Source organism: Rhinoderma darwinii, chromosome 1 (assembly GCF_050947455.1).
Source record: "Rhinoderma darwinii isolate aRhiDar2 chromosome 1, aRhiDar2.hap1, whole genome shotgun sequence".
Classification (NCBI taxonomy): domain Eukaryota; kingdom Metazoa; phylum Chordata; class Amphibia; order Anura; family Rhinodermatidae; genus Rhinoderma; species Rhinoderma darwinii.
In genome coordinates, this window is record NC_134687.1 from 280,904,973 (window position 1) to 281,049,151 (window position 144,179).

Here is a 144,179-nt window from a genome sequence, read left to right on the forward strand (position 1 = left end):
GGGTCAACCAGCCTGACGCTACCATGGTAGTGCCCCTCACCTCACCTCTTGAACCCCACCTCAAGTTGCCTGACCGGTTCTCAGGGGACCGGAGGACTTTTCTCTCCTTTCGGGAGAGTTGTAGGCTCTACTTTCGCTTAAAGCATCACTCCTCAGGTTCTGAGAGCCAGCGGGTGGGTATAATTATGTCCCGGCTCCAGGAAGGGCCCCAAGAATGGGCCTTCTCCTTGGCTCCTGACGCCCCTGAACTTTCCTCCGTTGATCTTTTCTTCTCTGCTCTCGGACTAATTTATGACGAGACTGACAGGACTGCCTTTGCCGAGAGTCAGCTGGTGACCTTACGTCAGGGTAAGAGACCTGTTGAGGAGTATTGTTCTGACTTTAGGAAGTGGTGCGTAGCTTCTTGGTGGAATGACCCTGCCTTAAGGTGCCAGTTTAGGTTGGGTCTGTCGAACGCCCTGAAAGACCTGCTGGTTAGCTATCCCTCTTCTGACTCCCTAGACCAGGTTATGGCTTTAGCGGTACGACTTGACCGACGTCTCAGGGAACGACAACTTGAACGTTTTTGTGTTTTCCCCTCTGACTCCCCCATGATGCCTCCCGAGGTCCCGTTGCTTCGCTCTTCCACGGAAGACTCGGAGGTACCTATGCAACTTGGGGCTTCCGTGTCCCCCCGACAACGTAGAGAGTTCCGCAGCAAGAATGGTCTCTGCTTCTATTGTGGGGATGACAAGCATCAAGTCAACACCTGTCCTAGGCGTAAGAATAATCAGCCGGAAAACTTCCGCACCTAAGTGATCATCGGGGAGGTCACTTGGGCGCACAGGTATTTCCCGTAAATTTGAAACGTAATAAAATCTTGCTTCCCTTTCAGGTCTCTTTTGGTGGTAGGTCTGCTACCGGCAGTGCCTTCGTGGATTCAGGGTCTTCTGCTAATATCATGTCTGTGGAATTTGCTGTCTCTAGCTATGCCTTTGATTGATTTGCCTAAACCTGTCCCGGTAGTGGGTATCGACTCCACTCCACTTACTAATGGTTATTTTACTCAGCATACCCCTGTTTTTGAACTCCTTGTTGGCTCCATGCATTTGGAGCAGTGCTCTGTACTGTTGATGCAGGGATTATCGTCCGATTTGGTTTTAGGCCTTCCCTGGTTGCAGTTGCATAATCCCACGTTTGACTGGAATACTGGGGTGCTTACCAAATGGGGTAATGAGGGCTTGACGTCATGTTTTTCTGTTAATTCTATTTCTCCCCCTGAGGAGGTGAACACGCTACCTGAGTTTGTTCAGGACTTCGCTGATGTTTTCTCTAAGGAGGTCTCCGAAGTATTACCTCCTCATAGAGAATACGATTGCGCTATCGATTTGGTAGCAGGAGCTAAGCTCCCTAAGGGTAGGATATTTAATCTTTCTTGTCCCGAACGTGAAGCCATGAGAGAGTATATCCAGGAATGCCTGGCCAAGGGTTACATTCGCCCCTCTACTTCTCCGGTAGGTGCTGGCTTCTTCTTCGTAGGGAAGAAGGATGGTGGTCTTAGGCCATGCATTGACTACCGTAACTTGAATAAGGTCACTGTAAGGAACCAGTATCCCCTTCCTTTGATTCCTGATCTCTTTAATCAGGTTCAGGGGGCCCAATGGTTCTCTAAGTTTGATCTACGGGGGGCGTATAACCTTAGCCGCATCAAAGAGGGGGATGAGTGGAAGACTGCGTTTAACACGCCCGAAGGTCATTTCGAATACCTCGTCATGCCCTATGGGTTGTGTAATGCCCCCGCGGTCTTCCAGAATTTCATAAATGTGATTTTAAGAGATTACCTGTGGGTATTTCTTGTAGTGTACCTTGATGACATACTTGTGTTTTCCAAGGACTTGTCCTCCCACATTGAGCATGTCAGGAAGGTGCTCCAGGTCCTTCGGGAAAACAAACTGTTTGAAAAGACCGAAAAATGTGTGTTTGGGGTGCAGGAGATACCATTTTTGGGTCAAATCCTCACTCCTCATGAATTCCGCATGGACCCCGCCAAGGTCCAGGCTGTGGCGGAATGGGTCCAACCTGCCTCCCTGAAAGCGTTACAGTGTTTCTTGGGGTTCGCTAATTATTACAGGAGATTTATTGCTAACTTCTCGGTCATCGCTAAGCCTCTTACGGACCTCACTCGCAAAGGTGCTGATCTCCTCCACTGGCCTTCTGAGGCTGTCCAGGCTTTTGAGGTCCTTAAGAAGTGCTTTATCTCGGCCCCGGTGCTGGTTCAGCCCAACCAATTGGAGCCATTTATCGTGGAGGTTGACGCATCTGAGGTGGGAGTGGGGGCTGTCTTGTCCCAGGGTACCAGGTCCCTCACCCATCTCCGTCCCTGTGCCTACTTCTCCAGGAAGTTTTCGCCCACTGAGAGTAACTATGATATTGGTATATTATGAAAGACCCCAGTAGCTGGCAGGTCAGAAACTGCAATAGAAAAGACTAAAGTGCCTGAGGCACAAGAAAACCCATTTACCCAGCTACCAACAAAATTGAAATAATATTTAACTTTTAATGTTGTATTTCTAAAAAGTCCAGGAGGGACAAAGAGCACACACAGTTAAAATTAGCTAAAGACCAACGGCAAAGCACTCTGTGAGATTACTGCCGTACGAGGCAGAATTCAGTAGATAATTCCTATCAGGGACAGGAACGCTAAGTCAGCAGCTGCAGACTGCCTGACAGTGCAGGTGGCACAGTATAGCAGTGTATTAGAGATGAAAGCCAGTGGATCGTAGCAGTTAAAATTATAGGTATAGCCCCCCCGACATGTTTCGTTGTCAACACAACGTCTTCAGGGGATAACAACGGGGCTATTATATAGTATAGTATAGTATAGCCCCTGAAGACGTTGTGTTGACAACGAAACATGTCGGGGGGGCTATACCTATAATTTTAACTGCTACAATCCACTGGCTTTCATCTCTAATACACTGTTTATGGTCGGGGATCTGGTGTGGTTATCGTCTAAGAACTTGCGCCTTAAGGTCCCGTCCAAGAAGTTTGCTCCCCGGTTTATAGGGCCGTATAAGGTCATTGAAGTCCTCAATCCTGTCTCCTTCCGACTGGAGTTGCCCCCATCTTTTCGTATACACGACGTGTTTCATGCCTCCCTCCTTAAACGCTGCTCCCCGTCCTTGGCTCCCTCGAGGAAACCTCCTGTTCCCGTTCTCACCCCTGAGGGGGTGGAATTCGAGGTGGCCAAGATTGTGGACAGCAAGATGGTCCAAGGCTCCCTCCAGTACCTGGTCCAATGGAGAGGATACAGGCCTGAGGAGAGGACTTGGGTACCCGCCCGGGATGTTCACGCTGGGGTATTGGTCAGGAAGTTCCACCTTCGTTTCCCCAATAAACCAGGTCCACTTAGAAAGGGTCCTGTGGCCCCTCATAAAAGGGGGGGTACTGTAAAGGATCTGCCAGGCACAACTTCTGTGTATACGCCCATGGGTAATCAGTCTGCACCTGATTCTATGTCTCTGAGACTGACTGCATCTTCCACCACTCAGGATGGCAGGCTTAGGAGTGGGAGAGCCTATCGCAGCCTGGCCAGACGGAGCTAGCTCCCGCCCTGTCTATTTATACCTGCCTTTCCTGTTCCTCCTTTGCTTGTGATTCTTCTTGTGTGGTTTCCTGGCCTTGCTGCAGCTTCTAGCTATTTGACCTTGCTTCATACTGACCCTGGCTTACTGACTACTCTCTTGCTCTGCGTTTGGTACCTCGTACTCTCCTGGTTTGACTCGGCTCGTTCACCACTCTTGTTGCTCACGGTGTTGCCGTGGGCAACTGCCCCATTTCCCTTAGCTTGTGTTCCCTTGTCTGTTTGTCTGTCGTGCACGTACTGAGCGTAGGAACCGTCGCCCAGTTGTACCCCGTCGCCTAGGGCGAGTCGTTGCAAGTAGGCAGGGACTGAGTGGTGGGTAGATTAGGGCTCACTGTCTGTTTCCCTACCCCCCTGTCTTTACATTAGGGAGTAATTTCTAATATCTCTGCTAGTCTAGGGGGGTGAAGCCATGGTGCTCTCAGGTGGTTATGGGTTAATACCTTATATCTCTGGACATTTATGTTGAGTAAGAGGTTAACAACTAATATTCCTGGTGGTTATGAAGGTAAAGGGATTAATGGACAGTAAAGAGCTAGTGTACATAATTTTATTTTATTATATCTAAATAGGTCAGATATTCTGCAATGATTTTTTTTATCTCCAAATACTTTTTATTAAAGAATTATTAAAATATTTTTTGGGGAAACAGAAAGGAAGAAAGGGAATAGAATAATTAAGACATTAGATACATACTAAAGTCCATGAGACACCTATCCTATAAGAGCAAGGCAACATCAGATACTTGACCAATGTGGTCGGGAGGTGTAGGATATGGGAGGGAGGGAGAAGGAAGAAGGGAAAAATGGGAAAGGATAGAACAAAATATCAACCAATTAGCTCTCTGTGCATTTAAGGCAGTCAGTTCAGATGATCGGATATACACACATTCAAATAATGACGACCCTCCCCCGCCCACCAGATGACATAAAGCATAAACAAGAATGGAAATGGTAGCAAGGAACCAGCCTACCGCACGTCACCATCCCGGTTACGATACAGCCCATCACAAAGTGTAAGGTATAGGAGAAGATCAAGAAAATATGGTGCGCAATTCTCACCGGCACCAAAAGGAATCCAGGATCCTGACTACTATTCACAGAGGTGTATTCCCCAGGAGCACCTGTTCTTGGAACCAGATCGTTGATTCAAAGCAACATTTTATTTTTAGTTGAATATTATGAGGAAGCAGTGAAATTAAAGTTTCCCACGTATCAAAGAATTGTTGAACTTGATGTTCTTTATGGAGAGATGCCTCAACCCAATCTAGTTTTAACAAACAGGAAGGTTTATCCAGGCATTATTTGAAGGGTGCTTTTCACGCGTGTCGTACGCACCTATATTAGGCTATGGGGCAGTGCAGACAGTGCGTGAATTTAGAATTTTGCGCAGCGCGAGTGCGTTGCGTAAAACTCACGAAATGTCCTTTCTTTGTGCGCTGTTCGCGCATCATGCACCCATTGAAGTCAATGGGTGCCTGAAAACCACGCATGCCGCACGGAAGCACTTCCGTGCGAACTGCGTGATTTGCGCAACAGCTGTCAAACTCTGAATGTAAACAGAAAAGCACCACGTGCTTTTCTGTTTACAAACATCCAAACAGAGTGTCATAATGATGGCGGCTCCGAGAAAATCTCGCAGCCGCACATCATACGCTGATGACACACAGAGCTGTTAAGTGCCTTTTGCGCACGCAAAACGCCACGTTTTTTGCGTTCGCAAAAACGCACACGCTCGTGTAAATCAGGCCTAAAGATCAGAGGTGCAGGTATTCAAGTCCCCTGAGTGGGACAAAAAAAAAAGTGAAAAAAGTCAATAAATATTTTGTATAATAGTATAAAAATACAAGTTTCAAGTACAAAAAAAACTGCAGTTTTTCCTATATATCTTTTATTATATGAAAAGTTATTTTGTATCATCGCGTCTGAAACGACCCGAACTATAAAACTATAATGCTATTATATTTTGTGGTCGCCACTCCTCCCAAAATATAAAATAAAAAGTGATCAAAAAGTTGCATGTATACCAAAATAATACCAATAAAAACGAAAGCCTGTCCCGCAAAAAAACAAGCCCTTACACAGCTTTTTTTTAATGAAAAATAAAAAAATTATGGCTCTCAGAATATGGTGACACAAAAAATAAATTGTTTAACAAAAAGTGATTTTATTGTGCAAACGCTGCAAAACATAAAAAAAAACTAAATACATATGGTATCACCGTAATCGTATCGACCCGCAGAATAAAGTAAAATTGTCCTTAATAGCCCACGATGAACACTTTAAAAAAAAAAAGAATAAAAACTTTGTCACAATTGACGGTTTTTGGTCACCTTGCTTGCCAAAAAATGGAATAAAATTATCCAAAAAAATCGCATGTTCCCCAAAATGGTACCAATGAAAACTACAGATTGTCCTGCAACAAACAAGCCCCACACAGCTCCATTTGAGAAAAAATAAAAAAGTTAGGGCTCTCAGAATATGGCGACAGAAAATCTGCAGTGTGTTCCAAAAGCGGCTAAGATTGGGCACCATTTATCAGTACAACACTGGCCACACATCTGTTGATTATTATTATTTATTTACTTTTATTATACCCTCTTATTATGCAGTGATGTACTCTGCCCAGCTTACATATGCCCCCACATTATAAACTGAAATACCAGCAAAACCCCAAACAGAGCTACTACCATGCACTTCCCTTCTGAACCCTACAGTGTGCCTAAACAGCCGTTTACGTCCACGTATATGGCATCGCCATACCTGGGAGAACCCGCTTAACGGGTTATAAGATATTGTGCGCTAAAATGACATATCAGTGGAAAATTTAAATTTTCACTTTCCACCATCCACTGCCCATAAATTATTAATGAAAAAATACCTGTAGGGTCAAACTGCTCACTACACCTATTAAAATGCCCTACGGAGTGAAGTTTCCAAAATAGGGGTCACTACTTGGGGGTTTGTTTTACTATTTGACCTCAGAGCCCTGCAATTGTGGGCCAACGCTGTGAAAAACACCAAAATAGGCCTGAAATGCGCATGGTGCTCTTCACTTCTGAGCTGTGTCATAAGTCCAGGCAAATGATAAATGCCTTGAGGGGTGTAGTTTATAAAATGTGGTCACTTGTTGGGTACTTCCACTGTGCTCTGGTACCTCAGGGGTTTTGCAAATGCGACATGGCAGCCAAAAATCAAACCAGCAAAACCTGAATGCCGAATAGCGCTCCTGCATTTCTGAGCCCTGCCTGGTGTCCAAACAGCAGTTTATGGCCACATATTGGGTATTGCCGTAAAGGAGAGAGATTGCTTTACAAATGTTGTGGTGCTTTATCTCCTTTATCCCTTGTGAAAATGAAAAAATGCAACATTTTAGTTAAAAAAATGTTGATATTCATTTTCGCAGCCTAATTCCAATAAGTTCTGCAAAAGACCTGTGGGGTCTAAATGCTCACTATACCCCTAGATAGATTCCTTAAGGGGGGTAGTTTCCCAAATGAGGTCGCCCGAAAACCATTCCAGCTAAATTTGAGCTCCAAAATCCAAATGCCGCTCCTTCTTTCTTTCTGAGCCCTGCCGTGTGTCCAAACAGCAGTTTATTACCACATATGGAGTATTGCTATAATCTGGAGAAATTGCTTTTCAAATGTTGGGGTGCTTTTTCTCCTTTATTCCTTGTAAAAATTGGAAATGTCCACGTATTATATCAGAAAAAATTTAATTTTCAATTTCAGGCATAATTCTACTAAATTAAGCAAAAAAACCTGTGGGATCAAAATGCCTACTATAACTCCTTCAGGGGTGTAATTTCCCAAATAGGGTTACTTTTGGAGGGTTTCCACTGATTTGGTCCTGTATGGGCTTTGCAAATGTGACATGGCGCCGCAAACCATTCCAGCTAAATTTGAGCTCCAAAAGCCAAATGGTGCTCCTTCCCTTCTAAGCCCTGCCATGTGTCTAAACAGCAGTTTATAACCACATATGGTGTATTGCCGTACTCAGAAAAGTTTGCTTCACAAAAATTGGGGTGCTTTTTCTCCTTTATCTGTTTTGAAAATGGAAAAATCTGAGCTAAAACTACATTTTATTAGAAAACACATAGATTTTAAATTCCACTGAATTCAGCAAAAATCTGTGGGGTCAAAATGCTCACTATACCCTATGATAAATTCCTTGAGGGCTGTAGTTTCCCAAATGGGGTAAGTTTTTGGGGTGTTTCCACTATTTTGGCCCCTCGGGGGCTTTGCAAATGCGACATGGCACCCGAAAACCATTGAAGCAAAACGTAAGCATTGTCACGATATGTGGGTATGAAGACCCACTGCGCCGTACCGTCGTAGCGGAATAGCAGCTGGCCAAACAGTGTACCAAGTAAAGTCTATAGTCTGAGCAAGGGTACCTGTGGTAGTACAGACAGTAGTGATGGCTAGGCTCAGATAGGACCTTGGCAGCAGACACCAGGTGTGGTATAACACAACACAACTCCAATTCTATTAAGGCACAGGAACAAGGTAGCACGGGATACAGCTAGCAGGAACAGGTACACTGGGAACATGAAAACACTAAGGGACCATTTGCTAGACTAACACAGGAAAACACAACAACGCTCAGGCAATGAGTAAAGGGGCAGGGCCCTTCTTAAAGTCCTTGGTAACTAAACATGTGTGCGCGCTGGCCCTTTAAGGCCGGGACTGAGCCTACGCGCTCACCCTAGTGGTCACTGCAGGCCAGGACGGCAGCATGTGCTGGCATCCCCGGGAAGGAAGGCGTTGGCAGGATGAGAGGAGTCTTCATCTGCGGCCGCGGATGTTACAAGCTCCAAAAGACAAATGGTGCTCCTTCCCTTCTCAGCCTTGACGTGTGTCCAAACACCAGTTTATTATAACGTATGGGGTATTGCCGTAATCAGAAGAAATTGCTTTTCAAATGTTGGGGTGCTTTTTCTTTTTTATGCCTTGTAAAAAAATTTAATTTCTATGTTTTATTTAAAAAATGTAGATTTTAATTTTCATTGCAAAATTTCACTAAATTCAGCAAAAAAATGTGAGGTCAAAATGTTTACTATACCCCTTGATAAATTCCTTGATGGATGTAGTTTGCTAAATGGTGTCTTTTTGGAGGTGTTTCTACTGTTTTGGCACCACAAGACCTCTTCAAACCAGAGATGGCACCTAAAATATATTCTAATAAAAAGGAGGACCCAAAATCCACTAGGTTCTCCTATGCTTCTGAGGCCTGGTTTTCAGTCAACTAGCATACTAGGGCCACATGTGGGATATTTCTAAAAACTGCAGAAGCTGGGCAATAAATATCGGGTTGTGCTTCTCTGGCAAAACCTTCGGTGTTCTAGAAAAAAATAGATTATTACGGATTTTCTGCATAGAAATGAAATTTGTACATTTCACCTCCACATTGCTTTAATTCCTGTGAAAGTTTGAATATTTTAAGGGGTGCAGTTTTTAAAATGGGGTGACTTATAGGGGTTTTCTAAGGCCCCATGCACACGACAGCAAAAAACCTGAGTTTTTGCGGACCGCAATTGCGGTCCGCAAAAACGGAGCCATTCACTTTCATTGAACACTGACACCTTTCCGTAGCACTACGGAAGGGTGTCAGTGCCGTGGAAATGTTCCGGGAATTATGGAACATGTCCGTTCTTTCGCATTTTGCGGGCCGTGCTCCCATACTTTGTATGGGAGCACGGCCCGAAAATGCGGCTGTCAGTCAGCGGCCGGCCGTGCCCGCAATCGCGGGCCGTGATTGCGGGCATGGTCGTGTGCATGGGGCCTAAGGCCTCATGCACACGACCGTATCCGCAAATACTGACCGCAAATACGGTTCCGTATTGCTTTATAGTCATCAGCAAATCATCAGCAACGTACCCATTTCTGCTGAATGGTATCCGCAAATACGGTCTGTAGTGCATCCGTATATACGGATCCGCAAAAAAAGAAGTCTGGTTGATGGGAAATCCCCTTTGTGTCGCTTAGCAACACTTCTGTATTTGCAGATGGCTATCCGTATTTGCGGAGGCACCTCTGTAGCCATCCGCAATTTTTGCTTACCCCATAGAACAAATGCAGACCAAAAACGGACATGCTCCATAATTCCCGGCACAGTTCTGGCGATACGGAACTGTGTTTTTTTACGGTCGTCTGCATGGGGCCTAATATATATGGCCCTCAAAGCCTTTTCATAACTGGTCCCTGAAAAAATGGTCTTTTGAAATTTTCTTTCAAATATGAGAAATTGCTGCTAAAGTTCTAAGCCTTGTAACGTCCTAGAAAAATAAAAGGACGTTCAAAAAACAATGCCAACAAAGTAGACATATGGGGGATGTTAACTAGTAACTATTTTGTGTGGTATTACTATCTGTCTCACAAGCAGATACATTTCAATTTATAAAAATGGTATTGACCCGCAGAATATAGTTAACGTCGTTTTTACCGCACGGTGAACGATGTGAAAAAGAAACCAAAAAAAACTATTTCACCCCACAAATATATTTTTTCTCGTTTCCTTGTACATTATATGGTACAGTAAATGGTGCCGTAAAAAAATACAACTCATCTTGCAAAAAAAAAGCCCTCAGATGGCTATATCGATGGAAAAATAAAAAAGCTGATAGGTGGGAAGGAAAAAACAAAAACTAAAAAGCTAGGGGTTAAATTCGTGTAAAATCAATGTAACAAGGTGCATAGTAGGACATTGGCTTTCCCTTCTGAGCTGCTGGCTGGACTGCGGAGCTTTGCCTTCTCCCCTACAATGATTTTGGATGAGTCATTGTGGTTGGAACAGTGCCAGACGGCGCTCATTGCTTCTGTGCACACATCTGAACCGTGCATTGCTATTATTCTAATATTCACTGAGAAGAGGTCGCTGCACAGACTGCAAACTGTCGAATGTTGTGTCTTTTCACCTGAGAACTGCTTACGGTTACAGGTCAGTCATAATCTTGCCACGCTGCTATACTTCAATATCTTCCTTGAGCTTATGTGGACGTTACTAGTGCTAAAATATTCTATGATACTGAAGGTAAGTGTTCATATGTACTGATTTATTCTGTGCATAGCTGTCTTATAATACTGCGACTGCTTCTATACGTTTTCCAAGAACACGTTTAAAAAAAAATAATAAATTGAACTTATGCAGTAGCAGTACTATCTCTACCCATAAGTTACATGATAGCCTTAGCCTTCAACCTCTGCAGCCTGTTACCTCACTCAGTCTCCACCCATTTTCCTGACAGCCTCATACACATGTACTGTAAATGGAGCATCTGGCAGCAGAACTGGTGTGCTTGTTAGGCTCTGTTCACATCTGCATTGTGGTTTCCGTTTATAATGAAAGCCAGAACCCAGTGTCAGTCGTATAATGTATACCACTAGTGCCCGACGAACATTATTGATTTATAATGGAGTCTGTCATTTTAATGTAACTTTGCATGCAGTGGTATTCTTCAGGTGAAATCTGACAGAATGTGTGAACCTTTTATGTAGTTGACTGCAGAGCCTTATTAGCCAGTAGCCATTATTAGCAGAGCGATACTTTGTTATATGTTGGAGGAAAATAGTAAAAGAACCTTTTGTGTATATATATATATATATATATATATATATAACACTAAGAACCTCATTGATTAATATTGTGTGGTCCTTGTTTCTCCTCTTCAACGTGTGTGTGTGTGTGTGTGTGTGTGTGTGTGCGCGTGCGCGTGCGCGCGCGCGTGTGTGTGTGTGTGTGTATATGTATAAATATATATGTGTGTGTAAATATATATATATATATATATATATATATCAGTCCAGATACAAATGAACACAGCTCTCCAACAAATCAAAAATTCAGGCCATGTGCTCATCACCAGGGGATGAATTAATTCCCCAATTTAGATAGAGAAAAACCTAGGTCGAGAAAGGTTCCTGTTGAACCGAAACGTCGCTGTCTTCAGGTGAATATATCCACCCTGTTTTCATCTACTTTGAAGTCCTGGTGCCGTTACTGCGTTCTATGGTTTATATATATATATATATATATATATATATATATATATATATATATATATATATATATACACATATATATACACACACACCAATCGTATTTTTCGGACTATAAGACGCAGTTTTTAGCAAGAATAAATCTTGCTAAAAAGTCCCTGAGTCTTATAGTCGGCAGTCAAGGGCCCCCTGACCGCTCCTTATTTAACCCCTTCCCGACCCGTGTTGTGTTGGCACATCATGGAGCAGGGAGGGGATGATGTATGGAGCAAGCTCACGCACTGAGCCCGCTCCATACACTGCAGGTGTCAGCTTCAGACACGCTGCTCTAACGGCCAGGAACAGCGATGGCACCGTTCCTGGCAATTTGACTAGTTAAATTCCGCAGTCAATAGTGACCGCGGTATTTATATTAGTTTTCCCATGAGTGACATTTATGACATATCCACAGGATATGTCATACATGTCAGATAGATGCGGGTCCCACCTCTGGGACCCGCATCTATCTCTAGAACGGTTCCCCCTAAACCCCATTCTATCTTACCCGGCTCCGCTGTGTTCCGGCCACTTCCTGGTTACATGGTCGAGTTACGGAAACAGTGTAAGGCCTGATTTACACGAGCGTGTGCGTTTTGCGCACGCAAAAAACGCAGCGTTTTGCGTGCGCAAAAGGCACTTAACAGCTGCGTGTGTCATCAGTGTATGATGCGCGGCTGCGTGATTTTCGATCAGCCGCCATCATTATTACACTCCGTTTGGATGTTTGTAAACAGAAAAGCACGTGGTGCTTTTCTGTTTACATTCAGAGTTTGACAGCTGTTGCGCGAACCACGCAGTTCGCACGGAAGTGCTTCCGTGCGGCATGCGTGGTTTTCACGTACCCATTGACTTCAATGGGTGCGTGATGCGCGAACAGCGCACAAAGAAAGGACATGTCGTGAGTTTTACGCAACTTACTCGCGCTGCGCAAAATTCACGCACTGTCTGCACTGCCCCATAGCCTAATATAGGTGCGTACGACACGCGTGAAAAGCATGCGCGTATATTACGCTCGTGTAAATGATGCCTAACTCGCTGAGCTACGCAGTTTCCGTAACTCCCATAGAACTGAATAGTAGTTACGGAAACTGTGTAGCATTCTATGCTGCTTCTGTAACTGTCATTCACTACTATGGGAGTTACGGAAACAGCATAGCTCAGCGAGTTACGCTGTTTCCGTAACTCATCCATGTATTTCAGTGTATTGTACCAGCGATCTAATGATCGCTGGTCCAAGTCCCCTAGGGGAACTAATAAAATGTGTAAAAAAAAAAAAAAGTTTGATAAATTTTCAGGAGGGTAAAAAAAAGTTTAAAAAAAACCTTTTTCCCCAAGCACAATGTAAAAATAACAAAATAATAAAAAAATTGGTATCGCTGCATTCGTAAAAGCCAGAAACTATTACAATATAGCATTATTTGACTCACACAGTGTACGGCGTAAAAAATAAAATTAAAACCCCAGAATCGTTGTCTTTTGGTCACCATAGCCCTAATAAGAATGAAATAAAAAATTATAAAAAAATTGTATGTACCAAAAATATGGTGCAAATAAAAACTACAGCTCGTCCCGCAAAAAGTAAGCCCTCACACCGCTCCAACGATGGAAAAATAGTTAAGGTTCTCAGAATGTGGTGAAACTGAACAATTTTTTTTTTAACCAGAAGTTTTTTCTTTCTAAAAGAAGTAAAATATGAAATTTTTTCTTATTTTCTGTTGTTTAAAACCTGGATGCGTCTTATAGTCAGGTGTGTCTTATAGTCCGAAAAATACGGTATATATACACACACACACACACACACACAGTGGTTCTTCAAGTTACAATGTTAATTGTAACATGTAGTACTTAACTATAGAGAAGCGCTGCTAGACAGCCAATCAGTGCCTTCATTTCAGTAATACAGGTGTTTTACCACTGAAATGCCCATGCAGATTGGCGTAATCATCTGTCCGTGTCAGTGTGCGATGCATGGAGTCCCCAACTCGCAACTTATAGGTCTTAAACTATCTAGTGCTAATGCCTTGGTGCCAGACACCACAGGACATCTTCAAAAATCTTGCAAAGTGCATTCTTCGATTGGTCAGAGCTGTTTTGGGCACACGAGGGTGACCGACACGATATTAGGCAAGTGGTTTTAATCTTATGGCTGATTGTAATATTTATTGTACAGATGTATTAAAACTACAAGTATTTAACATTACAATTGCGTTCATCATTTGCATAAATTTTTTCTATGACATTGCATATTTCAGTATCTTTATAAGCCAACACCTATCATTCCAACATTTATGCGTGATTATTGGTATTTCACTTTGTAAAGACTAGTATATACAGATTGTAACTGCCATTTAAAATGTGTTATAATATACAAGAGGTTACAAATGACGAGGGGTGGGATCCGACGGGTTCTTCCCGGTTCTCCCAACCTGTTTTGTAAAATTACAACCGGTTTGTGGAACCAGGGAGAAGCAAGATCCAGATCCATTCCCACTGCACTCAATTTTATCTGCGTCCTTAAGACGCATATACATTTGAGAAGTCTTCCTAGAGCTGGAGAGGTAAGGGAACGGTCAGTTCCCTGCCCCGCCATTCGGCGCTTTACCTGTGATGCAGGCTGCGAGATGACATGATTGCGCCACCTTCATCATTCCGCTGGAGCAGGCCTGGTCAGAAGAGACCAGGCCTGGATCGCTGGAGGACAGTGTAGGAACCGGGGGCAGCTGCGTATTTAATGTTAATTTTTTTTAGTGGGCAGTGTAAATGGCATAATCTACAGGGGGCTCTATGTGGGCATTATCTACAGGGGGCACTGTGTGTGACACTATCTACAGGGGGCACTGTGTGTGTGTGCGTGTACGGTGCTTTATTTTACAGTGTGTAACACAATTGTATTCAGGGACACGACACAGTGCATGTTGCGATGTGCGCTATGTGGTACCACAAGAATTTTATTTTCGTTTATAGGTGCAAAAATATTGGAAAGTGAGGGGCCGAAGACATCTAAGTGGTAAACTCTGCAGAAATGGGTTGTGGCCTGGAGACATCACCATGGAAGTCTGGACTGGATGGAGAAGAAAAGAGAAAAAATGACTAGAATCTGAGATGTCACCTGTGAGTCACTATATGGAAATGTTTATTGTCCCTCTGACTGTGTCGGATCAGTACTAGATTCGCTGTATGATCTGAAGTGAAATATTGTATGGTAGCATTTTTTTTTTGTGAAACTGCAACTTTCAGGATATTCTTGCCATTGTTCAGGTAGTACTGGGAGCTATAGTTTCACCTGCTACAAACTTGTATGGCAGGAAATAAACAGAATTTGCAAATGATTTCTGTACTGAACTGTATTTGTGCTGGTAATACATATATGTGCTGAGCTTGGTTCTAGTGCTGTATTTATGAACTGAGCTTTGTTCTGGTGCTGTATTTATGCACTGAGTTTTGTTCTTGTACTGCATATATGTACTGAGCTTTGTTCTGGTGCTGTATTTAAGTACAGAGCTTTGCTCTGGTGCTGTATTTATGTTCAGAGCTTTGTTCTGGTGCTGTATTTATGTACTGAGTTTTGTTCTGGTACTGTATATATGTACTGAGCTTTGTTCTGGTGATGTATTTATGTACAGAGCTTGGTTCTGGTGCTGTATTTATGTACAGGGCTTTATTCTGGTGCTGTATTTATGTACGCAGCATGGTTCTCGTGCTGTATGTATGTATGTCCTCGGCTTGGTTCTGGTGCAGAATATAATTATTGAGCTGGGTTCTGGTGCTATATATATATATATATATATATATATATATATATATGTACTGAGCTTCATCCTGGTGCTGTATTTATTTACTGAGCTTGGTTCTGGTGCTGTATATATGTACTGTAATTAATTCTGGTCCTGTATATATATATGTGCTGAGCTTTGTTCTAGTGCTGTATATGTGTACTAAGCTTTGTTCTGGTGCTGTATATATGTACTGAGTTTGGAGTAAGCACTTTATCTTTGCATTAGTTGCACTGTTTTCCACCCCTCTCACAGTGCACAGCTGAACACAATTACACGCTTAGAGTACTGTATGTGCACATATTGATCTCTTCGTAATGGTTGAGTTTAATATAACAAGTTTATTCTTTAGTAATTATATACATAATTATATACACAGTTTGGAAATCCAGCTAAATATTCTGGACAAGGAGCCACACAAGCTTGGGAAGTTTCTAGGATAGTACTGCTACATACAAAAATATTTATTTAGAGTCCACATTAATATAAGGTGCACTTGAAATATTGTAACTTTTTTATTTGACTATTAGAGCTGCAATAATTTTCCATGGCACGCCCCCCCGGGCACATTTATCTCTGTCAGCAAATTAAAGCCCCTCTGCTAAAAATTTGAATCCCACACCTGCAATTGACGTAGCCCAATATGATTTTAGACTTGCAAACTTCTTTATCAGGCATACACAATATAACGTATATTACATAAGTATGTGCATATAGTGGTGGTGCTATCAGAGTATTTCAGAAATACACTTCGGTAACGTTTGTGTAGGACTTACAGCACAGCAAGCGTAATCTCGCGACATCACGCTGTAAATGACAGCTTACAGCGAGATCAAGTTTAAAATGAGAATGCTGGGACTGGGGGAAAATGAGTGTCAGTGGGTTAACAGCTGCATCAGTGATAGAGAACAGAGGGAGGTTATTAATGGTACATACTCAAATTGCGTCACCATTACCAGTGATGTACCACTGGGATCAGTATTGGCCTTTATGCTGTTTGCTATATATATATTATTGACCTTGTAGAGGGATTGCACAGTAAAATTAAATTTTTTGCGGATGACACTAAACTGTGTAAAGTAATTAACACAAAGGAGCGCTATTGGGGCCTTCTCAAGGAGCAGAATCCCCAGCCAGTGCGATGTCGACGTTCTGGCCAGTGATTCCGCTCCTGGGGGAGCCCCTGACGTCACAGTCCATTTATGAATAGTGATGCCAGGGGCTCCTCCAGGACCGAAATCTCCGTCCAGAGCATCGGCAACGCTCTGGCTGGGGATTCCGCTCCTAGAGAGAGCCCCAATAGCGCTATCTACCAGATGGGGTGTGTGTGGTGCTATCTACATGGTGGGGGGTGTGGTGTTTTGTTTGCTTGTAGGTTTTAGCATGTCATGTAGGGTTTGTGGACCCACTGGGCCGTACCGCCTTGGCGGTATGGCAGCTGGCCAACAGGGTGCAGGTCAGAGTCTACAGTTTATATAGGGTACCTGTTGCAGCTCGGACAGTAGCAAGTCAGGCTTGGTAGGAACTAGGCAGCAGGTAGACGTCAGGCGTGGAGAAGCAGGACAGGCGTGGTATACAGCACAGCACGGCTACAGCTACAGCTAAGCACGGCACTAGATCAGGATACAGGAACAGGAAACACTGGGAGCAGGAAACACTAGGGGACCATTTGCAAGACAGACTAGGAATACAACAACAAAGCTCAGGCGTGGGAGGATGGGGCTGGGACCTTCTTATAGCCCAGGGTGCTCTGGACCAATTAGCTCAATCACCAACATGCTTGCGCTTTGGCTTCTCAAGTCTGGACTGAGCTCGTGAGCGCACCATGGTGGTCACTGTGGAGCAGGACGGCAGTATGTGCAGACATCTCTTGAGAGAAGGGCGTCGACTGGATGGAAGGAGACCACGGACGTTACATAGCATAATTTATAACATAATTTATGTGCGCGTGTGTTGTTACAGTCAAATAAGACCGAATAGTCTAGAAAATTCAATCTTTATTAATCCATACATCTAAACAGACTATTACACCCACCCAAAAATATATATACAAAAAATATAAAAATAAAAATAAAAACAGTCTGGGATGAAATCTACCAAAATTCCAGTCACATACAGGTATCAGGTCACAGTATAAGTTTTAGTGGCTCATCCAAAATAGGTTAAATATCTAAAACAAGATCCTAAATATATAAAGACCAGATAGTATGTATGTATTTATATAATACAAATATAAGTAAGTTACCTGTGGCTGTCATGATGGCAATTGGGAAAATTCACCCTTCGGGGACACCTCGACGTGAGTTTCGCAACCTTCGTCAAGATGTGAATATATTAGTCCTTACAAGGTTAAATACTAAACCAAACAAGCAGTGTCTAATGGCACATGACGCGTCAGGGTCCTGCTCAATGTTGACCATCCGTGTTATTGGTGTCAGCACAAGTAAGCGACCTTTGCCCAAACAGGAGCTTCTGCCAATACTCTGACAACATCCTGTACGACGCTGGAACAGTCACCAGACGCGCATGCGCACTCCACCGGCCCACCGGCCTTGTAAGTATTGCAAAAAAAAAAAAAAACCTCAATAGATAATCGTGGAATTCTCCCATATGCCATCAAGTGTATCTGTGTGTGTGTGTGTGTGTATATAGCACCAAACTCATTTACAACAAGGTAATAAAAATAAGGACAGTTAAAAAAAATGTCGGGGGCAAAGCGAGCAGATGAGGTCTACATGGCAACACACAAACGGCATCACGCCAGCGAAGTCACCACATAAACGTAGATATCAAAGTAAAATATCTCCAACATAATAATTCTATAAATAAATAAATTAATGAATGACATTCCTTACAAACATTATAATATAAAGATTCCAAACTTGGAACAGGCAGTAATACCAGCACATAAACGCCACCAGGAGTTAACTTGTTGACAGAGCTACTCATTCACATAGATATACATCAGTATGACTAACAAATAATCGCCAACATATATCAAAGACACATTAAAAAAAAATATAGAAACAGGTGGGGACCATATGAAGGAGAGCATCGTCCGAACATGCCCAACATGAACGATGCATATCCAACCCACAGCCCCCACCGGTACCACATCATACCCAATATACTGGATAAATAAATAATAAACAGCTAGTGATCATTGCAAAGAGAGAAGGTAAGGGCAGAGTGGGCAGGCGGCCGAAGTCCCATCATTATGCAGTATACCACAGCATGACGATTAGGACAACGGCAGCCATGGCAACACCCCGGCAAGGATTACCAGCTAAGATAAGAATATATAAAAATACATAAGTAAAATCATATATACCCTATTGGAGAAAAAATGTGTATACCCATCTGCATGGATTAATAAAGATTACATTTTCTACACTATTCGGTTTATTTTGTATACTAGTCCTTCTCAAGGAATTAGAATATCATCATAAGGTTACTTTATTTCAATAATTCAATTCAAAAAGTGAAACTCATATTATATAGATTCATTACACACAGAGTGATCTAGTTCCAGCATTATTTTCTTTTAATGTTGATGATTATGTCTAACAATTAATGAAAACCCAAAATTTAGTCGCTCAGAAAATTAGAACATTAAAGAGGCTCTGTCACCAGATTTTGCAACCCCTATCTGCTATTGCAGCAGATCGGCACTGCAATGTAGATTACAGTAACGTTTTTATTTTTAAAAAACGAGCATTTTTGGCCAAGTTATGACCATTTTTGTAGTTATGCAAATGAGGCTTGCAAAAGTACAACTGGGCGTGTTGAAAAGTAAAAGTACAACTGGGCGTGTATTATGTGCGTACATCGGGGCGTGTTTACTACTTTTACTAGCTGGGCGTTCTGAAGAGAAGTATCATCCACTTCTCTTCAGAACGCCCAGCTTCTGGCAGTGCAGATCTGTGACGTCACTCACAGGTCCTGCATCGTGTCGGCACCAGAGGCTACAGATGATTCTGCAGCAGCATCAGCGTTTGCAGGTAAGTCCTAGGGACCTCAGTCCGATACTCAATGCATCAGTCTTTTCTTTAGGGTATGTTCACACGGCCTATTTACGGACGTAAATCGGGCGTTTTTGCCCCGAATTACGCCCGAAAATAGCGCCTCAATAGCGCTGACAAACATCTGCCCATTGAAAGCAATGGGCAGACGTTTGTCTGTTCACACGAGGCGTAAATTTACGCGCCGCTGTCAAATAACGGCGCGTAAATAGACGCCCGCGTCAAAGAAGTGACCTGTCACTTCTTTGGCCGTAATTAGAGCCGTTATTCATTGACTCCAATGAATAGCAGCGCTAATTACGGCCGTAATTGACGCGGCGTTCAAGCGCCTGCACATGCCGGTACGGCTGAAATTACGGGGATGTTTTCAGGCTGAAACATCCCCGTAATTTCAGCCGTTACGGACCCCCGCCGTGTGAACATACCCTTAGGCTGTGATCACACAGAGTTTTTTGCAGGAGGAAAATTCTGCCCCAAAATTCCGTTTGGGATTTTGAGGCAGATTTTGACCTTCCTGTATGCCGTTTGCCGCGATTTTCGCCGCATTTTTCGCCGCATTTTTCGCCTTTTGAGTGCTACGGGCAAACTCAGCGAAATACGCTTTCTCTGCCTCCCATTGATGTCAATGGGAGGTCAGAGGCGTGAACGCCCGAATATAGGCAGGCATTTTCGGACGGTTTTTGACGAGCTTCGCGGACCGGTTTCCGCGCCAAAAAACTCATCACAATACTCAGTGTGAACAGGGCCTTATACTTTTCCGTCGTTTTGGATCCACTTGGCACAAAAAAAACGTGTGCGATTGTGGCGGTACGTAACTGCGATATGATATCCTCGCAGACATTGTATAGCCATAGCTCGGGCCCCTCAGCAGTTGCCTGGAGATTTACTATTTAGAGAAACATTTGCACTCGTTCTGAAAAGTGTCAAGTCACTGAGGTAATTCCCATCAGCAGAGAGCTTTGAACCCAGATCACCTCATGAGAAGACAGTAAGGGTATGTTCACACGAGGGCGTCCGTAACGGCTGAATTACGGGGATGTTTCAGACTGAAAACATCCCCGTAATTTCAGCCGTAACGGCATGTGCAGGCGCTTGAGCGCCGCGTCCATTACGGACGTAATTGGAGCTGCTATTCATTGAAGTCAAAGAAGTGACAGGTCTCGCGTGAACAGACAAACGTCTGCCCATTGCTTTCAATGGGCAGATGTTTGTCAGCGCTATTGAGGCGCTATTTTCGGACGTAATTCGGGGCAAAAACGCCCGAATTACGTCCGTAATTAGTGTGTGTGCACATACCCTAACGCGTCCGTACGTCTGCCGGTCACTCCACTCACGGGGCAGAGTCACTCAGCTTTTGTTTTCAACATTGCTTCTATTTTTTATTCACCCTATTTTTACATTTCAGAATGTGGTGGGTTGAACAGGAAGTTTATCTTCAATAGAGTAAATAATAATAAGCTCTTATTGTACATTATATCAAATAGATTTTTTTAAAAAAGACTAGTGTGCACGTGACCTGCAAATCTATTCTCCGTGCTATGCAGGTGTAAAAGGGTTAATGAGGAACTCCTCTCTCGCATTGCAATGATTCACTGCTAGGTTAGCATGCTATGGATGACACTGCAGTATTTCACGCACCGTGTGCACTGACTACCAGCAGACAACTGGAACTCTGAAGACCTGTTGGCTTTTCACCCCCACAAAATCAAAGAAGTTTCTGGAATTAGCAACGGTATGAGAGGAATACACCAAAGAGCCTGGTACGTACGGCCTTAACCTGTTAATGGCTGACACAGAACATCACACCGTTTCTCAGTTTTTTGTTCTGACCTGTCTCATATTCGTTTCATGTTACTACAGAGATTATTTGGATCTGGATTTGTGAAGATCTCTTGAATGGAATTCTAAAAGTGAAAACAAAACTAAAACTTGCTGGGGGAGAATGGAAAACCTGCAGGTGAAATGCAACAAAGGAGAACTGAAGGACTCTGGAGTGAGGAACTGTAACATAAGGTACCAATACAGCTCTGTCTTCTCTTATTATTTCCTCACAGTTTGATTCCATATCTTAAACTCCTGTACACATGTGCGGGTCAATTTCAGCGTCTTTTTTGGAGTGTGGGAAGAAAGCCGTGGCGCAGGGAGAAAATACCAACTCTAGTGTTAACCACTGAGTCGCTGGGTTTATCTTTCTTTGTCTGTCTGACCTTTCTCCCATCTGTGTCTGTAGCTTATTCAATGGATATCAGCAGCACTAGATCAAAAAAATCTATAAATAGGTGGGTGCGCACTTAGGGACACGGTCCAACGGCCCCTCAATGATCAAGAACTAGAAAATCAATTGAAAGGTGAGGGGATATGGTTAATTTACCTCATGTTGGGTTTATACGTAACAGGCGATTGGTACATGGTTTGTGTCTATGCCTGAATTTCACTGATTGGACGCTAGAGGGCACATTGTTTTATTATTATGATTGACATTTTTATAAAAATTAATAATCAGTGTTTTGTGCAACTTTTTAATATATATTTATTTTTGTAAAAATTATTTAAACTTTTGAGATACAGCTACTTTGAATTCTGTATACAGAGCAGCTGTATCGTTCGCTAAGACCTGAATCCGTCAGGTCGGCGGGACTGACGGGTTCAGTGTAAGCGGGGAATGCAGGATCCACCTGTTATCCATCTTATCTAAGTTATGAACTTACTGACCCTGAACCCGTCAGTCCCGCGGACCTGACGGGTACAGGATTCGGCGTAAGATACAGCTGCTCTGTATATAGGATACAAAGCAGCTGTATCTCAAAAAGTAAAAATAATTTTTACTAAAAACGAATTAGAAAGTTGCATAAAATACACTGATTGACCTTTTTTTTTTAAATAAAGGGTTTACATAGCCTTTAAACGAACATTAGTTATATAGAATAGATGTGCTCTATATAACTCATTCCATCGATCTCTATGCCAGAACGAGATATTATGCGCTATTAGTAAGATGGCTAATATGTGTTTCCACCCGTAGTCATATGATCAGGTCAGCTGATTAGAGGTAGACACAGTTCTCCATCCCATCACAAACATGGCGACTGACATATTCATAGGTGCTTGTGAGCATGTGCGATCTGACGTCATACGTCTGTGAGCGCATGGATGAGCTATTCATATCTTATACTGTGGTGGGCATGCGCAGGGAGGCGAGGGGGGCGCCAACAGTCGATATGGATGTTGTGAACACTTTGTAATACAGTATGTATAAATAAAAGCTTTTAACAAACTCCTGAATGCCATATGTATTAATTGGCATCATTGCTATAAATATAACTTTGCACTTTATATTTATTAGGCTTGGTTTACATCTGCGTTGTGACATGTCGTTGCTCTGCTCCGTCAGAGGAACAGAACAAGGGAATAACGGAAGCAACGATTCCATTGCACAACAAGACACCGCCGGCAGTTGACGGAACCCATTGATTTCAATAGGTTCCGTCAGCTTTCCGTCAGGGTGTCCGTGATTTTACCGGACACAATAGCGCAGCATGCTGCGCTATTGTCTCCGGTAATCTCCAGTAATCCCTGCCGGATCTGCGACGGAGGCCCCTAAAGGAGCGTCCAACGCAGATGTGAATGGTAATGGAAAAGTGTCCGTTTGTGTCTGCTCAGGGTCCCGTTCTGACGGAAACCTCCGACGGAACGTCCGAACGGGACCCCAACGCAGATGTGAACAGAGCCTTACTGGTTATTATGAATTTTGCACTTTGTATAAGAGAATTTACATTAATGATATATTAAATTGATGCACCTATATGCATGTTGACTAATGTGACGCACTGTTGTGATGCTTGAGAAAGGCTCACACTGAGCTGAAACGTTGCATGTGAGAATAAAAGGAACACTTATTTTTTTGGGTTTAGATATTATGAAAGCGATCATTGTCATGAGATGAAATAGAAAGCAATACAGACCCTACAATAAATGTACTATTTTGCCCCATACTAATTATAGTAATGTCCTTATAGTAGTACGTTTATCATACTGCTCCAGAAAGTATCCGTCTATTTACAAAGTGCATATTATCTCATGATTTATTGCAATTTGATGCTCATTATGTTGTTATATATTTTTTGTTTTTTTTGTGGGAATTTGTAAATGAAAGACTGCTGAAGAACATGTGTGAAAAAGTAGTTGAAAATTGAATGTTGTGGCCTTCTCTGACCATTTGAAATTTTGGGAAGACTAAATCTATTAACCCCTTAGTGACCAGCCCATTTTAGGCCCTAATGACCAAGCTATTTTATTCGTTTTTCTATAGTCGCATTCAAAGAGCTATAACTTTTTTATTTTTTCATCTACATAGCTGTATGAGGACTTGTTTTTTGCGGGATTAGTTGTACTTTTTAATAGCACCATTTTAGGGTGCATAGAATTTTTTTTATTAACTTTTATTAACTTTTTTTGGGGGGATTATAAAAAAAAAACCTGAAATTCCACCATTGTTCTATGCGTTTTTAAATTGACGCCGTTCACTGTGCGACGTAAATAACATGTTACCTTTATTCTATGGGTCGTACGATTACGGCGATACCACATATGTAGAGGTTTTTTATGTTTTACGACTTTTGCACAATCAAAACTCTTTTGAACTAAAATTATTTGTTTTTGCATCGTCGCTTTCCAAGAGCCGTAACTTTTTTATTTTACCATCAATGTAGTGATTTTTGTGGCTTGTTTTCTGCGAGACGAGACGTAGTTTTGGTACTGCTTTGGGGTGCATGGGACTTATTGATTTATTTTTATTATGACTTTTTGGGGGGGAAATGGAAAAAAATTGCAATTTCGTCTTTGTTTTTTGCATTTTTTGTTTTTACGGTGTTCACCTTGCGGTTTAAATTACATATTAACTTTATTAATGGAGTCATTACGGTCGCGGCGATACCATATATGTGTACTTTTATTTATTTTTTACACTTTTACTAAATAAAATCACTTTTTATGGAAAAAAATGGTTTTATTTATTTTTTTACTGTAACTTTTATTATTAATCCTTATTTCACATTTATTATTTATTTCACTAGTCCCACTAGGGAACTTTACTGTGCAATCTTCAGATCGCTGCTATAATGCTTTGGTATACTTCGTATACCAGAGCATTATTGCCTGTCAGTGTAAATCTGACAGGCAATCTGTGTCCAGGGCAGACCTGGGGGGCTTTTATCAAGCCCCCGGCTGCCATGACACCCCATCGGAGACCCACGATTGCATTCGCGGGCCGCCGATGGGTGACAGAGGGAGCGCACTCCCTCTGTAAACAAAGTTAAATGCTGCGGTCGCTATTGGCAGCATTTAACAGGTTAAACGGCCGCGATCGAAGTAAACTTCGATCGCGGCCGTTGGAGCAGGAGCTCAGCTGTCATCAGACAGCAGAGCCCCGGCTCCAGCCTGCACGGGAGACCCGTGCAGGACTTAGACCAGGCGAACGTGAAAAGGCGTCAGCCTAGCCTAAGGCCCCTTAGTGACCAACGTAAAAAGGCGTATTGGTGGTCACTCGGGGTATGTGCACACGTAGTGACCAAAAACGTCTGAAAATACGGAGCTGTTTTCAAGGGAAAACAGCCCCTGATTTTCAGACGTTTTTGGAGCAACTTGCGTTTTTCGCGCCGTTTTCGCTGCGTTTTTTAAGTTCGTTTTTGGAGCTGTTTTCATTGGAGTCTATGAGAAAACGGCTCCAAAAACGTCCAAAGAAGTGTCCTGCACTTCTTTTGACGAGGCTGTATTTTTTACGCGTCGTCGTTTGACAGCTGTCAAACGACGACGCGTAAATGACAGGTTGTCTGCACAGTACGTCGGCAAACCCATTCAAATGAATGGGCAGATGTTTGCCGATGTATTGTAGCCCTATTTTCAGACGTAAAACGAGGCATAATAGGTCGTGTGAACCCAGCCTAAGGGGTTACATCCAGTTAATGTAAACACGTAAATAATATTGATTATATCAGTATGCATCTTTAACAGATTTTATTCGGGTTACATCATGTTATTGGATTGTGTAATTGGATAGAGAGTACGTTTTTTGACACCTGCCAAACTTTTATATTAAGCTACAGATTTCTCTCTGTGCTTTTGTGCTTAGAGCCGCTTTAGGCCACTTTCACACGGCAGTATTTAGTTCAGTATTTCGCTTCAGTTTTTGTAAGCCAAAACTAGGAGTGGGTCCAAAACACAAAAGAGGTACAACTCTTTCCATTAAAGTTTTTCTCTGTGCCGGTTCCACTCCTAATTTTTGGCATTGAATACTGACCAAAATACTGCCGTGTTGGATTCACACCCAGCGTTTTGTTGCGTTTTTCGTGGTGTTTACTGTTGGTGTTTTTCACAGCTTTTTTTTTTTTTTAGGTCAAAAACACTGCGGCCAAAAGTTACTTTAAAGTCTATAGTAAAGTATAGAATACAATTCATACATTGCGTCTTAGTTTGTGGTGTTTTTTTCAAGATGCAGCATTCTAAGGGCTAGTTCACACAGTGTATTTTGCGTGGCAGGTCCTGCCGCAAAATCCGCTGTGGAACTATTCCTGCCGGCGACAGGAAGAGCCCTCCCATTGATAGACTGACAGTATCACAACTGTAACACAACTTATCCCATCATCTGCATGGGTAAACCTACGAACTATCTACAAAAATAGAAAGACACAGATACAGTGTTGTGGATAAAGTGGGGGTAGGCCATAGCTTTATTACAAAGTTAACATATGGGGAACCTTGCCCGGCCGTATATAATCCTTCCGGGGTCACCAAGCATGCCGATACCACCGCAGACGCGGTTGGCATGTCCTAGTTGTTCTGACTGGTGACCCTTACGAATTCCTCACGGTCTCGAAAGGGACAAGGTCCTCCCATATGCCAAGCTGTGATACCTACAATACATATAAAATACAGCCTGTTACAAAACATTCAGGCAAAAAAGACATAACCATAGAAAATATATTACAAATAGGGCGGGTGGGCTGGAACGTCTTCACTGTGCTGTGGAGGTGTGTGATCGCAACTTGGGTCACGTTACGCCTTGATCTCCATGCAGGTTCAAATCGATAGGTAGGACGAGCTGCTCGGAGAAGTAACAGATACACTGAGACGTTTCTCAAGGTAAAATACTTCTAATTTATTGAACTACAAACGTTCATACTTATAGCATCGGACGAACAAAGAACATTCCATAACATATGAGTCATCTGTATATTCAAGCCTTACAGCTTCCTTTCCCATAAAAGCTCATTGGTGGAGCACCAGGTATTCCCTTATGTTTCCTTTTATGCTTAGGGGGGGTGGTCAAGTGATTGACCTCCATCTGTTTGCAATTTCAAGGGACGGCAGAGCATCTGAAAACTATTTCTTCTCTTAACCTTTCTAAAATACCTTTATATTGTAATACATGTTCTCCTTTATAACATTTCACTCCTTATGGTCCCAAATACATTATATATGTATATTTATACCATAACAATCCCTCCTTTTGTGATTTTACCAACACCTAAATTCCAATGCTACTTCTATCTCCGGATAGCAAGGCTTCGATCCATTTCTTCACTTGATTCACACAGGTATGTAGGTGGGGTAATCTCACAACATTCTTTCATCATAATGTATAGGCCTCTGATTGAATGCTTCCCTTATTTTACAAAATGCATAACAATTAAAACATGTAAGCAATACAAATAATATCATTAAACAAATCAATGGTTGGAAAAGCACATGTAATATTTTAGTAGCTGTAGGTGAGAATCCTGTAAAAACGTCATACCAGTGATGGGCACTAGCATCTTTCATTGCTGATGACAAATGTATCACTTCCCTAGCTGCTATTGTAGCCAATATTTTCACCCTACTTAGAGTTACATTATGGGCTTGGATTAGTTTTTCAACTTCTCCTGATCGTTGTAACACCTTTTTCAATTCGTCTAAAGATAAACTAAAATTTCCATAGGGCAAAGGTTCAGGTACCCATATAGTGGACATTATTTCTTCTAAAGTAGGCAGGAACACTATAGTTTGGTTCCCCCAAGTCAAATGCGTCACATTGTATAGACATCCTGAAAATGGTCCTATGAGTTTAAACTGGCTAAGGGTCTGCTTGTTAGTTATTAAACATACATGCTGTGGACCTACTTCAATATAAACCTGTAGGTTCGCTTCTGGGATTATAGTGAGTGCGCATACATTATCCTGGTGCTGCATTAGACAGGGTTCATATATCCCTGACTGTTGATTACATACATATCCTTGCTCTGTTAATTGGCACAAATCTATATTCCTTGTCTTATTTTGAGAATCTATGTGTGTTCCTTTCATTTCCGGCATCCAATATTGTCCTAATAATGTCACCGGATCAATCATTACCATTGGCATAACAATAAATTTGCATAATAGAGTAGGATTTTTCACATTGAATGCTATTAGTCTTCCTGCACACCATTTAGGTGTACACTCAGTATACTCAGGCTGTAACAATAACCACGTATCATTTCTCTTTCCTATGGGCAGTATGTCTGTCCATTGCCTAACATGACTACTAAACAATTTATTCTTAAAATTATTCATCTGTTCTTGTTGCCACATCGTTTTAAGCGTACATACTGTCCAATTTACAAAAGTTGATACATTCTGTAATGTTCTATATTCGGTTAGCATACTTTCATTAAAAACATTTAGAAACAGTTCATCTATAGCTAACCCTTTTTGCTGTAAGTCAAAGGTAGTAGGTAACCATGACGCACCTATCCTTAATGCAGTAGATGTGTCATCTCCCACTGAGTTTAATTTGTTCATAACTGTTTCTAACTGTATACCATTCAATACTCCTAATCCCGTTCCTACCCCTCCTAATAGCGTGTCAAACCATTCTCTTTTTTGTCTATGACAGCTGGGGGATTCAGGGAAGGAAATATTGAAGTGTACATTCTTTTTCTGCTGTTGGGTTACAGCGCTCTTACAAGTGTGTGGGATTCTTTCCAGACTTTGTACTGTTATATGTGGCATAAAACTATCTCTTAAAATTGTTATCAAGAATACAAAATATATTCTATTTCTTATTTTGCTATTATTCATACATAATATCATCCCATCAGTTTCTTTTATTACAATCGTAGAGTTGAGCCTCTCCTTGTTGCATCTTTCATAAGTCTTATTTATCATTTTGTTTCTATTTTTACTGGTTGTATATTTCTGTAGATACTGTAAATCTGGTTCATAACAACAAAGCAACAGCCCCGGCGTCTCTTCTTGTATGTTAATGTTGGCTGTTTTGTCTATGTGAAGGTACACAGTCCCTCCATGTGGTCCTTTTTTCCAAGTCCCTTCGGTTGTAGTCACATTTGTAGTATAACATGGGGCATTGGCCTTACAGGTGTAGTTACCCTGCTTTCTATCCACTGTGGCATTCGCCCACCCTGTCCTGAACTGTTCCAGTGATTCTGTACTGATTACGTGTACAGGAGTAGCAGTTCTGCCTTTTTGTATAAGAGCACACGCAACAACCGCCGCAACAACCGCTAAGATCTTCATTCTTCTGGCTGAAGAACCTTTTTACAATGACTGGTGTGAATCCAGCTTGCCTTTCCTTCGAGCTTCACTGAGGTGCTTGTTGTGAGTAGGACTTGAAACGGTCCGTCAAATCTTGGGTCTAGACTTTTCCTCACGTGTCTCTTAACGACCACCCAATCTCCCGGTTCTAACTTATGCGTCCCTTCAACTGAATCAGGATCTGGAATGGAAGCAAAGACTTGTGCATGCACCTTGGTCAATTGTTTGTTCAGGGTTGATACATAGTCAGTTAACCTACCATACTGCATCTGGAGCACCTGTGGAAAATAACATCCTAGTCTGGGAGCCGACCCAAATAAGATCTCTACGGGCTGAGACCTGTTCTTTTTGTGGGCGTGTATCTTACTGAGAACAAGGCTAATGGTAGACACTCGGTCCATGGTTTCCCGGTTTCTACCATTGCTTTTTGGATTTTCAATTTGAGAGTCCCATTTAGTCTCTCAACCTTCCCACTGCTCTGTGGATGGTATGGTGTATGTAGGGCTTGACTTATGCCTAGAGCTGACAACACATGGTTCATGATTTCACCCGTAAAATGAGTTCCTCTGTCGCTCTCGATCACCTCTGGAACTCCATATCTGCACACCACCTCGTTGATCAGTTTCTTTGCTGTGGCTACGGCTGTAGCTTTGGTTACTGGAAATGCTTCTGGCCATCCTGAAAAGAGATCAATACAAACAAGCACATACTCATAGGTACCGACTTTTGGTAATTGAATATAGTCTATCTGTAGTCTCTGGAATGGGCAAATTGGCTTTGGGGTGTGTTTTTGTGGCACTTTCACTGTTCTCCCCACGTTATTGGTGGCACATACCATACACCCTTGTACAAACTTACTCGCTAAAGTGCTAAACCCTGGAGCATACCAGGTTTTGTTAACCAAGTCCATCATTGCTGTTTTTGACTGGTGTGTCTGTCCATGCGTTACCTGTGCCATCATAGGGAACATTGTTTGTGGCAGACACAGCTTATTTTGTTGTTGCCATAGTCCATCCGCTCTCAGGGTAGCTCCCTGATTCTGGCATCTAGTTATTTCTTCTTTGGATATTTGGTTTTGCAGATTTTGTAGTATTGTGGGGCTGATGTTGACCACGGAGTCTTCAGGATGTTGGTACATCATAACTGTTACTGGACCTACTGGCTTTAAGGCTGCTGCTTTTGCGGCTTGGTCTGCCAAAGCATTTCCTCTTGTCTCTGGTGAACTCACCTTAGTGTGAGCTTTAATTTTTACTACTGCTACTTCTGTGGGTAACATCAGGGTCTCCATCAAGTATTTTACAAAGTCTGCATTCTTTACAGGTGTACCTGCAGAGGTCAAAAACTGTCTAGCCTTCCATATAGGGCCATAGTCATGTGCAATGCCAAAAGCATATCGATAGTCAGTGTATATATTTGCTGTCTTTCCTTCTGCATGTTGGCATGCTGCTGCCAGGGCCTTAAGCTCCGCTTCTTGTGCTGAGCGGGACGCTGGTAAGGAGGCTGCTTCTAGGACTACATCTTCGGTGGTTACTGCATATCCTGTAAGAAAAGATCCTTCTACAAAATACCTTGAACCATCCACAAAGAGTATTAGGTCTGGGTTTTGGAGTGGGGTATCTTTTACATGTGCAAACCCCACTGTTTCCTGGGCCATAAGGGCCATACAATCATGTTCATCAGTTTCAGGCAAAAATTGTGACCATACTTTACCTACGTCTTCTCCCCCTTGCTCCAAAGGCAGTAAGGTAGCTGGGTTCAATGTAGTACAGCGGTGTAAAGTAACCTGCTCAGGAAGAAGAAGTGCACAGGTTAATCTCAAATGTCTTGCTGTTGACAAGTGCTTCGGCTGTACTTGAGTAAGAATAGCAGTAATATCATGTGGTGCAAAAACTTGGACTGGAAATGCCAGGACCAAATCTGAGGCCTTGTTTAACATTGAATTTACAGCAATGATAGCTCTCACACATGATGGGGAACCTCGGGCCACAGGGTCTAGTCTAGCTGAATAATATGCTACCGGGCGCTGCTGTGGTCCATGACTTTGTGTGAGAACTGCAGTGGCATGTCCATTTTGTTCAGTACAGTACAACCTGAAGGGTTTGTCATAGTCTGGAGTACCAAGGGCTGGAGCTGTTTGTACTACTAATTTAAGGCTATGAAAATTCTCTTCAGCTTCTGGGGTGAGTCCGAATGGCTGACTTTTTAGGCAATCATACAGGGGCTGCATGAGGATCGATGCTGATCTGATCCAGGGCCTGCAATAGGATACAAGACCCAGGAATGTCCTGAGGGTGTTTAATGACGTGGGCAATGGCAATAGAGTAATGGCTTGAACCCTATCAGGAGTAAGGTGTCGTGTGCCTTGAGCCACACAATGTCCCAAAAATACCACTTGTGTGCAACAAAACTGCAACTTGTCTTTTGATGCTTTGCAGCCATGGTTAGCTAGGAACGTGAGGAGTGACACAGAAGCCTCTGCGCACTCTTGTTGGGAGGGACAGCAAAGGAGTAGATCATCAACATACTGTAATAATACTATTTCCTCGGGAGGCACCCATTCTGGGTACCGACTACATTGCGGCCGTATAGGTACTTGGAGAGTTATGTGCTCCCTGGGGCAAAACAGTCCATGCATACTGTTTTCCCTCATGTGTGAAAGCAAAAAGATACTGACTATCTGGTGCAATGGGACTGAGAAGAAGGCATTTGCCAGATCCACCACCGTGAAATGCGAAGATGCTGCTGGGATCTGAGCCAATAATACATGGGGATTTGGCACTATCGGTGTGTTAAAAACTGTTGCTGCATTTACTGCCCTCAGGTCTTGGACCATCCTATATTTTGCAGGTTGGCCTTTTTCTGATTTCTTTTTAACAGGGTATAAGGGAGTGTTACATGGGGACACTATTTCCCTTAGTACTCCTGCTTGTAGGAAGTCCCTGATGCTACTGGTTATAGCATCTGATTGGGCTTGGCTGAGGGGGTATTGTTTATTTTGAGGTAGTGGATGATTGGGTTTCAGTTTGACCTCTACCGGGGGTACTGGCAGTATGCCTACATCTTTAGGGCTTTTTGACCACAACTTGTGTGGTACATATTTCAAACATTGTTCTTGCTCTGTGGGAGTATATGCTTGGACGTATGCGTGCGTAGAGGTACTCCATGGATTGGTGTCACAAGCCGCTACCAAACACAACTCCTCCTCATTCAGCTGGCCACATAGTTTTACCGTCCCATCCGGCAAATACTCGATGGTGGCCTGTAATTTTTGTAACAGGTCAGCACCAAGCAAGCAAGCGGGAGTAGTATCACAAGTGACCAACCTAGTAACGAGCGAGCTGTGTGGTCCAAATTGGAGTGTGACAGGTTTACTTATTTGATTTTTCACCACAACTCCTCCCACACCCACACATTCTTGATAATCTGGGGACTACATCTCGGAAGGAAGTAATTGGGTTTTGATGACAGTTATGGCTGCTCCCGTATCTATAAGGAAGGGTATGGAGGGACCTCCGTTTATCTTTAACGGGACCGTAGGAGCGGGACCTAAGGAAACTACTTGTATCTGTGTTACTACCCCTTCCTCGGGATTGCCACTGTCCTATGCCTGATATGTTTGCATTTGTTGTGTCTGCGGAGGTGCCGTAGGCTGCACGCCCTCCACTTGCAGGAACTGTCGTGGGCGTTTTGGACCTCTACAGTTCCTGGCTATGTGTCCTTGCTTCCGACAATTATAGCAAGTTATATCTTTCCGTAATGGCCTTTGTGCCTGTTCCTGTTGCTGGTACTGAGGCTGGTATACTCCAGCACCAACAACTTGTTTCTTTCTTTGTCCTTGTGCTTTTTGACCCTGCTCTATACCTTGTGCTATTTTTAACAGGTCCCCTGGGGCCAAACTTCGGTATTCGGGTCTAGCTACTAACAATGCGTCTTTTATGTGTCGTTTTAGCCCGTCTACAAAACAGTTTGTCAGTAGTCTAGTATCTAGTTGGTTGTCTCTTCTGTATCCCATATTTTTCCAGCTTGTCTGGAGTCTAGCGTAAAATTTCTCCACTGTTTCACTTCCATCTTGCGTAAGGTCTGTCAGGTTAAGTCCTAGCTCTGCCTGCTTTTTCACTGCCCATTCTTTCAATTGATCCACCATGTTCTGCCCCGATGGCTCTGTCTTAGCCCAATTCCCTCCTACCGGGGGATCCAAATCATCCATGACTGTAGAGCTATAGATTCCCATTTTGGTATGTATGAGCTACACTAAGTCTTCCCATGTTGCTGAATACATTTTCTGAATTTGTTCTATATATCTCCAAAAAGGGACAGGCTCTGTCTCCGGGTCGGGGGCTTTCTGAACTAAAGTCAACGCATCCCTAGGGTTCCATGGCTTATATTTATGTTCCTTATCTTTATTAAAATTCTTGTCAGCTTCAGTCGCAAACAGGTCTGTCAACACTTGTAACCTTTTTCCCACGTTTTCTAATGCTTGTGTCGTATCTTTTGACTTGGGAAGCTTCCTTGCTGCTTCTGCCTGATCCATATTACGCTGATGTCTTTCCCTTTCCTCTTTCTCTTCTGCCTCCTCTTTTTCACTTTTCTCTCTATACGCTCTAGTTTCTACTCTTTCATCCGTTGAGCCCTCGGCTCCTCCTGTTACTGGGGTTATTCCTGCCAACACTACAGGGGCCAACCCTATTGTTTGTTTATATGGTTCTGGTACTTGTTGAGGTGAGGGAGCAAAGGGGTTTGTGCTACTCATTTTTGGTACCACTGGATATATCCCTAGGGGATTTTGCCCTCCTGGTCTTGCTGCCCCACATGCAAAACAAGTATCCCTCCATGCTTGATTCTGCTGACCACACACTCTACACGTCCATCCCCCTGGTCCCTGCGTCGTGACTACCCCATACCCCGGTGGGCTACTTGCTTTTTCCTTTCCTTGTTTACCACCTTCATTATAACAAGTGTAGTAAAACTTATCTTTACATTCTGTTTCCCTGAAACCTCCTCGTACTACTTCTTTTGACACTTTTCTCCATGCTTCTGCTTTCCCCTGTAACTTTTTATCTTTCAACCATCCACGTTTTGTGTCACAACATTCATTCCATTTTTCCGGATCTAATCTTCCCGCTTTTCCCATTCCACATGCCTTCATTAACTGATTCGTTCCTTTTGTCACATCCTTTCCCCCTCTTTCCGCCACTACCTATTTGGCTGTCAGTCCTTGTGGGTGCTCATCTCGTAATAGGGACACCAAGTTCCCCATTGTTGCCTAGTTATAAGTGGTCGCCTATGGGCAGACCCTAAGTTATGTAGGGGGTAATTTTCCTGATAGGTGAATTCCTTTCTCACCTATTTGAGACAGTTACTTATCCCCTCGAAACTTCTTTTTAAAGAGGGTAACCAAGTTTCCCATCTTGTGACTGTAAGTGGTGGCCTTAGGCACACCCGTATTTTGTTACAGATTTTAGCTACTGACAGATGAATTCTATTCTCATCTATTTTAGACAGTTTCTAGTTTCCGTACTTACTTTCTACTCTGGCCAGAGAATCTTCCTTTTACAGTCCTTTTATAACTAGCTTACTTTCTTCGTCTGAGACACCACTCGAGTACGTGCCCTCCGCACCATAAGAGTAATATGACAAATATTCCTAATCCAAATAACAAGGCAAACGTAAAATCAAGCTGTTCATTTGACATGCCGGTTTATCGGACTGCAGAAAATTCTGGAATTTTGAGCTGAAAATCAGCGCATGATAATCCCCGCAAGTACTCCAATCGTGTACACACGTTCTCGGTATTTTGCCGGATTATCGGACTGCACAAAATTTTCGATTTCCGGGCTAAAATTTAGCCTATCATAATCCCCGTAGTCACCTGAACCATGTACACATGTTTCTGGTAATTTGCCGGATTATCGGAATTTTTTTCCAAAAACAATTTCCTTATTCTAAAATGCATTTGTGAGACAAAACTGGGTTTCTACAACATTCATACAAATACTGTCATGGAGATCAGGCACTTTATCCTGAGGGTAGGATTTATTTTAGACTTGACCAGATTTTTACACTAAAAATACCCTCATGTGGCCCCTCTATTCCTTAGGAGTACTACCGGGAAGGTGACCTACCAGACAGGAAGGTGCAGAGCAGAGTTTGTAAGAATTAAGTCTTCTTACCTTGCTACAGCAGTGGTCTGCACGTTCCTTCGTCCGGGAGGTCGCCACTCTAGTCCCGGGAGATCCCCTGGGTGGGGTGCCGTCCTTCTGGTCAAGTCCCTGTTCGGGCGCCAATTTCTGTGATCGCAACTTGGGTCACGTTACGCCTTGATCTCCATGCAGGTTCAAATCGATAGGTAGGACGAGCTGCTCGGAGAAGTAACAGATACACTGAGACGTTTCTCAAGGTAAAATACTTCTAATTTATTGAACTACAAACGTTCATACTTATAGCATCAGACGAACAAAGAACATTCCATAACATATGAGTCATCTGTATATTCAAGCCTTACAGCTTCCTTTCCCATAAAAGCTCATTGGTGGAGCACCAGGTATTCCCTTATGTTTCCTTTATGCTTAGGGGGGGTGGTCAAGTGATTGACCTCCATCTGTTTGCAATTTCAAGGCAGAGCATCTGCAAACTATTTCTTCTCTTAACCTTTCTAAAATACCTTTATATTGTAATACATGTTCTCCTTTATAACATTTCACTCCTTATGGTCCCAAATACATTATATATGTATATTTATACCATAACAGGTGTCCCAAGAGACAGAGCAACCTCCATAGCAGGAATATATCATCTCCCATGTGGACTCCCCCTATCAACTTGTGACCAACCAAATAGCTGGCTCAAGAATGGAGGGAAAATTAGTTAACCCCTTCCTACCACTGCCAGTCAACAGCTCTCTGGCTTTTGCAGCCAGGGAGCAGGGCATGAATGGGAGGTTCGGGTAGAATCCGAGAAGAACGAGCAGGAAGCTTTGTTTTCCTGCTAGCTGAAATAATCATCTGGCGGGATTAAGAAGCGTCCGACTCCCATTGAAATTAATGGTAGGCAGAATTTTATGGCAGAATCTGCCGGCAAGATTCCTCCAGGTGAACATACCCTTAGGCCCCATTCACACGAACGTGCTTTTGTGGCTGCAATCCCCCCGAAAATCCACAGGAGAATTGCAGCCTCATTCATTCCTATGGGGCCATGCACACGACCGTGGTTTCCATGGTCCGTGCATGACCCAGGAGCCCGGACCGCAGAAAGGGCATGTCTTATTACGGCCGTGTTCTGAGGTCCAGGCTCATAACAAATAATGGCAGCGGCCATGTGCGCGGCCGGCGATTTGCGGGCGGCTCGTGTGTGACACTCCGCCCAACGGCCGTTTTGAAAATCACGGCCGTGCACATGGCTATAGTCGTGCGCATGAGGCCTTAGGGTTTGTTGTTTTTCTTATAGGCTTCTCTAAATAACTTAACCCCTTCAGAACTCTGCCATTTTAGAGCTTTAGGACCATGCCAGATTTTTGATATCTGGTATGTGTCATTTTATCTGAGAATAACTCGCAGGTGGTTTTACATGTCTAAGTAATTCTGACATTGTTTTTTCGTCACATATTGTACTTTCTTTTGATGTAAAATTTAGGTCAATACGATTTACATTTATGTATTAACTGCCAAGAATGGCAAAAGAAATTGAAATTTTTTTTTATTCTACTTTTAACTCCAACATGGAACATATATATGCATCATATTGTATAAATGTTATGAAATTTGTTTTACCCTTTGTCTACTTGATTTTGACAACAATTTTTAACCCTTTTTTGTCACTTTTTGAGTATATCACAATGGTTTAGAAAATTATGTAATTTTTCTAAAATTTAGTAGGAACTTATTTTTATGCGCCTAGCCACTTTGGAAAAGCACTGGAGGTTCTTGACTGATGGAAAAAAAACAAAACAGAAATAACCCTGTTTTGAAAACTATACCCCTGAAAGAATTTATCTAGGGGTGTGGTCACTTTTTTGACCTCACAGTTTTTCTGTAGAATCTTGTGGAAATATGGCGTGAGAAATTAACATATATATATATATATATATATATCCTTAAAGAGGCTCTGTCACCAGATTTTGCAACCCCTATCTGCTATTGCAGCATATAGGCGCTGCAATGTAGATTACAGTAACGTTTTTATTTTTAAAAAACGAGCATTTTTGGCCAAGTTATGACCATTTTTGTATTTATGCAAATGAGGCTTGCAAAAGTCCAAGTGGGCGTGCTTAACGTTAAAGTACAACTGAGCGTGTATTATGTGCGTACATCGGGGCGTTTTTACTACTTTTACTAGCTGGGCGTTCTGACGAGAAGTATCATCCACTTCTCTTCAGAACGCCCAGCTTCTCTGGGGGCGACTTTGATTCTCTGTGGGTGGCACTTCACCAGGAAAGTGCTGCCCTGAAGCTATCCTGAGGACATCACTTGCAGAGGTAGAACTTTCTCCTACCTCTGCCACATTAAGGCCTCATGCACACGACCGTATTTTTTCCCACCCGTAAATACTGGCGTAAATACGGGTCCGGTGTCACACGTATTCGACCCGTTTTGCACCAGTATTTACGGACCCGTGCCCGTAAATATGGGTCCGATGTCACCCGTATTCCACCCGTATTTACGGGCACGTTTTTGGCAGCAAAATAGCACTGCACTAATCGACAGCCCCTTCTCTCTATCAGTGCAGGATAGAGAGAAGGGACAGCCCTTTCTGTAATAAAAGTTAAAGAAATTCATACTTACCCGGCCGTTGTCTTGGTGACGCGTCCCTCTCTTCACATCCAGCCCGACATCCCTGGATGACGCGGCAGTCCATGTGACCGCTACAGCCTGTGATTGACCTGTGATTGGCTGCAGCGGTCACATGGGCTGAAACGTCATCCAGGGACGGCCAGGACGTCGGGCCGGATGTCGAGAGGGACGCGTCACCAAGGCAACGGCCGGGAGACCGGACTGGAGGAAGCTGGAAGTTCTCGGTAAGTATGAACGTCTTTTGTTTTTATTTTTTACTGGTTGCTCTTTATTCTGATCGGTAGTCACTGTCCAGGGTGCTGAAAGAGTTCCTGCCGATCAGTTAACTCTTTCAGCTCCCTGGACAGTGACTATTTACTGACGTCGCTTAGCAACGCTGCCGTAATGACGGGTGCACACATGTAGCCACCCGTCATTACGGGAGCTCCATAGACTTCTATGGACTGTCCGTGCCGTTATTACGGCCTGAAATAGGACATGTTCTATCTTTTTCAACGGCACGGGCACCTTCCCGTAAGAAGACGGGAAGGTACCCGTGGCCAATAGAAGTCTATGAGCCCGTTATTACGAGTCGTAATTACGACCTGTAATAACGGGAGTTTTTACGGTCGTGTGCATGAGGCCTAACAAAGAGAAGAGATTTGATTAACTTCTCCTGGTATTCAAGGTATGTCCCCTCAGGACCAGTTCTCCTGTAACTTACAATTTGTACAATGTCATTTGCATAAAGTACGCCGCCAGTTTTAAATTTAGACTTCCGCATGGCATTGTACAGTTTAAGCATCTGGTCAGACAAATCCACTCCCTTCATAAATTTGTTATACGCCTGGATGCATACAGGCCGTGACGTGGTGGTGGACGCACAGGGACAAGGGAGCAGGTGGCATCATGTATAGATGTTTGCATTAGAACATCCTTTTTGTCCCTGTATTTTTTTTAAAGCAGTGCCCTGCTCTCCCCAAGCTGCAGGTTTGGCTCTGAAGGGTCTTTAGGTGGTACTTTTGATTTTTGTCTGCCGTCCCACACGCCACGTTTTTTTTTTCTCCGCCACGCACTTGAACAGGGGTACACTGTCATACCAGTTATCAAGGTACAGGTGGTACCCCTGATCAAACAGTGGGTGCAGGATGTCCCACACAATCTTCCCAGTTGTGGTCAGAACAGGAGGACAGTTTGGGGGCTCAATTTGACTGTCCCTCCCCTCATATATGTTCAAAGTTTGCGTTCAACCTGACTCAGACTCGCACAATTTATAATTTTTTATGTCATACGCTTGTTGGGCAAATACTGCCTAAATTTCACCCTCCCCTTGAAATGCACCAGGGACTCGTCAATGGCAATTTCTCATATAGGGGTATATGAGGTGGAAAATTTTTGGACCAAAAAAGAAATAAGGGGTTTAATTTCGAAGAGTCGGACAAAATTGGGGTCATCCTGGGGGGGGGGGGGCACTGGGAATTATCATCGTAATGGATACATTTTTGAATTGCCTCAAAACGAGTCCTCGGCATTGTAGTGCTGTATAAGGGGCAGTGGTAGGGAACATCAGTGGACCAATAGGCCCTCACTGATGGCTTCTTTGTTAGGCCCATATTTCAAAACAATCCCCAGTATTGCAGCACTTCTGCTGTATTGTAGGTATACAACCTGTATAGCCTCACATAAAAAGTACTGGGGTTCGCAGCAATAAATTGTTGAGCACGAAGGTTCGTCCGATCAACAATTTTTTTTCAACAAGGCTGTCAGAAATGAACAGCTGGTAAAATTATATTTCTGACAACTCTACTGTCTGTACTTGGACCCCTGCAGCAGCAGTAAAGTCCGGTACTTGGGGGGTGTTGGAGGTTTAGGGCAACCAATTTGGTTTCAGGTGCAGGTGTAACCTGAATGCTAAGCCTTCTGTGACTGTGAGGAGGTTCCTCGATGTCAGTTGAGGAGGAGGACAGAGCAGTCGCAGTCTGTGTCCGATGCAAGCATTGCATATTCCTCTTCTGCAGTGTATGTTTTGTGGGCCATTTTTATTTTATATGTACTGTAAATGTATTTACAGTATGTACTGTAGAAGATGTTACAATAGAGAACTTTAAACATAAAAAATGTATAATATGGAACTTTGTTCTTTACATAAAACACTAACGTAAACGTATAATTTAAAGTTTTATTTTAGGACACAGGCCGGATTTTCACGAGTGTGTGCGTTTTGCGCACGCAAAAAACGCGGCGTTTTGCGCGCGCAAAAGGTACTTTTGACAGCTCCACGTGTCAGCCGCGTATAATGATGCGTGGCTGCGTAATTTTCGCGCAGCCGCCATAATTATGACTCTCTGTTTGTATGTTTGTAAACAGAAAAGCACGTGGTGCTTTTCTGTTTTCATTCATACTTTTTACTGCTGTTGCGCGAATCTCACATGTCACACGGAACTGCTTCCATGTGCTGCGCATGATTTTCACGCACCCATTAGCTTCAAATGCACAAATATAGGACAGGTCGTGAGTTTTACGCAGCGGACACACGCTGCCCCATAGACTAACATAGGTCCTGCGAGGCGCGTGAAAATTTTCACGCGCGTTGCATGGACCTATTATACGTTCGTCTGAATAAGCCCTTAACAAGTAGGCTTTATTCACATCTGCGTCGGAGGCTCCATTAGGGGCCTCCGTCGCAGATCCGGCAGGGATTATCGGAGACCATAACACAGCATTCTGCACTATTGTGTCCGGTAAAATAACCCCGACGGAACCTATTAACCCCTTCAGGACACGTCAGATTTGAAAAAAAATCGGCTGTGTTCTTTTATGTGGTAATTACTTTGGATAGGTAAAAGCATTCCAAACGAGTTTTATTTTCTTGTGACATGTACTTTATGTTAGTGGAAAAATTTAGTTTAAAAATTCTGTATTTATTTTTGGAAAAACACTAAAATGTAGAAAAAATTTGCAAAAATTTGAATTTTTCTAAATTTGAATTGTATCTGCTTGTAGTAGTAATACCACACAAAATAGTTACTAGTTCACATGTCCCATATGTCTTCTTTATGTTGGCATAGTTTTTTAAAGTGTAACTAAACATTCGACAAACTTCTGACATGTCATAGCGACATGTCAGAAGTCTTGATTGGTGGGGGTCAGAGCACGGAGACCCCCACCAATCGCTAAAACGAAGCGGCAGAAGCGCTCAGCCCATTTTCAGTTCGACTTTTTCCGGAAAATTTATCGGAGTACGGGCTCATGGACTTTCTATTGAGCCTGTAAGCCGAACAGGAACAAAGTGGCTGAGCGCTTCTGGTGCTTCGTTTTAGCAATTGATGGGGGACTCCGTGCTCGGACCCCCACCAATCAAAACTTCTGACATGTCACTATGACATGACAACCTAACCAAAAACCTCGCACCATAAAAATGGCATGTAGTGGGGTCCCCTATAGCAATAGAACCTAACAACGAACCAGATGGGACATATCCCTTAAGAAAATATTGTACTCAATATAAAAAGCACAAAAATATCTTTATTAAATATAATGACAAAATAACACAGTAATAGAAAAAGAGAGATAATACAGCATATACGGAGACATATACAGCAGGGTCAGATAGAAAAGACCATGACCAACAGAATCAACCATATACTAATGATCACTCACACGCTCAAATAATATCCAATAATAACACAAGCCTAGGGGTGTGTAATATAAATCCCACATGTGGCAAATAGAAATGAGAAGGTGGCCTGTACAATATCAGAACCCATACAAAAAGGGGAGGGCAGGATAACATGTGGCAGCATGCATATAATGATAATACGTCAGAGCCAGCACAGAAAGGGTGCAGCTAAATCGATATGTATACAATAATACGTATAAAGACAACGCAGTATAACAAAATAGATATATGTATACTGCTAAGTAGGAGTCAGCACAAGAAAAGAGTGTAGCTATTGACGTATATCAAGAGATAGTGTAGCTCAAATAGCTATAGAAAAATGCAGCTGCCAAAGTTAGACAATATAGCCCAAAAGTCAGTATAGGTTTAGCAAAAGCACATACACATACCCTGAGACATGTTGAAAGAGCGTGGAGGATCAGAAGATCTGGGTGAACAAGCGCCTTTTTGTATGGGTTCTGATATTGTACAGGCCACCTTCTCATTTCTATTTGCCACATGTGGGATTTATATTACACACCCCTAGGCTTGTGTTATTATTGGATATTATTTGAGCGTGTGAGTGATCATTAGTATATGGTTGATTCTGTTGGTCATGGTCTTTTCTATCTGACCCTGCTGTATATGTCTCCGTATATGCTGTATTATCTCTCTTTTTCTATTACTGTGTTATTTTGTCATTATATTTAATAAAGATATTTTTGTGCTTTTTATATTGAGTACAATATTTTCTTAAGGGATATGTCCCATCTGGTTCGTTGTTAGGTTCTATGTCACTATGACATGTCAGAAGTTTGTCGAATGTTTAGCTACACTTTAAACATCCTTTTTATTTTTCTAGGACGTTACAAGGCTTAGAACTTTTTCACATTTTCAAGAAAATTTACAAAACTTATTTTTTTTTTATGGATCAGTTCAGTTGTCAAGTGGCTTTCAGGGACTTTTATATTATTAGAAAGTTCCCAAAATTCACTCCATTTTAAAAACTGCACCGCTCAATGTATTCAAAACAGCATTCAGAAAGTTTCTTAACCCTTTAGTGGTTTCACAAGAATTAAAGCAATGTAGAGGGGAAATTTACAATTATTTTTTTTCGCCAAAATTCATTTGTAATAATTACATTTTTTTTATTTTTTGTACCACAGAAGGTTTTATTAATAATTGTAACTCAATATTTATTGCCCGGATTCTGCAGTTTTTAGAGATATCCCATATGTGACCCTAGTAGGCTAATGGACACAATCCTCAGAAGCAAAGGAGCACCTAGTAGATTTTGGGGCCTCCTCTTCCTTTTTTTTTTTTCCGAATATATTTTAGTCACCATGTCAGGTTTGAAGAGGTCTTGAGGTGCCAAAACAGTTGAAATCCCCCAAAACTGACCCCATTTTGGAAACTATACTCCTCAAGAAATTTATCTAGGGGTATAGTTAGCCATTTCACCCCACAGGTTTTTTGCTACATTTCTTGGAAATAATCTGTGAAAATGAAAATCTACTTTTTTTCTGAACAACATTTTTACAAGGAATAAAAGAGAAAAAGCAACCCAACATTTGTAAAGTAATTTCTCCCGATTACGGCAATACCCCATATGTGGTAATAAACTGTTGTTTGGACACATGACAGGGTTTAGAAGGGAAGGAGCACCATTTGGATTTTGGAGCAGATTTGGCTGGAATGGTTTGAGGTGCCATGTCGCGTTTGCAACGCCCCGGAGTGACCAAAACCGTGGAAACCCCCAAAAGTGACCCCATTTTGGAAACTACACCCCTCAAGGACCTCAAGGAATTTTTCTAGGGGTATAGTTAGCATTTTTACCCTACAAGATTTTTTGCAAAATTTATTGGAATTAGTCTGTGAAAATGAATATCGACTTAGACACTGAAAAAAAACGTAGACCTTTTTACAATGAATAAAGGAGAAAGAGAAAAAGGCAATACACGTGTGGTCATAAACTGCTCTTTGGACACCAGGCAGGCCTCAGAAAGGCAGGAGCGCTATTTCACATGCAGATTTTGCTGGATTGTTTTTTTGGGTATCATGTCGCATCTGCAAAATGCCTAAGGTACCAGAGTACAGTGGAAGACCCCAAGAAATGACCCCATTTTGGAAACTACACCCCTCAAGGCATTTGTCATTTGCCTGGACATATTACAGGGCTCAGAAATGAAGAGCACCATGCGCATTTGAGGTCTATTTTGGTGATTTTCACAGCATTGGCCAACAATTGCAGGACTCTGAAGTCCAATAGTAAAACAAACCCCCAAGTAGTGACCCCTATTTTGAAAACTACACCCCTTAGGAAATTTTAAGGGGTGTAGTGAGCATTTTGACCCCACAGGTGTGTTTGTTTTTTTTTTTTAAATTAGGAATTAATTAACCCTTTCAGGACTGAGACATTTTTTTTCTTTTTCCAAGAGCCATAACTTTTCTTTATTTTTCCATCAATAGGGTGGTGTGAGTGCTACATTTTTGCGGGAGGAGTTGTAGCTTCTTTTAACACCATTTAAATAAAGTACCGTATAATGTACTGGGAAATGAAAAACTGAAAATTCTTTGGCGGCATTGTGTTTTGGGTTTCGTTTTTACGGATTTCACCGTGTAGTAAAAACAACAACTTAACTTTATTCTGCGGCTCAATAAGATTACGGTGACACCAAATTTATATAGGTTTTTATTTATATTTGACTACTTTTACAAAGAAAAATCTATTTGTTAAAAAAAATTGTTTTGTTTCACCACATTCTGAGAGCTATAAGAGTATGTTAATTCAGCTTATTTTCGCACGTTTTTTGGGCCGTAAACGTCCGAAGAATCAGAAGCAGAACGCCTCCAAGCATCTGCCCATTGATTTCAATGGGAAAAACGGCGTTCTCTTCCAACGGGTCTTTTTTTTTTCTGCGGCCGTTTTTCAAACGTTTTCAGAATTAAAAAAAGTCTGCGAAACAGAAGTGCACGTCACTTCTTGAAGCCGTTTTTCATAGACTATAGAAAAACAGCTCCAAAAACGTCCGTGATAAACGCAGTGAAAATCGTGAGTGCTTTAAAAATTGCATGAAAATCAGGAGCTGTTTTCCCTTGAAAACCGCTCTGTATTTTCAGACGTTTTTGGTTAATCGTATGAAACATACCCTTAACTTTTTAACTAAATTTTTTTGGTCGATTGAGCGGTGTGGGGGCTTGTTGTTTGTGGGACGAGCTGTAGTTTTTATTGGTACAGTTTTTTGGTACATACAACTTTTTTGAACTTTTTATTAGTTTTTTATGAGAGTTAATGTGACCAAAAACAGTGATTTGGGCGTTTTTAAATTATTACATTTTTACAGCGTTCACCATGCGAGTTAAATAAAGGTATATTGTAATAGTTCAGACTTAAGGACGCAGCGATACTAATTTTGTTTATTTGTTACATTACATTTTGTTTTTGAACTTTTAATATTTATAAAAAAAAATTCATTACTAATAACTTTATTTAACTTTTAACACACTTTATTAGACCCCCTAGGGACTAATGTAGAGACTAATGTATTGCAGTATATTGTCATTTTTACAGGCTTCTAACAGCGCGATCGCTCTTCCTGTCCGTTGGTTCCGTGTGTCAGCTGTAATACACGTGAGCCCGCTCCATACATCACCCCCTGCACAACGATGTGCTATTACATCATGGTGCGCAAAGGGGTTGATGTGCAGCGGATGGTGAAAATTGCAATTTTCCACTGATATGCCAATTTAGTGCACAATATGTTGTGCCCAGTTTGTGCCACTGAAGACAAATACCTCATAAAATGTTGAGCGGGCAATAATGGGGTAAATAATTATCCATAGATGTGTGGCCAGTGTGCCCAATCTTATCCGCTTTTGGAACACTGCACATTTTGTGTCGCCATATTCTGAGAGCCATAACTTGTTTTATTTTATTTTTTTTCTCCACCGGAGCTGTGTTAGGGCTTATTTGTTGTGTACCAATCTGTAGTTTTCATTAGTACCATTTTGAGGTACGTGCGTTTTTTTAGTGAAGTTTATCGTGCGGGAAAACGAACATTCTAGATTTATAGTTTGGGTTGTTACAAACGCGGTGATACCAAATATGTGTACTTTTTTTAACGGTTTAATTTTTTTCCTATAATAAAAGACTTACTTATGTTAGGGAAAAAAAAAAGTTTTTTTTAACATATATATAACTTTTTTATTTTTACTCTTTTTTGCAACATTTGACCCACTAGGAGACTTGAAGACCTGCAGTACTGATCGCTTCTATAATACATAACACTACCTACGTAGTGTAATATATTATAACTGTCAGTGTGAGGCCCCATTCAGACGAGCGTGAATCACGTCCGCGTGCTGTGCGTTGAAACAACGCACAGCACATGGACCCATTCGTTTCAATAGAGCCACTCACACATGCGAGAGTTCGCTGCGTGTAACTCACTGCATGTCCTATATTGGTGCATTACCACGCACTTACGCGCCCATTAAAGTCAATGGGTGAGTGAAAACCACGCACCGCACACGTATGCACATGCGTGTGGGGTGCGTGATTTGCCCATCAATTCAGTTGAAAATAATAATAATTAAAAAAAAAAAGATGTGCGTGAATAACGCATGCCCCTCGCAAAGCACACTGATGCATAACACAACACACAAGGGCCCGATTCACGCGCGGGAATCGGATAAGCTCGTGTGAATGAGGCCTGACACTGACAGTGATTCTGATAGGACACCTCATAGGCTTCCGTACATGGCAGACCAGGCCATCGTCTGCCCTCCTGTTGTAATGCCAACCATCGGCACCCCCCGCGATCGCCGATTTGCTACAAACCCCTTAAATGCGGCAATCGATCGCCGCATTTAACAGGATAATTGCCTAAATCAGTGGCGATTGACCACTGGCCGGCAACAGTGGAGTGTCAGCTGTCGGGAACCTGTGACAGTGTGACCTCCCGGTGCACACTGTCCCAGACAGTGTGCACCGGGAACGACTCCGTAACTGTACATCCTGGTGCACAAAGTAACCTCTAGCCAGGACGTACATTTGAAAAAAACTGGTTTTCTTCGGCAACGACAATGAATACCTGACGTTGACTGATTGACAATCACATAATAACTGATGCTAACTGACTGAGACTGACACTTAATTGATGGTGATTTACTGACACTGACTGACTGACAGACGGTCTGACGCTGGCTGACACTAACGACCTGTCTGACGCTGACACTAACTAAATTGACACTGACTAAGGCCTTCTTCACACGAACCAGCGTTTTGCACGTGTTGCAGTTCCGTGTGTCATCAGTGAATGGTGCGTGATTTTCACGCATATGCCATCCTTATGACACGCGGTTTTGATGTTTAGAAAAAGAAAGGAAGGAAGTGCTTTTATTTTTTCCTTCATTTCTTTATCTACTGTTGCGCGAATCACGCGCGACACACGGAAGTGCTCCATGTGCTGCGCGAGATTTTCACGCACCCATTGACTTCAATGGGTGCGTGATGCGCGAAAAACGCCCAAGTATAGGACATGTCGTGAGTTTTACCCAGCGGACACACGCTGCGTCAAAATCACGGAATGTCTGAACGGCCCCATTGACTAACATAGGTCCGTGCGTATCCCGGATGTTAAACACGTTAGTGTGAATAAAGCCTAACACTGACTAAATCACTGACTATCTACTTTTTTTTTTAGTGTTTTATGATTTATGAAAAAACAAAAACAATAAATCTTCCTTATACAATGGGAGAGGTAGGGGAGTGATCAGAGTGGGGGAACTGTGATCAAGGGGTTAATTGGGGTTCTTTAGCGCTTCGGGTAGCAGGACAATGATACAGGCTCTGATCAATTCACATACTCAAACAGAGGAGATCAGAGCCTGTCGTCGACTTTTCCTGCACTTCTGAGCTCTGATTGGTTAGTCTGTACGGTTTAACCAATTGGACAAGGAACCACTCTAATTGGTGCCTGCAGACAAGGGCAGGCCGTGGCAGCATTTAACCGCTGCTATATTACAGCGATGCACGGCGATTAACTTTTAAAGTGCGGACGTAACTGCATGTCTAGGTACGCAAAGTTACTGCTTACCTGGACGAGCGAGCAACCTGTTTAAAAAAAAAGAGGTTCGTACTTACCGAGAACTTCCCGGCCGTTGCCTTGGTGACGCGTCCTTGGTGACGCGTCCTTGGTGACGCGCCTCTCTTGACATCTGGCCCCACCTCCCTGGATGACGCAGCAGTCCATGTGACCGCTGCAGCCTGTGCTTGGCTTGTGATTGGCTGCAGCTGTCACTTGGACTGAATTGTCATCCCGGGAGGTCAGACTGGAGGAAGAAGCCGGGAGTCAGTCAGAACTTTTTTTTTTTTTTTTTTACACGTTCACGTATATTGGAATCGGAAGTCACTGTCCAGGGTGCTGAACCAGTTTAACTCTTTCAGCACCCTGCACAGTGACTGTTTCCTGCCGGGTTCGGTCAAAACGAGTTCGGCCGAACCCGGTAAAGTTCGGTTCGCTCATGTCTAAGACACTCCGTTCGGATGTTTGTAAACAGAAAAGCACGTGGTGCTTTTCTGTTTACATTCAGTTTGACAGCTCTTGCGCGAATCACGTAGTTCGCACGGAAGTGCTTCCGTGCGGCATGCGTGGTTTTCACGCACCCATTGACTTCAATGGGTGCGTGATGCGCGAAAAACGCACGATTATAGAACATGTCGTGAGTTTTACGCAACACACTTGCGCTGCGCAAAATTCACGCATCGTCTGCACTGCCCCATAGAGTAATATAGGTGCGTACGACACGCGTGAAAAGCATGCGCGTCGCACGCGCGTATGTTACGCCCGTGTAAATGAGGCCTTAATGTTTTGCACTATTGGACATTGAGGCTAGGTTCACACCACATTTTGAATGAATGTTCGACGTATACGCCAGGAAAATTTCCTGACATATACCTCTAATGTGGGTATTAGGCGAAGTTCACACAGAGTTTTTTGACGAGTTTATTGACGCGGAAACCGCGCCAAAGAAACTTGTCAAAAATGGCCCGAATATGTCTCCCATTGATTTCAATGGCTGCTGGTGAAAAACGCCGCGAAAATCTGCGTGCAGGGAGAGGAAAATCTGCCTGAAACATCCAAACGGAATTTGGAGGCAGAAATTCCGCCTGCAAAAAAACTCTGTGTGAACATAGCCTTAGGGATGTCACACTACCAGAATTTGGATTTCACTCGATATCAAAACGATACTTTTTCCAACAATAATAATAATAATTAAAAAAAAAGGTCTTCCATTTTCTGATGTGAGGCACGTGGTGTGATGAATTTTAAACCTCCGTGTGCCGCACATTAATAGTAATTAACCCCATCATGTTCCTCAGTCATAATGGACAACATTGGGTTATTGTATGAGGTACATGATGGGGTTAATTACTAATAATGTGAGGCACATGGAGGTTCAAAATTCATAATACCTCGTGCCTCACAATAATAAGTGAAGGAAAGCAGTTTTTTATTTTATAACAGCGTAAACATGATTGACGTTATAAATGTGTTATTGCGGTCGTGATGACACCGAATATGTGTATATTTTATGAATCGAGACGTGTGTGTGTGTGTGTGTGTGTGTGTGTGTGTGTGTGTGTGTGTGTGTGTGTGTGTGTGTGTGCACGTGCACGCTTTATTTTTATTTAACATTACTTTATTTATTTTCTTTTTTTCATTGTTAAACTTTAATGGACCGGTATATATCTATATGCCAGTACATTAGCCTGTGTACTGATTGTACACAGGCAGTTGGTAGGACATAGTTAAGCATGCCCTGACAGGAAACCTGGTCAGACAGCCCTGGGGTCCTTCAATGGACCCTGGGCTGTCTGCCCATATATGATATCGCCCTCGATCGCGTCACAGAAATTCCCTGTAACTCGATTCAAAGGGCATCTCCCCTTCTAATTTTCCCCTGAATTCTGCAGTCAGCTTTGATTGCAGCATTCAGGAGAATAGTGGCGGAGATGAGAGGTTTCTCTTATCTACGCCGTTAGAGCAGGGCTGCGGCTGTGTAATACAGCCATTTCCCCGCTCCTAACAATAAGTGCGCGCGCGGGCAGCATGAGGTGATGCGGCAGGCACCGAAGGCACAACATGGGGGTGTTTTGCAGTGCGCCTGCCATGTTCTGTCTTCAGTGCCACCGCTCATTGGTGCAGCGCCGGCCGCATTACATCATGCTGACCGCGTGCACACTTCTCAGAAGCGGGGCAATGGCTGTATTACACAGCCGCAGTCCTGCTCTTATACATTCATGTATTACTGTACTAAGCTATGCGGCCGCACTGTTTAGTATTGAAATACATGAAATAACGGTATTGAACCTTTTGAGGGTGCACGGTATCAAAACCGTATCAAAGTTTTGATGCATCGTGCATCCCTAGTGGGTATAGACTTTCATTACCCAAACATATGCCATAAGTTTGTTCTATTGACATAAGTTTGGACGTTATACCTAGAGATACCATTGCATAAACTGTATTGCAAAGCATGGTCAACTAAATTGATTGAATAGAACTGTATACAAAAAAAAAACATTGCTCGGAATACATATTTTTTTTATGGTTAGTTGATGGTAGACATGTGCAACGGTATAAGGTATACAGTTGCAATTGTACGAGGTACATTTTTGGGGGGTTTCAAGTGGGCCCGCTGAATGTAATCCTTAAACATGGTATGAGCCCAGCCTTAAAGAAGCACACTGTACCCTCCTTTTGCCAATGTAACGAAGTTCAATGTGGACATGTGTAATGACTTCCCTGGTGCTGTATTTCACTGGGCCGCCATGGGGTCATGTGATCTTCATTCGGTCTCCCTGTATTCTAAGTGTCTGCTGTAGGACCAAATGTCAGGCTCTCAATGCATTTCTATGAGAGCCTCAATGTGATTCTCATAGACTTGCATTAGTGACTGACATCCGGTTTATACAGTAGAAGCTGTAGGATTTAGGTTGTCAGAGTATAGATCAGGTGAACCCACGACGGACCTGTGAAATATAGCACCAGGTAAGTCACTACACATGTCCACATTACATTTCAAAACAAGGAGGTGGGCAAAAAAAAAAACCTGGGGTGGTTCTTCACGGGAAACATTGCAAAATATCTACAGATATTGGAATGATTTTCCCTGTTCACACGGCATTGTGCATTGCTGCACCATAGCTGATTACACTATGATTGTATAAATGAAAGCAAGTCCTCAATCTATTACGACAAATTTCCATTTTACAATTAACGATTATTATGTGTATGGACACTTTTTTTTATTTAGTTTCTTGGTGCACAGGTCCTCAGAACACGGAAATGTTGTTTGGAGAGTTTTTGAGGTTTAGCAAGTGTAGGCTTAGTACAGCCATTGTGGACTTGTTTCATTGGTATGCCTAGTTTTGGCAATTTACAATCCACAAAACTGGGAGGGAAAGAGCATATAAAATAAGATTTTCGACTTTGTATCAACAATGTATATGATAGCAATTTGTTGTAGTAAATATTGGTAAGGTCCTTTGGTGTCTCATAAAAGCTGCATGTGTGATTCCTGCCTACACAGCAGATTTGTTACGACAGATTTCTGTGACTGTCCCAAACATCTGAGTTTCTCCCCTTCCTGCTCCGCTCAGTACTAATACGTCGAGCTGAGTGCATCGTTAGTACTCGGCTCGGTAATAGTACGTCAGCACTGTGACAGCGCCATTTCCCCCCTGACACATTTAAGAGCTGTGATATTTTCTTTCTTGTGCAGCAGTTCTCACAGCTCATTCCCCGGGGACCGATCGCGGTCAATAGTGTACACGGCATCTAAGGGGTTAGAAAACTATCGGCGCCCCCCGCCACGCGATCGTGGGGTGCTAATGAATACTATAGCAACCGGAGGCTTAACAATTGCCTCTGGGTCTGCCATCTACGGAAGGCGGTTAGAGAGTTAAACTGACAAGTATAATACACTGCAATATATAAGCATTGCAGTGTATTATGACAGCAATCAAACAGCTGGACCTTCATGTCCCCTAGTAAAAAGTAAAAAAAAAAGTTGTACAAAAATACATAAGTTTCAGGTAAAAATTGCCCTTTTTGTCTTAAAAGTCCTTTATTATTAGAAAAAAATAAAGAAACCATACGTAACTGGTATCGCCGCGTTTGTAGCGGCATAAACTATAAAAATATTATGTTGTTCACCCCGTGCGGTGAAAGTCGTAAAAAAACCTATACCAGAATCACTATTTTTTGGTCACTTCACCTCCCAAAAATTGGGAAAAAAAGTGATTAAAAAGTTTCTTGTATCCATGGTACCAATAAAATAAACATAAAAATAAAATACATATCTTCCTGCATAAAACAAGCAGTCCCACAGCTTTTATTAATGAAAAAATCAAGTTATGGCTTTTAGAATATGGCAACACAAAAAATAACAGATTTCACTGTATACATTTGGTATCACTCCAATCGTATCGACCCACAGAATAAAGTAAATGTCATTTATAGTGTACTGTAAATGCCGTAAAAAAATAACAATTACAGAACTGCTTTTTTAAAAAAATAAAAACTACAGATTGTCCCTCAAAAAATAAGCCCGTTGGCGAAAAAATATAAAAGTTATCGCTCTCCGAGTACAGCGACACAAAAAGTGCAGAGTGAGTTAAAAAAGGGGATACGTTTGGGCACCATTTATTAGTGCGACACTGGCCACACATCTATGAATTGATATATTTTTTTTGCCCCATTATTATACCACCTTCTTGCACTCTGATATACTCCACAGAGCTTGCAGATGCCCCCACATTATAAACTGAAATACCAGTCAAACCCCCAAACAGAACTACCAATCAAAATCTGAGCTCCAAAAGCCAAATTGCGCTCCATGCCTTCTGAGGGCTACGGTCTGCCCAAACAGCAGTAAGTGCCCACATATGTCATTCCAATACCCGGTATAACCCGCTAACAGTTTGAGGTATTTGTCTTCAGTGGCACAAGCTGGGCACAACAAATGGTTACTTCACCCCTAGATAAATGCCCAAAGGGGTGTAGTTTCCAAAATGGAGTCACTGCTCAGGGGTTTCTACTGTACTGGTACCTCAGGGGTTCTGAAAATGCGACATGGCACCAAAAAAATCAATCCAGCAAAATCTTCATACCAATGATCCCTCCTGTCATTCTGAGCCCTGCCGTGTGTCCAAACAGCAGTTTATGACCACATGTCGGGTATTGCAGTACTCAGGAGAAATTGCTTTACAAATGTTGGGATGCTTTTTCTCTATTATCCCTTTTGAAATAAAAAAATATATAAATTGTAGTGATTTTTATTTATTTTTTTCATTTTCACTGCCTAATTCGAATACATTGTGCAAAAAAGCTGTGGGGTCTAAATGCTCCCTATGCTCCTAGCTAGATTTCTTTAGGGGTGTAGTTTCCCTAATGGAGTCACTTTTGAGGGGTCTCCACTGTTTTGGTCCCTCGGGGCTTTGTAAATGTGACATGGCACACAAAAAACATTCTAGCAAAATTTGAGCTTCAAAAGCCAAATGGTGCTTATTCCCTTCAGAACCCTGCGATGTGTCCACATATGAGGTATTGACTCGGGAGGAATTGATTTACAAATATTGGGGTGCTTTTTCTCCTTTATTCCTTGTGAAAATGTTTTGCAGAAAAAGAAGTAGAATTTCATTTATGTAAAAAAACAAAAATGTTGATTTTCATTTTTATGGCCTAATGCCAAGAAATTCAGCAAAAAAAAAACTGTGGGGTTAAAATACTTACTACACCACTAGATTAATTCCTTAGGGAGTGAAGTTTCTAAAATGGTATCTTTGCGGATTGAAATTGAATTTCTGCAAAAAAAAAATGAAATTTGTAAATTTTACCTCCACTTTGCTTTAATTCCCATGATGACCTGGGAATGAACTGTTTTTTTTTAAATAAATCGGTTTTGGAACTTGTCTTGAAAATGTGAGAAATTACTCTTAAACTTATAAGCCTTGTAACGTCCTAAAAAAAATATCAAAAGACGTTTAAAAAAACAATGCCAACATAAAGTAGACATATGGGAAATGTGAACTAGTAACCTTTTTGTGTGGTATAACTATCTGTCTTACAAGCAGATATATTTAAATTTAGAAAAATTCCAATTTTTCGAAATTTTCTCTAATTGGTATTCCGTATCCGATTTAGTTCTGGAAAATCCGGTCTGCAGGACATCAGAGGGTAAGTATGGGCATTGTCAATTACAGGATCAATTACCTAGTTCACTTCATTACCTTGTGAAAACCTTATGTGGCGCCAATACAAGTATATATGCCCTTACTGTACGTAACTGATAAAACAAATCGTGGCATGTTTCATCAGACACTGTGCATAATTCTAGGAGAGAATATCTCAACAGAGCCTGTACAAGAGCTCACAGAGTCCGTGCGGCTCCATACTAGGGAGTCATACAGCCTCTGTACACTGCCATACAGGTGCAAACAGATCTACAATGTGCATGAGCCCTTAGGCCACTTTTAACACAGGGCAGGTTTGGTCAGTATTTTGCTGCTGTATTTTTTTCAGCCAAAACCAGGAATGGAACGTATGTACACAAAATGTATGATAGAAACCGTTATACTATTTATATATTTATTTGTTTTTCATGGTTGCCCAGATTTGCGGGTGAATTTCGGCCGCAAAAATACGTTAGTGTGCATGGGGCCTTAGACATTTTTGACACATGCTGGGGATATGCCATAAATGTCTGATAGATGCAGGTCCCAGCTCTTGAGAATGGGGGTCACCCGACTCCTTTTTTAGCTGGTGCTGTGGCAGTAAGCTGCCGATTTCAGACGGGAACTAATGGAGCAGGGGCCAATTTTGAGATCATGAAAGTCTTTGCCAAAGTCTACTTTGGTAAAGGCTTTCATGATCTCACAGGGCGGGATATAATTCCATTCTTAACTCTTATATATAAGGCTCATTTACAAAGCCATAAATCCTTCACATGATCTCACAGGATGGGGTCTAATCCATGTGGTTGAAACCTAAGATCACATATAATGATGCAGTAAATAAGAAATACTTGCGTAGAGGTCAGCATTAGTAAATGACATTTTTTACTTTCTCTTTTTTTTTTAGCACTTTCAAGGTATCATTTACTGGACACATTTGTTTATGGACAACTGCTTGAAGAGTCAATAATTATCTGCCATGATTTGATCACATCAGTTTCTGACCACACATATTTTAACAAGGAAACTGGACTTTTCATTTGTCAGGATTTGTAATAAATAATTCTCTTACTTTTGCACTAAAGTGAACCGACTCATGTCGGTTTGTAATTTTCAAAGTTAAGATGCCATCAGCATGAAACAATTTCATATTGTAGATGTTTTCTAAGTGAGCGGCAAGCCTGAGGATGTTATGTTCAAGGAAGAAGAAAGCCAGTCTTAAGCACTCTACAACTATCGCAGTCCCTTCTATGAAAGGGCATGGCTACCTCGATTACACCATTGAAAACCATTCTTCTAAAGCTTTCGAAAAGATGGATGAGCTTCGAAGGAATAACCATCTATGTGACGTCCTTCTAAAAGTTATTTATAATGGGCAAGAAGAACACTTCCCTGTACATAAGATTGTGCTTGCATCTTGCAGCTCCTTTTTCAGGGCTATGTTCACCAATAACTTCCGTGAGTGCCATGCCAAAGAAGTCACCATCAAGGACATATGTCCCATAGTAATGCAGAGACTAATAGAATTTGCATATACATCAAGGATAACGGTTGGAGAAAAGTGTGTCTTGCATGTGCTCTTAGCTGCAATGAGATACCAGATGGAAGACGTGGCAAAGGCTTGCAGTGACTTTCTCGTAAAACAACTGGAGCCCAGCAATGTCATTGGAATCTCCAACTTTGCAGAGCAAATAGGATGCACAGAGTTACATAAAGAAGGAAGAGAATACATCAACATGCACTTCAGTGAGGTAACTGTTTGTTTTTTTGTCTTGGTAGAAAATCTGCGTTATACATTATTATTGTTAGGATTTTAAAGTTGCTTTAAAGGAAAGGAAGATTTTCCTATTTCCTAAAATCTTTAGGAACACATTTTTAGGAAGTTCTGTGCAATAAAAGGGGTATTACGGTTTCAGCAAATTACAATTATTCATTGTATGATTAAGTTATACAATTTTCTAATATACTTTGTGTATCAAATCCTTATGATTTTCAAGATCTTTGTGTGCTGTCTGTGTAGGGATCCTTCTTTGTGATTACTGCCAGGGATTGAAATCTATCTTGGTCATGCGATGGTCACACAGATGCAGGGCTCGTTGCAAGACAGAGCGCTAATCTTTGTACAGTACCTGTAACAAGTCATGAACATGTGAAACGATCACATGACCAGGACAGATTTTTATCCCTAAATAAACAATGAAGGATGTTAGAAAAAAAAAAAATGATGTCAATAGCCATAAAGCTTATCCTCTTTATTTATTAACTCTTTCACTATTGCGAGAATTTTCACACTTGACATACACAAATAATTTTTCTACTTTATAATTCAGATTTTACGTTAAAACACTGTACTCATATTTTACACATTGTAAACAATTTTACATAGCACTTTACGCCCATGGACGCCTTCATGCAATTTTGCATCAAAGCTTAACATTTTGTAAAAAATGCATAAAATGTCATGATTGGTGCTAAACGAACCAAGCAGAGCATGAGATGCACAGCACCTCCTAAAAATAAAAGTTCAGAATGTACAGAGTTCATACAAACCACTTATGCCCATGTGTGCATGCACATACGGTATGTTTACATATTCACATAAACTGAAGAGACCAAAAATCTCACAAAACTAGATGCCAGTAAAAATCCAATCGGGGTGAACACTTTTCACACCTGTAATAGGAAGAAAAAAGGCCTCTACAGGGCACAGCCACAACCAAATGTACCGCACTGTTTCTTGTAAACAGTGAAGGGATGCGATGATCGCTGGATTGCAATGACTCCTTCAGCTGATAGGTTGGGTGACTAGAGTCCTATCCCCAACTAATCTGATATTAATGTATTATAAACAAAGAACTATATAGGGAAGGGGGTGGGGGAATCCTCCAGCTCACCGTCTGTAGACTTCTGTCCGGATAGCGCTCGGGTCTTCGCAAGGCCAGTGGTCAAATAGCAGGAAAAAGAAACTGATCCAGCGCTTGTGCATAAATAAAAGGAATCGAGGTTCCAATTTTATTGTATATCAAAATTAAAAACTATAAATCAAAGTACAAAAGGGTGTATCGCATTTATATTTTGCCTACGCGTTTCAGACACGTGCAGTGCCCATCATGGCATGATGAAGGACACTGCACGTGTCTGAAACGCGTAGGCGTGATGAAGGACACTGCAGGTGTCTGAAACGCTTAGGCGAAATATAAATGTGATACACCCTTTTGTACTTTGATTTATAATTTTTAATTTTGATATACAATAAAATTGGAACCTCGATTCCTTTTATTTATGCACAAGCGCTGGATCACAGTTTATTTTTCCTATTAATGTATTATAGCCTCGGAAAAAGCCTTTCACTGTATTCCATCTAAATAGTAATTCGACATCAGCGGATTAACAAGTAACGTTTGGGTTTCAAAGCCAAACTTGGGAGGTGCCCCGATTGTGCAGTAACCATCATCAGTAGAGCGTAAAAAAAGGTTCTGATCATCATGGTCATTCTTTGCACATTCTAAAACTTTTGCCTTAAGGACAAACCTAGCTTGTCCTTGCTCTGTGTATTTATGTTGTTTCCTTCCTCCCTTTCTTGGCCACGCAGTTCTCTGCATTTCACCTCTGAAGTACCTACGTGTTGCTGTAGGGATGGTGGCCCTTCTAGCCCCTGCTACATGTGCCACCTTGGTAATAACACGTTTCTCAAGTTCAAGCTTATTTGGTTCATTCCCGTTCTTTTTGAAGGTGTGGGAAGACTGCAGTAGTTGTTAAAATGTTATCTCTGCATTTTAACTCTACCACAATATTCTACACTGGTATTTTCAGATGTTAAATCTTAACTATTGCTGTGGGGCCCAATGGGTATTAATTTGTTAACAATTAACATTAAAGGCGTTAGGTGGGGAGCGAAAAGTATTAGCAGCGTACTCAATGCAGTATGTGAGTACACTCGCTAATATAAATTGTGGTCCCCCATCGTGCTGATTATGGGATCTTAATAGATTTTTATAGCTCTGGCGGGGGACCGGAAGTCTAGTTGCACAGTCTTCCTCCATGATGACACGATTCTTCGTCAAGTGACAGGCAACTTCGTAATCTATGTACAAGCAGTAACTAGGCCCCACTGTAATCTATGTACAAACAGTAACTACTGCTACTGCTTGTACATAGAGTAGTGGGGCCGGTCACATGACGAAGACCGGGGGACCGGAATGTATATTAGCAACTGTACTTATACTGCAGTAAGTACACTGCTAATACTTTTCGCTCCCCACATAACCCCTTTAATATAAGCGACTTTATATACCATGACAACAAAATGTTGTTTTTTTATTTGCAATATAATTTTTGTATCATTTCATTTTAGGTTACAAAGGAGGAGGAGTTTTTAAATCTTTCTCATTGTGAACTGTTAGACTTGGTCAGTCAAGAAAGCCTGAATGTCCTCTGTGAGACAGAGGTGTACAATTCCTGTGTAAGATGGATGCAGTGGGATTTGAACAACAGAGCCCAGTATTTTAATGTCTTGCTAAATGCTGTTCATCTCTATGCTCTACCACCCAAGTTCCTGGCTGTTCAGTTAAAGCAATGTCCCATTTTGAATAAGGAAAATTCATGTAGGATGTATCTTTCCAAGATTTTCCAAGAAATGTCATTACACAAGCCTCTGCCACCAACAAAAGTACGGGGCAACCAACTAATCTATGTTGCTGGTGGCTACCTTCATACCTCATTAAATTCTATGGACGCCTATAACCCACAGACTGGGGAATGGATTAAGCTTGCCGACATGCTAGAACCAAGAAGTGGTCTTGGAGCTTGTATCGTCAGTGGTTTGATCTATACTGTGGGTGGAAGGAATCATTCCTCAACAGACAATACAGACTCAAATTCATTAGCTTGCTTTAATCCATTAAATAATAAGTGGACACCAAAAGCATCAATGAATGTTCCCAGAAACCGTGTTGGAGTAGCAGTAGTTGATGGCGCCATTTTTTCTATAGGAGGCTCATCTGGATCTGAACACCACAAAAGTGTTGAAAGGTAAATGGCATGATGGCTCTGTGTAATTTGGTGTAAAATGTTGGCACAGTTTTGAAAAGGTATATATTAGAAATAAACAATGTTTGATTTTTATGTATAGGTGTCTCACTATTAAAGATACATTTTGTAAACATTTGCAGAAAAATATCATATAGGCCCTGTCGTGTCAGGAACTCTGGGTTTACGTGAGGACTTGAAAAACAATTATCACAATCATTCCTTAGTTGGATAATTTTATTTGTTTTATTTAAAAAAAATCTGACTTTGTCATCTCATTTTGAGTAATGTGCACACGCTGCTTTCCTGAGAACCATTTTTCCAGTTCATTAGTAGTGTTAATGCGATTGTGATCGTGCAGGTTTTGTGGTTTTATTTATACTGTGGCCTTTTTCTGATCCTCACTGCTCAATACCCTAGGTATGATCCCGAAATCAACCAATGGACATTTGTAACTCCCATGCATGTTGCACGAATTGGAGCTGCAATAACCTCATGTCGTGGACTTTTGTATGCAGTTGGTGGATTTGATGGAGAAAACCGACTTAACTCTGTAGAGTGTTATCACCCTGAAAATGACCGATGGTATTCTGTGGCATCAATGAAAACTATTCGAAGTGGGGCAGGTTGGTACATCTCATCAATTGTAAGATTGTGCCTCACAGCAAATTAACCACAACTTAAATCTGTAATTTAAGCTGGCCATTTGCTGGCTCATCCGGTGCTCATATGGTTTCCGTTTGTGTCTGTCAGTTGACTACACTATTGCTTCCGGCAAAACGACGGGTCCGGTGCACAACAGAGACAAACGGAAACCACGGGCACCGGATCCGTCACCATTGAAATCAATGGTGATGGAAACGTAAACCTCTGGTTTCCGTCTGTGTCAGTTTGTGTTTGTTCAGGGTCCCGTTCTAACGGAAAGCTCAGACGGAACGTCAGTACGGGACCCCAACGCAGTGAACGAGGCCTAACTTAATGATTAACTTTTAGTAACTTTCTGGGGGGAATGGAAAAACCAGCAATTTCATTAGTGTTTTTTGCGTTTAAAATTGACGTAGTCCACCACGAGGCATAAATAATGTGTTAACTTCTCTGCGTTACGGCGAAACAAAACATGTAAAGCTTTTTTTTTATGTTTGTACTACTTTTGCACAATAACCAGATTTCATGGGGAAAAAATATTTTGTCACCACATTCCAAGAGCCAGAACTCTTTTTTTTTTTTTTTTTTTTTTTTTTTTTTTTTTTCGTCGTATGTTGGCTTGTTTTTGCATCATATTTTTTACTAGAACCATTTTGGGGTAAACATAAATTATTGATTTTTATTTTATATTTGGGTGAGGAATGGAAAAAAAAAGCAATCTTGCCACTGTTTTTTGTGTAATTTATTTTTTTAACGTTCACAGTGTGGTTGAAAGAATGTGTTACCTTTTATTTACTGGTTGTTACGATTGCGGTGATACCATTTATGTTTTGTTTTTTTTTAAGAAAAAAAAAAGCTTTACTTTAACTTGACTTTTTTTAATGGCTTTTGTTGTGTGATTGTCACGCAACAAGTTTTTAGAGTCAAGATAAAGATTGATACATGGCGGGGCCTAAAAGGCTTCCGTAGCCGACTGCAAGATGGCGCCGGTTCAGGAGCTGAGCCGGCATCATCAGCGGTGGATGTCAGCTGTATGTTACAGCTGACATCCACCTGCAAAGGCAGGAACCGGAGCTAGCTCTTAGAGGTTGCTAGCAGATCGCCAGCCCTGCCATGCAATCAGGACTGCCGATGCTGCTATGGCAACAGGAAACCTAACAATGACCTCCTGCTCTGCCATTACGAAAGCTGATTAGGCCCCACCGGGAGTCGAAGCCTAATCGGCTTGCTGTCAGTGAATGGCTGACAGATCTAGTACATTGCACTACATAGGGTAGTGCAATGTATTAGAAAAAAAAAAAAACAGACAGTTGGACCTTCAAGTCCCCTAGTGGGACTTGGAAAAAAAAGTGTAAAAAATAGTTTTAAAACATATAATAAAAGTTTCAAGTAATAAAACACTATCACCCTTTTCCCTTATCAAGTCCATTATTATTTAAAAAAAAATAAACCATCTGAACGGCGTAAAAAAAAACGTAAAGGAAGGGTAGGGCCCAAACATATCTGCTGGAAGCTATTATACTAGCACAACACTTCGCAGCAAAATTCCCCAAACTGCAAAGGTGCGGAGTGTGGACCAAAAGGGGAATAAGTAAAGGCACCATTTATCAGTGTGACACTGGCCTGTGCAGAAAGGATTGCTTCATAGCGTAACACACATCTTTGGATTATTTTACAGTTTTGTTTTTTTTAACCCAATTATTATACCACCTGACTATGCCCCTGATGTACTCTGCCCAGCTTACATATGCCCCCACATTATAAACGGAAACACCAGCAATACTCAAACAAAACTACTACCAAGCAAATCCACGTTCCAAAAGCCAAATGGTGCTCCCTCCCCTCTGAACCCTACAGCATGCCCAAACAGCAGTTTACTTCCACATATATGGCATCGCCATACCTGGGAGAACCCTTTTAACAATTTTTGGGGTGTGTGTCTCCAGTGGCATAAGCTGGGCACATCATATTTGCCACTGAAATCGCATATCTAGGGAAAACTTTTAATTTTTACTTTCCACCATCCGCAGCGCAATCATTTATAGAGAAGACCTGTGGGGTGAAAATGCTCACTACGCACCTTAATAAAAGCCTTAAGGGGTGCAGTTTCCAAAATAGGGTCACTTCTTAGAGGTTTATTTCATTATTTCATATCAGAGCCTCTGCAATTGTGAACCAATACTTTGTAAATCACCAAATTAGGCCTCAATTTTACATGGTACTCTTTCACTCCTGAGCCCTGTCAAATGTCCAGGCAAAAGATTAAGGCCACATGTAGGGTTTTTCTAAAACCAGGAAACACAGCATAATAATGAGAGCTGTCTTGTTATGGTGGCACAAGCTGGGCACCACATATTGGCATATCTATGGAAAAAAATCCCATTTTCACTCTGCAACATCGAGTGCACACTAATTTATGCAAAACATCTGTGGGGTTAATATGCTCAGTACACCCCTAGGTGAATACCTTGAGGGGTGTAGTTTCCAAAATGTGGTCACTGCTGGGGGGTTTCCACTGTTTCGGTCCCTCAGGAGCTTTGCAAATGCGACATAGCGCCCAGAAACCAATCCACCAAAATCTGTACTACAAAAGCCAAATGGCGCTCCTTCCCTTCTGAGCCCTACTGTGTGCCCAAACACCAGTTTATGACCACATATGGGGTATTGCCGTACTCGGGAGAAATTGCTTTACAAATGTTGGTTCTTTTTTTCCTTTATTTTTTGAGAAAATGAAAAAATTTGAGCTAAAGCTACGTCTTATTGAAGAAAAGGGAATGTTTTTATTTTCACTGCCCAATTCTAATTAATTCGATTAAAAAAAACCTGTGGGATCAAAATGCTCACTAAACCCCTATATGAATTCCTCAAGGGGTGTAGTTTCCCAAATGGAGTCACATTTTGGCCGTTTTCATTGTTTTGTCCCCTCAGGGGCTTTGCAAATGCTACATGGTCTCCGCAAACCATTCCTGCTGAATTTGAACTCCAAAAGCCAAATGGCTCTCTTTCCCTTCTAAGCCCTGCCGTGTGTACAAACAGCCAATTATAACTACATGTGGGGTATTGTTTTACTCGGGAGAGATTTCTTTACCAATTTTGCAGTGCGTTTCCCCCTTTAGTCCTTGTGGAAATGAGAAAAAAAATTGCTAAACCTACATTTTCTTTGAAAAACTGTAGATTTTAATTTTTACGGCCTACTTCCAATAATTTCTGCAATAAACCTGTGGGGGCAAAATGCTCACTATACCCCTAGATAATTTCCTTTAGGGGTGTAGCTTCCCAAATGGGGTCACTTTTGGGGGATTTCCACTCTTTTGGCACCACAAGAGTCCTTCAAACCTGACATGGTGCCTAAAATATATTCTAATAAAAAGAAGGCCCCAAAATCCTCTGGATGCTCCTTTGCTTCTGAGGCCGGTGCTTCAGTCTATAAGCACGCTCTGGCCACATGTGGGATATTTCCTAAATCTGCAGAACCTGGACAATAAATATTGAGTTGCATTTTTCTGGTAAAACTTTCTGTTCTACAATTTTTTTTTATTAAAAATTAATTTCTGCAAAAAAAATATAAAAATTTCACCTCTACCTTTTTTGTTTTTTTTCAACTCCTGTGAAACGTCTAAAGGGTTAAGAAACTTTCTTAATGCTGTTTTGAATACTTTGAGGGATGAAATGTTTAAAATGGGGTGACTTATTGGGGATTTCTAATACATAAGGCCCTCAAAGCCACTTCACAACTGCACTGGTCCCTGAAAAAATAGCCATTTGACATTTTCTTGAAAATGTGAGAAATTGCTGCTAATGTTCTAAGCCTTGTAACTTCCTAGAAAAATAAAAGAATGGCATCATTTTTTGAAGAATCTAAACTAGACATTTGGGAATGTTAATTAGCAACTATTTTGTGTGGTATAACTGCCAGTCTTACAAGCAGATACATTTAAATATAGAAAAATGCAAATTTTCACAATTTTTCGCACAATTTTTGTGTTCTTCACAATTAAATACTGAATGTATCGAGCTCACTTTGCCAGTAACATAAAGTCCAATGTGTCACGAGAAAACCGTCTCCGAATCGCTTGGATAGGTAAAAACATTCCGAAGTTATTACCACATAAAGTGAAACATGTCAGATTTGAAAAATGAGGCTCTGTCAGGAAGGTCAAAAGTGGCCAAAGAGGGAAGGGGTAAACGGTTAATATAGGAGTGCCAAGCACCGTAGAAAATGATCTCACACAGAGAGTAAGAATTTGATTTATCATATCCATGTTTATGCTGACCATTGATTAATAATGGTAATTTTTTTTTCCTATGGCAGGAGTTGTATGTCTGGACAATTATATGTATACTGTTGGAGGATATGATGGCAATAATCAGCTAAACACTGTAGAACGATACAACATAGACCACGATTACTGGGAGTCTGTGGCACCAATGAAACACAAAAGGAGTGCACATGGCCTGGCTCTACACCAAGGAAAGATTTACGCACTTGGTAAGATTTTCTTTTACTGCATGGCAATGGAAAACTGCTCCACCTTTTTACAAAATTGCACAGTTGAAATGCAAATAAAAAGTTGAGTATCTTTGAAAATACTTTGCGTTACTGTTCTTGTATCGATTTAAAGTTATATCATGTGTTCTCCAATCATATACATATCTGCTCTTAATACTTGTTCAAAATTTTACTGTCATCTAAGCTCCCACAAAGCACTGCTTTCTGCAGAATTCTGAATCTACAGCCAATAAATCATCATATCGTTAAAAGTGGTACAGAATAAGTAAATTAAAGTATTTAGGAAGTGACTTACCTTTTTAAGTAGACTTAAAGGGGTATTCCCAAAACTACCATTATCTCCTATCCACAGGGTAGGTCATAATGGTCTTATCACTGGCTGCTCTACCCCTGGGACCCCCACTGATCACGAGAATGGGTGGTCCCAAACCCCCCTGTTCCTTCTCACTGTCCGACTGTAGTTAGGAGGACATTGAATGGAGCAGCAGTCGAGAATGCGCTCTACCGCTCCATTCAAAGTCTATGGGAATGACGGAAACCGTGGCGGATAAATGCTCGATCGCCACTCCATTCAAGCTCCCCCTCACTATAGGGGGTACAGTAAGGATTATCTGGGGGTTCAGTTTGGGTCCTAGCGGTGAGGGCAGCAGCAATCAGACAATTATCACCTATCCTTTGGATAGGTGATAATTCTCTAATCTGGGACGACACCTTTAGACCTTATTCACACGAACGTGTTATACGTCCGTGATACACGTATGTGCGCTGCGTAAAACTCACGACATGTCCTATACTTGCCCGTGTATCGCGCAGCACGCACCCATTGAAGTCAATGGGTGCGTGCAAATCGCGCACGGCACACGGAAGCACTTCCGGGTGCCGCGCGCTACAGTAGTAAAATAAAAGAAAATGCGAAAATCACGCAGCCACGCACCATATGCTGATGCCACATGGACCTTTTGCGCGCGCAAAACTGACACGTATGTGTGAATAAGGCCTTAAACTGTAAAATATTGTAAAAGAATGCATAAAAACACCAGTTTTATAGACAACCCAGACGAAATGAGCGAATTTCCCGAAATTCATTTCGGATGCGATTTTAACAAACTAGCCGTCAGATTTGATTCGTTGCGACTAAATTAGTTGAGAATCGAAATTTAACCGATTGCCCTGAAAAGTCGTGTATGACACTGACTTCTTTGACTGTATCCAACCATATTTACAGTGGATATAAAAAGTCTACACACCCCTGCTAAAATGCCAGGTTTATGTCATGTTACAAAATCAGTGCAAGATGAATCATTTCAGAACTTTTCCCACCTTTTAATGTCAACTATAATCTGTATAATTGTATTGAAAAACAAACTGGAATCTTTTTGGGTGGAAAAATTAAAATAAGGAACAAAAATCATATGGTTACATAAATATGCACACCCCTAAACTAATACTTTGTTGAATTACCCTTTGACTTTTTTGACCGCATCGCATTCAGTCTTTTTGGGTAGAAGTCTATCAGCATGGCACATCTTGACTTGGCAATTATTGCCCACTCTTCTTTGCAAAAGCACTCCAAATCTGTCAGATTGTGAGGGCATCTCCTGTGTACAGCCCTCTTCAGGTCACCCCACAGATTTCCAACGGGATTCAGGTTTGGACTTTGGCTTGGCCATTCCAAAACTTTGATCTTCTGGTGAAGCCATTCTTTTGTTGATTTGGAGGTATGCTTTCGGTCGTTGTCGTGCTGAAAGGTTAAAGTCCTCTTCAGCTTTTTATCAGAGGCCTGGGGGTTTTGTGCCAATATTGCCTGATATTTGGAACTGTTCATAATTCCCTCAACCTTGACTAAAGCCCCAGTTCCAGGTGCTGAAAAACAGCCTCAAAGCATAATGCTGCCTCCTCCGTGCTACATTGTGGGTATGGTGTTCTTCTGGTGATGTGCAGTGTTGGCTTTGCGCTAAACATACTTTTTGCAATTATGGCCAAAAAGATCAACCTTGGTCTCAACAGACCATAACACATTTTCCCACATGCTTTTGGGAGACTTGATGTAGGTCTTTGCAAAACATAGCCGGACTTGGATGTTTTTCTTTGTTAGAAAAAGGCTTATGTCTTGCCACCCAACCCCACAGCCCAGACATATAAAGAATACGCACTTCTATACGTGGGGCGCACTTCTATACTCTGGGTCACACGATTCTCCTCAAAACATGGGTAAGTGCATTTGCTGGACTCATATGGACACTATGTCATTTTTCTAAGGACACTAGTTTCTTTAGGCAAACGCGGGTCTAGATACTTTTCAACATTACTCAGTCTGGGTCTGTTGTACCTTCTGTATTTGCATTTATTTATGTAAATGTACCCTGTGTAGGAGGAATTTTGAACATTAACCCCTTCGCGCTCAGGTCAGTACTATTACGTCGCGCTAAGTACATCGTTCGCGCTCAGGTCAGTAATAGTACTGACCTGAGTAAACACGGCGCCATTTAATCCCGGCGCGTGCTTGAGCTGTGATAACTGCTGTTTCTGACAGCAGGCTATCACAGCTTAGTGTGCAGGGACCGATCGCGGTGGTCCCCGCCGATTAACCCCTTAGAAGCCGCGTTCAATAGCGATCGCGGCTTCTTAGGGGTTAAGCTGCCATCGCCGGCCTGCTACACGATAGCGGGCCGTGATGGCTACTATGGCAACCAGAATCCTAACAATGGACTCTGGCTACGCCATCGACGGAAGCCTAGTGGGTCCCGACAAAATCAGGACCCACTATGCTTGCTGTAAGCGAACAGCTGACAGCTCTAATACACTGCACTACGTATGTAGTGCAGTGTATTAGAATAGCGATCAGAGCCTCCTGCCCTCATGTCCCCTAGTGGGACAAAGTAAAAAAAGTGTGAAAAAGTAAAAAAAAGGTGTGTAAAAATAAGAAAATAAAAGATTTAAAAGTAATAAAAGTAAAAGTCCCCCTTTTTCCCTTATCAGTTCTTTATTATTAATAAAAATATATAAATAAACAAATAAACTATACATAATTGGTATCGCCGCGTCCGTAACGTCCTGAACTACAAAACAATGTCGTTATTTATCCCGCGCGGTGAACGCCGTAAGAGAAAATAATAATAAACCGTACCACAATCACAATTCTTTGGTCACTTCACCTCCCAAAAAATGGAATAAAAAGAGATCAAAAAGTCGCATGTACCTAAAAATGGTACTGATCGAAACTACAGTTCGTTACGCAAAAAATAAGACCTCGCACGACTTTCCTGATGGAAAAATAAAACAGTTCTGGCTCTTAGAATAAGGCAACACAAAAAATAAATTATATTTTACAAAATGTATTTTATTGTGCAAACGCCATAAGACATAAAATAAAACTATAAACATCTGGTATCGCCGTAATCGTATCGCCCCGCAGAATAAAGTGAATATGTCATTTATAGCGCACGGTGAACGCTGTAAAAAAAATTGAATAAATAACAATAGTAAAATTGCTGTTTTTTTAGTCACCACGCCACCTAAAATTAGAATAAAAACTGATCAAAAAGTCGCATGCACCCCAAGAAAACTACAATGGATTCCTCAAGGTCTCTAGTTTCCAAAAAGGGGTCACTTTTGGGGGGTTTCCACTGTTTTAGCACCACAAGACCTCTTCAAACCGGACATGGTGCCTAATAAATTAAATTAATTAAATGTCACCTCTACTTTGCTCTAAATTCCTGTGAAACACCTAAAGGGTTAATAAACTTTTTAAATGCGGTTGTGAATACTTTGAGGGGTCTAGTTTCTGAAATGGGGTGTTTGATAAGGGTGTCTTTGACCCGCTCTTCTTTGTAAAAATCTTTTAATACGGCTACATTGGAGGGTTTTCGAGCAAGAACTGCCCGTTTAACCCCTTCGCGCTCAGTGACGTATTATTCCGTCATGGTAACCACATAGTTCGCGCTCCATGACAGAATAGCAAGTCACGGGAGGAATGGCCATTTTGGCCGTCTTCCCGACACATACAGGAGTGTGACAGCTGCTGTCTTGTACAGCAGTTGCCACAGCTCCTATAGCGGGGACCAATCACTGTGTCCCCGCTGATTAACCCCTTGGAAACCGCGTTCAATAGCGTTCACGGCTTCTTAGGGGTCTAGTTTCTAAAATGGGGTGTTTGATAGGGGTTTCTAATATATAGGCCCCTCAAAGCAACTTCAGAACTGAACTGTAACCTAAAAAATAAAATAAAAATGAGGCAATACTTCGCTTCTTACATTATACTCATAATGAGCCGTGCCCACCCCGAGATGACCCCAGTTTTGACCGTTTGTATAAACGGAGACCCCTATTAGACCATTTCAGTGCCCGGTTTTCCCAGCATTCACCCCCGAGAAGTGTATTTCTATTGCTGAGTCCTTGGTACATTTGAAAGGGAGGCTTCAATTCCGCGAGTACCTGCCGGGTAAGAGTGCAAGGTATGGCGTGAAGATGTATAAGCTGTGCGAGAGTGCATCAGGGTATACCTACAGATTTAGGATATATTAAGGGAAGGACACCAGTACTCAGCCCCCAGAATGCCCCCCCTTACTGGGAGTTAATACAAAAATTGTGTGGGATTTGGTGCACCCACTGCTGGACCAGGGTTACCACCTCTACCTGGATAATTTTTATACCAGCGTCCCACTCTTCAACTGCCTCGCTTCCAGAAGTCCTGCGGCATGCGGCACTGCTAGAAGAAACCTGAGAGGCCTCCCTAAGACTCTGCTTGGGCAAACACTCAGAAGGGGTGAGAGCAGGGCACAATCTAGCAGCAACATATTGTGTGTCAAGTACAAGACCAGGGAGATGCCACACCAGTACCCATGTACCTGTACGAGGTACCAGTACAGAGACCCCCAAACTAGACTGCATCCTGGACTACAATAGGTACATGGGAGGGGTGGACTTGTCAGATCAAGTCCTGAAGCCTTACAGTACTTCTGGAAGCGGGGCCACAGGCATCGTACCAGGGCAACACTTTTTAGGAGAAGTTCCCCAAACTGGCAAGAAGGGAAAAAGTCAAAAGAGGTGCAGAGTCTGCTATAAGAGTGGGATAAGGAAGGACACAATATATCAATGTGACGCGTGTCCCGAAAAACCAGAGCTCTGTATGAAAGAGTGTTTTAAAATTTATCATCCATCCCTTTATTTTTAATTTACCCCAGTTTTACTCGCTCTGATCCACTTCGCACAGCTTACCCCTCCTCATCTTTCCCCTCTGAGCCCTGCTGTGTGCCCAGGCAGCTGATAACAGCCACATGTAGGGTATTGCCGTACCCGGGAGAGCCAACATTACAGTTTATGAGGTGTATATCTCCGGTGGCGCATGCTGGGCACAATATATCGGACACTGAATTGGCATATATGTATAGAAAATTGCAAATTTCACTCTGCACCAACTGCTGCACATTATCTTTTACACAATACCTGTGGGGTCAAAATGCTCACTACACCTCTAGATGAATGCCTTAAGGGGTGTAGATTTTAAAACAGGGTCACTTCTTGGGGGTTTCAACTGTACTGGTACCTCAGGGGCTTCTGCGTACAAGACTTAGCACCAGAAAGCTCCAGTAGGCCAAATGGTGGTCCTTTCATTCTGAGCCCTGCCGTGTGCCCAGGCAGCTAATAACAGCCACATGTAGGGTATTGCCGTACCCGGGAGAGCCCACATTACAGTTTATGGGGTGTATGTCTCCGGTGGCACATGCTGGGCACAATATATCGGACACTGACATGGCATATATATAGAAAATTGCAAATCTCACTCTGCACCATCTGCTGTGCATTATCTTTTACACAATACCTGTGGGGTCAAAATGCTCACTACACCTCTAGATGAATTCCTTAAGGGGTGTCGTTTCTGTGAAAATAAGAAATTCTGATCAAAAATGACATCTTATTGGAAAAATTGTCATTCTTTTAATTTCACAGCCCAATTCAAATACGCGCTGTGAAAAAACTACGGGGTCAAAATGGTAACAATAACCATAAATTAATTCCTTGAGGGGTGCAGTTTCCAAAATGGGGTCAGTTTTGGGGGATTCCTACTGTTTTGGCACCTCAACACCTCTCCAAACCTGGCATGCTGCCTAAAATGTATGCTAATAAAAAAGCACCACCAAAATGCACTAGGTGCTTCTTTGCTTCTGGGGCTTGTGTTTTAGTCCACGAGCGCACTAGAGCCACATGTGGGACATTTCTAAAAACTGAAGAATCTGGACAATACATATTTAGTTGTGTTTCTCTGGTAAAACCTTCTTTGTTACAGAAAAAAAATAGAATAAAATTGAAATTCAGAAAGAAAAATGAAATTTGCAAATTTCACCTCCACTTTGCTTTAATTCCTGTGAAATGCCTGAAGGGTTAAAAAACTTTCTAAATGCTGTTTTGAATACTTTGAGGGGTCTAGTTTTTAAAATGGGGTGCTTTATGGGGGTTTCTAATACATAGGCCCCACAAAGCCTCTTCAGAACTGAACAGGTACCTTAAAAAAAAGGCTTTTGAAATTTTCTTAAAAATATGAGAAATTGCTGTTTATGTTCTAAGCCTTGTAACGTCCAAGAAAAATAAAATAATGTTCAAAAAACGATGCCAATCTAAAGTAGACATATGGGAAATGTGAACTAGTAACTATTTTGGGTGGTATAACCGTCTGTTTTTCAAGCAGATGCATTTAAATTCTGAAAAATGCTATTTTTTCTAAATTTTCTCTAAATTTTGCAATTTTTCTCAAATAAAGACTGAATATATCGACCAAATTTTACCACGAACATGAAGCCCAAAGTGTCACGAGAAAACAATCTCGGAATCACTTGGATAGGTTTAAGCATTCCGACGTTATTACCACATAAAGTGAAATATGTCAGATTTGAAAAATGGGCTCTGAGCCTTAAGGCCCAAACTAGGCTGTGTCCTTAAGGGGTTAATAAAGTTTATATGCTTAAATGTAATTCAATATACTCTGTTCAATATAGGTACTTGTGACTTAGTCAAGGATTTAATTTTAGATTCTCTGTTCTTGTAATTTTATGTATCTGATGCTATTAATAAAGATGTGTAATTTTTTCATATGTGGATATATATATGGACTCTTTTTCTCTAGTTTATCATATAAAGAATACGGGAGATTGTTGTCACATGCACTACACAACGTGTACCTGCCCAGAAAGTTATGCAGCTCCTTTAATGTTGCTGTAGGCCTCTTGGTAGCCTCCCGGACCTATTTTCATCTTGTCTTTTCATCAAGTTTTGAGCGACGTCCAGTTCTTGGTAATGTCACTGTTGTGCAAAATGTAATCCACTTCTTGATGACAGTCTTCACGGTGTTCCATAGTATATCTAATGACTTGGAAATTCTTTGGTATGCTTCTCCTGACTGATGCCTTTCAACAATCAGATCCCTTTGATATGTTGTAAGCTCTTTATGGACCATGGCTTTTGCTGTCACATACAACAAAGAAAATGTCAGGAAAATCCTAATAGAACAGCTGAACTTTATACAGGGTTACTCATAATCACTTTAAATAATAGCAGCTCTGTACTGACTACTATTTAACATGAGTTTAAATGTGATTGGCTAATTTTGAACATAACCACGTCCCTAATTATAAAAGGGTGCTTACACTTCTGCAACCACATTATTGTAGTTTTGTTATTTTTATTTTTCCCTTCTAAATTATTTCAGTTTGTTTTTCAATGGAATTGTACAGATTGTGGGTCACATTAAAGGTGGAAAAAGTTCTGAAATGATTTATCTTGTACTGATTTTTTGACATGACAAAAACCTGGCATTTTAACGGGTGTGTAGACTTTTTATATCCACTGTATGTACCCCTACCTGTTTATATTTATTGGCCAGTAACCTACAAAACCCACACCAGATGAGATTTCTAGCCATATTTATTATTGCACTGCCTCAAACGGCAAACTTATCAAATAATTGCATACTATAATACATAAATAAATACCTTCGTATCAAATTGCACATAATTTAACCCCTTCCCGCTGCAGCCACTTTTGGCCTTCCTGACAGAGCCTTATTTATTAAATCTGACATGTCACTTTATGTGGTAATAACTTTGGAATGCTTTTACCTATCCAAGCGATTTTGAGATTGTTTTCTTATGACGCATTGGACTTTAAAATTTGGTCGATCCATTCAGTATTTAAGTGTGAAAAACACCAAAATTTAGCCAAAAATTAGCTTTTTTCTAAATTTAAATCTATCTGCTTGTAAGACAGATAGTAATACCACACAAAATAGTTGCTAATTAACATTTCCCATATGTCTACTTTAGATTGGCATCGTTTTTTGAACATCCTTTTATTTTTCTAGGACGCTACAAGGCTTAGAACTTTAGCAGAAATTTCTCACATTTTCTAGAAAATTTCAAATGGCTATTTTTACGGGGACCAGTTCAATTTTGAAGTGGCTTTGAGGGGCCTATACTATACAAACCCCCCATAAATCACCCCATTTTAAAAACTGCACCACTCAAAGTATACAAAACAGCATTTAGAAAGTTTCTTAACCCTTTAGACATTTCACAAGAATTAAAGCAAAGTAGTAGTGAAATGTACAAATTTATTTATTTTTTTGCAGAAATTCATAGTTAATCATTTTTTTTCTGTAACACAGAAGGTTTTACCAGAGAAGCGCAACTCAATATTTATTGCCCAGATTCTGCAGTTTTTAGAAATGCTCCACATGTGGCCCTAGTTTGCTAATGTACTGAAACACAGGCCTCAGAAGCAAAGGAGCACCTAGAGGGTTTTGGGGCCTTATTTTTATTAGAATATATTTTAGGCACCATGCCAGGTTTGAAAAGGTCTTGCGATGCAAAAACAAAGGAAACACCCCAAAAAAAAAACACCATTTTGGAAACTACACCCCGCAAGAAATTCATCTAGGGGTGGAATGAGCATTTTAACCCCACAGGTGTTTCATAGATTTTATTAGAATTTGGATGTGAAAATGAAAATAATTAAATTTTTTCCAATAAGATGTAGTTTTAGCGAAAAAACAATGGCCACAAGCAATAAATCAGAAAAATGCCCCTAACATCTGTAAAGCAACTTCTCTGGAGTACGGAAATACCCCATATGTGGTCATAAACTGCTATTTGGGCACACAGTAGGGATCAGCAGAGGAGTGCCATTTGGCTTTTGAAGCACATATATTACTGGATTGGATTCTGGGCACTATGTCGCATTTGCAAAGCCCATGTGGAACCAAATCTGTGGAAATCCCACAGAAGTGACCCCATTTTTGAAACTACACCCCTCAAGGTATTCACCTAGGGGTGTTAGTGAGCATGTTAACCCCACAGGTGTTTTGCAGAAATTAGTGTGCGCTCGATGTTGCAGAGTGAAAATGGGAATTTTTACCATAAATTTGCCAATATGTGGTGCCCAGCTGGTGCCACCATAATAAGACAGCTCTCTAATTATTATGCAGTGTTTCCCGGTTTTAGAAACACCCCACATGTGGCCCTAATCTTTTGCCTGGACATTCGACAGGGCTCAGGAGTGAAAGAGTACCATGTGAAATTGAGGCCTAATTTGACGATTTACAAAGTATTGGTTCACAATTGCAGGGCTCTGATGTGAAGTAATAAAAGAAACCCCTGAGAAGTGACCCCATTTTGGAAACTACACCCCTTATAGGCATTTATTAAGGGGTATAGTGAGCATTTTCACCCCACAGGTCTTTTCCATTAATGAATGCACTGTGGATTGTGGAAAGTAAAAATTTTAATTTTTCCCTAGATATGCCATTTCAGTGGCAAATATGTCGTGCCCAACTTCTGCCACTGGAGACAAACCCTAAAAATTGTTAAAAGGGTTCTCCCGGGTATGGTGATGTCATATATGTGGCAGTAAACTGCTGTTTGGGCACGCTGTAGGGCTCAGAAGGGAGGAAGTGCGATTTGGCTTTTGGCGTGTGGATTTTCCTTGGTAGTAGTTTTGTTTGGAGTTTTACTTGTATTTCAGTTTATAATGTGGGGGTATATGTAAGCTGGGCAGAGTATATTAGGGGCATAGTCAGGTGGTATAATAATGGGGTAAAAAATAAATAAAAAAATACATAGATGTGTATAACACTGTGAAGCAATCCTTTATGCACAGGCCAGTGTCGCACTGGTAAATTGTGTCCTTTCTTATCCCCCTTTTGATCCAAACTCTGCACCTTTGCAGTTTGGGGAATTTTGCCAGGAAAGTATTGTCCTTGTATAATACGGGCACCCTCGTTTCCAGCAGATATGTTTGGGTCCTACCCTTCCTGGTTCCCTAATTTTAGGGCCTTAATAAATCGCCTCTTTTCATATACGTAGTGGTATGAGGGCTGTTTTTTTTTTGTTTTTTTGCAGGACGAGCTGTAGTTCTTATTGGTACCATGTTGGGGTACCTACAACATTTTCATCACCTTTTATCCTATTTTTTTGGGAGGCAATGGTGACCCAAGAACAGCAATTCTGGCATAGTTTTTTTTATTTATTTATATATATATATATATATATATATATATATATATATATATACAGCGTTCACCATTCGTTTATAAATTACAGGTTAACTTTACTCTGCGGGTCAGTAGGATTCCGGCGATACCAAATTTATAGCACTTTTTTATGTTTTACAAGTTTTTGCACAATAAAATTACTTTTGTAAAAAAATGTATTTTTTTTGTCGCCATGTTGTGAGAACCATAACATTTAAATTTTTTAGTCGGTGCAGCTGTATGAGGGCTTGTTTTTTGGGAGACAAGTTATAGTTTTTATAGGTACCATTTTTGGATACATATGACTTGTTGATCACTTTTTATTCCTATTTTTGTAGGGCAATGTGACCAAAAACCAGTAATTTTGGCATTGTCTTTTACGTTTTTTTTTTTCACGCTGTTCACCGCGTGGAATAAATAACATAATAAATGTATAGTTATGCATCTGTGTACCAACAACCTGCATGCATCATATGTCATAGGGGGAACTACACTAGGGGATTCATTTGTTGAGAAGGATCTGGATGTACTTGTAAATCATAAACTAAATAACAGCATGCAATGTCAATCCGCTGCTTCAAAGGCCAGCAAGATATTGTTGTGTATTAAGAGGCATGGACTCGCGGGACAGTGATGTAATATTACCACTTTACAAAGCGTTAGTGAGGCCTCATCTAGAATATGCAGTTCAGTTCTGGGCTCCAGTTCATAGAAAGGATGCCCTGGAGTTGGAAAAAATACAAAGAAGAGCAACGAAGCTAATAAGGGGCATGGAGAATCTAAGTTATGAGGAAAGATTAAACCTATTTAGCCTTGAAAAAAGACAACTAAGGGGGGACATGATTAACTGATATAAATATATTAATGGCACATACAAAAATATGGTGAAATCCTGTTCCATGTAAAAGCCCCTCAAAAAACAAGAGGACACTCCCTCCGTCTGGAGAAAAAAAGGTTCAACCTGCAGAGGCGACAAGCTTTCTTTACTGTGAGAACTGTGAATCTATGGAATAGTCTACCGCAGGAGCTGGTCACAGCAGGGACAGTAGATGGCTTTAAAAAAGGCTTAGCTAATTTCCTAGAACTAAAAAATATTCGCTCCTATGTGTAGAAATTTTTACCTTCCCTTTTTCCAACCCTTGGTTGAACTTACTAACTATGTAATAATATTTTTAGAGTTCAGGCCGTTGCGGGCGCAGCGATAGCAAATATGTATGGTTTATTTATTTTTTTCAATAATAAAGGACTTGATAACAGAAAAAGGGCGATTTTGTGTTTTATTTTATTGCTTGAAACTTTTATTATATATTTTACAACTTTTTTTTGTTACGTCCCACTAGGGGACTTGAAAGTCTAAGTGTCTGTTTTGTTTTGTTTTCTAATACATTGCACTACCTATGTAGTGCAATGTATTAAATCTGTCAGTCATTCACTGACAGCAAGCCGAATAGGCTTCGCCTCCGGGCGGGGCCTAATCGGCTTTCGTAATGGCAGAGCCGGAGGCCATTGTTAGCAGTCGGCTTGGCTGGGGTGCCGATCTGCTACCAACCTCTTAGATGCAGCGATCGCTGCGTCTAAGGAGTTAATGTCAGGGATCGGAGCTATCTCTGGTTCCTACCGTTACAGTTGGATGTCGGTTGTAACATACAGGGGACATCCACCGCTGATGAGCATGTTGCCGTCGGCAGGGCCTGGAAGGCTTCCGTATTTGGCAGACCGGGAGGCCAGTATTAGGCCTCCGGTTGACATTCGAGCCACTGGGACCCCGGAAATTTCATTGCAGTATCGAATTTTAAATTAAAGTACATTAGTAAGTGACTTCTTTTTACATCAAAATATTAATGCAATGTAATTTTTAGTACCCAAATAACCACTGTAAAGTTAATTAGGATGGACCCAGAGCCGGGGAGGGAGTTCCAGGTGTCATGTAGGTGGACCGCAGGGACCATTGGACAAGAAAACAGTCAATGGAATTGGAACAGACAGCTACCATTCTCTCCATGATGTAGTCCATTTTAACTAAATTAATAAATTACGCTATAGTGAGGGGATCAGAAGACTTCCACGACCTAGCAATCCGTAGTCTAGCAGCCAGAATTATATGGCCTATTACACAGCGAAGTTCAGCTGGAAATAAGAAAGGTCAATAAAACACAGAGCTCATGTGGGGGTTGGGGAAATCATAAACTGTAAAATAGAGGAAATGAAAGAAAATGTGGCTTTCCAGAAGTTATACGCCATGGACAATTCCCCCAGACATGTAGGTAATTACCTGACAAACTATAACCCCTCCAACATAAAGGAGTATAGAATGGATTGACTTCAGTAATTTGTGAAGGTGTTTACCTAAGTAGAATTTATTGTGCTGTCTCCCAGTGGCTAGCACCTTTGAAGAAGTGCTTAACCCCTTTGGGACAAAGGCATTTTTTTATTTTTCATTTTCGTTTTTTCACTCCCCGCATTCCAAGAGCCATAACTTTTTTATTTTTCCGTCAATAGAGTGGTGTGATGGCTTATTTTTTGCAGGAGGAGTTGTAGTTTTGGTACCATTTATAGTTCCATATAATGTACTGGGAAACTGAAAAATAATTCTTTGCGGGCAAAAAACTGCGATTCCTCAATAGTTTTTTTGGGTTTTGTTTTTACGGCTTATTTTACGACAACTTATCTTTATTCTGTGGCTCAATTTGATTACGGTGATACCAAATTCATATAGTTTTTTGTTTATATTTTAGTACTTTTATTGAGAATAATCTTTTTGTTAAAAAAATAAATGTTTTGTGTCACCACATTCTGAGAACTCTTATTTTTTCACCGATTGGGCGATGTGAGGTCTTATTTTTTGCGGGACGGGCTGTAGTTTTTATTGGTACCATTTTTTGGTACGTAGAACTTTTTGATCACTTTTTTTTTTTTTAAAGCTAAGTTGACCAAAAAACTGCGATTCTGGCGTTTTCCATTGTTAATTTTTTACGGCATTCATGGTGCGCGTTAACGCTATATTGTTATAGTTCAGACTTTTACGGACGCAGTGATACCAATTTTGTTTTACTTTTTCTATTTTTTACATTACTTAAAGAGGCTCTGTCACCAGATTTTGCCACCCCTATCTCCTATTGCAGCAGATCGGCGCTGCAATGGAGATAAGAGTAACGTTCTTTGTTTTTTTTAAACAAGCATTTTTGGCCAAGTTATGACCATTTTTATATTTATGTAAATGAGGCTTTTTAAAGTACAACTGGGCGTGCATTGTGTTCGTTACATCTGCGCGTGTATTATGTGCGTACATCTGGGCGTTTTTACTTCTTTTACTAGCTGGGCGTTGTGTATAGAAGTATCATCCACTTCTCTTCACAACGCTGTGACGTCACTCACTTCCTGCCCCAGGTCCTGCATCGTGTCGGACCAGTGAAGACACATCGGCACCAGAGGCTACAGTTGATTCTGCAGCAGCATTAGCGTTTGCAGGTAAGTAGCTACATCGACTTACCTGCAAACGCCGATGCTGCTGCAGAATCAAATGTAGCCTCTGGTGCCGATGTGTCCTCGCTGGTCCGACACGATGCAGGACCTGGGGCAGGAAGTGAGTGACGTCACAGCGTGATCTCTCGAGAACACGCTGTGTCTTTGCACTGCCAGAAGCTGGGCGTTGTGAAGAGAAGTGGATGATACTTCTATACACAACGCCCAGCTAGTAAAAGAAGTAAAAACGCCCAGATGTAACGAACACAATACACGCCCAGTTGTACTTTTACTTTAAACACGCCCAGTTGTACTTTAGAAAGCCTCATTTACATAAATATAAAAATGGTCATAACTTGGCCAAAAATGCTAGTTTTAAAAAAAACAAAAAAAAAACGTTACTCTTATCTCCATTGCAGCGCCGATCTGCTGCAATAGGAGATAGGGGTTGCAAAATCTGGTGACAGAGCCTCTTTAAGGGGGAAAATGGGAAAAAGAGGTTTTGTTTTTTTTTACTTTTAATATTACTTTTTTTCATACACTTTATTAGCCCCCCTAGGGGACTTGAACCAACGATCGTCCGTGCATTGCTACATCGATTTCCGGAAAAAGCCGAACAGAAACTAAGCGGCTGAGCGCTTATACGAGCACTTCTGCTGCTTAGTTTTAGCGATTAATGGGGGTTTCAGTGCTCGGACCACCACCACCAATAAAAACTTCTGACATGTCACTATGACATGTCAGAAGTTGTTTGAGCGTCCCAGTGGATGGCAGAGTACCAGTCCTGTAGTGAAATATCTAAGCCTAGATCTGCTTCCCATTTTAGCAAATAACCTGGTTTGATTAACCCCTTCCCGACCACCCCACGTAGATTAACGGGCTACAGAGCTGGTCCTTGTGCCTGCAGCCCGTTAATCTACGTGTGCTCCTAATAGAGCACACAGACGCTCCCCGCAGCCTGCCATCTCCCAGTACAGGCTGCTACTAGCAGCCTTAGTACTGGGGGAAAACATCGGGTCGGATCACAGCGGTGATCCGAACCGATTAACCCCTTAATTGCGGCAGTCAATAGTGACTGCCGCATTTAAGTTGTTATGGCAACATCGGCACCCCGCTAGGCGATTGCGGGGGGCGATTGCTATGGCAACCGGAAGCCTAACAAAGGCTTCGGGTCTGCCATTTATTGAAGGCGATTACGTCCTGCCAGAGGCAAGACCTAAGAGGCCTCCTGTCAGTGTGAAACTGATAGGTATAATACCCTGCAATTCATAGGAATTGTAGGGTATTATAACAACGATCCAACAATTGGATCTTCAAGTCCCTAGAAGGACTAAAAAAAAAAAGTTACAAAAAATGTACAAAAGTAAAATGTCTAAATAATAAAATTTCAAAATTGCCTTTTTTCCCTTATAAAGTCCTTTACTATTGGAAAAAAATGAAAAAAATAAATAAACTATGCATAATTGGTATCGCTGTGTCCGTAACGGCCTGAACTATAAACATATAATGTAATTTATCCCGCACGGTGACCGCCCAAAAAAAATAATTAAAAAACTACCGGAATCGCTATTTTTAGTCACTTCAGCTCCCAAATAATTTTCATAAATAGGGATCAAAAAGTCGCATGTACCCAAAAATTTTACCGAAAAAAACTACAGTTTGTTCCGCAAACAGCAAGCCCTCACACAACTTTCCTGATAGAAAAATAAAAAAGTTGTGGCTCTTAGAATATGGCGACACAAAAACGCCAATTTTTTTTAAAACCGTGATTTTATCGTGCAAACACCATAAAACATAAAAAAAAACCTATATACATATGGTATCGCCGTAATCGACCCGCAGAATAAATTAAATATGTCATTTATAGCGCCCGGTGAACGCCGTAAAAACACAATAGAAGTTTTGACGGCCTAATTCAGCAAAAAACCTATGGGATCAAAATGCTCACTATACCCCTAGACAAATTCTTTTTAGGGCTGCAGTTTCCCAAATCGGGTCACTTCTGGGGGTTGTCCACGGTTTTGGTCCCTCAGGGGCTTTGCAAATGCGACATGACACCTGAAAACCAATTGAGTAAACTTGATCTCCAATAGCCAAATAGCGCTTTTGAGCCCTGCTGTGCATCCAAACAGCCGTTTATTACCACATATGGGGTATTGCCGTAATCGGGACAAATTTCTTTACAAATCGTGGGGTGCTTTTTCTTCTTTATTGCTTGTAAAAATGTATAAATGTAAAAATGTATAATTTCTAAGTTTTATTGGAAAAAACTTAGATTTTCATTTTTACGGACTAATTCCACATAATTCAGGAAAAAACCTGTGGGGTTAAAATTCTCATTACACCCCTTGATGAATTCCTTGAGATGTGTAGTTTGCCAAATGGTGTCTTTTTGGAGGCGTTTCCACTGTTTTGGCCCCACGAGACCTCTTCAAACCTGACATGGTGCCTAAAATATATTCTAATAAAAAGGAGGCCCCAAAATCCACTAGGTGCTCCTTTGCTTCTGAGGCCTGTGGTTCAGTCTATTAGTGCACTAGAGCTATATGTGGGATATTTCTAAAAACTGCACAATCCGGGTAATATATATTGAGTTGCGTTTCTCTGGTAAATCCTTTTGTGTTACAGAAAAAAATGGATTAAAATAAATTTTCCGACAAAAAAAAGAAATTTGTAAATTTCCCCTCTACTTTGCTTTAATTCTTGTGAAATACCTAAAGGGTTAAGAAACTTTCTAAATGCTGTATTAAATACTTTGAGGGGTGTTTTTAAAATTGGGTGACTTATGGGGTTTCTATATATAAGGCCCTCAAAGCCACTTCAGAACTGAACTGGTACCTATAAAAATAGGTTTTCGTAATTTTCTTGAAAATGTGAGAAATTGCTGCTAAAGTTCTAAGCCTTGTAACGTCATAGAAAAATAAAATAATGTTCAAAAAACAATGCAAATATAAAGTAGACATATGTAATATGTGAAATAGTAACTATTTTGTGTGGTATTACTGTCTGTCTTACAAGCAGATACATTTAAAATGAGAAAAATCATAATTTTTGCAAATTTTCTCTACATTTTGGGGTTTTTCACAAATAAGCAATGAATTTATTGACCAAATTTTTCCACTAGCATAAAGTACAATATGTCACGAGAAAACAATCTCAGAATCGCTTAGATAGGCAAAAGCATTCCGGAGTTATTACCACATAAAGAGAACGAAAAAAGCCAAAATGCCACGGAAATATTGAAAAAGTACAAAATAGTTTATTGGGACATACAACACAAAAATTACAATTGTTAAAATATAAGGAGATCTAAAAAGATACAGTGTGGGATATAATCCCGGTGAGTTGGGGTGTCCCACAATGATAATCTCCCATGGCATGGTGTACATGACGAATAAACATGTTAATGTTACCAGAATGTTATGATGTAAAGAGCATAAATACAACAATCAATCAGATTACGGTGAATACAGTTGAATCCAGGTATATTTAGTACATCATATATGAATAGGCTGTATAGCTCAGAGAAGTACCCAGGGTCATGGGGTTAAAAACCCTATACTGCCCAGGTGAAAGTGAATATGAGAGAGACGTCATAGATACACCCAGCTAGAGGGGAAGATAAGATAGAAGTTAGGAATGCACGTGGATCCACAGAGGATCCACTGATTAGTTTATATAGTAGGCTTACCCATTAAAGTAGGAGTATGTGTTCCCACACTGCAACCTGGGGCGATATCATTGCAGGTTGCAGTGTGGGAACACATACTCCTACTTTAATGGGTAAGCCTACTATATAAACTAATCAGTGGATCCTCTGTGGATCCACGTGCATTCCTAACTTCTATCTTATCTTCCCCTCTAGCTGGGTGTATCTATGACGTCTCTCTCATATTCACTTTCACCTGGGCAGTATAGGGTTTTTAACCCCATGACCCTGGGTACTTCTCTGAGCTATACAGCCTATTCATATATGATGTACTAAATATACCTGGATTCAACTGTATTCACCGTAATCTGATTGATTGTTGTATTTATGCTCTTTACATCATAACATTCTGGTAACATTAACATGTTTATTCGTCATGTACACCATGCCATGGGAGATTATCATTGTGGGACACCCCAACTCACCGGGATTATATCCCACACTGTATCTTTTTAGATCTCCTTATATTTTAACAATTGTAATTTTTGTGTTGTATGTCCCAATAAACTATTTTGTACTTTTTCAATATTTCCGTGGCATTTTGGCTTTTTTCGTTCTAAATAAGTTTGCTCAAGTATTTGTGAAGCTTGCCTATTATACATAGTGGAGGTGCTCCTAATACCCCATAGGCACCTAGCCCGTTATTTGACCGGTTGAGTCTTTGTATTTAAAATATTATTACCACATAAAGTAACACATGTCAGATTTGAAAAAATGGAGTTGGTCCTGAAGGCCACAATTAGCTCGGTCCTGAAGGGGTTAAAGAATATGAGCGAATAACACTGGAATAAAACATAGAAAATACCATAGGTTTTGACGCTTTAGATGCAAAGAACAAATATGCGCTAGAGGGGAAAACTGTTGTGTAAATAGACTTAGATTGGAGAATATGGAAAATATTTGTAAAAGTCTTGTTTGGGAATATTGTACTTTTGGACCAGAGATTGGAATGGAACTAATACAGTGGAATCATAAAGGGAACTACTTTGTTTGAATCCCAGCCAATTCACACTTACGGATGTTATGGCCTGGTAAAATACAGGAGAGGTAGCAATTTTAAAGATTTAGTCTGACGAGGGTGTGGAAGTAATAAGGTAATTCCGGGAAGCCACAATTGAGAGCATACCTTTTGGGTACTGCAATTTGCTTGGATCTAGAAAGCGACAGGAGAGGGACTCTGTAGTCCTATAAATTTCCACCCACTTGAGTTCGATATGACTTTGACACCAGTGATGAAGAGGAGTAAGGATTGTAGAATGATAATATTTCTTGACATCGGGAACTCCCATCCCCCAAATCTCACTTTCTTTAAACCTTTTTTACTAAATGAATTGCGGTAAAATTTGTGTTTTGGACAAATTTTCTGTATCTGTTTGAAATGGGAGGATAGTATATATTTCTCATACCCTATGTTGATATTGTAAATTTGTCCTGCTAATCTCTTTTTTTTTAAAGATATAGATGTTCTCCCCATGTATTGCCCCATGTATTGCCGAGAACATGGACACTGTATCATATAAATGACTTCTTCACTATTGCAAGGGAGTAATTAGTTAATTTTCCATTGAAATTGGTTAGTTGCTGACCTTATAATCATGTTTTTCTGTGAAACTTTGGGTTTAAACCGATTCCGCACATAAAAAAAATCTTTTAATATCATCCATTATATGAAATGCTCGATTTAGATGTTGACTTCCTCACTGATGGGCTATCTTTAGACCCAAATTTGGAGCTCTAGTATAGACTATTGGGGGTAGGTCCTAATGTTGTATCGTTAACCACTTCCAGACCGCCCATAGACTATAAACATCCGGGCGGTTCGCAATTAACTCTGCAGGGCCGTTCCAGAATGTCCTGTAGAGCTAGCAGGTTTGCCGCTCCCCGGCGGCCTTTAGCTCAGCGTGGTCTCCGGTCGTGTGATCGTTGTGACAACCTGTCACAATGATCACATTGCTCCTAACAGCAGCGCTTACGTGCCGACTGTGAGGAGCTCCGTGATACAGCTGTCAGTTGATATCACGGAGCTTTCACCCAGAGACCACTCATTGTGGTCTCCGGTCATGTGATCGCTGTGACAGCATGTCACCGCGATCACATTGCTCCTCCCAGCAGCACTTACGCGCTGACAGTAAGGGGCTCAGCTATGTGAACACTGACAGCCTGTCAAAGCGATCACTTGCATGCCGACAGTAAGGAGCTTCAGTGGTCTCTGGTCAGGTAATCGGTAACGGCCTGTCACAGCGATCACCAGTTGCATCGTTTCCCTCTCTGGCAGACTGCCATAAAGGGAGAAGAATAATGTGATGTAAGAAGAAAAAACACACACACACACACACACACACACACACACAAACACACACTTTTTTTCTCAATAAAAACTTTCTCTATAAATAAATTTGTCTATCTGCTACACGGCGACTTTGGCCACACATGACACAGGTCGACCAGCCAAAGATTGCTATGTCCCGTAGCATACATTGCATGTAATAAAAGTCAATGTGGTTGTGTCGCAACGCGCAAGTTGCCACGACATGACAGTTGCAAGAAATCCAATGTGGCGTGTCGCAGTTACTTGCAGGTCGCAACGCGACCACATTGACTTTCATTACTTGCGGTGTAGTCTATGGGATCTTTGATCGGACAACCTGTACATGGAGTATTTTGCAGGCAGAAAAAAATCTGCAGATTTTGACCTGCCTGCAGTTTTTTTGCCGTGTTTTTCGCTTAAGGCCATTGAGGAACGTGGGCGTAAAACGCTTTTTTTGCCTCCCAGCCGCCTTGGACAAACAACCATTTCGGCTGTATATTGGTGCTGATTCCAACGCGGTTTCCACGTCAAAATCAGCACCAAAAAACTCTGTGTGAATTGGGCCTTAGGGCGACATCCGATGTGGCGGATTCACTGCAAATTTTAGCTGCGGATTTGCGCAGGCAAAGTCTGCCGCAGATTACAGTACAAGGCAAGTAGATGAGATTTTACAAAGCTCATCTGCATGCTGCAGACATCTTACACAGAAGATTTTCAAATCTTTGATATGTCATTAAATTAATACCTTGGGGGTCTACTTTCCATAAAATAATCATTTTTGGGTTGTCAAAGGGGTTTTCCAGTCCACAAAAATTGATGGCCTATCCTCAGGTTAAGGCCCTATTCACACTACAGGGTTTCCTGGCCGTGTGATGGGCGTTCAAAAAACGTCCGTTACACGGCCGCAGTAGGAACAATAGACCCCAAATGGGGCTATGCACACGACCGATAAACCGGGTAAACCACGGCCGAGTAAACCGGGCAGTCAAAAAATGGGACATGCCCTATTTTCGGCCGTTCTCCCGGCCCCCATAGAAGTCTATGTGATTGGGTACTACACGGCCATCATTTGAATGAGTTCAGAGCGACGGCCGTGTCTTCCGTCACTCGCTCTTTCTCCTCCTCACTGTGCGAAGTGCATGTGAGGAGGAAGAGGAGGGTATTTTTTTGCTCCCTGTAGGTGCGAAATCCCCAATCCCCGGCCACAGCTTCGGCAAAACTGTGGCCGGGGATTGGGGCTTCCGCTCCAGGAGAAGTCCCTGACGTCACTGTTCATATATGGACACAGTGACATCAGGGACTTCTGAAGCGGAATCCCCACCGCTGTGGCCGGGAATTCCGATCCAGGAGAAGTCCCTCACTTCACTGTACATATATGGACAGTGAAATGTGGGACTTCTCCTGGAGCCGTCCCCTACAGGAAGGTAGGGGGGTGCCATCTATGGGGGATGACTATGTACAAGTGGGCTGTGTAGCACTACCTACAGGGGGCTGTGTGGCATATATGGACAGTGAAGTGAGGGACTTTTCCTGGAGCGGAATTCTCGGCCACATAGCTGGGGATTCCGTTTCAGAAGTCCCTGACGTCACTCTGTCCATATATGGACAGTAAAGGCAGAGACTTCTCCTGGAGCTGAATTCCCGGCCATATCGACGGGGATTCCGCTCCAGCAGAAGTCCCTGATGTCACTGTGTCCATATATGGACACAGTGAAGTCAGGGACTTCTGCTGGAGCGGAATCCCCGGGCCACAGCGTTGGGATTCCGCTCCTACAGGGAGCAAAAAAACACCCTCCTCCTCCTCACATGCACTTCGCACTGTGAGGAGGAAAAGGGGAGAGAGCGACGGAAGACACGGCGGTCACTTGGAGCACATTCAAGTGATGGCCGTATATTACCCGGCCCCATAGACTTCTATGGGGGTCGGGAGAACGGCCGAAAATATGGCATGTCCCATTTTTTGATGGCCGGGTTTCCCGGGCCGTCCAAAAAAATCGGTCGTTTGAATAGCCCCATTTGGGGTCTATTGTTCCTACTGAAGCTGCGTGACGGACGTTTTTTGAACGGCCGTCACACGGCCGGGAAGCCCTGTCGTGTATAAGGGCTTAGCCATCAATATCTGATCGGTGGTGGCCCGTCTCCCCGCAGCCCCGCCGATCAGCTGTTTTGAAGGGGCCGCGATGCTCGTACCATCGTCGCTTTCCCTTCATTTCCTTTACTGTTCACACTGTGAATCGCAGACACACTTGTCACGGCAGTTCACAGTATTACATTATACACTTGAATGGGAGAAGGCTGTAACACTTGTAGCGGCGGTTCACAGTATATCTGCGATTCATAGTGTGAGCAGTAAAGGAAATTTAGGGGAAGCAGCGCTCGTATAAGCACTGTGGCCCCCTTCAAAACAGCTGATCGACAGGGGGTGCCGGGTGTCGGTCCCTGACCGATCAGATATTGATGGCCTATCCTGAGGATAGGCCATACATTTTTGTGGACTGGAAACGCCACAACATCTGTAATGGTCGTATGGTGTCAGCGAACCAGCTTTGGAAATTTTTTCTCTAAAAGCCAGTTTGCGCACCATTCATTGTAAGCGCCACTTTGCGCCCAGCGTGTCAGAAATGCATACATATTTTGTATCGTTGAAGTCAATAGACGTTGCCAAATATGGATTCAGGTGTGTTTACCCAGTGGCATGCACCAGATGTAATAAAAAAAATCACCTAAAATCACACATTCACATTTTTTTCGACTTTATTTTCCATTTTTCCTTCCATATTTTTTAAAAAAAGTCAAATATATCTTATTTTTTTGCACACTATAAAAAGCCCAATATGTTCTGAGAAAAACAAGACCAAATACATGTAGGTTGGAAAAATAATAGAACAACAATTTGCTTTTAAATTGGCACATGGCTAAAACTTAAAAATGGGCCTGATCAGGAAGGGGGTAAAGCTCCTGGTCAGGAAGTGGTTAAACAATAGATGCCAATGTTTCTGTTTTTGTTTCTAACCCGCTTTTGTTGTGTGATGAATGTAAGTTCCATCATTGTTGTGTTCTCATCTTTGGGCTAGGACTACATGGCGAATTTGGGTGTGACATTGGTCCTGCGGCCAAAGATCACTGTGTGTCCCTACATGCATCGCTTCTGTTGTGCCACCCATATTTTTGGTATTTTTTTAAAATATTGTAAAATCTTATTTAGCTGTTCATTCATATGCTTGTATTCCACTAAAGTATAATAAAGATTTATGACCTTGTAGCATGATTGATCTACCCAACAATCAAAAGAACTATTAATTGAGGTTATGTTCAATAAAGTAAATACTCTGTAGCTAACTCATTGGCCATAAAAACTTATCTGGGCACTGTACCTGTATTTCTGCCTAGATTTCTCTTGAAGTCATCTACCTACAGTACAGGACCGCACCAAAGCTTTTAAATCGAACAACTACTTTTACAATAATCCTTGTTGATATGGGTAGAGTTAAAGGCTATGTAAACGTTTTGAAGACTTGAGGACTGACCGCTTCGGTGACAGCTGGTCTCTGATACGCAGGATCCAGCTGTTATCGATCAAAGTTCATAGCTCAGATGTGATCGATAACAGGTGGATCCTGTGTGTCAGTGACACACAGGACCCGCTGTCTAGGATACATAGAAGCTGTATCTCAAAAAGTAAAAAAATGTTTTAAGAAAAAAACATTAACGAAGTTGCATTGAACACTATGAATTAGGGATGCACGATGCATCGAAACTTCGATACTGTGCATCCCTAAACGGTTCGATACCGTTATTTCATGTATTTCGATACTAAGCTGTGCGGCCGCACAGCTAAGTATAGTAACACATGAATGTATGAGAGCGGAGCTGCGGCTGTGTAACAGTCATTGCCCCGCTCCTGAGTCCTGACAAGTGCGCGCCGTCAGGATGAGGTGATGCGGCCAGCGTTGCAGTAATGAGTGGCGGCACTGAAGACCGAACATGGCGGGCGCACTACAAAACACCCCCACGTTCTGTCTTCAGTGCCTGAACCGCCGCTCATTACTGCAGCGCCGGCCGCATCACCTCATTCTGACCGCGCACACACTTGTTGTCAGGAGCGAGGCAATGTCTCTATTACACAGCCGGAGCCCCGCTCTATAACGGCAGAGATGAAAGAAACCTCATTGCCGCCGCTATTCTCCTGAATGCTGCGATCAAAGCTGACTGCATCATTCAGGGGAAAATGAGAAGTGGGGACCCGATTGAGGGACATACCATATATGGGCAGACAGTCCAGGATCTATTGAAGGACCCAAGTGCTGTCTTACCATATTTCCTGTTAGGGCATACTTGGGAATGTCCTAACAACTGCCTGTATACTATCCATACACAGGCTAATGTACTGGCATATCGATATATGCCAGTACATTAAAGTTTAAAAATAAAGTAAAAACATAAAGTAATATTAAATTTAAAAAAAATACACATACATCTTTTTTTCAATAAACATTAAAATAAGTCTCAATACATTAAATACACATATTCGGTATCGGCGCGGCCGTAATAACCTGCACAACAATTTTTTTGTGTCATTTATGATGTGTGCGCTGTAAAAAAATAAAATAAAAACTTCTTTCTTTCACTTATTAATGTAAGGCACGAGGTGTGATGAATTTAACTTCCATGTGCCTCACATTAATAGTAATTAACCCCATCATGTACCTTACACATTAACCCATTATGACTGAGAAACATATTGGGGTTAATTACTATTAATGTGAGGCACATTCAAAATTAATCATGCCTCACATCAGAAAACGGAAGAACTTTTTTTTTATTTTTTATTACTGTTGGCAAAGTATCGTTTTGGTATCTAAATCGCAATACTACACAAAGTATCAGTATTGAAGTCCAAATTCTGGTATCGTGACATCCCTACTATGAATACTTTTTACTAAAGCAATGTATTAAAGGTTTAAATAGCCTTTAATGTATCTTCCTATAGTATCTGTTGCAACCTAAAGGGTTAAATAAGTGATATGTTATGATACATCTGTACTTCTCTTCACAGGTGGTTTCAATGCTGAAGGCTTTCTCTCCTCTGTAGAATGTTATTGCCCAGAAAGTAACACATGGACAGAAGTGGCAGGTATGCCAACGGGGTGCAGTGGCATGGGTGTAGCAGTAACCATGGAGCCATGTCCGAACACTGTCAATGACAATGAAGAGAATTAATTGAAGACATCTTGGAGGCTTAGAATGTAATTCTGCTTTTGTTAATAAAAAAAAAGGTATTTTAAATGTACATAAAAAGTTTAGTAGCAAACAAAAGTACAAATACTACAAAAACAAAGATATTGGGCCTAATTTTTCCAAAACTGTCTAACAGAAAACTGGCCTGGTTGCCCATAGCAACCGATCAGAGCTCAACTTTGATTTTTGAAACTGCTTTGAAAAACCTGCACTGTGAACGGCTGTTATGGACAGCACTGACCGTTTTTCTGTTAATTAAGGCCAAATATCTATCTCCATCTGAATACATTGGGACTTTCAAAATTCTGTTTGCCCTTTGAAACAGACCTACCCTGACCTAACATCTTATCTTTAAGGCTGGGTTCACACACCCTATTTACAGACGTAATTCGGGTGTTTAAGCCCCGAATTACGTCCGAAAATACGTCCAAAGCGTCGGCACACGTCTGCCCATTCATTCGAATGGGTTTTACGATGTACTGTGCCGACGGTCATTTTTTTTACGCGCCGCTGTCAAAAGACGGCGCGTAAAAAAGACACCCGCGTTAAAGAAGTGCATGTCACTTCTTGAGACGTAATTGGAGCCGTTTTCCATTGACTCCATGGAAAAACAGCTCCAATTACGTCCGTAATGGACGCAGCGAAAAGCGCCTGCACATGCCATTACGTCTGAAATTCCGGAGCTGTTTTCTCCTGAAAACAGCTCCGTAATTTCAGCCGTAACGGAGGCTGCCGTGTGAACATACCCTAACTGTGCAACTGTAATCGGAGCTCCCACAATTCATTGCTGCATGCAAACGTTAAACAGGTAGAATTCTTGATCTAGACTTAGAAATGGCTGTGAGGCTGGAATCAAACAAAGTTTTAGGCTATGTTCACACGGAATTTTTTTGCAGGCGGAAATTCTGCCTCAAAATTCCGTTTGGAAGTTAGAGGCAGATTTTCCTCTCCCTGCACGCCGATTTTTGTGGCGTTTTTCGCCCGCGGCTCTCAACGGCTCTCATAAAACGCTGCGAAATACGCTTTCTCTGCCTCCCATTGAAGTCAATGGGAGGTCAGAGGCGGAAACGCCCGAAGATAGGGCATGTCGCTTCTTTCTCCTGTGAGGCGGTTTTACCGCTCGCGGGAGAAAACCGCCCCGCCTCCCATTGAAATCAAGGGGAGGCATTTTCGGGCCATTTTTGCCAAGTTTTTTTGGCGCAGTTCCCTTATTTTTTTTATCTGGCAGAAATAATATGCCACAAAATTCCTTCAGGAATCCTTTAAACTTTTTTTTTCAGCATTTTTTTGCCGCAGTTTTTTTCAGTCTATAGAATCTAATGCAAGAATCACAGGCAAAAAAACATTCCAAATGGGCGACACAGTTTTTTTTTCTACCTACCATTGATTTCAAAAAGAGATCAGAGGCGAAAACTGCTCGAAGAAAAAGTGTGCCGATTTTTTCTTTTTTTTTTCTGAAATGCGCCCGGGTAAAAAAAAACAACTTCTAACTTCCAGTGAAAACAAGGCGGGGGGGGGGGGGGGTATTTGGGGCATTTTTTGGCTCTGATTCCTATGCAGTTTCCACATCAAAATCGTCGCCAAAAAACGCCATGTGAACAACCTCTTAAATGCTGTTTAGTGCACTTTCTTAGCCAAACACAGAAGTGCATACAACAGAGGAGACATATCAGTCTTTTCTTTATCATTTTTCTCCTTTTTCTATCCACTCCTGGCTTTGGCTCAAAAAGTGTAATTAAAAAAACTGTATTGATAACTTTATGTGAGAATCTGCCCAAAATGCCACCTCACAGAGGGTTTTTGTTCTGTGTTTTAAAACTCATGTAGAAAACGGCAAGAGTTTGAAGTGTTTTTATGGCGTTTTTTTATTTACTATCATTTTGTACATGCATATTTTCTGGCAATTGTGGAAGTTCCATACAGAAGCCTATGGAGAAAAGTGCCCGAAACATTTTAGTCCTAAAAAAAAACCCCCCACAAAAACGCAATGGAAAATGCTGCCAAACTCTGAGTGAAAGCGCCCCAAAGAAAGCAAGTTACTAAAGCAGTTACTTTATATTTCATGTAGATTTTACATAGATGGAAGAGAGGTGCCAGGAACCACAGGGTTGTATGCGGTTGCCCGTCAAAATAGTGTAGAGTGAGAAGGACATGAGGCTAGAAGACGCTGAGTATTTTAGCTTTCTATATAATGAACAATTTCTACCTGTTTTGTAAAATTTACAGCATACCAGACATGTAATGATACTGCTAAATACATGCCTTCAATTTGTTACTAGAATTTTTTCCAATACTGATGACATCATTGTTATCCATTGTAACTAATATCTTTACTAAGATAAAACTTTCACCCTTTAGTAATGACAATTTTGCTTTCCTATGTGTTGATTTTGTCTATATTGCATTAAAACTATAGTATTTTTCCTACCAGTAAGGTTAGGAAGATTGGCATTGAGGATTCAGTGCCAGTCTGGGCCTCGTATGGTATTTCATACAATCATGATCGAAGTGTTGTGATATGCAGTTTTTGTTGCAATCTTATTGCGTTAGTGAGACTTGCAGCATGTTATTGAACTGTCTACCTCTACTACAGTTTATGACCTGTATTTATGTATATGTTTATATTGCCTTGATAATATTAGGTAATATCTGATATTGCTGTCATTGACACACTTAGTTCTATTTTTAAAATGCTGTAATTTAGTTCTGAGAAGAAATCTTGCGATTTTTCTTGTGCCAAGAGAAAGAAATTATGTTAAATGTAAATATATATGTAAACATGTAATTAATGTACAGCAAGTTCTTTGTAAATATGTAATAAATCTTATGTTCTCTACTATTTTATGTCATATGTCCAAACTGTTCATATATTACGTGTTCTATCCTTTCGTAAACTCACACAGGAGTGTTCACATAGAACATATTTTTGGACACCACGTGTTAATTGACACTATATAGGTTTTCCGGTAAATGAAAAAGCTCTGCTAGCTACTGTTTGTCAAGCATAATATGTATGACTTGTAAACTAATCACCCTCCTTTCAGAATACATCTTCCCATGGGTCAGGTGATCGCATCTGTTGTGACTGCTGAAAACCAGGTGCGCTTGCTGCAGGGGAAATGTATGATTTGGCTACTATAATGGATGGTTGCATTGAGTCCTCTAGAGCTCTTTCCTGTTAAGGCTGGGTTCACACGACCATGTTACGTCCGTAATGGACGGAACGTATTTCGGCCGGAAGACCCGGACCGAACACACTGCAGGGGTCGGGCTCCTAGCATCATAGTTATGTACGATGCCAGAAGGTCCCTGCCTCTCCGTGGAACTACTGTCCCGTACTGAAAACATGATTACAGAACGGGACAGTTGTCCTGCAGAGAGGCAGGGACTCCTAGCATCGTACATAATTATGATGCTAGGAGCCCGGCTCCCTGCACTGTGTTCGGTCCGCGTCTTCCGGCCAAAATACGTTCCGTCCATTACGGACGTAACATGGTCGTGTGAACCCAGCCTAAATAGGAAAGTACTGAGCAGAGAATCCCGTTTTTGACATCCCTATGATCTACAGAATGCAACTTTAGATGTAATACCAATGGAACAAAGATGCAATGCCTACTGGATAAAAACACTATTACAATTATAAAAACTAGTGCAGATAAAAAAAATGGAGGAACTACCCATTACAATGAGTTAGATTTTTTTTTTCTTATATATTCTAAACTGACCTACAAAATGAAAGCCGGGTTCTGATTTTGTCTGACCTTTTTTGTATGCACTAGTAGTAATATGCTGCAGAAAACATATATATATATATATATATATATATATATATTTTTTATATACGCAACTATGATAAAAGCAAAAACATAACTAAGGTACATGACTAGAAATTTGCGGTCTTGTGACATGTGTTGGTTGTTGCTATTAAGGAAAAGTGTTCATAATTAATGGCAGGGCCACAAGTGGGAATCCAAGGATTCTGACCAATACGAATTAAAGGGGTACTCCCATCTTAGACATTTATGGCATATCCACATATCTCACAAGTTCCGGAAACCGCGTAGCTTCCATAACTCCCATTCACTTCTATGGGATTTCACGTGATCCCAGCCACCTCTCCACGGAGTCTCTACCCAGATGCAGTGATATTTACTTAGACATTGTGTTGCACTGGTACTTAGACACCATTATATCATTGTTTTTTTTGGAGGGTTTTTTTCAATGGTTTTTTTTATTATTTTAACCCCAAGCTGATCTGGATCACCCAGTATACAAATTTTCAGACTCATACAGATGTTCATTTTGTATATCCAGCTAATTTCACTTGTTATATCTGTCCATTATCTAACCAACTTGGGACATCTCCATATTAAATGTATCCATTTAGAATCGGGTGACTCACATTTAGAACAATAATAGACACCGTTATATCATTGTTAGGTATAAAACTGTATGGAAGCATTATTTGACCGACGTTTGGTACGGTTATTTGGGAACCATCCTGTATGACATTGACATATAAGAGATGGTACAGATGTAGCCATCTTTATCTCGAATCTTAACGCATTAAATACCCGGTGGCAAGATCCTTTATCTTGACTTTTTCAATGACTTTTCAAAGGCTTTTGTTGTGTAATATCACACTGCAGCAAGTTAGCAGAGTCCAGATGAACTTGGCTACATCTGTATTTTTATTTGTATTCTGTATGACAGAACACCATATGGGGATGGGTACCAATAGAAGGTACCACACAGGACAGCATTCAATGTAAGACTGGCCCTGAATGGAGGGACAAGTTTGGCAAAAGTTTTGATCACAAAGGCAAAAGTTTGCAAAAGTACATTCTCCAGAATCAGAAATGTCCAGTTTAACCAAAAAAGGATGGCAGCCAGCTGTTTTAGTCAAATGCCAGCAATGGACAGATATAGTATAGCTATAATTTCACAGCTCTGGATTCCCCACTCAAGCTTGGCTTTAAAAGCCACATATACATGACAAAACGCATCCATCTGTGTACGGTACATTAAATAGTTTACATGTCTTTAAGGTGGGTTTAGAACCCAGAAATTATTTAATGGTGTGGGTTCCTTCTGCTGTAGTGGTTTGTATATAGTCATTTTGTATTAAGACAGTGTTGACGTTAATTGCTATTAAACAATTTAATTGATCTTCTCCAGCTAATTTTATTTGTTGATTTCATATAGAGATTGCTGCCAGCCCCTATAGTACCTTGTCATTTTAAGAGACTTTTTCACAGACTTCTGTGGACTGATGAGTCAAAGTTGGAACTCTTCGGAAGACTTGCTAACACCGCATTCTACCAGAAGAGCATCACACCAGCTATCAAACGTGGTGGTAGTGTGATAGTCTGGGGCTGCTTTGTTTCTACAGGACGTGGATGACTTGCCATAATTGATGGAACCATACATTTTCTGCTCCCTATCAGAAAATCCTGAAGGAAAATGTCCACCTATCCAGTGCATGGCCTAAAGCTCAAGTGAAATTTGGTTATGCATCAAGACAATGATCCGTAGCACATGAGCAAGTCCACCTCTAAATGTCTCAAAAGAAACAAAATTAGGGTTTTGAAGTGGCCGAGTCAAAGTCCTCATTTGAATCCCATTGAGATGCTGTGGTAAGACCTTAACCCCTTAAGGACGCAGCCTTGTTTTGGCCTTAAAGGGGTTGTCCAATATTTAATGACTTTGTGTTAATGCTTGTAATTTATAAATGTAAATGCATTTGTAATATACTTACATTTTCCAAAGTGGCCCCGTTTCCAGATCCTGCCGTGGGGTACTTGACGGGTGACGTCACTCTCTGCACTGGCTCTGGCCACTTTGTTGATCTTGAATTCTTTGCCAGGTATGCGACACGTCACTTGTGACGTGCCGTGTATGGGCTGTTCTGCTTCACAGCCTGTAAGATGCATGCGCTGTCACTGCTGTTCTCGAGATAACAGCAGGGGCCGCGCATGCACGTTACAACAGAACAAACCGATATACACCACGTCACAAGTGAGGTGTCGTATAGCCGGAAAATAATTCAAGATCAACAAAGCGGCCAGAGCCAGTGCAGAGAGTGACGTCACCCGTCAAGTACCATACGGCAGGATCTGGAAACGGGGCAAATTTGGAAAATGCAAGTATATTACAAATGTATTTATAATTTACAAGCATTAAAACAAAGTCATTAAATCTCGGGCAACCCCTTTAAAGAGGCTCTGTCACCACATTATAAGTGTCCTGTATTGTACATGATGTGATCGGCGCTGTAATATAGATTACTGCAGTGTTTTTTTATTTAGAAAAACTATCATTTTTGACGGAGTTATGACCTATATTATCTTTATGCTAATGAGTTTCTCAATGGACAACTGGGCGTGTTTTACTTTTTGGCCAAGTGGGCGTTGTACAGAGGAGTGTATGACGCTGACCAATCAGCGTCAAACTTCTCTCCATTAATTTTCACTGCACATAGCGATGTAGCTATATCGCTATGTGCAGCCACATAAGCACACTATAATGTTACTGAAGTGTCCTGACAATGAATATACATTACCTCCAGCCAGGACGTGATGTGTATTCAGAATCCTGTCACTTCTGTAGCGTCTCTGTGCTATTTACACCAAGGCAAGCGTAATCTCGTTTGAAATGACAGGTTACATCGTAATCTCGCGAGATTACGCTTGCTGTGCTGTAGTGTCGGGATTGTATTAGCGAAGTGTCAGGAGAATGAATACACATCACGTCCTGGCTGGAGGTAATGTATATTCATTGTCAGGACATTGCAGTAACGTTATAGTGTGTCTATGTGGCTGCACATAGCGATATAGCTATTTATTCTGTCACTAATCAGTACTGTAGTCACTGTATGATCTGCAGCGAGATGATGGTGGTATGATTTTTTTTTGTTGTGAAACAGCATCTCCCAGCATATCCTTACCATTGTTCGGGCCATGCTGGGAGCTGTAGTTTTATGCCGTACAAACCTATATGACACGGTTGCACTAAATTGAGATGTATTTGTTCTGGTGTTGTATATATGTACTGATCTTAGTTCTGATGCTGTATCTAAGTACTGAGCTTGGTTCTGGTGCTGTATATACGTATGAGATTGGTTTTGGTGCTGCATATATGTGTGGGCTTGGTTCTAGTGCTGTATATCTGTATAGGCTTGGTTCTAGTGCTGTATTTATGTACTGATCTTGATTGTGGTACTGTATGTATGTACTGAGCTAGTTTCTGGTGCTTTATATATGTAAGAGCTTTGTTCTAGTGCTGTATTTATGTACTGAGCTCGGTTCTAGGGATGTATATATGTATTGAGCTTGGTTCTGGATCTGTAATTATATAGGATATATTTATAATAACAAAATTGCAGGGCAGATGGAATTGTTCTCAATTCATTGTATATTTCATGGGAACCTGTCTGGTAGTTTTAACCCCTTGAACCGCCACCATGCGGTACTTCATGACCTGTCAATATTTCCAAACATTCCCTTGTATGTTTTTTCAGATGCAGCAAAATCCTTAAATTCCACTTTTAAACCGGCGCACACTATATGCTTATTACTCATTAGAGGGTTATGGGGCGGTGCCGCTATCCTGAAGAGTCACATAGTCCTGCCTCCAAACCCACCTTTCCATGTTTGATTGACATCTCCCTGGCTGATACAACTTTCTCGGATGCGCCATTTCGTTGTGGCACTATACACAAGGAAGGGGGCTGTGTGGCACTATTTACAAGGAGCGGAGTGTGGTGCAATCTACAGGGGTCTGTGTGTGGCACTATCTACTAAGGAGGGGCTGTGTTGCACTATATACAAGGGAGGGGGGCTGTGTTGCACTATATACAGTGGGAGCTGTATAGCGCTACATACAGTGTGGGCTTTATGGCGATATCTACAGGGGACTGTATGACACTACAAGGGGGAGGTGGGGGCGATATCTGCAAATGGGGTGTGACACTCTCTATAGGCGGGGCTATATAGCACTGTCTACAGGGGGGCTGTATGGCACATTCTACAGGGGGCACTATTTATAAGGGGGGCTGCTTGTGGCACCCGAGGGGGATTTGCAATTGGGCCCAGTCTTTCCTAATTACGCCCCAGCACCTGAGGTACCAGTACAGTTGAAACCCCCGAGAAGTGACCCCGTTTTAAAAACTACACCCCTTAAGGCATTCATCTAGAGGTGTAGTGAGCATTTTAACCCCACATGTATTTTGTCAAAGATAATGCGCAGCAGATGGTGCAGAGTGAGATTTGCAATTTTCTATACATATATGCCATTTCAGTGTCCGATATATTGTGCCCAGCATGTGCCACCGGAGACATACACACCATAAACTGTAATGTGTGTTCTCCCAGGTATGGCAATACCCTACATGTGGCTGTTATCAGCTGCCTGCACACAGCAGGGCTCAGAAGGGAAAGATGAGGGGGACAAGCTGTGCGGAGTGCATCAGGGTAAGTAAAACTGGGGTAGATTGAAAATCAAGGGATGTATGATAAATTTTAAAAAACACTCTCATACAGAGCCCTGGTTTTTCGGGACACGTGTCACATTGATATATTGTGTCCTTCCTTATCCCCCTCTTATGGCAGACTTTGCACCTCTTTTGACTTTTTACCTTCTTGCCAGTTTGGGGAACTTCTGGAAAGTGTTGCCCTGGTACGATGTGTGTGGCCCCCCCGTTCAGAAGTACTGCCCCCCCCCCGTTCTTGGTCCCTAAAGATTAGGTTCTTGATAACCACCACTTGAAATTCCAGGAAAGTTCCCCTCTGGCCTGCACATCGACGTAGCACGTACGCTTTGTACAATGCCATCTGTATGATGTGCACGGCCAGCTTCTGATACCACACCGCATGGCACTGTAGGGCTTCAGGGCTTGATCTGACAAGTCCACCCCTCCCATGTACCTATTGTAGTCCAGGATGCAGTCTGGTTTGGGGGTCTCTGTACTGGTACCTCGTACAGGTACATGGGTACTGGTGTGGCCATGTATTGTTGTCAATACAAGGACATCTCTCTTGTCCTTGTATTTGACACACACTATGTTGCTGCTAGAATGTGTCCTGGTCTCACCCCTTCTGAGTGTTTGCCCAAGCAGTGTCTTAGGGAGGACTCTCAGATTTCGTCTAGCAGTGCCGCATGCCGCAGTACTTCTGGAAGCGAGGCATTTGAAGAGTGGGACGCTGGTATAAAAATTATCCAGGTGGTAACCCTGGTCCAGCAGTGCGTGCACCAAATCTCACACAGTTTTTGCATTAACTCCCAGTAAGGGGGGGGGGGCATTATGGGGGCTGAATACTACTGTCTTTCCCTTCATATATCCTAAGTTTGTAGGTATACCCTGATGCACTCTCGCACAGCTTATACATCTTCACGCCATACCTTGCCCTCTTACTCGGCAGGTACTGGCGGAATTGAAGCCTCCCTTTAAAATGTACCAAGGACTCATCAATAGAATTGCACTTCTCGGGGGTGTTTGCGTGGGAAAACCGGGCACTAAAATGGTCTAATAGGGATCTCAGTTTATACATATGGTCAAAACTGGGGTCCCCTCGGTGTGGGCACTGCTCATTATCAGTATAATGTTAGAAGCGAAGTATTGCCTCATATTTTTTTTTTTTTTAGGTTACAGTTCAGTTCTGAAGTTGCTTTGAGGGGCCTATATATTAGAAACCCCTATCAAACACCCCATTTTAGAAACTAGACCCCTAAGAAGCCGTGAACGCTATTGAACGCGGTTTCCAAGGGGTTAATCAGCGGGGACACAGTGATCGGTCCCCGCTATAGGAGCTGTGGCAACTGCTGTACAAGACAGCAGCTGTCACAGCTCCTGTATGTGTCGGGAAGACGGCCAAAATGGCCGTTCTTCCCGTGACTTGCTATTCTGTCATGGAGCGCGAACTATGTGGTTACCATGACGGAATAATACGTCACTGAGCGCGAAGGGGTTAAACGGGCAGTTCTTGCTCGAAAACCCTCCAATGTAGCCGTATTAAAAGATTTTTACAAAGAAGAGCGGGTCAAAATTGCTCCACAATGACTTAAAGGATTCATTGAATGTTATCGCAAACATTTCATAGTAGTTGTTACTGCTTAGGGTGGCTTAACCAGTTTTCTACTTTTTCATGTGGTTGATATGGGTTTATTCTCAATGAATGGAATGATCATGTAAAAGCTTCATTTTGTCTTTACTCGTGTTGTCTTTATTTTATGTTAAAATTAATTGGATGATCTGAAACATTAAATGTGACAAATTAGTAAAAATAGAAGAAATTGTGCTAATACTTTTTCACAGATATATATACAGTACTGTGCTAAGTTTTAGGCAGTTGTGGAAAAATGCTGCAAAGTAAGAATGCTTTCGAAAATAGAAGCATAAATAGTATTTTTTAACAATTAACAAAATACAAAGTAAATAGAAGAGAAATCTAAATCAAATCAATATTTGGTGCGACCACCCTTTGCCTTCAAAACAGCATTAATTTTTTTAGGTACGTTTGCACAAAGTCATGGATATTGTAAGATCATAGTCGGGTGTGTGATTAACCAAATATACCAAACAGGTGATCATGATCAATTTCATATTTTGGTTGAAACATTAACTCTAAGGGTATGTGCACACACACTAATTACGTCCGTAATTGACGGACGTATTTCGGCCGCAAGTCCCGGACCGAACACAGTGCAAGGAGCCGGGCTCCTAGCATCATACTTATGTACGACGCTAGGAGTCCCTGCCTTGCTGCAGGACAACTGTCCCGTAGTATAATCACAATACAGTACGGGACAGTTGTCCTGCAGCGAGGCAGGGACTTCTAGCATCGTACATAAGTATGATGCTAGGAGCCCGGCTCTTTGCACTGTGTTCGGTCCGGGACTTGCGGCCGAAATACGTCCGTCAATTACGGACGTAATTAGTGTGTGTGCACATACCCTTACAGAAATGACAGTGTAGGAGGCTTAAAACTGGGTGAGGAACAGCCAATCTCTGCTACAAAGGTGAGGTTGTTTAAATCTGTTTCATGTCACAGGTCCACCATGGCAAGACTGAGCACAGTAACAAGACACAAGGTAGTTATACTGCATCAGCAAGGTCTTTCCCAGCCAAAGATTTCAAAGCAGACTGGGGTTTCAAGATGTGCTGTTCAAGGTCTTTTAAAGAAGCACAAAGAAGCAGGCAACATTGTAGAAGGCCAAGGAAACTTAGTGCAGCAGATTAACGACACATCATACTTACTTGCCTTCGATGTCGGAAAATGTCCAGCAGTGCCATCAGATCAGAACTGACAGAAACCAGTGGGACCCAGGTACACTCATCTACTCTTTGGAGAAGTCTTGCCAGGAGTGGTCTTCATGGAAGAATTGCAGCTAAAAAGACACACCTTCGACGTGGAAACAAGGCAAAGCGACTCAACTATGCACGAAAACATAGGCACTGGGGTGCAGAAAAAAAGGCAGCAGGTGCTCTGGACTGATGAGTCAAAATTTGAAACATTTTAGTGTCTGCAGGCAACAGTGAAGCATGGTGGAAGTTCCTTGCAAGTTTAGGGTTGCATTTCAGCAAATGGAGTATGGGATTTGGTCAGCTTGAATGGTGCCCTCAATGCTGAGAAATACAGACAGATACTTATCCATTATGCAATAACTTTAGGGAGGCATCGGATTGGCTCCAAGTTTTTTCTGCAGCCGGACAACATCCCAAAGCATACAGCCAATGTCATTAAGAACTATCTTAAGTGTAAAGAAGAGCAAGAAGCTCTGGAAGTGATGATGATATGGCCCCTTATCTCAACATCATCGAGTCTGTCTGGGATTACATGAAGAGACAGAAGGATTTGAGGAAGCCTACATCCACATAGGATCTGTGGTTAGTTCTCCAAGATGTTTGGAACAACGTCCCTGCCGAGCTCCTTCAAAAACTGTGAGCAAGTGTACGAACCTAGAAGAATTGATATTGTTTTTAAGGCAAAGTGTGGTCACACCAATTATTGATTTGATTTAGATTTCTCTTCTATTTATTAACTTTGGATTTTGTTAATTGATAAAAAAAAAATACTATTAACACTTCTATTTTTGAAAGCATTCTTACTTTGCAGCATTTTTCCACAACTGCCTAAAATTTTTGCATAGTACTGTGTTTGTGTGTATGTATATATATATATATATATATATATATATATATATAAAAATGTATATATCCAACATTCATGTAGACTTACAAGCACTCTGAGAAGAGAAAAAATGTGACCAAGCCTAAGTGAGTTAGTGCTGGATAGCAGTCCAAAACTGGTGGACAAGTCTTCTATTCTGAGAAACATTTGCCCATCCCTTCAATGCCCAATCTAACTTTACTTTGCAGCCTTCTTTTCCTGTCTTTTTTCTTCTTTTGTTTACTCTTCTCTCCCTTGTTTTCTATTCCTTTCTCTTTATAAGGCCGGATTCACACGAGTGTGTTCAGTCCGTGATATACGGACTGCATTTCCCTGACTGAGCACACTGCAGGGAGCTGGGCCCCTAGCATCATAGTTATCTATGATGCTAGAAGTCCATGCCCCTCCGCGGAACTACTGTCCCGTACTGAAAACATGTTTTCAGTACGTGACAGTTTTCCTGCAGCGAGGCAGCGACTTCTAGTGTCATAGATAACGATAAGAGCCCGGCTCCCTGCAGTGTGCTCAGTCCGGGAAATGTGGCCGACCTGCGGACCGTATATCACGGACTGAACACGCTCGTCTGAATCCGGCCTAAGTTTCACCACACTACCATATTTAATATTATTGCCACTGTTTTATTGTTGTGACAGTCACACAATTTTTCTTTCTATAATTGTATACTGAAAATAACATACAGTAGGGATAGCTGGGTGGTGACCATTGCAGCTCCCTTGTTTGGTGACGCCCAGGGGTAATTCTGCTTAGATACACAGAGAAACATAATCCAGTCCCGTTTTACAGTATGATTGGGAGGATTTGCATGTCCAGGCCACATGAAGCAGCCCTTTTAGGAGCTGTTGTGACTAGGGATGTCACGATACCAGAATTTGGACTTCGATACCGATATTTTGTGTAGTATTGCGATTTCTATACCAAAACGATACTTTGCCAACAGTAATAAAAAAAAAAAAGTTCTTATGTTTTCTGATGTGAGGCACGAGGTGTGATGATGAATTTAACCTCCATGTGCCTCACATTAATAGTAATAGTAATTAACCCCATCATGTGTCTCAGTTATAATGGGTTAATGTGTGAGGTACATGATAGGGTTAATTACTATTAATGCGAGGCACATGGAGGTTAAATTCATCACACCTCGTGCCTTACATTAATAAGTGAAGGAAGACAAACAGGGAACACGCAAGGGAAGGGGCAGTAGCCACGGAACGCCACGAGGAAACGGGGCGGCGAACGAACAGTCCGGACCAGGACGAAGTGAGTACACCCGAGCGGGCACGGAGACAGAAGCAAGACAGGGCAAGCAAAGCAGGTCAAGCAGAACTGCAGCAAGGCAGAAGCACGGCAGAAGCAGGCTGGAGCAAGCAGCAGTGGGGCCAGGAATCCAAAAGAATTACAAGCACTGAGGGAGAGCACAGGGCAGGTAATAAAGGGCAGGGGGCGGAGCTAACTCCGAGAGACCAGGCCGCGATAGGCTCTCCCACTCCTGAGCCTGCCACCCTGGTTGGTGGGAGATGGTGTCAGTCGAACAGGTCTGGCCTCAGGTGTGGATTGATTAATCCCAGGAGTATAGCTAGATGAAGTACCTGGCAGATCCCTAACAGTACTCCCCCTTTTATGAGGGGCCCCCGGACCCTTACTAAGGGGACCCGGTTTAGTGGGGAAGAGGAGGTGGAACCTCCTGATCAATACCCCAGCGTGAACATCACGGGCAGGTACCCAAGTCCTCTCCTCCGGCCCGTATCCTCTCCAATGGACCAGGTACTGGAGGGAGCCCTGGACCATCCTACTGTCCATAATCTTGGCCACCTCGAATTCCACCCCCTCAGGGGTGAGAACGGGAACAGGAGGTATCCTCGAGGGGGACCAGGACGGGGAGCAGCGTTTAAGGAGGGAGGCATGGAAGACGTCATGTATGCGAAAGGATGGGGGGAGCTCCAGACGGAAGGATACAGGGTTGAGGACTTCAATGATCTTATAAGGTCCAATAAATCGGGGAGCAAACTTCCTGGACGGGACCTTAAGGCGCAAGTTCCTGGACGACAACCAGACCAAATCCCCGACGACAAACCGGGGGTTAGCAGAACGTCTACTATCCGCCTGAATCTTTTGTGCGCTCTGGGACGCCTCTAGGTTCTTCTGAACCTGGGCCCAGACAGTGCACAGTTCCCGATGAACCTCCTCTACCTCAGGATTATTGGAACAACCAGGGGAGACGGAGGAGAACCTTGGGTTAAACCCGAAATTATAGAAAAACGGGGAGACCCCTGACGAGTTACTGACCCGGTTATTCAGGGAAAATTCAGCAAGGGGAAGGAATGAGACCCAATCGAATTGACAGTCAGAGATGAAACACCTTAAATATTGTTCCAGGGATTGGTTGGTCCTTTCCGTTTGGCCATTAGTTTCGGGATGGAAGGCGGAGGAGAAGGACAGATCAATCTCCAACTTTTTACAAAAAGCTCTCCAAAATAAGGAAACAAATTGTACCCCTCTGTCAGAAACGATATTGACTGGGGCCCCATGGAGACGCAGGATGTGTTTCACAAACAAAGAAGCTAACGTCTTGGCGTTAGGTAGCTTCTTAAGGGGCACAAAGTGGCACATCTTGCTGAAGCGGTCGACTACCACCCACACCACCGACTTGCCCTGAGATGGAGGCAAATCGGTGATAAAATCCATGGAGATATGGGTCCAAGGTCTCTGGGGAATGGGCAAGGAACGTAGTAGGCCCGCAGGTCGGGACCTAGGGGTTTTGGACCTAGCGCAAACCTCACAAGCGGCGACGTAAGCCCTAACATCTTTAGGCAACCCAGGCCACCAATAGTTTCTGGTAATGAGGTGTTTGGTGCCCAAGATGCCAGGATGACCAGATAGAGCGGAGTCATGGTTTTCCCTGAGTACCCTCAGCCGGTATTGCAGGGGAACAAACAGTTTGTCCCCAGGGACGTTCCCGGGAGCTGCACCCTGATCAGCCGCGATATCAGAGACGATTATACCAGGGGGTAAAATACAAGCGGGATCCTTCTCGGAAGGAGGATTGGCCATGAAACTACGTGACAGAGCGTCAGCCTTAATATTCTTGGACCCAGCCCTATAGGTAACCAAGAAATTAAATCTGGTAAAGAATAGTGCCCACCGAGCTTGTCTAGGATTAAGCCTCCGGGCCGATTCCAGGAAAACCAGATTCTTGTGATCCGTAAGGACCGTTACCTGGTGTCTGGCCCCCTCCAGGAAGTGCCGCCACTCCTCAAAAGCCCATTTAATGGCTAGAAGTTCGCGGTTGCCAATATCATAGTTACTCTCCGTGGGCGAAAACTTCCTAGAGAAGTAAGCACAGGGGCGGAGATGGGTGAGGGAGCTGGTACCCTGGGACAAGACGGCCCCCACTCCCACCTCGGAAGCGTCAACCTCCACAATAAATGGCTCCTCTTGGTTGGGCTGAATCAGCACGGGGGCCGAGATAAAGCACTTCTTGAGAGTCTCAAAGGCCTGGACGGCCTCAGGGGGCCAATGGAGGACATCGGCACCCTTGCGGGTAAGGTCCATAAGAGGCTTAGCGACGACCGAGAAGTTGGCAATAAATCTCCTGTAATAGTTGGCGAACCCTAAAAAACACTGTAACGCCTTAAGGGAGGCAGGTTGGACCCATTCCGCCACAGCTTGAACCTTGGCAGGGTCCATGCGGAATTCATGAGGAGTGAGGATTTGCCCTAAAAATGGTATCTCCTGTACCCCAAAGACACATTTTTCAGTCTTAGCAAACAGATTATTCTCCCGAAGGACCTGGAGCACCTTCCTGACATGCTCCACGTGGGAGGACCAGTCCTTGGAAAACACCAGTATGTCATCAAGGTACACAACAAGAAAATTACCCAGGTACTCTCTCAGGATTTCATTAATAAAATTCTGGAAGACAGCAGGGGCATTACACAACCCAAAGGGCATGACCAGGTATTCGAAATGACCCTCGGGTGTGTTGAACGCAGTTTTCCACTCATCCCCCTCTTTGATGCGGATAAGGTTATATGCCCCCCGTAGATCGAACTTAGAAAACCATTGGGCTCCCTGAACCTGATTAAAAAGATCCGGAATCAAAGGAAGTGGGTACTGGTTCCTTACGGTGACCTTATTCAGGTTACGATAATCAATGCACGGCCTAAGACCACCATCCTTCTTCCCCACGAAGAAGAAGCCAGCACCTACAGGAGAAGTCGAGGGGCGAATGAAACCCTTGGCCAGGCATTCTTGGATATACACCCTCATCGCTTCACGTTCAGGACATGAAAGATTAAATATCCTACCCTTAGGAAGCTTGGCACCAGGCACCAAATCGATGGCGCAATCGTAATCTCTATGGGGGGGCAACACCTCGGAGGCCTCCTTAGAAAACACATCGGCGAAGTCCTGAACAAACTCAGGAAGCGTGTTTACCTCCTCCCGGGGAGAAATAGAGTTAACAGAAAGACATGACATAAGACATTCATTACCCCATTTGGTAAGCTCCCCAGTATTCCAATCAAATGTGGGATTATGCAACTGCAACCAGGGAAGGCCTAAAACCAGATCAGACGATAATCCCTGCATCACCAGTACAGAGCACTGCTCCAAATGCATGGAGCCAACCAGGAGTTAAAAAACAGGAGTATGCTGAGTAAAATAACCATTAGCAAGGGGGGTTGAGTCGATTCCTACTACAGGGATAGGATAAGGTAAATCAATACAAGGCATCTTTAGAGACATAGCAAATTCCACAGACATGATATTAGCAGATGAGCCAGAATCCACGAAAGCACTGCCCGTGGCAGACCGGCCAGCAAACGAGACCTGAAAGGGAAGCAAAATTTTATTGCGTTTCACATTAACGGGAAATACCTGTGCGCCCAAGTGACCTCCCCGATGATCACTTAGGCGCGGAAGTTTTCCGGCTTCTTATTCTTGCGCCTGGGACAGGTGTTCAGTAGATGCTTGTCGTCCCCACAGTAGAAGCAGAGACCATTCATTCTGCGAAACTCCCTACGTTGTCGAGGGGACATGGAGGCCCCGAGTTGCATAGGTACCTCCGAGTCCTCCGTGGAGGGGCGAGGAGACGGGACCTCGGGGGGAATCGCAGAAAAGTCAGAGGGGAGCACACTGAAGCGTTCTAGCTGACGTTCCCTGAGACGTCGGTCAAGTCGTACTGCTAGGGCCATAACCTGGTCAAGGGAGTCAGGCGAGGGGTAGCTAACCAGCAGATCCTTCAGGGCGTCAGATAATCCTAACCTAAACTGGCACCTTAGGGCCGGATCGTTCCACTGAGAAGCTACGCACCACTTCCTAAAATCAGAACAGTATTCCTCAACCGGTCTCCTACCCTGACGTAAGGTCACCAGCTGACTCTCGGCTAAAGCAGTCCGGTCAGTCTCGTCGTAAATGAGTCCGAGGGCAGAGAAAAAACGATCAACAGAGGAAAGTTCAGGGGCGTCAGGAGCCAAGGAGAAGGCCCACTCTTGGGGCCCTTCCTGGAGTCGGGATATGATGATACCCACCCGCTGGTTCTCGGAACCTGAGGAGTGGGGCTTTAGGCGGAAATACAGTCTGCAACTCTCCCGGAAGGAGAGAAACGTCTTACGGTCCCCTGAAAACCGGTCAGGTAACTTGAGGTCGGGTTCTAGAGGTGAGGTGAGGGGTACTACTAAAGCAGCGTCACCCTGATTGACCCTTTGGGCCAGGGCCTGGACCTGTAGGGAGAGTCCCTGCATCTGCTGGGTCAGGGTCTCAAGGGGGTCCATGATAGCGTCAGCGTAGGAGAAATGGTAGACTAGGTAAGGGCTTGTAATTATGTAATGGCAGGAAGGAGGTGAAGGGAAAGTGAGCCCTAATCTACCCACCGCCCTGTCCCTGCCTACTTGCAACGACCCGCCCTAGGCGACGAGGTACAACTGGGCGGCGGTCCCTACGCTGGCTAAGTGCACAGGAAGACAAACAGGGAACACGCAAGGGAAGGGGCAGTAGCCACGGAACGCCACGAGGAAACGGGGCGGCGAACGAACAGTCCGGACCAGGACGAAGTGAGTACACCCGAGCGGGCACGGAGACAGAAGCAAGCCAGGGCAAGCAAAGCAGGTCAAGCAGAACTGCAGCAAGGCAGAAGCACGGCAGAAGCAGGCTGGAGCAAGCAGCAGTGGGGCCAGGAATCCAAAAGAATTACAAGCACTGAGGGAGAGCACAGGGCAGGTAATAAAGGGCAGGGGGCGGAGCTAACTCCGAGAGACCAGGCCGCGATAGGCTCTCCCACTCCTGAGCCTGCCACCCTGGTTGGTGGGAGATGGTGTCAGTCGAACAGGTCTGGCCTCAGGTGTGGATTGATTAATCCCAGGAGTATAGCTAGATGAAGTACCTGGCAGATCCCTAACATTTTTTTTGTTTTGTTTTTTTACAGCGTACACATCATAAATGACGCAAAAGAATTGTTGTTCAGGTTATTACGGCCGCGCCAATACCGAATATGTGTATGTTTTATGTATTGAGATTTATTTTAAACGTTTATTGTAAAAAAAAATGTGTATGTGTATGTCTGCCCATACACCGCATTCCAAATTATTATGCAAATGTTATTTTTCGCTGATTTTCCTAAATAGTTGATGCAAATGACAGTTAGTATAATCTTCAAGCCATCAACCATTGGAGTATAATGCGAATTTTATTGAACAAATCTCCTAATGATAACAGATTTTTTTTTAGAAGTAAAAACCTCAAAATGTTTCAAATTATTATGCACAACAGAGATTAAAACATTTTAAAGGTTGTAAAGAAAACTGAAATGGTCATTTATTGAATTTACAGCATCAGGTCGTCATATTTACAGAAATCAAAAGCTCTTTCAATCAAAAGAAGGCCAAGTTACATGTTAACATAGGACCCCTTCTTTGATATCACCTTTACAATTCTTGCATCCATTGAATTTGTGAGTATTTGGACAGTTTCTGCTTGAATATCTTTGCAGGATATCAGAATAACCTCCCAGAGCTTCTGTTTTGATGTGAACTGCCTCCCACCCTCATAGATATTTTGCTTGAGGATGCTCCAAAGGTTCTCAATAGGGTTGAGGTCAGGGGAACATGGGGGCCACACCATGAGTTTCTCTCCTTTTATGCCCATAGCAGCCAATGACACAGAGGTATTCTTTGCAGCATGAGATGGTGCATTGTCATGCATGAAGATAATTTTGCTACGGAAGGCACGGTTCTTCTTTTTGTACCACGGAAGAAAGTGGTCAGTCATAAACTCTACGTACTTTGCAGAGGTCATTTTCAAACCGTCAGGGACCCTAAAGGGGCCTACCAGATCTCTCCCCATGATTCCAGCTCAAAACATGACTCCGCCACCTCCTTGCTGACGTCGCAGCCTTGTTGGGACATGGTGGCCATTCACCAACCATCCACTACTCCATCCATCTGGACCATCCAGGGTTGCACGGCACTCATCAGTAAGCAACATGGTTTGAAAATTAGTCTTCATGTATTTCCGAGCCCAGTGCAACCTTTTCTGCTTGTGAGCATTGTTTAGGGGTAGCCGAATAATAGCTTTATGCACACTTGCAAACCTCTGGAGGATCCTACACCTTGAGGTTTGCGGTACTCCAGAGGCACCAGCGGCTTCAAATGCTTCTTTGCAATGGCATTTTAGCAGCTGCTCTCCTAATCCTATTAATTTGTCTGGCAGAAACCTTCCTCATTATGCCTTTATTTGAACGAACCCGTCTGTGCTCTGAATCAGCCACAAATCTTTTCACAGTACGATGATCACGCTTAAATTTTCTTGAAATATCCAATGTTTTCATAACTTGTCCAAGGTATTGCACTATTTCACGCTTTTTGGCAGCAGAGAGATCCTTTTTCTTTCCCATATTGCTTGAAACCTGTGGTCTGCTTAATAATGTGGAACGTCCTTAAGTAGTTTTCCTTTGATTGGGCACACCTGGCAAACTAATTATCACAGGTGTCTGAGATTGATTACAATGATCCAAAGAGCCCTAAGACACAATACCATCCATGAGTTTCATTGAAAAACTAATGATTAAATGTTTATGACACTTAAATCCAATGTGCATAATAATTTGGAACACGGTGTATATGGTATGGCCCTCCATCGCGTCACAGTAATTCCCTGTGACGCGATCCAGGGGCATCCCCCATTCTCATTTTGCTGCGGTGGTGGTCAGCTTTGATCGCAGCATTAAGGGGAATAGCGGTGGAGATGAGGTTTCTCTGATCTCCACCGTTATAGAGCGGGGCAGCGGCCGTGTAATACAGCCATTGCCCCGCTCCTGACATTAAGTGTGCGCGCGGTCAGCATGAGGAGATCCGGCTGGCGCTGCACTGAGTGGCGGCGCAGGCCCTGAAGACAGAACATATGGGGGTTTTGTAGTGCGCCCGCCATGTTCGGTTTTCAGTGCCGCCGCTCATTAGTGCAGCGCTGGCCGCATCGCATAATCCTCACAGCGCACACTTGTCAGGAATCCGGAGCGGGGCAATGGCTGTATTACACAGCCGCAGCCCTGTTCTCATACATTCATGTATTACTATACTTAGCTGGGCAGTCGCACAACTAAGTATTGAAATACATGAAACAACTGTATCGAACCGTTTGGGGATGCACAGTATCGAAACAGTATCGAAGTTTCGATGCATTGTGCATCCCTATTTGTGACAGCCACATGGATAGCTAGCGGCCCATATTTTTCAGAACTGGGAAAAAAAATGCAAGTGATCATTTAAAAACTGTATTTTTTGTTTACTCAGTCTGCCTTTGTCTTAAATTATGCATGATGATCTGAAACAATTGAGTATAACAGATATGCAAAATCATTTAAAAAAAAATCAGGCATTTTTTTTCATCGTTCCATATAATATACACTAAGTTACATTTCCATATCCTCTCTCTGTGCATTGCAGTTTTAAAAAAAAGCAATATGGCTATGTTCATACATCATACATTTTGAGCCAAAGCCAGAAGTGGTTTCAAAAGGAATGTGAAATATAAATGAAGAACTCATACTTCTCCTTCCTCCAGGACCACATTGGGTTTGGGCTCAAAAATCCGCACCAAAATCTGCAACAGATTGATGTGCGAACATAGCCTATGACAAGTTGTATATTGCACCAAGCTTTACTGCACATTCTTACATGTGCAATGATTATCTCATTAGATTACTCAATAATCCATTATCTGCTTAACCTGTGTCACATGTTTTTTAGTTCAACAGTTTTATAAAAGATGTATTATATGGTTAGAGTTCTACAATGTTTGCAGCATGGTTTCCATTTGCATTTCTTTCTTTAGGAAAAGCTGTAACTAATATATGCTTAGGTCAGCAAAATGTTATCTCATTTAAGCCTCCCGCACACGAGCGTGTTTAGTCTGTGATATACGGTTCGTATGTTGGCCGCATTTCCCAGACCGAACACACTGCAGAGAGCCGGGCTCCTAGCATCATAGTTATCTATGAAGCTAAGAGTCCCTACCTCGCTGCGGGAAAACTGTCCCGTAATGTAATCATGTTTTCAGTACGGGATAGTACGCTGCTCCCTGCACTTTGTTCGGTCCGGGAAATGCGGGCGATATACGGACCGTATATCACGGACCGGACATACTCGTGTGAATCCGGCCTTACACAAGTTTCACCATTGTCAAGGAGACCTTTGGTGTTTATCCAGAAAATTGCATTGCCACCCAAGAAAAGTAGACAATGTCTAGTGAAAAATTAGAAAAAGAAAAAGTAGCTGCACTTAATCCTGTCCAGCCTTGCCCACTAAATCTATTTCTTTTACAATAAACTGTAATGAAACATTTGGCATTCAAGAGCCAATGGACAGCCATGAAAGGGATTATCCAGTATAGAAACCCCATTTCCATATACTCTTTTAGGGAATTCTGAGTAAATAGAGGTGGAACCACTGTTTAGGATACTCATCTTTGGGCCAGAGTGGAGAGTTACGTCTCTTGCTATGGGGGGCCTGTCCTGCATTACACAGACAACTCATTGATGTAAGAGGGCACTATGTAAGGCTTAATTTCCCCTGTGGTGGCGCTGCAGGGGAATTGAACACTTACTTGGTGTAAGGAAGAATTCTTTGGGTTTTTAGAGCACTGGGCTGATTTTTCATTGAGATACAAATTGTATTCTGCAGATGATTTGCGCCTGCATAGAAGGGGGTCCGATGTGCTGGGGGGAGTGAATTCTAACTGGGGTGGCGGAGCATTTAAACTAGGGCTGAGGAGGGAGGTCAATATAGTAAAAAGAGGGGCAGTTACGTTAGAGAGGGGTCAGACTATATATACTATATACTTGTGGTGGGAGAAATAGACTTTGGTTAGAGGATTAGGCAACAGGATAAGAAGATCCTTTTGTTACAAAACATTGAAGATAAATAAGCCCACAAAATAAAAAAAAAAAAATCTAATTTCTGATGCTGGATGGGAAAAATTGGAAGGCAAGTTAAAGTGTATGTTCACAAACGCCAGAAGTCTAGCATGCAAAATGGGAGAGCTTGAGGCCTTGGTACTGGAGGAAAATATTGATACAATTCATTGGTCTCAAACTCGGCCGGGTAAATGGGCCGCACATAGAAAAAATTTGAAGTTGACGGGCCGCATTATATTTAAATTTGATACAATACAAATTATTGTTAATTAGTTATTTGAACTACTATAACAATACTACATTACTATAATAATACCGTCCTGTTTAAACTTACCGGAAATTTGACTCCACATGCTTATTTTAACAATCCAGTTTAAGTGTCGCTAAATGCAGTCCGGCGGCTCAGTTGGCAGCGTTTGGCAGACACAAGAATGTCAAGATTGTGCAGCCTCTTCTTAGTGCCACAGTGCCCTCTGTAGATAGTGCTACAGTTCCCTCTGTAGATCGTGCCACAGTGCCCTCTGTAGATAGTGCCACCCCCTAGATAATGCCACAGTGCCCACTGTACATAGTGCCACAGTGTCCTCTATAGATAATCCCACAGTGCCCTCTGTAGACAATGACACACACACACACACACACACACGCCCTTGTAGATAGTGCCACACACACACACCCTTTCGATAGCTCCATTGGAGCACCCTCTAGGAGTGGAATCCCCACCGAGAGCGTTGCCGACGCTTTGGCTGGAGATTCCTTTGCTTGTGGATCCTCCTGGATTGGAATGTGATGTCAGGGGCAACCCCAGAGCAGGAGTCCCGGACAAAGTGGTACTAGCACTCTGCCTGGGACTCTAGCTCTGCTCCTGACATCATAGTCCATATATGGACAGTGATGTCAGGAGGAAACCCCAGAGCCGAAGTCCCAGAGCACAGCGCTAGTATAGGCTTTGCTCCCAAACTCTGGGGAAGCCCCTGACATCACTGTCCATATATGGACAGTGATATCAGGGGCTTGCTCAAAGCCGGAGTCCTGGGCAGAGCGCTAGTAGCGCTCTTCTTGGTACTCCAGCTCTGCTCCTGACATCACTGTCCATATTTGGACTTTGTTGTCAGGGTTCCCCCAGAGCCGGAGTGCCGCAGCAGAGCACTCTAGCACAATGACTGACTGTGACTCCAGCTCTGCTCCTGACATCACTTTCCATATATGGACACTGATGTCAGGGGAAACCCCAGAACAGGAGTCTCGGAGCAGAGCACTAGTATAGTCTCTGTTCTGGGACTCCTTCTCTTGGGACAGTGACTTCAGGGGCTCCTCCAGCAGAGGAATCCCCGGCCAAAGCGTTGGCAATGCTCTGGCTGGGGATTCCACTCCTAGAGCGAGCCCCATTAGAGCTATCTACTACAGGGGGCTATGTGACGGCATGAAGGAGCGCCGGCGCGCTCCTCCTTCAGACTGCTCTCTCCTCTAGCGAGGGAGCTATGGTGCCCCCGCGGGCCGCAGGTGACCATCTCAGGGGCCGCGTGTTTGAGACCCCTGATACAGTTGGTGTTGCTGAAACTTGGCTAGACTCTTCACATGACTGGGTTGTAAATTTACAGGGTTTTACGCTGTTTCGGAAAGACAGGGCAAATAGGAAAGGCGGTGGTGTATGTCTGTAAGTGAGAAGTGATATGAAGGCGAGTGTGAAAGAGGCCAATAGTAGGTGAAGATCGAGACGAGATTAAAACTTTGTGTGTGGAAAAAAGTGAGGTAAACACTGGAAAAAATATTTTTGGTGTAATCTATACACCCCCTAATATAACTGAAGAGATGGAAGGCAAGCTATATAAATAGTTGGAGCGGGCTGCACAGGCTGGTACTGTAGTGATAATGGGAGATTTCAATTAACCAGATATTAATTGGTGTCATGGTTCGGCTTCAACTGTGAAGGGAGAGAAACTTCCTCAACCTGTTGCAGGAAAGTGTTATGGCCCAGTGTGTGGAAGACCCGACTAGAGGTGACTCTCTGTTAGATCTGGTCATTTCTAACAATTCAGAGCTTGTTGGGAATGTCATTTTACGTGAAAACCTTGGTAACAGTGACCACAATATAGTTGCATTTTACCTATACTGTAAAAAAACAAACACAGACTGGGAGGGCAAAATGTTGGTAAAATGTTTAAGGGCCTATTAAGGGACTATATACAGGAGTATGTGACAAAAATAGTATTACAAGTGACAGCCAGCATGGATTTACTAAGGAAAGAAGTTGTCAAACCAACCTGATTTTGTTTTTATGAAGAGGTGAGTAGAAGCCTAGACAGAGGCTGTGAATATAGTGTTTTTGGTCTTTGCAAAGGCATTTGACACTGTCCCTCATAGAAACCAAAGGGGTATATTAAAGGGAACCTGTCACCAGCATTTCACCTATTGTACTCGCCCCTCGCTGGCCGCTGCTGTCAAAAGTTAATTGCCGTTATCCCCTCTTATAAACTCTTCCTCCGACCCTGAATAACGGTTTGCAAGCATTTTGTGCCTTTTCTTATGCCTGCCCACTGCCAAAAACTGTCTCGCTCTGAATGCCGAAATCTTTTCTGAGATAGCGCGCATGTGCCCGTCATGTATGGTCCAACACCCTTCCCTGCTTCATCCGGGCCTCAAATCTAGTTACTGCACATGCGCCGCTATGGTGTCCCGTTGTGCATATGCACTAGAGCAGGACATCGTTTCGCAAGCGCAGGATTTTGTGTGTGCTGGAGGGAGGTGAATAGCTGTCAATCAAAGGTAAGGAGGCGGGGTCAACTTGGAAACCCTTGAGGAATGAAGATATGACTCTTTTCAAAAGAAGATATGACTATTTTATTCTCATTAGCATGTACAATAAACAAAAATTGGATACTAAAAGGTACAGAGCCGACTAAGAAGATAATTATAGGTTACACAAAAATGATTTTTCACGCACTTCCACCAGGTATTGCTGGTTTAATAGGTGAAATGCTCCCATTCAGGCCTATAGGTTTAGAAAGTGTAGTTTGCATTGATTGAAAATTGTCTTAAGGACCATATCCAGAGAGTTATGGTCAATGATTCCTACTCTGAATGGTCACCGGTAATAAGTGGTGTACCTCAGGGTTCAGTGCTGGGACCACTGTTATTCAACTTATTTATTAATGATATAGAGGATGGGATTAATAGCACTGTTTCTATTTTTGAAGATGATTCCAAGCTATGTAGTATTATTCAGTCTATTGAAGATGTTCATAAATTACAAGACGACTTGGACACACTGTGTTTGAGCTTCCACTTGGCAAATGAAGTTTAATGTAGATAAATGTAAAGTTATGCATCTGGGTACCAACAATCTGCATGTATCATATGTCCTAGGGGGAGCTATATTGGGAGAGTCACTTGTTGAGAAGGATCTGGGTGTACTTGTAGTTTATAAACTAAATTACAGCATGCAATGTCAATCAGCTGCTTCTAAAGCCAGCAAGATATTGTGTATTAAAAGAGGCATGGACTTGCGGGACAGGGTGTTACGTTGGGTATGTGGACCCACTGGGCCGTACCGCCTTGACGGTATGGCAGCTGGCCAACAGGACACAGGTAACAGTCTATAGTTCGTATAGTGTACCTGGGGTAGCTCAGACAGTAGAAAGTCAGGCTCGGCTGGGACTAGGCAGCAGGCAGGCGTGGAACACAGCACAGCACGACTTCAGCTCGACACTGCACTTGACCAGGATAGCACGGGATACAGGTTACAGGTAGCAGGAATGGGGAACACTAGGAACTTGAAAACACTTAAGAGACCATTTTCATAGACCTACTAGGATAACGACAACAAGGCTCAGGCATTGAAGGGAGGGGCACAGCCCTTCTTATATTTCAGGGTGCTCTGGGAGCAATAAGCTCAATCTCCCACCTGTGTACGCTTTGGCTCATTAAGTCTGGACTGAGCACGCGAGCGCACCCTGGTGGTCACTGTGGAACAGGATGGCCGCATGTGCAGACATCTCTGGAGAGAAGGGCGTCGACCAGATGGAAGGAGTTCGTGGTCAGTGACCACGGACATTACACAGGGATATAATATTACCACTTTACACAGCATTAGTGCGGCCTCATCTAGAATATGAGTTCAGTTCTGGGCTCCAGTTCATAGAAGATAAACTGGAGTTGGAAAAAATACAAAGAAGAACAACTAAACTAATAAGGGACATAGAGAATCTAAGTTATGAGGAAAGATTAAAATAATTAAACCTAGCTATTCTTGAAAAGAGACAACTAAGGGGGGACATTATTAACTTATATAAATAAATGAATGGCCCATACAAGAAATGTATTGAAAACCTGTTCCATGTAAAACCCCCTCAAAGACAAGGGGGTACTCCCTCCATCTGGGGAAAAAAAAAGGTTCACTCTCCAGAGGCGACATGTGAGAACTGTGAATCTGTGGAATAGCCTACCACAGGAGCTGGCTTTAAAAAAGTCTTAGAACATTTCCTAGAACGAAAAAAATAACCGTTACTATGTGAATGTGTAGAATTCTTGCTTCATCCCTTCCCTTTCTCCCATCCCTTGGTTGAACTTGATGGAGATATGTCTTTTTTCGACCGTACTAAGTAACTTTGTAACTGTCAGGTTACCCCACAGATTACAGCTGATCGCTGAGAGTACCAGCAGAGGAACATTTTGTGATCATCCTATTGGCAAGGGACCTTTCTTACAAGTAGGGATTGTTCAAAGCAGCCATTAAAAGAGTTCTCATAATCGATATTAAGCACATAGGTGATAAATATCTGATCACTGGGGACCCCCACTGATCCAGAGAACGTGCTTAAATGGCTGTCTCTGAAGAGGAGGATTGCTGAGCATATATCTATGATTTCCATAATAGGCCGATATGGACAAGTGTTGTCATCGTGAGACACCCTCTTTAAGGCAGTTTCCAGATTTTGGACTGCATGGTACCATCATTTATAATGGGGATAGATGGGTATGGGCCATGCCGCTGTGGACTGGCTTACTTAGAGAGTGAGTCGGCAAGAACTTTTTAATTGATCAGTCAGATCTATATTGATTACAGAATTTTGTTTTCTGCATATTTTGTTATAAATGCACTTAGATTTATTGTTATAAAAGGAATCAAGTAGAAATATTGTGCACATTTAGTTTTCAAAACCATTAAATTTGTGCCATTATTTCACGTGCAGTTGAAAACATATTTTGCTCATTGAAACTAATTGTTGTGAACTGTTTAACTCTGGCTTGCGGAAAGGGTGCTGAAGGACATCAATCCAAGAAGAAAGATAATGCTGTTTTTTTTCTCTTCATTTACAATCTGCCTGCGTGACAGCTTTACAGGGAAGTGAAGGCTCCTTCTATACTCACAGTGACTCAGCAGTACGCCACAGAAGGTTGTTTAGGGTGCTTTTAAATAGAAATAGACAGTAAATATCAGTAACAAATACAATGATCTCAACACAAAGAGCAGAATATAGATCACATTTCATATTAGTTAGTATCCTATTCACAGTACAGATACATTGAACTAACCATTTATATGTTTGAAAATAGCAGCATGTTTAGGAATGTTTTTTTAGCTTTTTTTTTGCCTAAATTACTGCTTTATGACTTTGCAATAGGACATGGTAAAGTCACAGATTTGAACAACAGTTGACTGGATGGCTGGTTCAGGACACTGACAGAAAACCAATGATTTCTGACGCAAATAGATTCAAGATTTAACTTTATTGCCATGTTTTTATAAATACATCGGAATTTAGAGGGGCCTAGAAGAAGCTGGAAGTGCTTTGTCACTTTTTTAATCAATCCAATGTTAGGTTACAGTAATCTCTCGGCAACATAGCTATCCAGCTTACCTCAACGTACATTACCACTCTTTGTGTCGTCTCCCTCCTCGCTCATTACGCACACCCTGTCAATGGTAATTTCCGAGACACAGCCAGGCTCATACAACCGCCTTGATTAACATCTCAGAGCAGTTTCCCGACTCATGTGTCTTTCTCCTGCTCTTTACGCTCACCCCGACCACGGGACTCGTGGAGCAACAGCTGAGCTGAAGCCGCTGCTCTGACACAATATTCGGAACGGCTCCTCCTGCATACGCTCTCCATTTGTTTGCCCTCTGTGCTCTTCAGGACCCAGACGGTGTTGCTGCTGTCCACACACCGACCATTGCTTCTATGTGCAGGGCCGCTCCACCGCTGGGCTTTAATCTTACAGCCCGGTGGAGAGACTCCGCTTATATGCAAGCACTAGCAGGGCAATTTTCCATCTAGCCCACAATTTCTCCAGCGCCGTGTAAACACTGGTGTGTTGATGGAGTGATTGATACTCTGACAAACAGAGTGTTAATACTTAGTACTGGGGCATACATGGGGTAACTTTTCTCCTTAGTCCAGCACACAATTTGCTCATATTATATGGAGTGGCTGTGACTTTTGGAGACAATGACATTTGGCCAGTACAGCATGTGCACAGATAGCACATAGAGAGTAACAATATTATTTAGTCCATCCTAAATCGTTACCCTATGGCTACATAATTGTTTCACTAGTGCCCAGGCACTGCATGTATATGTAAGGAACGTAATATATGATGTGCTCAGACTCAGGGCCATATACAGTTCACTAGACATGTACAGTTAGCAGACTTACCAGTCCAACCTAGAATCTATACTGTGGGGCTATTTGCTTCCATGTGCCTCAGGTTGGACCATTGCATAGCAATTTGAATTAGGGGCTATTGGCTTACGCATACAGGAGGTATCTCACACTATTGTGTTTTGTTAATTTTTTTTCCATCACAGAGTATTCAGAACTCATACGGACTGAATCACGTCCTCAGTGCAGACATAGGGGAAATCTGCACTCGGTACATCGCACTTACATTGAATTTTTTTAATCGTACACTAGTTTACTAAATAAAGTTTTTTTATTTTCAATTATTATTCTCTATAGAACCGCACATCTTTTCCCCCCTTTCCCCCTTGCCGTTATCAATTGTTAGTATTTCCAGTAGTACACAGTTAAAAAGAGTTGTCCAGGCACGGACCACTGATGACCTAGTCACAGGATAGGACATCAGTATATAATTGGTGGGGGTACGACACCCAGACCCGCACCGATCAGCTGCTCCGGCTGCCTCTGGGCATCGGATGTCCATGCCGGAAGCAGATGTTACGGCCACGGAATAGCGGCCGAGCTGCAGTACTGCAGCTCTGCTCCTATTCAAGTGAATAAGAGCAGAGTTGCTGTTCTGCAGCATGGCCGCTATGCTTCCAGCTCCGAATACTGCATTCCCTGCATAACAATCGGTGCCCGGAGGCAGCCGGAGCAGCTGATCGGTGCAGGGTCCGGGTGTCGGACCCCCATCGATCAGGTACTGATGACCTATCCTGTGGATAGGTCATCAGTTGTCCGTGCCTGGAAAACCCCTTTAAAGATGATCTGTCACTAGTTTAGTAATGCCCAATTTCCTAGCTAATAGGCGCTGTCACACTGATAATGCTAGTGGAAATTATGTCCCAAAACGTTTATTATTTTAAAAGTTATCTTTTTCTAAATATGCAAATTAGACTATACTAGACAAGTAGGTGTCAACACCAGCGATTCTCCTGAGATGGCACTACCTCACAGCCTCTGACACTGTCCTATCACAGTGTGGGAGACTCTGGCTGGAGGGAAGGGGGATCGCTTAAAACAGCCATATCTCGGTGGCATATGAAAGATGGGATTAAAATTTTTCAAATGACACCAGGATCGCAGTTCTAGGTCGTCCACAGCCCGAGATATCGCCAGTTGGAAACACAGTCGGGAATGGAAGCTGTATACTATATAATCACGCTGGGCAGAGAAGGGGAGTAGCTGTATGCTGATTGGACAGCGTCATACAGAAAACATTACACCGCCCAGAGTGAAAAGAAAGGTTTTTGAAAAAAAATGACACTGTAGTTATCAGCATCATAGCGCCTATTAGATTAGTTAGGAGATAGGGCATTAATAAACTAGTGACAGATCCTCTTTAAGCCTGAGAAGGGATAACCGGGCTATAAAAGAATAGTTTTATGACACATCTATTGTTTTGCCAATGGTTCACACGGGGTGGATGCCCTTCGTAAAAATGCGCAGCGCATACGTCCTGTGCACCGCAGGGAATTCCATGCGACAAACCACACCAAACTGTGGTGCAGTTTTTCGCCCGGAATGTCCGCTGCTAGCTGGCCGGCCCACTGGGATGATGTTTCATCCCATGTGACCGCCGCTACAGCGTGTTATTGGCTGTAGCGGTCACATGGGATGAAACGTCATCCCAGGAGGCTGGCCTGCAGGAAGTAACAGAGACTCATGTGTAAGTGTAAGATTTTTTTTTTTTGCAGAGTTGCATTTTTTTATGGCGGAATCACTGCGAACCTGCTGCCAAAAAAACGCAACAAGTGTTATTTGTTGCGGCTTTTACCTCCCCATTTAATTCAATGGGGAAAACCTGCAACAAATAACTAGTGTTTATGCAAATACAATTGACATGTTTCGGGGAAAAAATTCCATACCGCAGGTCAATTTCTGAGGTTTTTTTTTTCGCTCAGCATTTACGCAACGTGTGAACTGACCCTATCTGTGTCATCCTGGCGAGTTCAGCTATCTGTGGAGATTGTAAATTCAGCAAGGCCGCACATGATATACACAGACTGAGTCTTCAGGCATGGACTTTTGCATAAACGATTATTGAAACAGAATAGTCATAAAACTGTAATACAACTGCATATCTCAATCCTGTACAAACTTTCTTCACAAAAATAACTTCTGTCACTGTCAATGCCCTGTTACACAGACTACAACACAGCTACAAAATGAAATGGAGTCTCCGCAGTTGTCTGAGGAATCACAAGCTTCTCTACCTCCACATAACACACAGCAAGCAGTACAATGTACCAGCCCAAAACGCACAAGCAACATCATTAAAACTATAATCTGTGAATCTGTCAGATTTATGTAATAAAACCACACACACATAAGCCAGTAACAATGGAGGGCAACTCACATGTCTTAACACCTTGTCGCAAGCATCAGACCCAGAAAAGGATCCTTCGTGAGTACTATCAAGCCCAGATCCAAAGTCATAGCACAACAGCTGCAGGAAAATGTCATACTGGTCTCTCCAATAGATGTCATTAAAGTGTATTGTCCACTCACAATGGTGTTTGTCCCCTTAAAGGGGTTTTACCACAAACAAGTGTATCCCCTATCCACAGTGTATCCCCTATCTTCCCCATTAAATGAAGTGCTGGTCGAGCATGTGCACAAGCACACCATTGTCATGGAGCACATCAGGGGACTTTCGATCCCCAGTTCTCATCCCCAGCGGTCGGACCCCCATCGATCACACATGTATGCTGTGGATAGGCGATACATGTGTTTTGTGTGAAAACCCCTCTAACCCCTTGGCAACATGTCACGTAACTGTGCGTGACAGCCACCAAAAGGGAAAATATGTGTTACAGCTGACACCCCACTGCAACGGGCGGAATCGAAGATCACTTAGATTTTGCCTTTTAACCACTTAAATGCCGTGGTCATCCACCCCCTCTGTAGATAGTTCCATACAGCCCCCCCCTGTAGATAGAGCCATACAGCCTCCCTTGTAGATAGTGCCATACAACCCCCTATAGATAGTGCCATACAGCCTCCACTTTAGATAGCTCCCCTGCTGCCCCCTTATAGATAGAGGCCAAACCTCCCCCTTTTAGATAGTGCCATACAGCCTCCACTGTAGATAGCGCCATCCCCTAGTAGATAGTGCCATACAGCCCCTGTAGATAGCTCCATACAGCCCCCCTATAGATAGTGCCCCCACCTACCCTTGTAGATAGCACCATATAGCCCCCTGTAGATAGCGCCATACAGCCCCCATGTAGATAGCGCCCCCACCTCCCCCTTGTAGATAGTGCCATACAGCCCCTCTCTGCAGATAGCGCCCCCCACCTGACCCTTGTAGATAGTGCCCCCCAAACAAATAAGACAATAAAACGTTATATTCACCTAGGCCCCATTCCCGCGACGAACAGAGCAGCTCAAAGGCGTCAACGATGACGAGATCCTTGCGTAGGCCGGCGTGATCCAGTGACGTCATCGCGCTGGCCTGCGCAGGGATCCGGTCACTGCACCTAATAGGCTGCAGGCCGAACGTGGCCTGTAGCCTAGTAAATGGCAAAGCAGGGTGATACCTCCCTGCTCTGCCATAGCGTTCAATCGTATCTGCTTCCTAAGGACACAGATTGAATGTGGCATCGCTACCACTGTAGCAGTCACAGCGGCTACAAGCGGTGCCACCAAACATGGGGTGGGTGGCACAGGCCCCCTCATGCCGCGGGCCCCGTAGCAGCCGCTATGGCTGCTGCAGTGGTAGTTATGCCACTGCTCTTGATACAATCATTGACATTCCATGTCAGAAAGACAATATACCAGAAGACATAATAAAGAAAAAAAGAAATATAATGCTAAATCTGTCGATCCACAAAGGACCCGGACGAGTATAGTAAGAGGTACCTGAAATCCTGAGGATACAGGAGAAATGATGGTGTCAAAATTGTGAACAAATGACATGCGTTTCCAATACAGGAAAACAAGTCACATCTATCCAGTAGACATAGAGAGGCCGAGCACAACATCTATACAGCTACTGAAATCAGTAGTCAATCTGGGCGACGAGGAGAGACAATTCGACCACGTGGGCGAGTCTCCAACCAATCCAGGACTGTAACGTTCGTGGTCGCAGACCACAAACTCCTTCCATCCAGTCGACGCCCTTCTCTCCAGAGATGTCCGCACATACGGCCGTCCTGTTCCACAGTGACCCCCAGGGTGCGCTCGCGAGCTCAGTCCAGACTTAAGAAGCCAAAGTGCATGCAGGTGGGAGATTTAGCTGATCGCTCCCAGAGCACCGTGGGCTATAAGAAGGGCTGTGCTCCTCCCTGCAATGCCTTAGCGTTGTTTGTCTTATCCAAAGTTTGTCTATGCAAATGGTCTCCTAGTGTTTTCCAGTTCCCAGTGTTCCCCATACCTGTATCCTGTATCCCATGCTATCCTGGTTAGGTGCCGTGCTGAGCTGTAGTCATGCTGTGCTGTATTTCACACCTGTCCTGCTACTCCACGCCTGACGTCTACCTGCTGCCTAGTCCCAGCCGAGCCTGCCTTGCTATTGTCCGAGCTGCCACAGGTACACTTTACGAACTATAGACTGTGACCTGCAACCTGTTGGCCAGCTGCCATACCGTCAAGGCGGTACGGCCCAGTGGGTCCACGAACCCAACGTGACAAGGACTTCCTGGGGAGTAGTGAGAAAATGTGATCTGCCATCCACAAGAACCGCAAACATAACTGAGAATTTTTCTCTATCATAAGTAGTGACAAGCAGGTTTTCCAGGAAGGATTCAGGAGAGGAGCTCTCAGTACCCTCCGAAAATCCAATAAAACGTAGATTACAACGCCTCAGCCTGTTTTCCTGGTGGAATCTAGAGAGGCCCTGATCAACATTTCCCAAGCATTGTGCCACAGGGGGAGCTTAATCCCCTAGAGCACTGACTCAATTCTCCACATCTGTTACTCTCTCCCTGGTATGCTGAGCATCTTGATGCAAGAGGGAGTGTCACGGGCACTGGGTTTGTGAACCCACTAGGCCGCTCCGCCGTAGCGGGGAGGCAGCTGACCAGGTCACAGTCTATGTGAAAGTAGATAGCAGACAGTAATGTTTAGGTACCTGTAATAGTCCGGACGGTGACTGTGGCCTCAGCACGGATGGAGACAGGTGCGGAAAGTGGCGCCAGACGTGGCGGGCAGTATCCGATGAGCCGATGGTACTTGACGTGGCAGATGGCACTTGACGTGGCAAATGGCACTTGACGTGGCAGATGACACTTGACGTGGCAGATGGCACTTGAACACGGGTAGGCACAGGAACAATGCGGAATACAGGAACGGTAACAGGGCACGGGTAACAGCAGGAACGGGAGACACTAAGGGACCATTTGCGAGACAGACAGGGAAAGACTAACAACGCTCAGGCAAGGATCAGAAGGGCTGGGGCATTCTTATAGAGCCGGGAATCACGTGGGTTAATAATCATTGATTCCATGTGCGCGCGCTGGCCCTTTAAGAGCGGGCGCGAGCGTGCGCGCGCACCCTACGGGACCCGGCCGGACGGAGTGGAAGCGAGCGCTGGCATCTCCTAGGAGGGAGACGGAGGCCAGCGCTCACAGATCCATGGCTGCGGGCGTCGGGAGGTGAGTGAACCCGATGGCCCGCGGCCATAGGCGCTACAGGGAGATGTCCACTTTTATTTGCTCGATGCTCATAGTCAGGATAGTCTGACACGTATGGATAGCTGCCAGCACTTTGAGAGTGTTGGGATTAGTCAGTAGGTGAGGCGTCAGGCTGACCAGGGTCTGCCACCGAAGGTTCGACAGACTGCAGGTTGGACATTGTGGATGCAACAGGGTCTGTTCTACAAAATTGATCACATTTTCCAGCTGCTTTAGCATTCAACCTCGTAGGCGCCATAGTTACAGGTGTATGGAACATCAATGCTGGAGTATGACACTAGAGGGGCACCCAAGTGTTGCTGAGAGATTACATTACAAGAGGACAAATATGGTACATGGACCCATGGGGGTCAGCAGCAGGCCAGGCCCGTTAGATGAGTCCTCAGGGTGACACGAGTGTGAAGGTGACCCGAAGACGGTGGATCTGGTATCTAAGTAATAAAGAAACAGTCCGGTACAGTACAATGCAGATGCAGAGTAAGGCATTAAACTAGGTACAGGCCTGGGAGGAGTGGGGCCAAAAAACTGAGACATGCGTACCACACAGACCGCTAGACTAGGTGTAGAAGGATACACAGGTGCCCCTCTAGAGTTCGGAGGTTTAAAGCGGGGTCAGTTGTTCACTCTTTGATGTTGCAGAGGTAGAGACGCCTGTATTGGATTTACGTTCGTTAACAAAAGTGGATCTTAATGGGGGTATGCTCAGGGGAGAGTGGGGCTGCAGAAGACACTCACCGCTGTATACCTTGTTCCAGGTGCATCTTGGAGGTCTGCAGGGTGACCAATACGCAGGCAGGGCATGAATGGCCGACTACAGAGAATCCAAAATGGCAGCTCCATCAATAAAGGTTCCATTTACGCCAAAATGAGGAGCACCACTGAAGGAGTATACATAGCTGGCTACAGCAATGGGGTAAGTCAGGGGCCCGGATGGTAGGCCTTCAGTTTCTGGACCTCCAGAGGACATACAGAGCGAGCAGCACAAGTGGCCGCAAATTTAGGCCGTGGCTTCAGGCTGGGTAATAGGCTGCAATCGAAAAAATATGCAAGGAGCGCCAATATTGGGCTCAAATTTTCATCAGGTGATGCTGGGGATGGAAATGCCCACCAGATGTTTCAATCGGCGTTATAGAGAGAAGGATGGCACTGGATGTGGCTTGGTGGTATGGAGCTCACTTCAAGTGCGGCCTTTCGGTTACACCGCTAGCCACGCCCCTGAAAAGCTTGATCTCTTAATCAGATGGTTAGGTCCTCAATCAGCTGAATATTTCAATACACTAAAATCAGTTGACATTGATGACCCTGTCACAGGCCTAAACATGGCATAAAAACAACTTGAGCAGACTTATGGAAGTCCAGAGTTAATTTAAATCGTCTCTTTCAAGAGGTTACAAAACTTTCCAAAAATAACTCACAAAGATATACATTTCAGAAACTAAGCGATCTTCTTAGTGAAATAGTATTGGCAAAAGTAGATCCACATCTACTTGGTCTTAGCTACTTTGACACTGCACATGGTGTTAATCCAGTGGTGGCCAAACTACCATACAATATACCAGTAAACTGGGCAACAGTAGAATCAAAATATTAACAAAATAACCAAGTCTCCTTCCCATCTTTCTCCTATTTCTAAAAATTCATTAAGGACATAGCTAAAATGAATATTGACACAAGAGTCATGTTTTTTAAATCAAGTAGTATTTAATAACATTTTCCAAAACACAAACAAAGTATACGAAAATGAGACCACCCTTCCCATCCCACCCATGTCTGGTACACCTGGATTCACAAAAGTGTAAACATCTCCACATAATACTATAAAAGACTTCAGTGTACACAAGAATGACAAAGAGCACATCATATTCCATTCCCAAAGGTATAATAAGTATAACACACAATAAATACATATTTTTTGGTAACTCCACGTTTAAGAAAAATGGGTTTTTCAATTGAAATAAGCCAGTTTATTTTATCAATAAACTCTTAAAGTGTTGGTGAGACTTCCTGCAGCCATTTTTGGGCAATAAGCTTTATAGCCATGTATAATATGAGTGCTACACTCTCTTTTAGGAACTCAGATATCGGCAGGTCATCAACATAACCCAGTATGCAAACACAGTGTGGCAGATCAATGTGAATGTCAAATACAGTATTTACAATATCTACTACTAAATTCCAGAAGCGAGATAACTGTGGACACAACCACATCATGTGCAGAGCCGGCCTTAGGTTGGCTGGCGACCTGTGCGGGATTCCCTATTGCTGCCCCCCACAAAACCAAAAAATGAACCATATATATATAGAGATAGACACGCACATACTGGAACATATATACTATGCATACATAGAGGCAAATATACATTTTATATATATATATATATATATATATATATATATACATACACATACACAAACACGCGAGGCATGTATACACACATAATGTAACATCACAGATAACACACAGTGATAACGCTCTGATTACAGATAATGTATTAGTGTTACCTGCAGTCCTACGTAACACCACAGATAACACACAGTGGCAATATTATTGGAATGCACATCTGCCATACATACACGGATAGTATTAAGAGGTTATAGGGATTGTCGGGGTTTAACCCCTTAACGCTCCAGGACATACTATTATGTCATGGTAAGTGCATCGTTCATGCTCCATGACATAATAGTATGTCATGGAGTAAACACGGCGCCGTTCGCGCGGGGCGCGTTCATGAGCTGTGATAGCTGCTGTTTCCGACAGCAGGCTATCACAGCTCAATGTGCAGGGACCGATCACGGTGGTCCCCGCAGATTTAACCCCTCAGAAGCCGCGTTCAATAGCGATCGCGGCTTCTTAGGGGTTAATCTGCCATCGCCGGCCTGCTACACGATAGCGGCCGGCGATGGTGACTATGGCAACCGGACACCAAAAAATGGCGTCCGGCTATGCCATCGACGGAAGCCTAGTGGGTCCTGACAGAGTCAGGACCCACTATGCTTGCTGTCAGTGAGTAGCTGACAGTTCTAATACACTGCACTAAACATGTAGTGCAGTGTATTAGAATAGCGATCAGGGCCTCCTGCCCTCAAGTCCCCTAGTGGGACAAAGTAAAAAAGTAAGAAAAAAGTAAAAAAAAGTTGTGTAAAAATAAGAAAATAAAAGTTTTAAAAGTAATAAAAGTAAAAATCCCCCCTTTTCTCTTATCAGTCTTTATTATTAAAATAAATAAACAAATAAACTATACATAATTGGTATCGCCGCGTCCGTAACGGCCTGAACTACAAAATTATTTAGTTATTTATCCCGCGCGGTGAACGCCGTAAAAAAAATAAATAATAAACCGTACCAGAATCACTATTTTTTGGTCACTTCACCGCCTAAAAAATGGAATAAAAAGAGATCAAAAAGTCGAATGTACCTAAAAATGGTACTGATCGAAACTACAGTTCGTTACGCAAAAAATAAGTCCTCGCACGGCTTTTTTGAAGGAAAAATAAAAACTTTATGGCTCTTAGAATAAGGTAACACAAAAAGTTAATGATTTATTACAACAAGTATTTTATTGTGCAAACGCCATAAGACATAAAAAAACTATAAACATCTGGTACCGCCGTAATCGTATCGCCCCGCAGAATAAAGTGAATATGTCATTTATAGCGCACGGTGAACGCTATAAAAAAAAATAGAACAAAAAAACAATAGTAGAATTGCGTTTTTTTAGTCACCGCGCCACATAAAAATAGAATAATAGAATAAAAACTGATCAAAAAGTCGCATGCACCCCAAGAAAACTGCAATGGATTCCTCAAGGGGTCTAGTTTCCAAAATGGGGTCACTTTTGAGGGGTTTTCACTGTTTTGGCACCACAAGACCTCTTCAAACCGGACATGGTGCCTAATAAAAAGGAGGGCTCAAAATCCACTAGGTGCTCCTTTGCTTCGGAGGCCGGTGCTTCAGTCCATTACCGCACTAGGGCCACATGTGGGATATTTCTCAAAACTGCAGAATCTGGGCAATAAATTTTGAGTTGCGTTTCTCTGGTAAAACCTTTTGTGTTATAAAAAAAATTGTATAAAAAGGATTTTCTGACAAAAAAAAATAAATTAAATTTCACCTCTACTTTGCTTTCAATTTCTGTGAAACACCTAAAGGGTTCATAAACTTTCTAAATGCTGTTGTGAATACTTTGAGGGGTCTAGTTTCTAAAAAGGGGTATTTGATAGGGGTTTCTAATATATGGGCCCCTCAAAGCAACTTCAGAACTGAACTGTAACCTAAAAAAATAAATAAATGAGGCAATACTTCGCTTCTTACATTATACTGATAATGAGCCGTGCCCACCTCGAGATGACCCCAGTTTTAACCGTTTGTATAAACTGAGACCCCTATTAGACCGTTTTGGTGCCCGGTTTTCCCAAGCATACACCACCGAGACGTGTATTTCTTTTGATGAGTCCCTGGTACATTTTAAACGGAGGGCAAGGTATGGCGTGAAGATGTATAAGCTGTGCGAGAGGGCATCAGGGTATACCTACAAATTTAAGATATATGAAGGGAAGGACAGCAGTATTCAGCCCCAGCACCACCTCTACCTGGATAATTTTTATATCAGCGTCCCGCTCTTCAAGTGCCTCGCTTCCAGAAGTCCTGCGGCATGCGGCACTGCTAGAAGAAATCTCAGAGGCCTCCCTAAATTTTCTCTAAATTTTGCAATTTTTCACAAATAAACACTGAATATATCGACCAAATTTTACCACTACCATGAAGCCCAATGTGTCACGAGAAAACAGTCTCAGAATCACTTGGATAGGTTTAAGCATTCCGACATTATTACCACATAAAGTGAAATATGTCAGATTTGAAAAATGAGCTCTGAGCCTTAAGGCCCAAACTAGGCTGCGTCCTTAAGGGGTTAAACTTTTTATGTTGCAGCAGAAGAGGAGGGCTTCAAATAAAAAATCAGCCCATACTTACCAGGGCCGGCGTCAGCACCCTTGGGGGGCCCCACTCGGCCGCCAGGGGCTGACGCTGCCGTCGTCACGGCATCACTGTCCATATATGGACAGTGATGTCAGGAGCAGAGCAGGAGTCCCGGGGCAGAGTGCTAGTAGTGCTCTGCCCAGGAGTATGGCTCTGGGGCTGCCTCGGAAAACACTGTCCATATATGGACAGTGAAGTGAGGGGCTGCTCCTCAAGTGGAATCCAGACCCAGAGTGTCGGCAATGCTCTGGCTGGGGATTCCACTCCTAGAGGGAACCCCAAAGGTGCAAGTACCAGGGAGGGGGCTGTGTGGAACTACCAGGGAGGGGGGCTGTGTGACACTACCAGGGAGGGGGGCTGTTTGACACTACCGGGGAGGAGGGGGCTGTGTGACCCTACCTGGGAGAGGGGGCAGTGTGGCACTACCTAGTAGGGGGGCTGTGTGGCACTACCTGGGAGGGGGGCTGTGTGGCACTATCTACGGAGGGTGCTAAACTTATGGGGGTACAAACTGGGGGCCTAACTTCTATATGGGGGCATAAACAGGGCCTAATGTCTATATGGGGGCACAAAGTGACATTTTCTGCCATTTTACTGCCGCCGTGAGTTCCCCCACAAAGGGGCCTACTAAGTCTTGTGTCGCCCGAGGGCCCACATAAACCTGGAGCCGGCCCTGATACTTACAGCTCTCCTCCCAGACGTTCCTGCACTGGGGGCTTCTGTCATCTCTGTTCTGTGTGTACACAGAGTGACTGCAGTGGTGACATCACGTCGACAGTACATCAGCACTGCAGCTAATTACTGGTCTCAGCTGAACACCACTGAGGCTATTAATAGGCTGCAGCAATGGTGTATGGTCAACATGGTGTCACCGCTATATGCAAACAGAGAACAGATCTGATGGGAGCCCCCAGCTCAGGAACGTCTGGGAGGAGAGAGGTAAGTATAAGTTATTTTTTTTATTTTAACTCCTCCTGCTGCTTCAACAAAGTGTTTAATTTGTATTCCGGACAACCACTTTAAAGGCTATGCCCACCTTTGAAATCGTTTTTTTTTAAAAATACACTGTGTTCCAAATTATTATGCACATTGGATTTAAGTGTCATAAACATTTAATTATTAGTTTTTCAATTAAACTCATGGATGATATTGTGTCTAAGGGCTCTTGGGATCATTGTAATCAATCTCAGACACCTGTGATAATTAGTTTGCGAGGTGTGCACAATCAAAGGAAAACTACTTAAGAAGGACGTTCCACATTATTAAGCAGGCCACAGGTTTCAAGCAATATGGGAAAGAAAAAGGATCTCCCTGCTGCCGAAAAGCGTTAAATAGTGCAATACAAGTTATGAAAACATTGGATATTTCAAGAAAACTTAAGCGTGATCATCGTACTGTGAAAAGATTGGTGGCTGATTCAGAGCACAGACGGGTTCGTTCAGATAAAGGCATAATGAGGAAGGTTTCTGCCAGACAAATTAATAGGATTAGGAGAGCAGTTGCTAAAATGCCATTGCAAAGCAGCAAACAGGTATTTGAAGCCGCTGGTGCCTCTGGAGTCCCGCGAACCTCAAGGTGTAGGATCTTCCAGAGGTTTGCAAGTGTGCATAAAGCTATTATTCGGCCACCCCCTAAACAATGCTCACAAGCAGAAACGGTTGCAGTGGGATCAGAAATACATGAAGACTCATTTTCAAACCGTGCTGTTTACTGATGAGTGCCGTGCAACCCTGGATGGTCCAGATGGATGGAGTAGTGGATGGTTGATGAATGGCCACCATGTCCCAATAAGTCTGCAACGTCAGCAAGGAGGTGGTGGAGTCATGTTTTGGACTGGAATCATGGAGAGAGAGCTGGTGGGCCCCTTTAGGGTCCCTGACGGTGTGAAAATGACCTCTGCAAAGTACGTAGAGTTTATGACTGACCACTTTCTTCCGTGGTACAAAAAGAACTGTGCCTTCCGTAGCAAAATTATCTTCATGCATGACAATGCACCATCTCATGCTGCAAAGAATACCTCTGTGTCATTGGCTGCTATGGCCATAAAAGGAGAGAAACTCATGGTGTGGCCCCCATGTTCCCCTGACCTCAACCCTATTGAGAACCTTTGGAGCATCCTCAAGCAACATATCTATGAGGGTGGGAGGCAGTTCACATCAAAACAGAAGTTCTGGGAGGTTATTCTGACATCCTGCAAAGATATTCAAGCAGAAACTGTCCAAATACTCACAAATTCAATGGATGCAAGAATTGTGAAGGTGATATCAAAGAAGGACCTATGTTAACATGTAACTTGGCCTGCTAAGTTTTTTTTGATTGAAAGAGCTTTTGATTTCTGTAAATATGACCTCCTGATGCTGCAAATTCAACAAATTACCATTTTAGTTCTCTTTACAACCTTTAAAATGTTTTGATCTCTGTTGTGCATAATAATTTGAAACAGTGCATTTTGAGTTTTTTACTTCTAAAAAAAAAAATCTGTTATCATTAGGAGATTTGTTCAATAAAATTCGCATTATACTCCAATGGTTGATGGCTTGAAGATTATACTGACTGTCATTTGCATCGACTATTTAGGAAATCAGTGAAAAATAACATTTGCATAATAATTTGGAACGCGGTGTAATCAGTGTGTTTTGTGCAACTTTCTAAATAAATACTTTTTATTAAATTTTTTTTTACTTTTTCAGATACAGCTGCTTTGTATTCTGTATACAAAGCAGCCGTATCTAGCGCTGAGCCCTGAATCCGTCAGGTCAGTGGGACTGACGGGTTCAGTGTAAGCAGGTCCTGTGTCTCTGACACGCAGGGTCCACCTGTTATCGATCACATCTAAGTTATGGACCGTCGACACGCAGGACCCGCTGACACAGAACTTGTCAGTCCCTCTGACCTGACGGACTCAGGTCTCAGCGCTATACACGGCTGCTCTGTATACAGAATACAAAACAGCTGTATCTCAAAAAGTAAAAATAGTTTAATAAGGCTCCGTTCACATGTGCGTCAGGGCTCCGTTCAGGTAATCCATCTGAGCTTTCCATCAGAACTGAACCCTGACTGAATCAATATTGTAGTCGACTGCGCTTTTGATTCCGTCAAAACGACGGAACCCTTGCACAACGGAGACAAACGCAAACCATTTGCATCGGATCCGTCACCATTGAAATTAATGGTGATGCAAACGGAAACATGTGGTTTCCGTTTGTTCCAGTCAGGGCTCCGTTCTGACGGAAAGCTCAGATGGAATGCCTGAACGGAGCCTTAAAGGTAATTGCAAAGTTGCACCAAACACACTGATTTTTACAGAAAAAAAATAAAAAAAAATGTCAAAGGTGTACATATCTTTTCACGTAATCTGAACAGGGTTTAAAAGGGCAACAAATGGTAAATATGCACTATGAAGGCACTGAATTCTGTGCCCATTTGATATTTATTAACACTTTTGTGCCTTTCAGTGCCACCATGTTGCCCATTTGCCACTTATTGCCCCTTTAGCGTCCTTTGGTTTGGTGGCCCCTTGATGGCCATTTACTGCCCCTGTAGCATCTTTTGTCACAGAAGAACAATAACGGGGCAACAAAATGGCAAATGGGCTTCAAGGGGGCACTGAATAGAAGGACACTAAAGGGGAAATAAGTGGCAAATGGGTACCAAGGTGGCACTGAATCCTCTGTCCATTTTCCATTATTGCCCTTTTTAGAACCCCATCAGTTCCCACATTCAGTCAGTGACTTACCTGCTGGGCTTCCGGGAAACGCTTCCTGCTGGAGCCGCACTGGAGAAAACGTTCCCTCGGTGTCTCCAGCAGCCCTGGGAGCGCACAGGAAGCTCAGTGTCTCCTCCCTGTCTTGCGTCCTGAATGATGTCATCACGCCTGTCTCGTCATTCAGAACACAGGACAGGGTGAGCAGACGAGTGGTGGCCGGGGTGCGGGGCAGCCAGTATGAGGTCGGTGCAGTAAGTGAGTGGCACCTGACCCGCTGGCGTCCCGAGTAGTGGCCATGGCGCGGGGCATGTACTCCCGGTGGCGCCCCCCTTACAGTGCGGCGGGCGACTCCCTGTGCGACCACACTGGTCGCACGTACCTAAGGCCGGCCATGATCATGTGTATAAGATCACCCTTTGAACCTTGCATCTGTTGTAGAGTTAAGACTCACGTAGACCAATATCAAATAAAATCAGTGGTCTCCTTTAGACACTGTGTGGCATATATATATGTGACAGCCGTTGTGCCTCACTATGCGATAATTTATGGGTATATGACACAATATCCTGCCTCTGTTCATCTTCAATAGGGCCCACATCCCTTTTCCATTTTTCCTTAATACGAAGGGGGAACTTCTCATGTTCCTTGTCTAATAATTGCCTAAATTACCGAAATTAGGCCTACTAAGCTTGCCGCAGAACCCACTATTTTGGCAATAGAGTTGATAGTGTACGGAGAGGTGCCTCCTTTAAGTGGTTCCCTGGCAATAGCATGCCTCAATTGTAGATACCGATAGAACTGAGCGTGTGGTATATCGAATTCTGATTGTAAAGTAGTAAACTGCTTCATCACTCCTTCAGCATAAAGCTGAGAAACAAACATAAGGTCTTTATACTTCTATCGACCAAAACCCTCCAAAGTTTTCAACTCCGGTAGCCATGGAGTATCCCATATTGAGGTTACCTGAGTACATCCCAAAACTCCCAACAATTCTTGGGTCTTCCACCAGATCTTATGGATCATATATAGAGAGGATAACGTTCTTGTAGACGTCTTAAAATCTGTGGGCCTCCAATGCTGCAAAAAGGTTGCTAGTCTTCATAAAAATACTTCAGCCTATCACTAGTAGAGTATCTCTCTTCCCAACCCCACCCCCTAAAATGTTGTATTTGGGAAACTAAATAATATATACCTGGTTTAGGGCGGCCAATCCACCTTCCTCCTCTGTACGGTGTCAAGCTTGATTCTAGAATGTAACGCCAACGGCGGGCTCCGCATCTCCCAGCGGTTCCCGCCACTGGGTCTCCTGCTTCTCTCTGTGCTTCCCGTCTTCTGCGGCTCACGGCCTAGTGCGTGCAAGTTCTGGTCGCCTCTTAAAGGACCATTTAAGGCACCTCCTCCATCTCCCAAGTGCCAGAGCACTGTTGTTGCCAACCTTGTGTTAGTCTACAAAGTTTCCGTAGCCTGTTCCTGTATCCAGTATCTGTGTCTGGTGACCGTGCCAAGTCCAGTTTCCGTGACGACTTCAGTATCCGTGTCCGGTGTCCATGTCAAGCCCAGTGTTCATGACGACTTCAGTATTAGTGTCCGGTGTCCGTGACAAGTCTAGTCTCTGTGTCCAGTGCCCGAGACCAGTTCTGCTTCCGATAATCCCGCACAAGCGAGCTTCCGATAATCCAGCACAAACCAACATCTGATAATCCAGCACAAACCAGCTTCCAATAATCCAGCACAAGCTATCTTGCGATAATCCAGCACAAGCAAGCTTCCAGCTATCCGGCACCAGCTTGCCATCCAGGTATCACCGACCAGTGACTGTCCTATATTTGTTTGACCAGCTGCTACTCCATTACGGCGGAGTGGCCCAGTGGGTCCACAACGCCCGGTGGACGTTGCAGTTTGCTCAAGCCATGGACCCCGCTGGTCAACCCAAGACTGCAGTTCAAGCCATGCAGGTGGACATGCAAGACCTTCGCTTACGCCAGGATCAGCTTCTACAAGCAGTCAATACCATTGCCACACGCCTGGCATTGCTTCTGTTACACCTCTGGCAACCCCACAAGTGTCTACTTCATCCACTCCTCAAGCCATCACAGCTCCAGTCAACTCCGGAGCTGGAATTTCATTGCCACTTTCAGCCCGTTATGATGGAGAAGCAAAAACCTGTTGAGGCTTTCTTAACCAATTCAAGATACATTTCATACTGCATACATATGTTTCCATCAGATCAGACCAAATTATCCTTCATGGTCTCCCTGTTGTCTGGCAAGGCCCTGGATGGGCAAATCCTATCTGGGAACTTGAAGGACCAGAGTTGTCTAATCTGCAGCTCTTCATGGACACTTTCCGTACCGTGTTCGAGGAGCCTGGCCATACTTCATCAGCCACTGCTTTGCTTCTGTCTCTCCATCAAGGAGATTCGACGGTAGGAGAGTACGCCAAACATTTCCGTACCTTGGCAGCAGAGCTCGCTTGGAACAACGAGGCCTTGGTGGCAAACTTCTGGCAGGGATTAGCCAGTAGAGTCAAGAATGAATTGGCGGGTCGTGATCATACCATGAATTCTCTGATTACTCTGGCTACATGCACTGATATACGGCGTTCCAAGAGCGGTCCTTCGAGAGAAAAAGTCCTGTTAACTGGCACCAAATTTTCAGAGACCTTTGTTACCTCCTTCTTCTGTGACCTCTGAAGAGCCTATGCAGGTTGATCGGGTCAGACTGTCGGATCAAGAGCGGCAGCATAGACGTGCTGCTAATCTCTGCATGTACTGCGGAAGAAAGGGTCATTACATGCGTCAGGGTCCCCAGAAGCCTGGAAAATCCAGCGCCTAGGTTTTATACATCAAGACTTAGTGGATCGTCTCCATTTGCCTACCACTCCACTGAAGAAACCTCTAGCAGTGGCTTCAGTGAATGGACGTCCGATGCTGGATCCAATTGTCTCTACTACCGACCCATTGAAGCTACAAGTAGGAGCTCTTCACACTGAACAGATAGTCTTCTATGTTCCTCCTGAGGCTATTAACCCAATGTTACTATAACGGTTCTCACCGGTTTGTTTGTGGATCCTCTGTGTTGTCTGGGAGATGGTGCTTGTAACCCAGGGCATCGCTTGACACAGCGGGTTTAGAGGCAGTCAGATGTATAGGCCAGAAGTCAGAACAGGCAGCAGATGTCGTTACGGGTATGGATAGCAATAGGTCAAGGCAGGCGGCAGGCAAGGATAGTACAAAATTCAGGAGTAAAAATAACAGAGGAAAAAGGAAATGGGAGGAAACCTCCAGCTCACCAATCTAACACTCCTGTGTTTGTAGTCGCCCGGATCAGCCGCGACGGCACACGGCAGCAATTGTAGAAAAAACCAGAGGAGATCCAGCGATTGAAAAGTCAATAGGAAAGACTAAGTTTCCACTTTATTGAGGTACAAGCTAGATGCTTGAAAAAAACACCAGGAGGAAAAGACAAGGTGGTGATATGCGGCAATAGATAGCCTACGCGTTTCAGGCACTGGCTGTGCCCTTAATCATGGCTAAGTCGAGTGAGCTCATGCAAGCACACGGAGTGAATAAATACTAAATGAATGGGAGGTTGGACCTGAGACGAGACGACGCTCGCAGGTGAAGTAATTAACTATCAGGAAATCCCTCTCCCGTCGTCAGTAAGTTTAAAAAATTTATAATAACTGTAATTATAAACAGTACAATAGTGCATATGATAAAAATAAGAATGGGAAGAGATTAAATAAAGCTGAAATTGTTTGTATATAAGACTATACGTGTGATGCGAAGTTTCATAGAATTGTTAGAGGATCGCGTCCCCGAGGCTTGCAGAGCATCACCCGACATATATTGATACATGGAAAACATGTGAAAAGAGAAAACCACAGAGAAAACAAATTCATACATGTTATATAAAGAAAGACAAACAACTGCATAAAGATATATGTCTATATGAACACAGGGAATAGAAACATACATGTATATAGTGAAATAACGCTGCTAATAAGACTGACATGCAATTAATGACTATAGAAAATGCCTTATATTCAATATGACGTGTGTGTCCTGTAGGTAATACATCTTTGGTGATGAAAAAATGATAAATAATCCTAGTACAACTGGACAATATATAAAGGCAAATTGATTGTAATAAAGCCAAATAGATAAAAACATAGCAGCCCGGAAAGATCTTTATATACTTGAATAAACAATAACAAAATTTAAATGAATACTGAATGATAAAGAAATAATGCTGGAATAATGTATGTAAGCTCCAATAATTTGCCTAAACAAATTTATTAAGATTAAAACAGAAGGAGCTGAATCCCTGTGTGAGGAACTTTACATGAAAAATAGAAAACGTAAAAACGAAGAATCTTGGTGAAAGGATGTCAAACTGAACATATCAAATATTGACCAGATAAATGGGTCTAATATAATATAATACCCAGAGCCATCCAAGCTGGATAAACGTAAGTTATAGAGCCCTAGTGGGTGTCCATATAGTATATTTAATAAAACATTAATGTAATAATTGAAAACATAGGAACCCGCAAGGATGCCACAACGATATCGGAACACACGGAGATACCGCAAGTGGACACAAAGGCACCAACAGGAACGAGACAATAGCTAAAGTACATACAGAGGCAGAAGATGTCCCCAATATCACACCGGCGAAATGCCGTAACATATCCCGAACCACTAAACAGAGATACAGACAGATGTGAGTAACCGAAAGGCACACATGCTAACCTGCACCTATATGGATAGATTTTGAAAACCGAATGCAACGGACAAATGTAGCCCATCATAAATATGTTGAGTTGTTAAATAGAGGCTGAAAAAGATATAGCAGGTAATTCAGAGATAGACAAAAGTGCCTAAATAATGTCAGTATGAAATAAAAGTTAGCATAATGTAGTATGTCTCACAAAAAGCCAGGAAAACGCTATATTGTCCCGGTGTTAAAGAGATATTAAGCCTATATAGCAGAAAATACATTTGATTTATATGTATATAAATATGTCACGATGATGAATACCAACTAGTGGATGAAATCTACAACGAAAAAACAAATACCACAATGCTATTGGGAACCAATAACCTTGTTAAATGCTATATACGGTTGACACAAGAGCTGGCCATAAGATCTATATAATTGGGAGTGCCACAAAGCAGATGGTCCCGGATGGAATAGAAACGGGGCAAATCTACATAGAAGCCCACAAAATAGGATAGAATAAAGGCCAGACTACAAACCTCATCTATAAATATAATAGAAATGATGAGAATACTATGAACCAAATATAACGGGGGGGGGGGGGGGAAGGAAGGGGAAGAGACAAATTGGAACAGTGGATGGAACTGATCTGACAGGGAGGGAACTAATGTATTGATATCAATAGTGAAACATTAAATCCTTGCGGAGATTGAGACCGCTTGGAAATCTGGTGTTCAAATGGTAGATCCAAAAAGCTTCCCGTGTATGTAATCTGTATTTAAGATCACCCCCCCTGATGGTTTTAATCATTTTTTCTATGCCGTAGATTTTGAGGGAGTTAATATTTCTATTGTGGCAAGTGATGAAATGTTTGCTGGCATTTGAGATGTTAACAATTGCTGGGTTTCTAATATAACTTAGATGTTCGAGGATTCTGATCTTTAGTTTCCTTGTGGTACACCCTACATATTTTAGCCTACACTGTGAGCATTCCACTATGTAGACCACGTGATCACTATTGCAATTGATATGGGTTTTAATTGGAAAGTTGATAGTGTCGTTGGAATCAGAGAAGGTTTTTGTGGTTTTACTAACCGTGCAAACCTTACAGGGATGAGACCCACATTTATAGTAACCTGTGTAGTGCAACCATGTTGGGGACTTGGCTTTTGATGGTAGACAAGAGGGGGAAAGGATGTTTCCCAGGGTAGGTGCCCGACGGGAGACTATTCGAAAGCCATTTGCTAGAATGGATTAATGTTTTATTAAATATACTATATGGACACCCACTAGGGCTCTATAACTTACGTTTATCCAGCTTGGATGGCTCTGGGTATTATATTATATTAGACCCATTTATCTGGTCAATATTTGATATGTTCAGTTTGACATCCTTTCACCAAGATTCTTCGTTTTTACGCTTTCTATTTTTCATGTAAAGTTCCTCACACAAGGATTCAGCTCCTTCTGTTTTAATCTTAATAAATTCGTTTAGGCAAATTATTGGAGCTTACATACATTATTCCAGCATTATTTCTTTATCATTCAGTATTCATTTACATTTTGTTATTGTTTATTCAAGTATATAAAGATCTTTCCGGGCTGCTATGTTTTTATCTATATGGCTTTATTACAATCAATTTGCCTTTATATATTGTCCAGTTGTACTAGGATTATTTATCATTTTTTCATCACCAAAGATGTATTACCTACAGGACACACACGTCATATTGAATATAAGGCATTTTCTATAGTCATTAATTGCATGTCAGTCTTATTAGCAGCGTTATTTCACTATATACATGTATGTTTCTATTCCCTGTGTTCATATAGACATATATCTTTATGCAGTTGTTTGTCTTTCTTTATATAACATGTATGAATTTGTTTTCTCTGTGGTTTTCTCTTTTCACATGTTTTCCATGTATCAATATATGTCGGGTGATGCTCTGCAAGCCTCGGGGACGCGATCCTCTAACAATTCTATGAAACTTCGCATCACACGTATAGTCTTATATACAAACAATTTCAGCTTTATTTAATCTCTTCCCATTCTTATTTTTATCATATGCACTATTGTACTGTTTATAATTACAGTTATTATACATTTTTTAAACTTACTGACGACGGGAGAGGGATTTCCTGATAGTTAATTACTTCACCTGCGAGCGTCGTCTCGTCTCAGGTCCAACCTCCCATTCATTTAGTATTTATTCACTCCGTGTGCTTGCATGAGCTCACTCGACTTAGCCATGATTAAGGGCACAGCCAGTGCCTGAAACGCGTAGGCTATCTATTGCCGCATATCACCACCTTGTCTTTTCCTCCTGGTGTTTTTTTCAAGCATCTAGCTTGTACCTCAATAAAGTGGAAACTTAGTCTTTCCTATTGACTTTTCAATCGCTGGATCTCCTCTGGTTTTTTCTACAAAATTCAGGCTGAGGTCAGAACGGGAAATCCAGACAAAGGCAGAAGGTAAGGTAACAGGGAGACTGGGTACAGGGAAGCTCACAGGGATAACCTGGTTGAACAGGCAAGGATCTGAGGGAGGAGGTTCCTTAAATAGGAAGTCTTTGGATTTTGGCACGCGCTGGCCCTTTAAGAAGGGAAGAGTCAGCGCGCGCACCCTCTAGTGACTGCAGCCGCACATCGTGGATGACAGCCGCGGAGTGAGGTGAGAGATGCAGTTACCTGACACCGCCCAGAGCCTGCAGAGCGTCAGGATCGGGTAAGTGGAGCTCGGGACGAGCATGAGGAAATGGAGGGTACGGGAACCAGAGCGGAGGCCGTGGAAGAACCGGGGAACGGGCGGTGACCATTACAGTTACTGGGACTTCTTTGGCTTCGTAAACATGCTCCGATTCTTGACTGGAATTCTGGAGAAATCCTCCAGTGGGGAATTTTGTGTTTACATAATGGTCTGTCCCAGGTTCATCCTGTTTGACCTCCTGTACTTCAGTCTCCTTCTGGTCTGCCTCCACTGTATGCTTGTTGTACTGATGTATTTAACAAGAAGGAAGCCAAAATTCTGCCTCTGCTTTGTCCTTACGATTGTTCAGTCGAGTTTCTCCCTGGGACTTCACCTCCTCGAGGACGAGAATATCCTCTCGCTCTGCCTGAGACCAAAGCCATGTCATCATACGACAAGAAGAACCTTGAGAGGGGGTTCATTAAAAAGTCTACTTCTCCTGCCAAAGCCGGTTCCGGTTCCTCCTTGTCGAAAAAAAAGATGGTTCCCTTCGCCCTTGTATCGACTATTATGGTTTGAATCAAATCACTGTCAAGAACAAGTACCCCTTACCGCTGATCTCTGAGCTCTTTGACAGAATACGAGGGGCCAAGATTTTTACTAAGCAGGACCTACACCGGGCTTATAATTTGATTGGTATCCATAAAGGTGACGACTGAAAAAACACATTCAACACCAGAGACGGTCATTACGAATATCTCGTGATGCCCTTTGGCCTGTGTAAGACTCCAGCTGTGTTCCAGGAATTCGTGAACAACATATTCCAGGATCTACTGTATGTCTGTGTGGTGGTGTATCTGGACGATATCTTGATCTACACACAAGATCTGACTACTCACCGGAAGAATGTTCGCCAAGTCCTGTCACGGTTAAGGGGGAACAATCTCTACGCCAAATTGGAAAAGTGTGTATTCGAAAAGAAATCCTTGCCCTTTCTGTGGTATATAGTTTCTGATCATGGATTCCAGATGGATCTGGAAAAGGTAAACTCCATCTTAGAATGACCTCATCCTCAAGGTCTTCGTGCCATACAAACTTTTTTGGGCTTTGCAAATTTCTATTGCCAGTTCATCCCAAACTTTTCATCACTCTGCGCTCCTATCTCTGCTCTCATCAAAAAGGGGGTGAATGCTAAAGATTGGACCCCTGAAGTAGAATCTGCATTCACTAATCCTAAAAGGGCCTTCACTTCTGCCTCCGTTCTTCATCATCCTGATGTGTCCCAGCAGTTCTCGCTGAAGGTTAATGCCTCTTCCATTGGTGCTGGAGCACTTCTCTTTTGGAAAAACTCCAAGGGTAAAGCTGTGCCTTCTTCTCAAAACTTCTCTACAGCCGAAAGGAACTACTCCATTGGAGATCGTGAGCTACTTGCCATCAAATTGGCCTTAGAAGAGTGGAGACATTTACTAGAGGGTTCTGTTCACCTAATTGTCATCTGCACAGGTCACAAGAATCTCACTTATTCACAATGTCTGAACCCACATCAAGCCAGATGGTCATTTCTTTTTGCCAGATTCAAATTCCAACTCCATTTCCGTCCTGCTGACAAAAATGTCAAGGCTGATGCACTGAGACAGATGACCTTGAAGAGGACCCTCAACATATTATTGACCCTTCCTGTATTATTCCAGGTAACCCTCTACAGTTGAAAGACTTTCCCCCTGGGAAAATTTTTGTTCGCCAAATTGAGAAAATTCTCATCTGGGGTCATAACTCCAAGTTGGCAGGTCGCTCTGGCATTCGCAAGACTCGGGACTTTATCTCTCCCCACTATTGGTGGCCCACGCTGCCCAATGATGTTATGGATTATGTCTCATCTTGTACCAAGTGTGGTGTGCCCAATAACTCAATGCCTGCAGGTCTACAGGTCAGTAGGTCTACAACCCCGGTGGACGTTACATAGCATGCCATCAACACCAGATGAGGTCCCTGATTGTGCAGTTAACCTTACGACCGAACATTTGGGGTTTCCACACTGGTGAATTATGCTAACAAATAGAGCAATTGGGGCAGCCAAATAATTTTGGTTATGTTTATACAACCCACAACTGTTAGAGGGAGACCACACACCAAACATCTAGTTTGTGTCTAAATCGCACTAGTAGTGGCTCCAAATTTAGACGTTCAAAATCCATTATGGTAGTTGAGATCAAAACCCCCAAGTGTTTAATAATGGTTGCACATTTAAGAGGAATATTTTCCTTATCTATATGAACGAGTGGTTCATCTGCCAGTAACAATTCTGTTTCGTCCAATTAATGGTTAGACCAGAATAATCTCCAAATTGTTTAATTACAGACGTGGCATTTTGCAAGGTGGATACAGCATCTCCCAGGAACAATAACATCTCATCAGCGTAGAGGGCAATTTTCTCTTCCAGCCCCCACACCTAAGACCCACTATGTCAGTATGTGCCCTTATACAGGCCGCCGTATCTGTGGCAATCCCAAAGAGCAGGGGAGACAGGGGGCAAACCTGTCTTTTGCCCCTGCCCAATGCGAAAGCCTCTGTTAAAGCGCCATTTAACCATACCTGGGCCCTCGGATGCCCTATACAGCAAATGGACTGAAGTAATGAAGCAATCACCAAAACCCATCCTGGACATCACCAAACTTCCACTCAATGCTGTCAAAGGCCTTGGCCGCATCTAAAGAACAAATGACCTAGAGTCCCGGGTTGTCTACCTGCAGATTGAGATATGGGGGCATGAAGCCTGTTTGATCCGGGTCAATAAGTGTACAGATCACCTTAGAAAGACGCATAGCTGTCACGGCTATGGGGACTTGCTAGGCCGCTCTGCCGTAGCAGCAGGCCAAACAGTCAACAATAGTCTTTAGAACAAGAGTACCTGGATAGAAGATTAGGCAGACACTTGGCGTAACAGACGTTTGTTGTAGGAGTCATTTGGTGTAGCAGACATTTGATGTAGCAGAAGTTTGATGTAGCAGACACTTGGCAAAGATGACACTCTCGACTCTGACAGTAGACTTCGCACTGTAGCTATCTGGAGAGTGCGGAATCCCCAAACTAGGGTATTTTTATGCTATTCTAACACGTATAACTCTATGTCCCATAACTGACTTATTTCTACCCCATCTCAGCTCTATTGAGCAACTGACTAGAACACTCTTGCATCATTCGCCTATTTTACTGCTGGAAAATTTTGCACGGACTGCTGTGCCAGGGGGTTAACGTCCTTATCCATAAAGTCTGTACTGTTTCATTGTATTGCTGTGGAATTGGATGATGAGGGCAGATACATCTGTCTTCATTGTTCAGTATATTCTAGTGAATGTATATTGACAGATATTTATGTGCCGCCACCATATTCTGGCATAGTCCTGCGCAAAGTTCTTTTATTTATTTTAAAGCCCGCGGAGGTACTAGCAAAAGAAGTACTCGGCACACCAAATTGGAGTGAAATGCTTAAATCTTTTTTTATTATTTTTGCCAATGTGCATGTGCGACATTTCAGTCAAGTTATGACCTTCATCAAGCACTTACTGCAAGTAATGGCTCTGTATTGGGATATCGGCGTATAGGCATAGCGGCTGGCCGCATGTAGAACGCTCTGAACCCCGGAGGTATCTTTACTGCTCAACAGGGATTTCAATAATCTGATTAATCCCTACTGGGAAAAGATGAGAGTAGATACTTCTCTGCTGAAAGATACTTAAAGGAACAGTGTCATCACAAATAATTTTTTTATATGTTAAAGATGTTAGTGCCTTAATATAAACGTTTATTTACATTTGTGTGTTTGTGTTTTACTGTTTCTTATTTTCACACTTTTTCTTCCCTATGGGGGCTGCCATTTTTTGTTCCATTTCTGTGTGTGTCGATTAACGACACACACAGACATGGAATACGGCAGCCACAGTCCCATAGGGACTGCGAACGGCTCCCGTCCCATTGACTGCCGTGTACGGCGTCTGTGTGGGAACTGCGCATGCGCCGCTCCCACACAGTCCTATTCGAAATTGGCGCCGTCCGGCGCCATTT

General features: G+C 42.7%; 1 protein-coding gene across 4 annotated transcripts; it reads left to right on the forward strand.

Annotated features, from left to right (window-relative positions):
• The first annotated feature begins 10,419 nt into the window (after positions 1-10,419).
• Positions 10,420-91,853, forward strand: LOC142761264 (kelch-like ECH-associated protein 1A). Of its 4 annotated transcripts, none has more exons than XM_075864449.1 (8): positions 10,420-10,563; positions 21,000-21,215; positions 21,316-21,468; positions 54,597-55,440; positions 58,044-58,720; positions 59,138-59,343; positions 63,675-63,851; positions 88,927-91,853. In XM_075864449.1, exons 4-8 carry the CDS (start codon positions 54,877-54,879, stop codon positions 89,088-89,090), a joined length of 1,788 nt encoding a protein of 595 aa, XP_075720564.1. In that variant the 5' UTR covers positions 10,420-10,563; positions 21,000-21,215; positions 21,316-21,468; positions 54,597-54,876; the 3' UTR covers positions 89,091-91,853. The 4 variants fall into 4 exon arrangements, with proteins under 4 accessions (XP_075720564.1, XP_075720578.1, XP_075720585.1 ...); XM_075864463.1 differs by having other exon boundaries at positions 21,113-21,215; XM_075864470.1 differs by lacking the exon at positions 21,000-21,215.
• The last annotated feature ends 52,326 nt before the right edge of the window (positions 91,854-144,179 follow it).

Coding starts and splice junctions, on each gene's coding strand:
- LOC142761264 (XM_075864449.1), top strand. CDS start 54,877: ATGTTATGTTCAAGGAAGAAGAAAGCCAGTCTTAAGCACTCTACAACT. Junction 55,441..58,043: donor TCAACATGCACTTCAGTGAG/GTAACTGTTTGT, acceptor ATTTCATTTTAG/GTTACAAAGGAGGAGGAGTT. Junction 63,852..88,926: donor AGGAAAGATTTACGCACTTG/GTAAGATTTTCT, acceptor TTCTCTTCACAG/GTGGTTTCAATGCTGAAGGC.